The sequence below is a fragment of the Periplaneta americana genome, chromosome 16 (assembly GCF_040183065.1).
Source record: "Periplaneta americana isolate PAMFEO1 chromosome 16, P.americana_PAMFEO1_priV1, whole genome shotgun sequence".
NCBI lineage: Eukaryota > Metazoa > Arthropoda > Insecta > Blattodea > Blattidae > Periplaneta > Periplaneta americana.
Window position 1 is genome coordinate 15,440,511 of NC_091132.1, and position 144,179 is coordinate 15,584,689.

A 144,179-nucleotide genomic window follows, 5' to 3' on the forward strand; every position below is an offset into this window, starting at 1 on the left:
GGCTTTGTTTTCAGAGTGCGTGGCTTTGTTTTCAGAGTGCGTGGCTTTGTTTTCAGAGAACGTGGCTTTGTTTTCAGAGTGATTGGCTTTGTTTTCAGAGTGCGTGGCTTTGTTTTCAGAGTGCGTGGCTTTTTTTTCAGAGTGCGTGGCTTTTTTTTCAGAGTGCGTGGCTTTTTTTTCAGAGTGCGTGGCTTTTTTTTCAGAGTGCGTGGCTTTTTTTTCAGAGTGCGTGGCTTTTTTTTCAGAGTGCGTGGCTTTTTTTTCAGAGTGCGTTGCTTTTTTTCTGAGTGCGTTGCTTTTTTTCTAAGTGCGTGGCTTTTTTTTTCTGAGTGTGGCAATTTTTTTTCTCAGTGTGTGGCTTCTTTTTCTGAGTGTGTGGCTTCTTTTTCTGAGTGTGTGGCTTCTTTTTCTGAGTGTGTGGCTTCTTTTTCTGAGTGTGTGGCTTCTTTTTCTGAGTGTGTGGCTTCTTTTTCTGAGTGTGTGGCTTCTTTTTCTGAGTGTGTGGCTTTTTTTCTGTGTGTGTGGCTTTTTTTTCTGAGTGTGTGGCTTTTTTTCTGAGTGTGTGGCTTTTTTTCTGAGTGTGTGGCTTTTTTTCTGAGTGTGTGGCTTTTTTTTCCGAGTGTGTGGCTTTTTTTTCCGAGTGTGTGGCTTTTTTTTCCGAGTGTGTGGCTTTTTTTCTGAGTGTGTGGCTTTTTTTTCTGAGTGTGTGGCTTTTTTTTCTGAGTGTGTGGCTTCTTTTTCTGAGTGTGTGGCTTCTTTTTCTGAGTGTGTGGCTTCTTTTTCTGAGTGTGTGGCTTCTTTTTCTGAGTGTGTGGCTTCTTTTTCTGAGTGTGTGACTTCTTTTTCTGAGTGTGTGGCTTCTTTTTCTGAGTGTGTGGCTTTTTTTTCTGTGTGTGTGGCTCTTTTTTCTGTGTGCGGCACTTTTTCTGTGTGTGGCTCTTTTTTCTGAGTGTGTGGCTTTTTTTTCTGAGTGTGTGGCTTTTTTTCTGAGTGTGTGGCTTTTTTTCTGAGTGTGTGGCTTTTTTTCTGAGTGTGTGGCTTTTTTTTCTGAGTGTGTGGCTTTTTTTTCTGTGTGTGTGGCTTTTTTTTCTGAGTGTGTGGCTTTTTTTTCTGAGTGTGTGGCTTTTTTTCTGAGTGTGTGGCTTTTTTTTCTGAGTGTGTGGCTTTTTTTCTGAGTGTGTGGCTTTTTTTTCTGAGTGTGTGGCTTTTTTTTTCTGAGTGTGTGGCTTTTTTTTTGAGTGTGTGGCTTTTTTTTCTGAGTGTGTGGCTTTTTTTTCTGAGTGTGTGGCTTTTTTTTCTGAGTGTGTGGCTTTTTTTTCTGAGTGTGTGGCTTTTTTTTCTGAGTGTGTGGCTTTTTTTTCTGAGTGTGTGGCTTTTTTTTCTGAGTGTGTGGCTTTTTTTTCTGAGTGTGTGGCTTTTTTTTCTGAGTGTGTGGCTTTTTTTTCTGAGTGTGTGGCTTTTTTTCTGAGTGTGTGGCTTTTTTTTCTGAGTGTGTGGCTTTTTTTTCTGAGTGTGTGGCTTTTTTTTTCTGAGTGTGTGGCTTTTTTTTCTGAGTGTGTGGCTTTTTTTCTGAGTGTGTGGCTTTTTTTTCTGAGAGTGTGGCTTTTTTTCTGAGTGTGTGGCTTTTTTCTGACTATATGGCTTTTTTTTGTCTGAGTGTGTGGCTTTTTTTTCTGTGTGTGTGGCTTTTTTTCTGAGTTTCTTCATTTTTTGTGCGAGTGTGTTTATTTCTTTGTGCATGGGTTTATTTTGTGTGCGAGATTGTATCTATTTTTTGTTCGAGTGTGTCTGTTTTGTATGTGTGTGTATACTTATTTGTGAGAGAGTGTTTATACTGTTGTGCAATTGTGTATATTTTTGTGCGAGTGTGTCTTTTCTTTGTAAGGCTATGTCTTGTGAGTGTGTGTATTTTTCTGTGAGATGGTGTCTGTACTTTTTTGAGAATGTGTGTACTTTTCGGCGAGTGTGTGTATTTTTCTGAGAAGGTGTCTATTTTTCTGTGAGTGTATGGCTATTTCTTTTGTTACTGTGTCAATTTGTCTGAAAGAGTGTCTAGTTTCTTGTACGAGTGCTCGTTTCGTCGTGTGCGAGTGTGAGCGTTTCGTCTCCTTGTCATTGTGCGTTCGTTTTGTAAGTGAGAGTTGCTTTGTGATGAAACGCAATTGCGTTTCATCATTTCTGTGTTGTGGGTTTTGTACATTTTGTGATTGTGTTTTCAGTTACTTTTCAGTGTGATTTCCGTTCATCTTGCAGCGTGTTCCGTTCATCTGGTGTGTGTGTGTGTGTGTGTGTGTGTGTGTGTGTGTTTTCCGTTCATTTTGTAAGTCCGTTCTCCTTTGCGTTTTTTCCGTTCCTTGTGAGTTTTTTTTTCTTCCTGAGTGCTATTCGTTTTTGTCGGTATGTGTGTGTGTCGTTTCTTGCGTGACATTATCCCTAGTTTATTTTGTGATCGTGTTTTTCTTGTTTTGGGTGTGAGCGTTTCTTTTCTTGCGTTAACTTGTATCGTTCCTTGCATGAGAGTGTTTCCTTTCGTGTGGCGGTGAGTTTCAATTTTTGTGCGAATGTTTCTTCGTTTGTGGTGCGGGTGTTTTTCATTCTTTATGTCGGAGAGAGAGAGAGAGAGAGAGAGAGAGAGAGCGCTTAGTTTTTTCGTCAGCGTTTCGTTTCTTGTTTGTGTTTCGTTTATAGTGATGTTTTTTTTTATGAGAGTACTGAGTTTCTCGGGAGATTGTCTGCTCTGCTTCTCTTGTGTGGGTTTCGTTTATTTTGTCAGAAATCTTAGGCCTATAGTTCCTTCAGTGAAAATGTTTCTTCTCTTGTGAGATTTGTTTCTTACCTTGCGTGACTGAATGATACTGAATGCGGTTACTTTGGACTTCAGTTTTCTCATATTTGTTTCATATGTCTGAAATGTGATCAGTGAAATAAAGTAAAACAGGTACTGATTGAAGTAAGAGTTAGCAAAGTGAATATCAATGCATGTAACTGCAGTCCGCATGTCCAAATAGGTTGATCTATTACTACAAGAATGAACTCGTACTTGAAACTGATAAATGACTTCAAAGGCCAAATAACATGTGTATTACACTTGTATTCCATGTAAATACTACGACTTTCGAATGTCTGTGAGGTAAGATAATTTTGTTGAAGTAATTTTTCGTCCAATTTTATTATTTTAATGTTTCCTGGAATTCTCTTAAAATCGTAAAACAAGGAGAACTACGTCGTTAAACCAATTTATTTACTTCAACTTCGATTGAAGTAATTCTCTCTTCCTGTAAATGCTACTTTGTGAACGTGGTGCATTCTATAGTGTAGAACAAACGCTGAGTCGCACTAAGCTTATAGAATAATTGTGTAAAATAAGTAATTATGTATTTTAAGTGAAGTTATTTTTATTTGAACTTTGATTTCAATTACTCATGCCTTATTTACATGCTTTTGTTTGAATGTTTTGCATTTTCTTTATTGTACAGTTGATACTACAGATACGCTGAATCGTACTAATCTCGCAAATTCGTGTAACATAGAGAATTGTGTAGTTTAAACGAATGAATGTTATATATATTCAACTCTCTTACTTTAAATGCTTCATTTGTTATTGTGCATTTTTTACAGTGTGGAATTGATAATACACAAATGCTTAACCTTTGTAACGTAAAAATTCGTATAAGTAATAAGAAGAATAAGTCTTTTTAAACGATTTTGTTTACTTGAATCTTTATTCAAATTAATCCCGTATTTCTTTCAATGCGTCTTTCTGAATGTGGTGCATTTTTACAATCTACAATATTTGATGTTACAGGATTGCTGAACCGTTCTTTCTAGGACTCTTTCTGCAAAGATTCGACCCCGAAGAGATTATTACAGTGCACACGTGAATTCAACAAGCCAACAAGTGTTTGTCCTGAATTATCGTATTTGCATTTTTAACGTGTTTCTGACTCTGACTTGGTTCCTCTAGAATTTTGAATTTTATCTTCATGTATTAAAAGAAGCACTTAAGAAGCTAAATCACGTCCAAATATGTAGGTGCATTACTACAAGAATGAACTCGTACTTGAAATTGATAAATGACTTCAAAGGCCAAATAACATGTGCATTACACATGTGTTCCATGTAAATACTAGGACTTCCGAACGTCTGTGAAGTAAGATAATTTTTGAAGTAATTTTTCGTCCATTTTTATTATTTTAATGTATGCTGCAATCCTCTTCAATTCGTAAAACATAGAGAACTATGTCGTTAAACCAATTTATTTACTTCAACTTCGATTAAAGTAATTCTTCTTTTCCTGTAAATGCTACTTTGTGATCGTGGTGCAATTTTATAGTGTAGAACAAACGCTTAACCGTACTCAGCCTATAGAAAAATTGTGTAAAATAAGTAATTATGTCATTTAAGTGAAGTTATTTTTATTTGAACTTTGATATTTTAATTACTCCTGCCTTATTTACATGTTTTTCTTTGAATTCTACAGAATTGTACTAATGTCGCAAATTCGTGTAAAATAGAGAATTGTGTAGTTTAAACGAATGTATGTTCTGTATGTTTAATTGAACTTCGATTTGAATTAATCCTGTCTTTCTTCAAATGCTTCTTTTTTATTGTGCATTTTTACAGTGTAGAATTGATAATACACAAATATTGAACCTTTCTAGCGTCAAAAATCTTACAAGTAATAAGAATGATAATTAAGTCTTTTTAAACAATTTTGTTTACTTGAATCTCGATTTGATTTAATCCCGTATTTCTTTCAATGCGTCTTTCTAAATGTGGTACATTTTTACAATCTACAATATTTGATATTACAGGATTGCTCAACCGTTCTCTTTCCAGGACTCTTTCTGCAAAGATTCGACCCCGAAGAGATTCTCACAGTGCACACGTGAATTCAACAAGCCAACAAGTGTTTCTCCTGAATTATCGTATTTGCATGTTTCACTTGTTTCTGACTCTGACTGGGTTCTTCTTCAATTTTGAATTTTATCTTCGTGTATTAAAAGAAGCACTAAAGAAGTTAAATCACGAAATTAGGTAAGTTTATTTCCGATGTGTCGATAGCGACATGCTTTCGCTTTCTGTCGGTAACTTGATTTCTTTTCTGTTTCAGGTCCCCGCCCACTGTCCCGTGCCTCATCGTGGCGGGCGGGTGTAACGAGGAAGGATGCAAGGCTCATTTGTGTTCACAAAAATGAATTAAAACTGTAGCTGTCTGCATCCTTCCTTGGCTAAACGGGACAGTCTTGCAGATTTAAATATTGCGTTGGGAAATTCTCCAGTGCTACAGAGAGAACTGCATAATATTGCGAACTTGCACTCTGGATTGCACAATTTCCAGTTGTAAATTTGATATGTTATAATAAGCAAAGCAAATTTTACAGTTGTGGCTTACCGGATTTTTCATCATCATGCCATTGATTGTAATAAGACACCCAAATTATTAATTTCGGCACTGAACAGAGTTTTCGGACCCGTACAGCATACAATTGATTCACACGTTCCTTAGCACTCAGTAATACGAAACGCCGTCACTGGAGTAACTCAGTCGGTTGTGATTCAATAACGAATTTTTCATGTTTCAGGTATGTGCTTGACGTGGAGTAATCCTGGAGGCTATGTTATCACATATAAGTTCCAATGAGGACCAATCAGAAGTGGCACTTGGACGATGATTTTACCATATGCAACGGCAAGGGGCTCGTAGTGGACATCGAAGGAAGCAAAAACTACCAGACTGCGCGGGTCGCAGGCTTCCATAAGCACGGAGGCCAAAATCAGAAGTTTCGAATCGAGCCATACAACAGGAAGTATCAAGAGTTCTCACTGCGTATGCGCAAATAGACAAACTATTTGCAATTCCAAACAATCTACTCTACTATGTACTACAATATTAATTCTCAAACTCTCTAAATAAAGTACTGTTACTTGTAACTTTGTGTACTGATCTATTCATGCATCGAGGCTTACCTAAGCTCATGTTTTAACCTTCTGCAGTCTGATATTGGAAGGAAGCTTCATTCAGAATGATGCCGGACCTCCAAGACGAAACAATGAACGACAACGATTATGTGGAAATATCTACAGTAATTTTCACCTTGATTACAGGACGCAGTCATACTACCATTCACCATTCCAGTCTAACAATTCTTTTAATCTGAAACATTCAGACCCGTTTATCGTTCAGAATTTGTCGCACCTACGATAGTATTCCCCCCCCCCCCCACTCGAATCAGAAGTGACAAACAATCGCATGCCAATCACAACATGCATTAAATTGGAATGACTCGCAAAATGAATATGGCTGACTGAAGAAAGTTTCAATTATCAAGATAAGATATATATATATATATATATATATATATATATATATTTAGAGGTGATAGATTTTTAGAGACATAAGATAAAAAATTTATCACCTCAAAAATCAAATTTAACAGTTTATAACACTTTCAATTTCGGGATGTAACGTTCTGTTATAGAACATCAAATCTTTATATAGAACGTATGCTGATGCAAATTCAGTGTCATCAATGTGTTAACAGATGTATTTCCTAGGTTTTCACTATTAAAATTCTCGAAAATAAATATCAGGTGGAAATTCTATATCGCTAGTCTGTTAAGAGATGCATTTTCTAGAATTTTCAGTAAAAATTGTTTAAAATAATTACACATGTAAAAGTGCAATGAAGTTGTGAACATTAAGACAAGTGCGAAAAGATATGGCCTGATTTTACCCCGGCCCATTTTGTTAATAACAATCACCCGCTGCCACATAAAACTTGTTTGTGAGTGAACACTCCACGTAAATAGATCGTATAGGCAGCCAAACAACAAATCCCCTCCTCGATGCAGTATGAATCTGCAGCTTTCGCCTGTAGAGTATATCGTCCCGCTACACACCTGAAGCATAGAAGTTGCCGTCTCTTCAGGGGTATGGACTGTACATCTGTTTTTCCGAAGCACCTATTACAGCGGTTTTTAATGACGCAACACTGTTTTTAATTCAGGACATTAGTTATACGACTAACCAAATTTATTGTGGGAAATCGTCATGTGTAGGGTTTTCAAAACCTTGATATAATTATAAAGAATAGGCTCAAGTTAAAATGTAATTCCCTGTCACTATGAATTTATTTAGTACTATCCGTACCCGTGCGCTCCATTGCACTGTTAGAAATAAATATAAAGTAATTACATGTTTAAAATAGGACATCTGGTCCAGGGAACATTCGTGTTTGATAGAAGGATAAATCGTTTATTATGTTACTTAATTTAAATTGTATTTAAATAATTAAAATGCGATCATTTTGGTCCAGAGACACTCATTTGGTGCAATGATAATTCTTTTAACATATTTTTAAATTGTTATTACTTACTGGTTTCTAAGGAACCCGGAGGTTCATTGCCGCCCTCACATAAGCCCGCCATTGGTCCCTATCCTGAGCAAGATTAATCTATTCTCTATCATCATATCCCACCTCCTTCAAATCCATTTTAATATTATCTTCCCATCTACGTCTCGGCCTCCCCAAAGGTTTTTTTTTTCCCTCCGGCCTCCCAATTAACACTCTATATGCAGTTCTGGATTTCTTAATTGTTATTACATGCAAATAATTAAAATATCATTTGGTTCAGAGAACATCCGTTTTTGGTGGAATTTGGTCCCATCAAAATTTTGCTTTGAATGAAACGTATGGGAAATAATTTTTAAAGAAACTTTTGTTATGTAACATTTTTCATGAAAATTAATAATAAGGGAGATATTTCGATTTATTTAATTCAAGCGCCCTTATAACCCCCCCCCTTTTAAATAAAATATTTTGAATGTCATATAGCCTAAAATCTAAGTTACAACGAACTTAATTTATATTTCAATTTTCATATAAATCGGTTCAGCCATTATCGCGTAAAAAGGTGACAAACATCCGGACAGACAGACAGACAGACATACAAACAAAAATTTCAAAAAAGCGATTTTCGGTTTCAGGATGGTTAATTATACATATTAACACCAATTATTTTTGGAAAATCGAAAAATTACCAGAACAATTTTGACTACAGATTTATTATTAGTATAGATTAACTTTTGTATTTTACTGAATATTACTGAATTAACACTAATGAGGCTGGGTCCAACTGGCCAACAACTAAAAATATTCAAACACACATTACTGAAATCATTTTATAATCAAACACGCATTACTGAAATCATTTTATAATCAAACACGCATTATTAAAATCATTTTACTCAGGTACTTTTTCAGTGTTTGAAGCTTTGAAAACAGCCATATATTTTTATATTTTGATCATTTTTATATCACACTAAAAGTACCAGCTAGCAGTGGCCCGCGCACCACAGGTTGAGAAACGCTGACCTATTACTTGAGGCAACCCATCTTACTGAGGTGTATGTATCTGTTACAGCCTGTACACAAATTCCTCGAGGTCTGCTGCTGCGGCAACCTCTTCCAGCCAAGTGAGTTTTGAGCTTTGGGAAAAGAAAGAAGTCTGAGGGTGGCTAGGGGGGAGGGTGCGGCAACAATTCGAACCGTAGTTCGTGTAGCTTAGCAACCGTCCCCTTTGCTAGTTTGTCAATGATGATTAGCCCCTAAGAATCCCAGAACACGAACACCATAACTTTCCCAGCCGATTTAAAAGCTTTAACTTTCTTTGGAGGCGGAGAATCACGGTTTCCATTTCTTACTGCTGTTTTGCCTGCGGTATGAAGTACTGGATTCACGGTTCATCAGTGGCCACACACCCCCTCAAAAGACGGGATTATTTTTCTCGAATCGAGCCGAAGACTCTTGTCCCATCTGATTCACATTGTTTACAAAATGAGATACTATGAGTCGTGTGAATTTTTGTAATTGGCTTACGCAAAATGTTGCCGATGGTGTAGTAAATCCGGAACTTATATTTTTTACTGATGAAGCACGCATTCATCTCCATGGCCATGTTATTACGCAAAATAATTGGTACCAGAGCACAGAAAATCCAAAAATTGTGCATGAAACTCTTCTACATGAAGAGAAAGTTGGTGTGTGGGTATGCTTCAAGTGCTCAAAAAATTATAGGACCTATATTTTCTTGGGAGGGGTGATAGTAGGGGAAGAATAAACTGCGTAAGATTTGCAAATGACATAGCGTTTTTAGCAGAAAGGGAGATAATACTAAGGTATATGCTACTGGAGCTAAATGACAGCTGTGAGCAGTATGGAATGAAGATAAATGCAAATAAGATGAACACAATGGTCATAGGAAGAAAGGTAAAGAAGGTAAACTTGCGTATTCTAAATGAGGCAGTAGAGCAAGTGAACAGCTTCAAATACTTGGGGTGTACTATAAGCAGTAACATGAGCTGCTGCCAGGAAGTCAAAAGGAGGATAGCAATGGCCGAGGAAGCTTTTAACAGAAAAAGGAGCATCTTCTGCGGACCTCTGGAAAAAGAATTAAGGAAGAGACTAGTGAAGTGCTTTGTGTGGAGTTTGGCATTGTATGAGGCAGAAACATTGACATTACGACGAAGTGAAGAGAAGCGAATAGAAGCATTTGAAATATGGATATGGAGAAGAATGGAACGTGTGAAATGGACAGACAGAATAAGAAATGAAGCTATGTTGGAAACAGCGGGTGAAGAAAGTGTGATGCTGAAAATGATGTGAAAGAGAAAAAGGAACTTGGTGGGTCACTGGCTGACAAGAAACTGCCTACTGAAGGATGAACTGGAAGGAATGGTGAAGGGAGAAGAGTTCGGGGCAGAAGACATAACGACATTACGATATACGGATCATATGCGGAGACTAAGAGGAAGGCAGAAAATAGGAAAGATAGGAAAAAGCTGGGTTTGCAGTAAAAACCTGCCGTGGGACAAAACACAATGAATGAATGAATGAATGAATGAATGAATGAATGAATGAATGAATGAATGAATGAATGAATGAATGAATGTTCAGAAATACGGATAAGATATACTAAAGCCATTTTTTTAACAAATGACAGCCTACGTATACTTGCAACTCCACGTATGGCAGATGACTAGGGGTGTGATTTTATGGTGTTTAATTTACCCTGATTTCGGTCATTAAATTATTTCATTTCGGTGAATATTTCGTTAAAAAAACGAGTAATTTCGCTTGTATATTTGTCATTCAAGTTTTAGTTGAAAGACACTTTTCGTACGAATTCTCCACAAATCCTGTTTTTTGTTCACTATTACACTTTTACTACATCACACTACTTTTGACCAATAAACCGGTACGAAAGGACGTCTTTCAACCAATCATGGCTGCTTATCTCACAATTTTATCGCGTCCCTAGCATTTGTTTAATTTTATCGCGTCCCTAGCATTTGTTTATTTTTATCACTACCCTAGCATTTGTTTCTTTGTTTGCCAACATTTCAAACTGCACTGATCTGGACGTCAAAAAACAGAAAATTACAAACCACTCCAGTCGGTGCACAGCACTTTCAAATATGACTCGCATTGTCATTCAAGAACAAGAATTAATAAAGATCACCGGTCATAGCTATGCATCTTCCCTGAAACCCTATTTACAAATAAATGAAGAGCACCATTCGGAAATCCTGAATAAGTTGAGGGATACACCATGTACATCAACGAGTTCACTTCTTTTACGCACACGTCCAATATAACATCAACTGAGCCACCAACCACTAAAACATTCAAATTTGAAAATTGTACTTTCAATAATTGTATCTTTTAAAATTATTCATGTTTATTTTTTATTTCATCATCGTTAATTAAAACGTTTCTTGTTTATTTCATCATCCCTAATTAAAACTTTTCTAACACTCGTTTATATTATTTAGGTTATGTTTGTTATAGCTTCTGCTATATGGTATTATGGATAGTCAAATATCAGAGATTGTTTAAAAATCATCTGTCAAGTGACGTTGATTACTGGGATCCGGATGATTGAAGTGGAATGTAAATGTTTTAATAAAAATAAAACTGAATCAACATAGCCTTCTTGACTAGTAACCGTCCACAGAGTTCAATGAAGATTCCATAGTTGGCACAACTGATAACAAGAAAACAGCTACTGCTATCTAGCGTAATGTTGAGATGGTAGAAGACAGTTGTATTTTCGTAAGTCAATTAATATTTTATTGTATTGGAGTACTTTGTTACTTCTAATCTTTATATACTTTCTTCTAATCGTGTAATAGTCAATTAAATCCCACTCGAGTTTTGATTTATCGCTAAAATCAAAACCTCTAGTGAGATTACTGTTGAAAATATCGTTATTAAGAAGTAAATTCGTGGTTTCTACCAATTTCGCGGATACATTTCAGTTATTTTTTATACTTTTATTAAGGAATTTGCATTTTCCATACATAAAATTAAGTTTTTGCAATACTTGACATGAACTGTAAGTTAATTATTTTTACCATATATTTGGCAGTCAAAGTAAAATTTACAATTAATTTCTCAATTGTCTGAAATACTTACAATACGAACTGTATTCTCGACCAGGCAAGTCTCACAGTTGTCGGTACGTAATACACTATTTTAACACAGTTCGTGTATATTGTTAATACAAAAAATTACACCCCTACAGATGAGACATTGGATTATATAGGGAAATTATTCGAAAATACAATTATAAGCAAAGGGTTGTGGTCCCCAAGATGTTCCAATTTGTCGGCTTGTGACTTTTATTTATGGGGGAATCTAACAAATAAAGTTTACTACTGGCTAAGTTCATTAGAAGTTCAATATCTTCAGTTCTTGAGTTTCAATGCGAAAACGCAAGTAACAATGTCAGGACGATCAGTTGGTTTTTCATGTGGGAGTGAAGCAGTAGCTATTTCAGGTCATTGCGGATTGTAGGTGAGAGTTAAGAAACTATCAGGTTTGCCATGCTGTCCAACAATAGACATAGCATCTTGGTATAGTTGCTGCATGTTTCGTGAACTGCCTTCAAATGTAGAGGGTAGAAACTAGGAGATCTTGCTAAAGTGATCGGGACACTACAACATTTTGTAGGCCTCTTATTTTATCAGTAAGTAATACCTTTTGGGCTTTCCTTACACATTATGATTTTTGCGCTTCCTTCAGGCAATACTGAAGAGAATCACACACATAAATATCTATATCACTTACTTGCAAATAGCTTTTATGGAATCCGGAGTTACATTGCCGTCTTCACATAAGCTCGCTATCGGTCCCTATCCTGAGCAAGATTAATCCAGTCTCTACCATCATATCCCAATCCATTTTAATATTATCCTCCCATCTACGTCTGCCTCCCTCAAGGTCTTTTTCCTTCAGGTCTTCCAACTAACTGTATATCCATTTCTAATTTAACCCATACGTGCTACATACACTGCCATCTCAAATGTCTGGATTTAATGTTCCTAATTATGTCAAGTGAAGAACACAATGCCTGCAGTTCTGCATTGTGTAACTTTCTCCATTCTCCTATAACTTCATCCCTCTTAGTCCCAAATATTTTCCTAAGTATCTTATTTTCGAACACCCTTAATCTATCTTCCTCTCTCAAAATGAGAGTCCAAGTTTCACAACCATAAAGAACAACCGGTAGCATAACTGTTTTACAAATTCTGACTTTCAGCTTCAAATATCTACACCATAACGCAATTAAATATATGGAAAAGACCCATACCACTTGATTAATAACTATAAAAGTATTTTATTTTTAATAATAATAATATCTTACGTAAGGTTTGTATAGACTACTATATAGCCGTCAATCAGTAAATATTATAGAAATGAAGATCAAACATCAGATATTCTCTACACCTACTAACCCAAAAGGTTTCACTTTCATATCATCAATAAAGCATCAATCTGTATAAATAGTGACAAATGCTCACATGGCATTCACTATAATAATTTCATTTTTAATGGTAATAATGTCATCAGACATTCTTAAGTTTTGTAGTTTTTAATATCCAATACATAGACGCTATACACCAGAGAATCTGACCTGTAAATACTTTTTAGTAAGTCTTCAAGTTTTTAATAACCAATATTACAGAAACATTCCGAAAAAGTTACACAAATGAAAATCGACATATTGGCATTATGATGTCAGAGAATCTGAGCCATCTGAACTCTAAATAGGCCTATGTCAGCAATTCTGCAGATTGTAGCCTTCGTGTGATATTGTTTATTGCAGTGTGTTTGTGTTTTGTTTTATTCTGAAAAGCCATTATTTCTCAAAACTGACCGACAGATGGACTTTGGAAAATAGGAAAATGATGTAGGGAAATCGACATTTCACTGAAAACTGCTATTTTTCTGAAAAACTTTGGGTTTCAAGCTTCAAAATGAGGGGTCATTCATTAAAATCCGTTCAGCCGTTTTCCCGTAATTTCCATTATCATTTCAAATTATATATATAGATATTCTCTTCTGTTAAATCTTAATAAATGTTGCTTTATGACATATTCTAAAAATTAGACAGTTGCTCAAAATTCGTATGAAATTAATGGTGTGAAGTTACCTAGAGTAGAATCGTTTAAGGATTTGGGTATTTATTTTACACACAACTTATGTTTTAAAATGCACTTAAATCACGTGGTGATTGATGCAGATAGAAAATTAGGATTTATAATTAGAAATACAAAAGAATTTAAAAAATATAAATACTATTGACACTCTATATAAAACTCTAGTTAGAAGTAAGCTAGAGTATGCGTCTGTAATATGGTCACCTCAGTTCCAGTCCCATCAGATGCAAATAGAAAGGATACAGAAAATATTTTTACGTTATTTATATTTTAAAAAACATCACGTGTCGTCTTATGACAAGGAAATTTCATATAATCAGTTACTTTTTGAATTTAATTATAAAACTTTAAAATCTCGTATTTTCTTAAATTCCTTCAGTTCAATGTAAAAAGAACAGAATTACGTCATAGGCAACCTTTTATTATTCCTATTCCTAGAACTGTTTTCTTCAAGAACTCTCCATTGTTTGTTATGTGTATTACTTACAACTCTGTCTTTAAACTGTGATTCTCAATTGGATTTTAGTTTAACAATTGAACAATTTCATACTATATTAAAAAGAATTGTATTTCCTTAGATATTTAAATTATGAAGAAGTGTATTATAATGTTTTCACTCTAGTTTTTAAATAATTTTGCATCATTATATTGACATTTGGCACTATATTAACTGTAATATTACGTTCTAGCATCTATTACCATTATGTATTTTCTTTCTTTCGTTTGTGTTGTTTGTTTTGTTGTTTTTTTTCTCTTATTATGTATTTTGTGTATATATCTATGTAAGCCACCTGTAATTGGAAGCCTGCTTCTGTTGGTGGTGGATTTAAATAAAATAAAAAAAATAACTGCAATACGCACACAATTCGGGAGTGGATTTAAATAAAATAAAAAAATAACTGCAATACGCACACAATTCGGGAGTGGATTTAAATAAAATAAAAAAATAACTGCAATACGCACACAATTCGGGAGTGGATTTAAATAAAATAAAAAAATAACTGCAATACGCACACAATTCGGGAGTGGATTTAAATAAAATAAAAAAAAAAATAACTGCAATACGCACACAATTCGGGAGTGGATTTAAATAAAATAAAAAAAATAACTGCAATACGCACACAATTCGGGAGTGGATTTAAATAAAATAAAAAAAATAACTGCAATACGCACACAATTCGGGAGTGGATTTAAATAAAATAAAAAAAAATAACTGCAATACGCACACAATTCGGGAGTGGATTTAAATAAAATAAAAAAAATAACTGCAATACGCACACAATTCGGGAGTGGATTTAAATAAAATAAAAAAAAATAACTGCAATACGCACACAATTCGGGAGTGGATTTAAATAAAATAAAAAAAATAACTGCAATACGCACACAATTCGGGAGTGGATTTAAATAAAATAAAAAAAATAACTGCAATACGCACACAATTCGGGAGTGGATTTAAATAAAATAAAAAAAATAACTGCAATACGCACACAATTCGGGAGTGGATTTAAATAAAATAAATAAAAATAACTGCAATACGCACACAATTCGGGAGTGGATTTAAATAAAATAAAAAAAATAACTGCAATACGCACACAATTCGGGAGTGGATTTAAATAAAATAAAAAAATAACTGCAATACGCACACAATTCGGGAGTGGATTTAAATAAAATAAAAATAATAACTGCAATACGCACACAATTCGGGAGTGGATTTAAATAAAATAAAAAAAATAACTGCAATACGCACACAATTCGGGAGTGGATTTAAATAAAATAAAAAAAAAATAACTGCAATACGCACACAATTCGGGAGTGGATTTAAATAAAATAAAAAAATAACTGCAATACGCACACAATTCGGGAGTGGATTTAAATAAAATAAAAAAAATAACTGCAATACGCACACAATTCGGGAACCTGAAGACAGTATCACAAGAGAAATTGGGAGTATCATGGAAGAACTTCTAGTGTAAATACGAATTTTCTGAAGAGATGCATGGAATGTGTAAAGGCAGAGAGAAGTCATTTCCAACCCTCTCATATAACCAAGTCATGTGCAAAATTAATACATTTTAGTAATTGATATTATTTTTCAGAAATTGTGTATTTTCACTCTGGAAAGCGGGTATCGAACTATCACAAGCTGCTGCATTATCTACCATGCAGGCTCACCTGGAATGCCCTGTATTAAAAATACCAGCAACTCAAAACACATTCTTAAACAAATGAAACAATATATATGTACAAAACTATATAGTGTATTTACAAAGTATATATATTTCCGAGGCTTATTGTAAGGTTTCGTAACAGGCTGTTTTTACGGTGATGGTTGTTAGCCCGTCGCCCAACCGCCAAGCTGGAGGACAACCCCTTATCGGCTGTCCACAACTGCTTATTCAATACATTCGCAGCTACCCTCCATATCTGGAGGCCATCTCCTCTATCCGCAACTTGAGGACGCGTCATGCCGTGGTTATAGGGGGCTTATGTAGGGTGCCAATGAACCTGCAGGTTCATTTGTAAGTAATATACGAGGCGTGTTCTTAAAGTAAGTTCCGTTTTCAATTATAGCCGTCACATCGCTGCAATCGTTATTTTGCGCATGCATATTTTCTTCTTCAATCTTCAGACAAGCTGTGCATGCAGTTTCAGAGCTTCAGTCCATGTGTGGGGTTAGTTATGATCAGTTGAAATGTTTAAAGTGGTCGAGCACCCCGCCGACTGTGAGATGCGGTCTGTTATCCGTTTTTTGAATGCGAGAAACATCAAACCAGCTGACATTCATCGTCAACTTTGTGAGGTGTATGGTGATGATGCCATTAGTGATGGAATGGTCAGGAGATGAATTAGGAAGTTCAAAGAGGGCCGCGTCCCTGTGCATGACGAGCAGCATACCGGTCGGCCATCTTTGGTCAATGTCAATTTGGTGCGTGCTGTCGATGAAAAAAATCATGAGGACAGGAACAAATTAACCATCCCTCCTACAGCCCGGATTTGGTTCCGAGTGACTTTCATCTCTTCCAGCACCTCAAGAAGTTCCTCGGTGGTCAACGTTTTGATGGTGACGACACCCAAAATCTCATCTCGAAATTTGGCTGGGAACAAATTGACCATCCCTCCTACAGCCCGGATTTGGTTCCGAGTGACTTTCATCTCTTCCTGCACCTCAAGAAGTTCCTCGGTGGTCAACGTTTTGATGGCGACGACACCCAAAATCTCATCTCGAAATTTGGCTCGGAACAAATTGACCATCCTCCCCTACAGCCCGGATTTGGCTCCGAGTGACTTTCATCTCTTCCAGCACCTCAAGAAGTTCCTCGGTGGTCAACGTTTTGATGGTGACGACACCCAAAATCTCATCTCGAAATTTGGCTCGGAACAAATTGACCATCCCCCCTACAGCCCGGATTTGGTTCCGAGTGACTTTCATCTCTTCCTGCACCTCAAGAAGTTCCTCGGTGGTCAACGTTTTGATGGCGACGACACCCAAAATCTCATCTCGAAATTTGGCTGGGAACAAATTGACCATCCCCCCTACAGCCCGGATTTGGCTCCGAGTGACTTTCATCTCTTCCTGCACCTCAAGAAGTTCCTCGGTGGTCAACGTTTTGATGGCGACGACACCCAAAATCTCATCTCGAAATTTGGCTCGGAACAAATTGACCATCCCCCCCTACAGCCCGGATTTGGCTCCGAGTGACTTTTATCTCTTCCAGCACCTCAAGAAGTTCCTCGGTGGTCAACGTTTTGATGGTGACGACACCCAAAATCTCATCTCGAAATTTGGCTCGGAACAAATTGACCATCCCTCCTACAGCCCGGATTTGGTTCCGAGTGACTTTCATCTCTTCCTGCACCTCAAGAAGTTCCTCGGTGGTCAACGTTTTGATGGCGACGACACCCAAAATCTCATCTCGAAATTTGGCTCGGAACAAATTGACCATCCCCCCTACAGCCCGGATTTGGCTCCGAGTGACTTTCATCTCTTCCAGCACCTCAAGAAGTTCCTCGGTGGTCAACGTTTTGATGGTGACGACACCCAAAATCTCATCTCGAAATTTGGCTCGGAACAAATTGACCATCCCCCCTACAGCCCGGATTTGGTTCCGAGTGACTTTCATCTCTTCCTGCACCTCAAGAAGTTCCTCGGTGGTCAACGTTTTGATGGCGACGACACCCAAAATCTCATCTCGAAATTTGGCTCGGAACAAATTGACCATCCCCCCTACAGCCCGGATTTGGCTCCGAGTGACTTTCATCTCTTCCTGCACCTCAAGAAGTTCCTCGGTGGTCAACGTTTTGATGGCGGCGACACCCAAAATCCCATCTCGAAATTTGGCTGGGAACAAATTGACCATCCCCCCTACAGCCTGGATTTGGCTCCGAGTGACTTTCATCTCTTCCTGTACCTCAAGAAGTTCCTCTGTGGTCAACGTTTTGATGGCGACGAAGTGAAAACAGCAGTGCGGAAGTGGTTCGCATTGCAGGCGGGCGAATTCTACAATGAGGGGATAGAAAGACTTGTGCCACGGCTCGATAAATGCCTCAATAATGGTGGAGATTATGTTGAGAAGTAATTGAAGTGTGGGGAATACAATGCAACAAAAATAGTTTGTAAATATCTTCCCGTTTACTTACTACACGCCTCGTATTTCTTTCAAAATAGAAAATTTATGAACACTCATGAGTTTACACACTCAATACACAGACTTCCTGAAATATGTACACAAAAATAAAAACTGCAAAAGAAGGTGCAAAACATCATATACGACATGAGTTTACACATATTCTATCAAAGTCTGAGATACTGAATGCTAACAAATTAGAAAATTGGGTGTTATGTGCAACTGCTATTTCTCTTGTAAAACCAGATGTTTATTTCAAATATAAATGCACAATCATTTTGATTACCAATTTATAAACCTGCCACAAGGAAACACTACTACAATGCATACGCATAAACATAACACAATTAAGCGCCTGTTTCTCTTTATAAACCACCAAGGCGTGCTTGAAATGCACGAGTTCATCCGGCAATAGTAACAATCATATCAGTCTTTATATGAGAGGTCCTTTATTTTTTGTATTTTTTTTCGCATCAGTCTTTTTTTTAATTTTTTCATCTTGATGCTTTCACTTTTCTCTTGCCTGCCAGTCTGCAGTTGCGCTCGGGCGCGGGTTCGATCCCCAGTTAGGCAGATTACCTGGTTGGGTTTTTTCCGAGGTTTTTCCCAACCGTAAGGTGAATGCTAGGTAATCTATGGCGAATCCTCGGCCTCATCTCGCCAAATACCATCTCGTTATCATCAATGTCATCGACGCTAAATAGCCTCATAGTTGATACAGCATCATTAAATAACCAACTAAAAAAAAAAAGAGAGAGATCATTTAAAATAAAACACATCAAATTAACTCTCTCAAGACACTAAAATCATAAAAATAAAATCAGATAAAAATAATAAATACAGGCAAAGATATGAGGCACTTCGTGTGAAAAGGGTCCAGGAAGTTCTGTACTCTCACAGTTTTCGTTTATACAAACATTACAACATGTTTTCACAATATCACCAGCACACAGCAAGAGACGTTTACACTTAGTGAAAAGATCAAATTCCATTACTAATGTAGGCCTACATCATCTCCAACAAAACTTCCTGCATATATTTTTAACATATATATCACATATCAATAAAGAAATAAATTCAATCAGTACACTCCTGTTCCATACTGAAAATTTAGCGTACATAAACAGTGCAATGTTGGTTGAAAACTTTATGCAGTTAAAAACTAAGAAGTCAATTTACAGACATTTTCTTAAAAAAAGAATAATAACAGCATGACATGTAAAATTTTCTTCTTCTTCCCTTCAAGTATTAGGCCAAATGGCCTGTTACGATCTCACAGTTGAATTTTCAATCCAGAGCTTCTTTGGACGACCGAGAGATCTCTTCCCGTTTGGATGATAGTGGAGCATGACTTTTTGGGATTCTATCTCTACTAGTGGCTTGTGCAGCAAATGTTGCAAACTAAGTTCATTACAATTCAAATTAAAATTTTTCAAATTTATTGCCAATGAAGAATACCAGACATTTTGGAAGTTACTTGCTTCCATAATAAAGAAACATATCCCTCTGAATCGTTTTCTTTATGCTAAATACTTTTTATTGAACCTATACTATTACTATAACATCTTCAAGCAAGATTAATCCAGTCTCTACCATCATATCCCACCTCTCTCAAATCCATTTTAATATTATCCTCCCATCTACCTCTGCCTCCCCACAAGGTCTTTTCCCTTCAGGTCTTCCAACTAACACTCTATACCATTTCTAGATTAATCCATACATGCTACATGCGCTGCCATCTCAAATGTCTAGATTTAATGTTCCTAATTATGTCAGATGAAGAATACAATGCGTGCAGTTCTGTGTTGTGTAACTTTCTCCATTCTCCTATGACTTCATCCCTCTTAGCCCCAAATATTTTCCTAAGCAACTTATTTTCGAACACCCTTAATCTCTGTTCCTCTCAAAGTGAAAATCCAAGTTTCACAACCATAAAGAACAACCGGTAGCATAACTGTTTTATAAATTCTAACTTTCAGCTTTAAATATCTATACCACACCGCCATTAAATATATGGAAAAGATCCATACCACTTGATTAATAACTATAAAAATATTTCACTTTAATAACAATATCGTTATCTTACGTAAGTTTTGTATAGACTTCTATATAGCCGTCACTCAGTAATTATAGAAATGAAGATCTAACTTCAGATATTCTCTACGTCTACTTATATAACCCCAAAAGGTTTTACTTTCATATCATCAATAAAGCATTAATCTGTATAATTGGTGACAAATACATCATGTTATTCACTATAATAATATTTCATTTTTAATGGTAATAATGTCATCAAACATTCTTAAGTTTTGTAGTTTTTAATATCCAATACACAGACAGCTGTACTCAGAAAATTACACACCAGAGAATCTTCTTTTTAGTAAATCCTAAAGTTTTTAATAACCAGTATTATAGAAACGTTCACAAAATGTTATACAAATGAAGATAGACATATTGGCATTATGTCAGCCATCTGAACTCTAAATATGTCAGCAATCCTGCAGGTCATAGCCTTCATGTGATATTGTTTATTGTAGTGTGTTTGTGTTTTGTTTTCTTTTATTCTGAAAGGGCCATTACCTATTTCTCAAAACTGACGACAGATAGATTTTGGAAAATAGGAAAATGATGTTGGAAAATTGACATTTCATTAAAAATTACTATTTTTCTGAAAAACTTTGGGTTCAAAGCTTCAAAATGAGGGGTCACTTATTAAAATCCGTTCAGCCATTTTCCCGTAATTTCCATTACCAGTTAAAATTATATATATAGATGCATGTGATGCAGATGATTTATCCAGTTGTTCTGATAATGTTTTACGTGATTAATTACAGGTTCTAGTTGTAATTCTTCCATTACATCTTCATTGCGTTTGTGATCCCATTTCGTATATCCCGCTGTGTATCTCATAAATTTCATTTCATTAGCCGTTATTCTGCTTTCGTCTTTCTTCCTTAATGTCCATGCCTCACTGCCTAACAAAGTACAGGTCTCGCCAAGGTCTTGTAAAGGCGAATTCGAGTATGCCTTTGTACTAGGGAAGGTTTCATAATGATGTTAATTATTCCCATTGTTTTGGTGTATTTAGAAATTTTCTGTGAAATGTCTACTTCATCGAAAAAAGAGAATGTGTATCCAAGATATGTAAAATAATTTATCCTTTCTAATATTTTTTAATCTAAACATATTTTGCTAGGCACAGGGTATTTTCCTCAGAAGGCCATAATTTTAGTTTTTTCTTTATTGATTTTCATATCATATTTAATTCCAATTTTGTTAAAATTAAAAATTGAACATTGTAATTCATCTTCTGAGGATGCCACCAGAGCTAAATGATCTGCAAAAAGTAATGAATCTAGTTGTAAATGTCTATTGAGTTGTATATATCCATGAGGCAACTGTTTCCATTCTCTAATTATTTGATATATATATATATATATATATATATATATATATATATAATAGCAACAGTGAAAGGCCACAGCCTTGTCTTACTGCTGTATGAATTTCTATCCAATGCGATAATTTATTGTCACACCTTACTGCAATTAGATTTGTTTTATAGATATTATATATGTTTGCTATAAGTTGTTGTGGAACATGGTCTGCAGCTAATACATTTAACAATTCATTTCTGTTCAACCCATCAAATGCTTTTTCCAAATCAATGAAAGCAATGTGTGTTTCTAAGTTGAATTCCTGGTGTTTTTCCATCAATAATTTTAATGTAAAATATCCATCGCAACATGATCTTCCCCTTCGGAAGCCATTTTGTTCTTCTCCGAAAAGTGTTTCATAATGTTTATACAATTTGTTCTTGATTATGCTGGTAAAGATTTTATATCCTGTATTTAATAGACTGATCCCTCTGTAGTTGTCATACGATTTTATGTCTCCTCTTTTGAATATAGGAACTACGATTGATATTGTCCAACTTCCTTGTATATCATCTCCTGACCATATCTTATTTAGAAAGTAAAGGAGTCTATCTATAAATGTCTGGCTTGCATATTTAAACAATTCAGTATTCAGTAAATCCTCTCCTGGGGCTTTATTGTTCTTCATTTTCTTTAAAACTTGAACTAGTTCGAATTTGGAGATGGGTTCAATTTCAGTATTAGCAGAAACTGGTAATTCAAGAGGTTCAACAGTTTGGGACCATAATTTCTGAAAATATTGTAACCAATTTTCTAACGGAAAAACATTTACCTTAACATTTTCTCTAACTTCGTTGTTTAAATTCTTAAGGATTTTGTATGTTTGTGGTTGAGGTCTGTACAAATCATTCTTTAAATAAGCTACAAATTCTTCACAATTATGTCTATGGTTTTTCCATACTTCTATTTTAGGGACAGCTCTTTTTCTACGATATTCTATTTTATCCTCCTCTGCTTTAGTAGACAAATATTTCTTACAGGCTTCTCTTTTATCTGATATGACTTTCGCTATGTCATCATCCCATGTTCTTAATCCCTTTTTCCTAGAATATTTTCTTTTTGTGCCCAAACTTTCCTTAGCGGCTTGCTTCAAAATATTTTGGAGGGCATTCCATTCATCTTCTACATTATTCTGAATTGGAGTTTCTTTTATAATAGTATCCAATCTTTTCTGATATAGCCAAATTATACTAGACTCTTCACATAAACTTACAGTCTTACTAATAAACCGTGTATAATTTTTATACGAGACTTATGCAGACCTGAGATAGAAAATGTTACTACAAACCCTGCATAAGCAATGGATGTATAAACAGGCAGTAACTATACAATGGGAATTGCTTTGCAGTAGTTATATACACGAAACCCCTTGTTTAAGCATTGTATATAGAGAAAAACGGCCGCCCTCTAAGAGCTGTCCCTATCGACTGTCATTTTATGACGATGGTTGCCTTGTAACCACAGAAGAACAAACAAGAAGAGCACAGAATTATTAGAATAATATTGCTGTAGTTTGTACTCTTTGACCAAAATATAGCATGGTAATCGATCAGAGCCAGGTGTACTATCGATACTTAACACGCCACACTAGAGCGCTCTACCGGATGCAATAGAGAACCTCAGATATTCTATTACCTTTTGTAACGAAGTAATGACGAAACTATGACGTAGCTGTGTAACAGTTATACTGTTATACACCACGTATGTAGTGATTATTAGTAAGGAATTTACACACGACGTATAAACGAGCTACTCATTGTATAAGTAAAAGACAGTTAAACGTCTGTATATAGAGTTTTTATTAGTAAGACCGTTACTCGATAAGATAGTTCCTGAGGCTGATTTATATTCTTTTTCCTTCTGTACCATCTTGGTTTTATGCATATAGAACTTACTAGAAGATAGTGATCTGATTCAATTTCTGGGCCTCGAAATACTCGTGTCTAGTACCATATTTGCTATTTTATTATTACATATTATATAATCTATAATAGACTTCAAGTTCCTAACTTCCCATATAAATTTGTGACTATCTTTATGATCAAACAAGGTATTCATAATTTTGAGTTGGTTATAGACCGAGAAATCAATTAATCTGTTGCCATTTCTATTACAAGTTTTAATAATTATATATAATAAATTTTCAGTCAAATATTACAACTTTGTTCTCCGTGTACACCCATACAGTGTTCAATCTTGACATTCTCTACTCTAGCATTAAAATCTCCCATCAATACCAGCATGTCAGATCTATTAACTTTATTCACAATCCTTTGTATTTTTGTATAAAACTGATCATTTTCTTCATCCTCTCCTTCTACAGGAACATATACTCCAATCACTGTCATATAACCTCGAGATAATTTCAATCTAATTTGGATTATTCTTTCATTCCAAAAGCAGTAGTTATTTATTGTGGACTTCAATTGTTTCTTTATCATTAACATAACTCCAGATTTTGCTCTTGATTTACTGTCAACTCCATTGTAAAATTGGTTTCTTTTGATCCTTTTAATTTCTTTTTTGTCTCAGATATAACTGCTATTGAAATTTCTTTCTTTGCCAATATGTCATCTAGTTGATCCTTGTGAAATATACCCTGTACATTCCATGTTGCCAGTTTAAGAATATTTTCACTTCTCCAAGAATTGTCCTTAGATTTGCCATTGTCGTCAATAGAATTATCAATCCAGTTCATCCAAGGCTTATTGTGAGATTTGAAAGCAGTTATGAAATTACTGCCCAACGGATTGCTGGCCTGAAGGGGTAGAATTGGTGGGGTTCCCACCTATACAGCATTTCCTCTGTATATGATGTTGTGGTTATAACACCAATACCTGGTCCCCAGAGCCTCATCAGTAAAAGCAGGTTGCACCACGGGCAGGTTGAGGATGGGATTTGGATAGGAGAGGTTATGGAATGCACTTCACTATCCCTTGCAACCCATATGTAAAATTTTATGAAACATAACCTGGCAAGTGCACCGTCCATACCATTATTTTCATATCTTAAACAATGAATGTTAAATCAATTTTAGCCAAGTAATATTTTAGTGCCATACAACTAATTGGGACCAACTATTTATTATTTGGATAACCGAAAATAGTATTGAGCAAGATGAATCCAGGGATTTGCCATGGAATTGTCTGATATTCACTTTACAGTTGGAGGAAACCTGGGAGAGGGGGGACCCAACCAAGTAATCGGCACAAGTGGAACTCAAACCCAGGGCCAAAAACAGCTTTGAACCACATTTGTTACTGCCCAAGCTATACTGGCTTGAATTTATTATTATTCTAAAAGTAAACAATATAGGCCTATTCTATTTTATCTACAGTATTTGCTACATTTAAAAAAATCAGCAAAGAAGTCATTAAATCTCATTTTATATAAATTTATGTTTTGTATCATTTTTCCTTTAAGGCAAGGCAAGGCAGATGTACAAGTAATTACCTTCCTCAAAGTTGCTTGCTCCAAGTAGACATTAACCTGCCCAAATTTTGAGAAAAGACAAGTAATAAGTAAGAAAACTGGCAAGTAATCAGGAAAAGCAAGTGAATAGAAATTACTTCTATTTCTCAGGCAGCCTACCCTTCCTCAACACCAGCAGCAGATAACATGCCCTTCACTTGTCTCATATGAATCCCTACTTACCTACATGCAGTCCAACCATTAGATTGAGCACGCTGGTGTTTACCCGCAGTGTACGATTTTGAATATATAATTTTACACTAGCCTTAGCAACAGTGACATTTAATACATTTACTTATATATATATATATATATATATATATATATATACAAAGTGAACCATAAGTAATGTCATTAATTTCGGGGGGGGGGGGGGGGTATTCTTTGGGATATTTCAAACAAAAAAATTTAATACAATGTTGCTCGTTTTTGCTTCCTTTTCGAGGTAAAAATTGTTTTATATGAAACAGTTCATAGTGTGTTTTGGAAAAGCCATTAATTTAATTCCCAATATGCTCAGCCAATTTAAGAGAGCAGTGTGTTATAACAATAAACAATTGAAAGAATCTTAGTTTTGTCCTTTAAATATGTAGAAATTTGATCTGAACAAATGTAACAATTTAAAATTCCTTTTCAGAACAAGAAGTTACAGTAATACTGCACGAGAAGTTAAGTTTTTTTCCCCTTTATTAGCCATATGCAGTGGCGTAACTTACACCCCCGGAGACCCGCGTTGCGGGGGGCCCAAAAACTTTCAGTGGTTACTAATGTATATTTGGAAATGAATGCGAATTACAGTTCAAGTATTTTCCATAATACATAGCCACTCTTTTTACTCTCTGGCATTTGGAAATGTTAGTCTAAGCTGTTATAAAAAAGGAGTTCACTATTCGTGTATAACAGTCTTCAATGCACTACCTAATTATCTTAAAGCTTTGAAGGACCACGAGAAAATGTTTAGAACACAATTAACTAAATTTCTACATATAAGCTACTCATGCCTTCTACACAACTGAGGAATTGTTTATGCTTGTAAATTGAATTAATCTACTTGACATGAAATGTACAATTTTGTTGTTGTTTGTTGTTGTTTTCTAATGCCAGGCGTTTGACAATAAAGTCATTTGACCTCTTGCACTCCAATATTTTTCAAAGATATTATCATGACCAGCCACTGAAGCACAGATTTTGAGGTGTTCTGAATCAATTTCTTGGTTTGAGTTGCACAATGGGCAGTTAGGGGACTGATATATTCCAATTCTATGCAGGTGTTTAGCCAAACAATCATGGCCTGTTGCCAATCTAAATGCAGCTACAGACGATTTACGTGGTAAATCGGGAATTAACTGTGGATTTTGATGCAGAGAGTTCCATTTTTTCCCTTGGGATTGAGTTATGAAATTTTGTTTGTTGAAGTCTAAGTATGTAGATTTAATAAATCTTTTCACAGAGTAATACGTAGATTTAGTAACAGGTCTGTAATTAGCAGTGCTGCCCTTATTTGCTAAAGCATCCGCATTCTTGTTTCCCAGGATTCCACAATGGGATGGTATCCATTGGAATACAATTCTTTTATTGAGTGATATTAATTGAGAGAGAATTTTAGTTATTTCTGCTGTTTGCAGAGCTCAACTAAACTGTGCTTGTAAATTGAATTAATCTGTTTACTATGTATTGCATATTTTTATATGGCTTGGCTGATGGATTGTATATGATGTAAATTGAATAGTTTGTATAGTTCAACTGATGAACTGTTTATGCTTTTAAATTGAATTAACTTACTTGCTATGTATTATATTTTATAGCTCAACTGATGAATAATCGTTTAGGTTTGTAAATTTAATAATCTGATTGCTATGTAGGCCTACTATATATTTTTTGTAGAGCCATCAACGTAGCTAAGTTGGCAGACTCGCTAGTCTGCTGATCCGGAGCTGCATTTGGGCTTGGGTTGGATCCCCATTTGGGCTGATTACCTAGTTGGGTTTTTTCCGAGGTTTTCCCCAATCGTAAGGCGAATGCCAGGTGATCTATGGAGAATCCTCGGCCTCACATCATCTTGCCAAAAAATTGTAATCATGTAAAATTTTGACTTGTTCCACATCTTAAAGCTTCAATGCTAATGTAAGATCTATGGAATACAATAAATGAAATGAAAATATACCTTTCTTACCATACAGTTCACCATCTTTATCACTTGAATGAATCAGAGTTCATTAAATCTTTTACAGATTTTCTGTAAAGCATATTATCGTATGGTAGATAATATACATCATTTCCACTCTGTTACAAACAGAATCTCTAATCTGTGCTTCATTGGCTGGTCATGATAATATCTTTGAAAAATATTGGAGTGCAAGAGGTCCAATGACTTTATTGTCAAACGCCTGGCATTAGAAAACAACAACAACAACAAACAGAATCTGATGAAAGTCCATCACTGACTAAAACATGTGCTGTTAAGATCATGCCAAAGCATTTCGAAGAGCGTATCTTATAACACAGAACAAAATTACTAACATACTAACAAAAAGTCAAATTTAACCTTTCATCTAACTAAAGTATCACAGTATCTTAAAAGAGAAATGAGTGATAGATTTCTCATCCTATGGCAACTTTTCCAAAACCTCAACTCGACCACAATCTGGGTTACATAATATGTAGTAGGCCTATATCATATTACTAACATGAATTTCAAAGAATTAATGCATTTAAAATAACAACGTAACAAATTTCCTACCCATAAGTATGTACACAACGAAAATACAACACGGAAATTCATTGTTGTAAGTCAATGTGATATCTCTAGGAGGAAAACTGAGTGTAAAATTACAACATGCGAGCAAAGACATGTTACTTAATACGTATTTAATGACTTTAGTGGAGTAAAAGATTATCTGCACTGATCAAAATGAGCTTATAATCCAAAACAAGATCTCCTGGTCAAATAGCACAACAGTCATTTGGTAGGATAATGTTATTTACATTTGAAAGATGTTGCAAAAGAATTAATAACACACAACATTAATAAAAGATTTCGAACAGGTCTCTGACAAGGGAGGCGATCCAGGTTGTGTAGCTCGAATTCAATTAAAATGCATATTTACGCTAATTTTCGTTCCTTAAGAAACGTGGTGATAGTCGTTCGTTTGGCTTTTTCTTCGTTTACGAAATATACGGACTTGAAAATCGTTGCTACTTATACCACTTCTTGCGCGCACTTGGATCCAGTTCCACATCATATCACAGCTCCCATATTAATGCTCTAGTATATTTTCTTTTTCTCACATTAATTAGCTGAAATACAAATTCAATTTGAATTAAAAATATGTATTAACTTTGTGACTCACCTTAAATGTGATAGTGGGATTCGAAATGAAGTGGTCGGGGCAAAGACCCATACAGGCTGGTTCTCCACAGTTTCCAACATGCAACATTGTTGCCAGAACTTTATCAAACTTTCTCACATGTTTGTCCGTCACATATCCACACTTCTACCACACGCATATTAGCATGTCTTTGAGGACAGCTGAATAAAACTGTTGATACACAACAGAATTGAAGCTTCTCTTGTGCAATGTGTTTGGAATATTTTCACAAATAATTTTATGTCTGAAATACTCTTCTAGCCTTCGAATTACTATTTTATATTGTCTAAAATTACACATCCAAGGGTTGCAAAAATTTTGTATTTTTGGAGGGATAATTTGTGTTTTAATTGTCTTGCCATATAAAGTATTGTTTACTTACTTACAAATGGCTTTTAAGAAACCCGGAGGTTCATTGCCGTCCTCACATATGTCCGCCATTGGTCCCTATCCTGTGCAAGATTAATCCAGTCTCTATCATCATATCCCACCTCCCTCAAATCCATTTTAATATTATCCTCCCATCTACGTCTCGGCATTCCCAAAGGTCTTTTTCCCTCCAGTCTCCCATCTAACACTCTATAAGCATTTCTGGATTCGCCCATAATTATGTGCCACATGTCCTGCCCATCTCAAACGTCTGGATTTAATGTTCCCAATTATATCAGGTGAAGAATACAAAGCGCGCAGTTCTGCGTTGTGTAACTTTCTCCATTCTCCTGTAACTTCATCCCTCTTCGCCTCAAATATTTTCCTAAGAACCTTATTCTCAAACACCCTTAATCTCTGTTCCTCTCTCAAAGTGAGAGTCCAAATTTCACAACCATACAGAACAACCGGTAATATAACTGTTTTATAAATTCTAACTTTCAGTTTTTTTGACTGCAGACTGGATGACAAAAGTTTCTCAACCGAATATTAACAGGCATTTCCCATATTTATTCTGCGTTTAATTTCTTCCCGAGTGTCATTTATATCTGTTACTGTTGCATCTGAATTTCTCCACCTCTTCGAAGGATAAATCTCCAATTTTTATATTTCGATTTCGTACAATATTCTGGTCACGAGACATAATCATATACTTTGTCTTTTCGGGATTTACTTTCAAACCTATCGCTTTACTTGCTTCAAGTAAAATTTCCGTGTTTTCCCTAATCGCTTGTGAATTTTCTCCTAACATATTCACGTCATCCGCATTGACAAGAAGCTGATGTAACCCGTTCAATTTCAAACCCTCTGTGTTATCCTGAACTTTCCTAATGGCATATTCTAGAGCGAAGTTAAAAAGTAAAGGTGACAGCGCATGTCCTTGCTTTAGGCCGCAGTGAATTGGAAAAGTATCAGATAGAAACTGACCTAGGCCTATACGGACTCTGCTATAAGGAAGAAACGACAGTTGGTTGACTTCCGCCAATTTTGGAATGGAAAACGGGCGAATTTCTAAGCGATTTTGTGGAGATGCATTTTAAAACTTTAGCATTGTATTGGTAATTGGTTTCAAGTAAACTAACTGTACAGACATGTAGCAACTTAGCTGTGAAATGACACATCCAACGTAATAAGAGTGCAAATGTCCTTTCTAGTCAATGAAACGATTGTAGCCATCTGAAACACACGATGCGATGTAATGTGAAGAACGCAGAACTATTACTGATTCAATACTCACTGAAAAACACTCAACTGGAGCACATAATATTAGAACATACAAATATCACAACTGAACTTCCATTCCAATCCCGCCATTATGGCAGACACAGACGCACTTCCATTGTTGCCAACTCAGAATTCCATTTACCGCTGCACAAGCTTAAAAAAACCGCTGAACTGTAGTTTAAAAACTCCAGATTTTTCTTAACACATCACTTCCAAATTCTAAATACAAACTATTGATGCAATACGTAAGTGCAACAACATTTTTTAAGTCTTCTCAGTCCTGCTCGAATGGTCAAAATTTCATTTAGCTTGGGATTTTCCATCCTATTCCTGTGCTTTTTCACAAGATTCATCCGGCTAAATAGCCTCTCAACCTCTGCATTTGACAATGGTAAAGGAAATAAAATCCCAATTTAGCCAGCTCTTTGGAGGGATGGTCACCACATGCATCACTGAAAATGGCAACCAAAAATTTAGAATGAACCATAATGAGATTTAAAATTTAAAAAAAATCTAATATAATATTTCTAATTCTTTGGAAATTAAAATAACACTCACCTCTGACCGGAAGCGTGTATTATTGGAAACATTTTTCCAATTCCCAAAGTTAATTTTTCGCCACTGTATCTCAGCAACTGTTGCCGAGCAAAAGAAAAACACTCGCTGCTCTTTTTGTGTTTATCTCTAACAGCATGGGTAATTAAATCTTAATATTTTGCATTCAATATCACCTTACACCATTTACATCGATCTTTCGAACTCACCGGGAGCTTCTTCCATCCAATCTTTCAACACTATGTTTTTTCCACACATCTCCAATTTTTTGTACGTATGGAGTTTTACGTGACATCGTTAAATAAAATATTATATAGTATTTCTTCAAAATTGAATGAAGTAGATCAAGAATATACTGGACACTTCGGAAATAATCAAATCACAGTCGGTTCGAAATCTGATTTCACTCTGAGTTCGAGACGTGCCTATCAGCAATGAGTAGTATGGTTTTAAGTCTGAAGTATGTCTGTGTTACATAAACTATAATGCGAAATGAAGAATTAAATAATAATTCAGTTCATTATCTATTCTTTATGATTAAATGTATCAATTCATTTACAATGCTTACATTAGATTACACCAAATCGAGTTAACATAAAACGTTGATATTTTACACTCGCACTATGAGAAAGTGTGATAATACCAAACTAAACTCTGGTTTATGATTAATTAACATTGTTGTCCGCGTCTACAATATAAAAACAATTATAACATGTTTACAGAAAAAACTTAAGAATATCATCTCCCTCTCCCAGAATCATCAAAAACCTCTAAATAAATAGCTAGCCGCTGACGGTAAAATTCTGTAGCTGACCATAGTCCCGGAAACACCAGATTTAGCTACAAAACCGCTGATATGGCGACACTGCGCACTTCAACTGCCAACGTTAAAAATAAAAAATCACTATTTCTTCACGACGGCCACACTCAATCGCTATCACCTTCTTCAAAACTCACACCGCCGGGATGGAGTGACACCACAGAACAATAAAATAATATAAGTGCACGTCGCATGTTACGACAGAGAAGCATAGACTCGTGAAAAAATTGGTGCGCTCCTGGTGGTCTGGCTGTGAAGCTTACATTTGACAATTTGAGCGTGATATTGATGGTTTTATTGACCAAATTATAAGGATTATTAAAGATGAATGTTATTATTTTTGTGTTTATTTTATTTAATTAAGGTCTATCTTTCTTTCTCTCAGTTTAACCTCTCCCTTCTAGGTATATTTACACGACCCACGCCACCCGGGCCTTACAGGGCCGCGACCTGTCGGGAGAGGAATTAATCTATGGATCACATACATACTTTTTTGACCACACAAGGACATGAAGGGCCTCCCTCAGCTCAATGCCAGCGCCACCTCCGATACAACACAAACATTTAAGACATTACACATCATTCACTCACACATAGGAAAGGATTAAGGGGAGGATCGCCGTCCATGGCCGGACTTTCAAGAGGTACAATCCCGGCATTTGCCTGGAAATAACTGAGGAAACCATGGAAAACCTGTTAGGATTGCCGGCCCCTGGGATCGAACCCCGGACCTCCCGAATGCGAGGTCAGCCCTCTTCCACTCTGCTAGCCCGCTCGGTATTTAATTAAGGTAATAAGTAAAAATTTCAACAGTACAAGTATAAATAAAATATTAGTTGTTCTGATGAAATTTTCACTTATTTCCTTAATTAAATAACATAAACATACAAACGACTCGTAAAACAGTCATCAGGCTCTCGTCTCAAAAGAAATATGGCGGCTATTTTGTTGTTCTGTGTGGTAATCTGTTGCCTACGAGATATATCTTGTATACAACGGTGTTTTCCACTAGCATCCAATGAGAAAATTCCATTGAAACGTTTAGCGCTTCTGGTGATCTGCCTGCACAGTCTTGGTATCGGAAAATCCTCTCTCAGTGTCACCTCCCCCCCCCCCCCAACACCTTCAGAGACTCGGAAGGATCTCGTAGCAGCAAAGTATCCTAACCTAAACAGCCATAGTTTCGTATATGCAAACCTGTCATTAAAATCCGAAACTAAACTAACCTAACCTAACTTGTCACAGAGTCTCCTATACAGTCAGCAATGACGCAAACATTTTCGTTTACTAGCTACTTCGGACTTGATTGCTATGTACTATCCTAGATCATATATGATCTAGGGTACTATTTAGCTTTGGATCATAACTTCTGACGTCACATCCTGCTATTTAGTCAACAATCTAGTTCACTTCAGCTGAAAATGTAGCTTTGAGACACGGCCTTAATATAAACTACAATCGATTAATTTTAATCGACTCGATTATTCAATTAAATATTTTTGATCGATTAATCTTACAACAGAAATTGATCGATTAATCGAATGTTAAATGTTATGTTTTATTTAACGACGCTCGCAACTGCAGAGGTTATATCAGCGTCGCCGGATGTGCCAGAATTTTGTCCCGCAGGAGTTCTTTTACATGCCAGTAAATCTACTGACATGAGCCTGTCGCATTTAAGCACACTTAAATGCCATCGACCTGGCCCGGGATCGAACCCGCAACCTTGGGCATAGAAGGCCAGCGCTATACTAACTCGCCAACCAGGTCGACTCGATTAATCGATTAAATCCCACAACACTAAGTATTATTATCGCATAACCTTCTATTTTATCTAATAAATATTTGGGGCTAAGAGGAATGAGGTTACAGGAGAATTGAGAAAGTTACACAACACAGAGCTGCACGCATTATATTCTTCAACTGACTAATTAGGAACATTAAATCCAGACGTTTGAGATGGGCAGGGCATGTAACACGTATGGGCGAATCCAGAAATGCATATAGAGTGTTAGTTGGGAGGCCAGAGGGAAAAAGATCTTTGGGGAGGCCGAGACGTAGATGGGAAGATAATATTAAAATGGATTTGAGGGAGGTGGGATATGATGATAGAGAATGGATTAACCTTGCTCAGGATAGGGACCAATGGTGGGTTTATGTGAGGGCGGCAATGAACCTCCAGGATCCTTAAAAGCCAGTAAGTAAGTAAGTAAGGCAGGTACTCTACTTACTTCATTCACCCAAGCATTCTCATCTGTTGGCAATATGCCGAAACTGTAGCTCATTTAACTGTGATAGGCATTGCAATTGGTGCACAATGGATGATGATGATGATTATTATTATTATTATTAGTGGAGCAACGGTGAAATGCTGGTACGGGAAATGGGAGTATCCCGTGAAAACAAACCACCAAGCAACGTCTTTGTTCAACACAAATTTCAGTTGGATCCGCCAAGACTCAAACCTGGGTTACCAGCATGGAAAACCAATGATCTAGCTGTCTGGCTAACGATATGCCATTTTATAACCTGTAATAATAATTTACAATACGGATGACGAATACAGTGAGGAACAAAACAGCTCCACTGAATTAATATAACTAATTTCAAAAGTAAGCGTATTTCAGGGGAAAAGAGAGGAATGATCAGAGGCAGGATGAGAGAAAGGGCTGGAAAGTAGGTGATGGGAAAGAGCAAAGGAGGATAGAGTTAGGGATAGAAAACAACAAAGTGACAACATTGTTAAAATATTTTCGTTTCATTGGTTGTTGACAATGTTTCCCATCTGAAAATGATTACATAATGTATTTATGTTGCACTAATACTGAATTACAATAATGTACACGTCCTACAATCACAGAATTTAAACTCGTATTCAAAGATCGACTGTTTGTACCAGAGTTAATTCAACTTCTGCATTACTGTCAGCTGAGCAAAGTTTAGTAACAGTGAAACAACATGTAAAAACACTTGGCATTTCCTTTATGCATTATCTTTACACTTTCAATCCTATTTTACCATTTTTATACAATTCACCATAATTTAAGTCACTGTTTCATAGGCAGCAAGATGCTGACAATGAAATTGCTATTTCAAAAGATGCATAATGAACAGAAATCATTGCATCAGGCATGGCACTTGAAAAGATCAAATGTTAACTGGATTCATACTCTTTTCTCATTTATTTCTTTGTTTCTCTATCCTTGTGTGAAATAAACAATATGATAAAACTGTATAGTGATAACTAGGGCTAGAATTCTTAGATAAATAAATATTTTATTTGCACTGTAATAAAAACTCGTAATTGTGTTTTAAGTTTCGGACAAGGTCACCTGAGCATTTATTTTAAATTTTATTTCACATAAAAACATACTCTGAATTTTTTTTTTAATGTAAATACATATTTTTAAATATTCACATAAAAATACATAAAAATTAAGTTTTCATGAAGTTTTCGACATAAGCCCCATTTCAGATGTTCAGTGCAGACATGACATCTGGCAACTGTTTCTTGGACCTGTGGAATTGCAGTCTGCTCTCTCATCAAAATCGATAAAAGCTGTCACCACTAAAAAATTGCACTGTAACTAACACACATAAACATTGATGTGTCATTTAGTAGTACCGTGTAATTTATCATAACACTGATTCCGAAAGCAATTAAAATTTCATAACATCAGCTGCCTCTGTTTTCGTTTTCAATCATAAACATGTCTCTAGGGCAGTGGTTGCCAAACACCACGAAATTGTGACGTAATAGAAATGCAACCCGCACACTTCTATCGCAGGGAGAGGGGTGGAGTGGGTATCTCCTCAGGTAATGCAGTGAATAACAGTGCAGATACGGACTGTGACCAAAAAAACAAAAGCAATATACTCGTAATATTCTTCTACTTATTAACTATACACACTTTTTTCCACGTTAATTTTTTATCCTCCTATTTATTATTTTTGTATTATTAATAAAATAGAATAAATTTATTTTCTTATTTACCATAAAAAGAACGTGTACTTTACATCACTAGATATTTGAAATTAGAAAAATGTACCAGGCTGGTCACGAAGTTGTAAATTACACTACATACTTAAAAAAAAGTCGAAGTATTTTACTCCGATTAAGACATAGAAGCCGATACATTTTATCGTTTATTCATTAATGAAATATTCAAATTACATTACATACATCGAAAAAAGGTGAAGTATTTTACACCGATTAAGACATAGAACGATGAAAGAGTAATGGAACGGAGAAAAATTCTCTCCAGCGCCGGGATTTGAACCCGGGTTTTCAGCTATACGTGCTGACGCTTTATTCACTAAGCCACACCAGATTCCACCCCGGCGTCGGAAGAATCGTCTCAGTTTTAAGTTCCAACTCTTGGGTTCCCTCTAGTGGCCGCCCTCTGCACTACGTCATAGACATCTATGAACCTAGGACCGAAGTCCACACATGTGCTGAGGTATATTATAATAATATATATGATATGCGTAAATCACTTCGTGATTTAACACGGCGCTTATTCCGTCGGATCCCGGCCAACTAGTCACTCATTACGAGTGCACCTCAGCTCATGTGTGGACTTCGGTCCTAGGTTCATAGATGTCTATGACGTAGTGCAGAGGGCGGCCACTAGATGGAACCCAAGAGTTGGAACTTAAAACTGAGACGATTCTTCCGACGCCAGGGTGGAATCCAGTGTGGCTTAGTGGATAAAGCGTCAGCACGTAGAGCTGAAAACCCGGGTTCAAATCCCAGCGCCTGAGAGAATTTTTCTCCGTTCCATTACTCTTTCATCGTATGATAACGCAGAATATCTGCATGGAAATATCATATGTACTTCGGTACATTATAATAATATATAAGACATAGAAGCCAATACTTTTTATTGTTTATTTATTTATTTATTTATGGAATATTCAAATTACACTACATACGTCGAAAAAAGTCGAAGTATTTTACCCGATTAAGACATAGAAACCGATACTTGTTATTGTTCGTTTATTAATGAAATATTCAAGTTACAGGTAAGGGCGTGGTAGTCTTCATAACAAGAAGAATAATGACAACGTACATTGTTCTTTTATACGCCATTTAAAATTTTACAACAAATTAAGTATCTCATATTTTTTCCATCTGCACAAAATAAATAGGCCTACTCCTTAAAATTAAGTTTTTACTTATTATCTGTTTTCGAAAAGACATCGAAATTAGCCTACACACTTGTAACTTTACATGCGTATGTCCGCTGCTGATAAATGTCTTTTCTTATATCGAAGTGAAGGCTGTAAACAGAGGGTGGGGGTATGATGCCATGGTTACGCTTGAGTGGAGGCAGGGGCAGGTGTCGCGACACAGCTTTTGGCGATCACTGCTCTAGGGAGCGCATGTTGTTTCTCAAAGGCCAGAGCGCTCTTTTCCCAGTACAAGGCAGTGTTCCGTGATAACTGTCAGTCATTTGTGATAGAAAACTTGAGGATGAATCTCATTGTGTACTGTAATTCTTCAGCAGTTGGCGAGACAGCATAATTTATACTGGTGAGTACTGCATATTGTTTATATTCACATAAAATAACTGAAACATAATTAAATATGGTTCCTTTTTTTGTCACGTAATTCCTAGATTTTTAGCACATAAAAAATAAATATTTCCCCAATTTTTAGCACTTAAAAATTCGAGCCCTAGTCATAACTTGTGCATGATGATAAGCAAAAACAAGTTGCGAACAGTGATTCTGTGACAAGAACAATATAATAAGTATTAAACGTGATTACAAAACCTGTGACAAGTTTCCCTTCGATCCCAAAAATGAAGATTATGATGCATCAATTCATACATCAGTAGAAATAACGTGTACCCAAATGGTACAATAATAATATTCCATTCCACACAGTGGAATATATAACTTTCAAAAGCTCCTGTTCTGCAAGTCAAGATGTCTGGAAATACGAGGCGTGTTCTTAAAGTAAGTTCTGTTTTCAACTGTAGCCGTCGCATCGCTGCAATCGTTATTTTGCGCATGCGTGTTTTCTTCTTCAGTCATCAGGCAAGCTGTGCATGCAGTTTCAGAGCTTCAGTCCGTGTGTGTGGTTAGTTGTGATCAGTTGAAATGTTTAAAGTGATCGAGCACCCCGCCGACTGTGAGATGCGGTCTGTTATCCATTTCCTGAATGCGAGAAACATCAAACCAGCTGACATTCATCGTCAACTTTGTGAGGTGTCTGGTAATGATGCCATTAGTGATGGAATGGTCAGGAGATGGGTTAGGAAGTTCAACGTCTCTGTGCATGACGAGCAGCATACTGGTCGGCCATCTTTGATCAATGACAATTTGGTATGTGCTGTCGATAAAAAAATTCATGAGGACAGGAGGTTCACAATTTCTTCGCTTTCCTTGAATTTTCCACAAATGTCGCGGAGTGTTCTCTACAAAATTGTGACAGATCGATTACGATATCAAAAATTATGCTCACGATGGGTACCCATGATGCTCACCGAGGAACACAAAACCAAACGAGCTTCCAGTGCATTGAGCTTTCTCACACGTTACAGTGAGCAAGGCGATGAGTTTCTTGACCATCTCGTGACAGGTGACGAGACTTGGGTGTCTCACATGACACCTGAATCGAAGCAGCAGTCCATGGAATGGAGGCACACTGCATCGCCAAGGAAAAAGAAATTCAAACACACCATGTCAACACGCAAGATCATGTGCACTGTTTTCTGGGACAGAAAAGGAGTCCTACTCATCGAATTCTTGCCTCGGGGTGAAACCATTAATAGAGAAACCTATTGTCAGAACTTGAAGAATCTCCGTGGCGCAATTCAGAACAAGAGACGTGGGATGCTGACCGACGGAGTTGTGTTGCTTCATGACAACGGTCGGCCACACACAGCTCGTGACACCCAAAATCTCATCTCGAAATTTGGCTGGGAACAAATTGACCATCCCCCCTACAGCCCGGATTTGGCTCCGAGTGACTTTCATCTCTTCCTGCACCTCAAGAAGTTCCTCGATGATCAACGTTTTGATGGCGACGATGAAGTGGAAACAGCAGTGCGGGAGTGGTTCACATCGCAGGCAGGCGAATTCTACAATGAGGAGATAGAAAGACTTGTGCCATGACTCGATAAATGCCTCAATAATGGTGGAGATTATGTTGAGAAGTAATTGAAGTGTGGGGAATACAATGCAACAAAAATGGTTTGTAAATATCTTCCCGTTTACTTACTACACCCTTTTGGAACTTACTTTAAGAACACGCCTTGTACTCATGCGTAAACCATGTGCAAGAAACGTTGCTTAACAATAACAATCATAAACAAAATAAATTCAAAATATAATATACCAGTACTTTGCTCTTGTGCCCTGACGACTCCTGACATACATTTGTCTGTCTCAAAGCTTCTTCTGTTAATACTTAGAAGAATATTATTATGCAACTGGATTTTTCTTCATTAATTCCAAATCCGCGTCCATCATATCTTTCACCAAATCCTGAAGAAGAGCAAAACTTTTCATGACAAAAAAAAAGTAATTTCATCAATTTATTACACGATACTGTCATATGAATAAGGTCAACAATTTTATTGTACAGGGTGGCACACGAAATGTCAAACCATTTAATTATCTCATGAAAATTTTAATATTGTAGTTTCGATGTTTCTAACTGCGCTAGTGGATGCCGAAATTCATGGAAAATCCAATAGGTAGCATCACAATTCGGATGTAACCATAGCTACGAGCACAAACATCAATTTTTCACAAGGCGGACAATGGGCAATTGATTGTTGAACACAAGGTGAAAGTTGTTCTGTTTTTCGCCAAAACGAAGTGTGTTGTGAGGACTCAAAGACGTTTTCGTGCTCACTTTAATACAAGATGGATTCCTAGCAAGCAGACAATTTACAGATTGTTCCAACAGTTTGAAACTAACGGTTCTGTGTTGGAAAAAAAGCGGCCGCAACGAGCTAGGGTCCGTGCACCTGAGAACATCGAAGTGGTTCACGTGGCTTTGATTCGAAGTCCCTCTAAATCAACAAGGAGGGCTTGTGCCGAGTTGGGAATTGGTTGTCGGTCAGTGCAAAGGATCATGCATTCAGATCTTCAATTGTATCCCTACAAAATTACCGTTCTGCATAAGCTTACAGAGAGAGATAAGGAGTGGAGGCTACAATTTGCTTGTGGGCAATGGAAGAAGAGGCTGTGCTCCACAACACATGGTTTACAGACGAGGCCTACTTTCATGTGAACGGTGTTATGAATAAACAAAACGTTCGATTCTGGGAGAGGGAACCTCCTCGCATACTGCATGAAAAAGAAATGTTTGGGGCAAAAGTTTCTGTACGGGCAGCAATTTCAAGCCACGGAATCATCAGTCTAATTTTCTTTGATGAAACTGTCAACCACGTTCGATACAAAACCAGGTTGGAAAGCAGTTTTATCCCCCATCTCACGGCAAAAGTTCTCCCTTTGGAAATACAGTGGTTCATGCAGGATGGAACCCGTCCACACACTGCAAACACCGTTCTGGATTACCTGCACGAGATGTTTGATCTTCGTGTGATGTCACATCGACATGGGTGCAGCAAAATGTGGCCACCTCATAGCCAGAACATTAATCCGTGCGATTTCTTTTTATGGGGATTCCTAAAAGAGAAAGTCTACCAATGGAGGCCAGAAAATGTGGTGCAGCTTAGAGCCCTTTTAGTGGAGTTGTGCCGTGCGCTATCTGAAGACTTGTGTCGAAAAGTGGTGACGAATGTAAGGGTTCGTTAGCAAGAGGTTGTAAGGCAAAACGGCGGTCATATGGAACATGTTCTGCATTAGAGATAAAATTCCAAATCCTAATTATTAATTCTGTATAATTTTGTAAAGCTTTAATACAAATCAATACGTGTTATGTGTAAAATAAATGGTATGACATTTTGTGTGCCACCCTGTATGATGTATGTTAATGGACGTTCCGTATAGTTATAGTTCAACAATTTGTGTCACATCAGCTACCTACATTACCTATCAATAACAGGAGCAAATTACTTCAGTTAAATCGGACATTCCTTGTCATTCATCTTAGAATACTCTCTATTACTAAATCAATTGTACCAGCAATAAAATCCAACCCTCTTTAACAGCGAGAAGTTTGGGAGGAATATTTCTAAAGTGAAATAAAATGATTATGTTGTAATACCATCATTTCCAGTACACTTACCTTAAATGACACTTTCGGTTTCCAGCCAAATTTTTCACGAGCTTTACTTGGGTCGCCCATAAGTAAGTCCTAAGTAAAGAAAATATTTATATTAACAAAAAGATTTTGTTACAGACAATTTCAGTATTTGATAGCTGCAGTCAAAAACAGAACTGTGATGATCAGTATCATTGTGTGTGCTCTGTTACCAATATATGTACGTATCTTATTATACCATTTTTTTTGCTTCCTCAAATTTTGAGGTTGCCTGTAGAAAAGCATACCAGATAATAACAGTGGCGTAGCGCCAATGTAAGCTAAAAAGCTCAGCTTCCCCAGTTAATAATAATTTCATAATAAACCTGCAGTTTATGGACAAAATTATTTATTAATTTTAATAGAATTTACATTTACGCAGAGGCGAACCCAACACTTAGCAGCAGAAGGGACTGAAGAAGAAGAGAGAAGATATTTACGCGTTAAATATTGTGATGCGGTAGCTCAGGATGATTTGTGATGCAGTAGTAAACTAGAAGCCTGCACACACCAGCTTCCAATCAGACTGGTTACACTCATTCTTCTGTGTAACCCACCCCGGAGATTTTCCATCCCTTTCTAACTAAACTACACTGGTCGCAAGGCTCGCAAGAAGCTAGCTTTAACATTTAAAATAAGTAGTTTCCGAGTTATCTCTTTTCGTCAGTCGTGTTCAGTTGAAGTGTTAGTGTGCATTGTGGCTGATATAATAAATAATGAGTGAAATAACAGTTCCTGACACCAATTTACTTGAATTTTTTAGGACAATTCTATTATCAAGACTGACTTACGAACAAAAGTGTGATCTAAAAAACAAATGACCGACTCCCTTGCTGTCAATGAAGGACATACTCAAAATACAGATGCATACTTACGTAATAATACTAATACTTTATCTATTGACCGTTAATATTGTGATTTATCTAAGTATGACAGGGAGTGACCGAATGTTATATGTATACGTGTCTATTTGTTAGAGATATGTGTAAACTGTGAAATCATATTTTACTATGTACCATTTGAGGTCATGCCTTATTGGTGTTACGAGGTTCCAACCAATCTTCGACTGTTGACTTGACATTGACTACTATTTATTTTAAGACTGTATTTTTGTAATACGTTTTCTCATATTGCATTAAAGACAACTTGAGTTAGCTTCCCCTTCTCAAAATTTCATGCTACGCTACTGGATAATAATAATAAATTTGTTGTTGTTGTTTTCTAATGCCAGGCGTTTGACAATAAAGTCATTTGACCTCTTGCACTCCAATATTTTTCAAAGATATTATCGTGGTCAGCTACTGAAGCACAGATTTTGAGGTGTTCCGAACCCATTTCTTGGTTTGAGTTGCACAATGGGCAGTTAGGGGACTGATATATTCCAATTCTATGCAGGTGTTTGGCCAAACAATCATGGCCTGTTGCCAATCTAAATGTAGCTACAGACGATTTTTGTGGTAAATCGGGAATTAACTGTGGATTATGATGCAGAGAGTTCCATTTTTTCCCTTGGGATTGTGTTATCAAATTTTGTTTGTTGAAGTCTAAGTATGTAGATTTAATAAATCTTTTCACAGAGTAATACGTAGATTTAGTAACAGGTCTGTAAGTAGCAGTGCTGCCCTTCTTTGCTAAAGCATCCGCATTCTCGTTTCCCAGGATTCCACAATGGGATGGTATCCATTGGAATACAATTCTTTTATTAAGTGATATTAATTGAGAGAGCATTTTAGTTATTTCTGCTGTTTGGGATGAAGGTGTGTGTTTAGAGATGATTGATAGAATAGCTGCTTTGGAGTCTGACAATATAACTGCATTCTTAAATTTATTGATGTGGCATAGAAGATTCCTGAGAACTTCCCGTGGTGCAGCTGTTAGTAGGCATAATTTTACGAGCTGAACTAAAGGGAGGGGCTACTCATCAATAAGCACTGGTCAGCTTGATGAGTTAATGACTAAATTTGGTATAATTTTCCTCTATTCAATACCTAATTCCCTCTTTACCCTTTCCTATCCAGTCCTCTGACTGAACTCTTACTTTCTTCGACCCCGACGGCATTAGAGCATTCGAGGCCTAAGGGTTCATTTCACTTTCCTTCCTCCTCTTTCTACTTTTCTGTTCCTAGTGCTGACCTGCTATGGCACTAAAATCGTCCTTCAGTGGCTTAAGGAGGGAAAGCTGGTGATCAACAAGATCTCCCAGCTAGGTCCAGTGGACCCGTCGATCAACAGCAGGTGTGGTCCTCCAGACATTCTGGGGGGTTGTGTGTGAATGAAGTAGCCACCAAAAGGTTAAAATATGGCGTTCACTTAAATCGGCTACAACTTGCCATTTTCACTCCAATATGAAATAAGTACCATTAAGGTAAAATTATCCAGACAACTAAAGTTTACAAGAGTGAAAAATCCTGAAAAGTTCAGTAAGGTAAATAGCCTAATAACAATGGTTTTTTAAATTTGTAAGGAACCCCTGATAGTGGCAATAGTTATTTCTTTTAAAATAGATGTTGAGAGGGAAAGAGGTTTCAAAAATTTTGCTAGGAAGCCTGGAATTGTTCCTCTAGTGCCAATGACCAGGCCCAACTACCTCTATATCGTCGAGTTCGTATTTTTCTTTATAATCTCAAATGGTTGGTGCATAAATGCTCTGCTTTTCTTGATGGACTTCCAAAGGCTGGGACTCATGGCTTTCAAACCTGATGGTTGGGTTGTAACTTACCCATGAGTCTCATTAGGGGATAGGCAATCATGCTACTGTTGACCATAGGATCTATGGGATAACAATGGCACCATAAACTTTGCCATTCATTTCATTTTATGAAATGACAGTGAATACAAAAATACTGAAAGGATGTAAAGGGAAACGAGAATAATTAGATAAAACCTATCATTTCAATATCTCAGTGTTTGAACATGAATTTCTAGCCTGAGAGCTAATACAAAATTTACATCTACTAAATTAATATTTTAATTAAAACTCACCACTTCAGTAGGACGGAAGAACTTGGGGTTTATTTTCACCCTTACGATTCCAGTACCCTTCTCACGACCAACTTCAGCTTCCCCTTTTCCTTCCCACACAATTTCCTTGCCAACATGTTTAAATGCAGCTTCCACAAATTCTCTGACGCTATGTGACTCCCCAGTTGCAATAACAAAATCGTCAGGCACCTCTTGCTGCAGCATCAGCCACATCGCCTATGAAACATCAATACAGAACATCAGTTGTGATCATCTGCGTGACTTATTACTAAGTCCTGGATTGTTAGGACGTAAGTAAACTCAAATTAGATGTTTTCAAAGTGTGGTTTAGGATTTTATATATCTAAACTTACCACTTTGGACTTTTATCTTTAAATAAATGAAGTGAAGTTTTCAGCACACCATAATACTTACAGCATTATGTTGGTGCATCATGTCTTCAAATCAAACAGTTAATATTTTTTATAACACACTGACAGGCCTGAATAATTTCAAGGAAAAATTGTTCCGGGGCCAGGTATTGATCCCGGGACCCTTCGCTTAGCACGCGAATGCTCTACCGACTGAACTACCCCAGGAACTATACACGACACCGTCACAATTTTTCCTTTATATCCACACAACTCACATGAGCTGACAAGACGCCAGAACTCAACTATGAGTGCACACAAATACTGTGTGACTTAAATTGTGGCTTTCTGTTAACGTACCTCCAGTAACGAATGTATTATGCAAATCTGGCTTTCAGGTAGTAGCTCCCTGTAAAGCAGGTTTGAATAATTTCAAGGAAAAATTTTTCCGGGGCCGGATATCGATCCCAGGACCCTTCGCTTAGTGCACGAATGCTCTACTGGCTGAGCTACCCCAGGAACTATACACTGAGCTACTACCTGAAAGCCAGATTTGCATAATACTGACAGGTCTATTTATTACAACAACCAAATACATCACATAACAGCTTATGCATGGTGTCAAAAGGCTTCCAGCATATTACAACATTCATGCGACTCATATAAACCAATTTATTTCATACATGCTGTAGCAATACTCACATTCTCATCCTCAACCTCATATTTTTTATTTGTCTTAAAGTACATAGTACAGGAGGCATTGTTGAGTTAAAGAATGTAGCCTACACAATATAATACAGCATATAAGCATTGAAAAACACCAAAAACACAAAATTTTATAGTGATCAATGTAAAAACATTAATTTCAATTGTAAAACGAATTATTTTGTAATAAGGTTTTACTTTTATGTTTGAATTATTGGAGTCTGGTGTGCTGCTTCTCTACGATAATGCAAGACTGCAAATCGCTGAGCCAGTGAATGTCGTATGACCGATTACAAGTGGGGGACACTCCCTCAGTCAGTCCACAGTCCGGCCATGAATCCACCTGACTACGATCTTTTCCCGGAAATGAAAAATCCACCTAAGGTCAACATTTTGCAATGTTAAATAACCTGAATATAGCTGTGACTCAACGCATCCCAGACCTGAACTTCAAAGGAGAATTAAGCAGCATCCAAAAACTACCGCAACGTTGGGAAGGAGTTATAACAGTTCAAGGAGACTATTTTGAACGACCTTGATGAAGTGGGTTGAAAAAATAAAATGCGTGCCAATGAAGTAAGGTTGTGCAATGAAACTTAACTTCAGATAAAAAAGAAGCCTCACTTGGTTTTATATCATTACTAGGGACCGGATTTTTATGTAATTACATATTATATTCCTTTCAACCTAACCGTACTTAAATAACAAATCTTTGCGAATCTTGTAATTGCCATTAATATATTAAAATTTGATACTAACATGTTTTTACATATTTACCCCATATTACATATTATGGCTTGATATTACATAAATCTACATATTTAGGGGTTTTTATTCATTTTTACTTCTCTAAAAGGGGGGAAAAAAACTTCTGATGGGGAAGTAGCATTGCCTTCTTGTGGTGGAATGGGACGAGGATGAGATGATTTGTCTCAAACTATAATTGTTCTGCACATGTTCTGCAAGCCATTCCCATGCAATTTGTAACCTTATCCACCCTCTTCCTAATCCTTCCAGGGAAAATCCATGTAAAGTTTGACATGAGCCGCAATAAAGTAGCTGACTTTTGAAAAGAAGCTGGAGTAAAGGAACAAACTGGAAAGATGTTGAAAGATTTAAATAAATAGCTTTTCAGGTTATTGCTTGACATCTTTACTTTAAATTTAGTAGACCTATATGGAAATGGGATTTTCTGAGGAATTAGGAAGTATGGTTCTCGGATGGAATAATCCTGAATGAGACAGGAATGTCACTTTACAAACAACAGTTTGTAAATGCTTATAGTTTGAGATTTTATTAGGTACAGTACTTTGTTTTTTACAGGGAGCAGCTAAAATGCATGTGTCCCACATCTCCTCTCATTTTCTCCTAATCCAGTAAAGCGAAACAGTGCTTGCAGTACTGTTGTGTTATTCATTTCACTCAGTTCTCTAGTTTTAGTACTTACAGTATAAAGTGCAAGTGAGTTTATTTACTGCTTTTAACTAACTAAAATGGCCCCTGGATCTTCAACCCTAATGACAAAATAAAATCATGGAATGTGATGGATGAAGCTTTTACTACAAATGGAAAAATAGTAATGTGCAGTAAAAAAGTCGGGTGCTCTATGAAATCACAACTGGAGAGTCTTACCTATCCTATAGCTACCAGATATTGATATTAAATATTTTCATGATTTCACATATTTTAGTACATATTCAGCTTATTTTTCTTACATAAATATGTACATATTTGACACCTTGATATTACATAAAATCTCGGTCACTAATCATTACCGTCTTCCATTTCATCTGACGTTAAGTTTCATTACAGAGTACATAAGAATATCTCCCTGTTACCACACAGTTATCATAATTCTACACACCAGATGGCTTCAAAATATTTAAAAATCAGATAGATACCAAGTGACATAGGCTAGCTGATGAAATTAATACAATTTGAAGTATAACTTACCTCTACATAATCCCTCGCATGTCCCCAGTCCCTCTTGGAATCCAAATTGCCAAGTTCAATACACTCCATTTGGCCTAGACTAATTTTTGCTACAGATCTAGTTATTTTTCTCGTTACAAAATTTTCACCTCTTCTTGGGCTCTCGTGGTTGAAGAGAATTCCGTTACAGGCGAACATTTTATATGCTTCTCTATAATTCACTACTATCCAGTATCCATACAGTTTGGCACAAGCTGTAACAGAAAGTTCTTTTTTTTAATTTTTACTGCAGTAGAAGATTTATTATACACAGGGTAAATCAAAAGTCTAGAACCATATAAATATCTTCCATATGGTTGATTTTCGATTACTATAGGTGTTACCTGTATTTGTAAGACCAAATGCTCTACCAGTGACACATTCGATTCTAGCCTGCACCTATCTCAAAAGCCTCCATTTTGGATGCAACTTTGAAATTTTAAATGGAAAGGAGGTCACATAGATACTCAAAATCATGTGAAATTTTCTGGGGGAAAAAAAACAAAAAAAAAAAAAAAACAATGGTGCAATCTGTTTTCAGATATCTCTACTTATTTTTAAGTTATTTAAAGATAACTGTCATAATGACACAAACATTAGTTACTGCATCTACAACTATTTTGTAACATGGTACAGGGTACAGTACTAAGGAGACTTTGAAGAAGGTATTTTAATGCAATTCTGGTAATTAACTTTGTGCGAGATCGTGCGTATTTGCTTGGTTTTCGCACAAAACCAATCCGCGGAAAGTCTAAAATTCCACATTCAGTATTCCCAACCTAACAAACATGACAATTTCCCTCTTCTTACCGCTTAAGTGACATATTGATTTTACTGCTTTAGGCTTTTAACATATTATTTTTAGAGACGTTCAATATAGTAATAATTATAAATTGGTAACTTACCACTGCAATTTCACCTAAATTGCACTGTTAATTATTGTTTTTAAATATTTGCAAAAATTAAGTAAACTCTACAACTCCACTAAAGTTACTGCATTCGTGATGCAAGTAACATTAAAGAAGCCGTGAAAAAATCAACAAGATTCCAGACTCAACATAGACTGGGGGAAAAAAAAAGACAGACATGTATCACGGCGTGCTGGAGTATAGTAAACACAGAAAACATTTTAAAGCAACAATGTTGAAGATAGATATTTTTGTTTTGCAAATTTGCCGTCATTGAACAGAAACCAAGATGGAGATTTCATTGCAACTAATTAGAAATTCCTTTTTCAGGTATGTAATAAACGATCTTCGCACAAAATAATGTACGATACACGAGCAGTATGTTTTCTTTCAATTCTCGGAAATTAAAAAAGCTCAACTACGTTTCGCTTTTTCAAACTTTTCCTCGAATATGAAAACTTCAACATACCGCTCTTGTAACGCATATTACTATTTCCTGCTTTACTAGAATCGAATGTGTCATTGGTAGAGCATTTGGTCTTACAAATACTGGTAACACTTACAGTAATCGAAAATCAAGCACGTGGAAAATATTTGTATGATTCCAGTCGTTTGATTCACTCTGTGTTTTTTAAAGTTCGTAAATCGATGGAAAGAAGATATAATCAGTACATAGTTTTCTAAAAGTTATTTATTTTTATATTTGAAACTTTATAGTTGTTCAAGATAAATCAATATCGCTAAAACACAGAGTGACATGCACTTCAGTAATTTATTACTGAAGAATTTTGAGTATAAAAATTTGTTGTGAATGCGGATTCAGTTCCCGATAATTCTGAATAATTGTGTGATTGTATAATTTATATTACCTATATTATATAACATCTCTTAATATTCCAATCTTAAAGTCTATGTATCACTTACGGCTATTTAAGCATTCAACTTTTTTTGTTACATGACTATACACGAATGTCTGTGCTTACGAATCACCAAGTCACGCCCTTCAACCAGAAGGGACAAGACCTACTGAACAACTATAGTATATGTAACGTGTACCTTATGGCTCGTCCAACTAACGTTAAATGTTAAGTACACTTAAATGCCATCGACCTGGCCCGGGATCGAACCCGCAACCTTGGGCATAGAAGGCCAGCACTATACCAACTCGCCAACCAGGTCGACCCAACTAACGTACGTTCCTTAATCATTACACACTAAAACTTCATCATCACATCCACCACCACTACCACAATTCCCCTTGCCAGATGTCAATACGTGGCATACTCTGTTTTACTAACAAGGTAAGAGATTCATTACTGGCCAATATTCAGTCATTGGAAAGCAGTATCAACAGTGATTTTGTTCATCTGTCGATCAAACTGTATACAAAAATTAACATTAACCACGTCTTTCATCTATAGCAAATAAAATTGTGTGATATTAAAAAAAAAGAAATATAAAAAAGAATGTTAAACTACTGTAAAATTTCAAGCCAATCACCATAAGGAGATCTAGGATAAAATGGAGTGGTTTCAGTCTGAGGAATTTCCTGTACTTTCCCATATAATTCTGACGTAGATGCTTGGTAGAACTTGACATCTTTCTCCAGTCCACACGTTTTGATAGCATCCAGTAGTCGTAATGTTCCCAGGGCATCCACTTCTGCAGTGTATTCACTAAGATCAAAAGATACCTAAAAATAATTAAAAGTTCTGTGTATTACATCTCTTTCACCCTTTACGAATTTTTATTGCAAACTGTATCTGTTACTGTTGTTTTTTTTATTTTTGAAACGCCTTTGAAAATCTTATATCTGAACAAACTATTATACAAATACAGTAAAACCTCGATAAGATGCGCCCACTTATTACGCTATCCCATGTAATACGCTTTTTTTGTCTGGTCCCTGCACATTTCATATATAACACCTTTACAAAATACCCTGTTTGTTGCGCTCAAATCCCGCATAATACGCTGTTTTTGTGGAATATTTTCGATGTAATTTTCAGCAATGTACTGTAACATCTTGGTCATTGAACTCACTGGTGCCATTAACCTGAAAAGTATTGGTATTCGACCCTTTACCTGCACACTTAAATCTTCATACTGTACAATACCCCACCCTCTTGTTATGCTCTCTTATTCGACTCCTTACCTGCACGGTTAAAGCCTACATACAGTTACAATACCTCACCCTCTTGCTAACCCTCTCTCTCAAACAGCATTCCTCACTCGGCAGTAATAAAATTCTGGAAATTTTTGCTGGTCAGTTTGTTGTCCTTTAGTGCATTGAAGTGTCTGTGAATGTGATTACAACGAGTGTTAAACGAAAAGCGCTTTCTGTGTCGGAAAAATTGGAAATCTTACGAAAGTACGATGAGAACAGTATTCTTAATCAGAAACAACTCTCTGATTCATTAGGAATCCCATCATCGATATTAAGAATGATAATAAAAAATCGCGACTCAATCACTGCAGCTGCGACGTCGAAAGGATGTAAGCGTAGGAAAGTGAAATGTTATAAACGTGAGAACACGCACATGGCAAACAACAGTATATGATTTTTTTTTCGAAAGAATTAAGGACAGTACATAAAGTATTATAAATGTCTTTGACGTACAGTATAGTAATTACATAATGGAGTAATACTGCATTACCTTTCATGAATAATAATAATAATAATAATAATAATAATAATAATAATTTATTTAACCTGGCAGAGTTAATGCCATACGGCCTTCTCTAACACTCAACCAGGACTAAAACTGCGTTACAAAAAACACTACAAATTTACAAAGTAGGCCTACACTACAATTTTACACACAAAACTGAATAAGATAATAATAATAAAATGTAAACAACAAGTAAGTAGAAATCAGACATAATATATAACATACAGAAAGAAAGAAAAAGCATAATAAAATGTGAACAGCAGGTCAAAATAAATGAGACATACAACGTATAAAAAAATAAGACAATTATTGATAATAATAATAATAATAATAATAATAATAATAATAATAGTAGTAGTAGTAGTAATAAAATAGTGCAGTACAAAGCATACAATGAATAGAATAATTTTAAGTACACACAGTAAGGAAAATTATGATTATATATAGCTCAACTTATCACATTATAGATATACCATTATCGGAGAATATGAATACAAAAATATAAAATAAGTTAAATATCACTAGAACATAAAAAAAAAATGTGAATACGTGGAAACATGCAATACAACACTTGTCATAATAGTAAGTTAGTTTGGCAACTCGTCATAAGATAATTTTCTAACTTGGATTTGAAAGATTTCAATGTTCGGCAGCCCTTGACTTCAGGCGGCAGAGAGTTCCAGTGACGAGAGGTAGCAACAGTGAAAGATGAGGAATACAGAGATGATGTGTGAAATGGAATTTCTAGCGTGTTATCGCGTTGTGATCGAGTATTAATATTATGATAGCGAGAGAGAGTATGAAAACGAGCGAAAAATAATGTATTTCAATAAAGAAAAATGTTAATAGATACTGTATATAAGTCAAAATTAATACACCCGCCTAATACACGGTCCTGCTTAATATGCGGTTTACACCCGGTCCCTTGAACAGCGTCTTATCGGGGTTTTACTATATTGAATTAAATAACAATAACCATTGCCCACCATACTGGAGTGTCGAAAGATAAGAGAAACTTTAAACACGTAGTAGGCAATGGCATAATAATGTAAAAACGTTTAACTCCATTGTTTTCTGTTGCCTAGTAACAAAATCTACATTTTGTTTGCAATGGTTTGCATGTGGTTTGCAATTTACACCACAGTCTACATCCAATACACGTTTTAAAGATGTGTGTGTGAAAATTAAACAAAAGATCAATATTTGAACAAACTAATTTGAAAGATGCATGTGAAAATTAAACAACATAAATTTGTGGACAAACTAATTTGAAAGATGCGTGTGAAAATTAAACAGAAGATAAATTTGTGAACAAACTAATTTCAAAGACGTGTGTGAAAATTAAACAGAAGATAAATTTGTGAACAAACTGATTTCAAAGATGTGTGTGAAAATTAAACAAAAGATAAATTTGTGAACAAACTAATTTCAAAGATGTGTGTGAAAATTAAACAAAAGATAAATTTGTGAACAAACTAATTTCAAAGATGTGTGTGAAAATTAAACAAAAGATAAATTTGTGAACAAACTAATTTCAAAGATGTGTGTGAAAATTAAATAAAAGGTAAATTTGTAAACAAACTAATTTCAAAGATGTGTGTGAAAATTAAACAAAAGATAAATTTGTGAACAAACTAATGTTTAACACAATGAATAATCGAAGTGTGAGCAGCAATTCAATCCAGGAATACATAATCTTATTTTACTACAAATGAAGTATTTCTTAACATTGAAACTTTCAGTTGAATGATATTTGATTTTGATTTCTTTTTTTCAGATATTTACTAGTAACAATAACATAAAGAACTGAAGCTGTCCATTTAATTAATATATCTTGGGATCATTACTCTACATGTTTGAATTACATAGGTATATATTTGTAACATATATTACTTTAATTTTGTATGCTATTGAGTAATAACTTATCAACCAGTCTACAATTACGTAAAGATTAATTTTTTGATCCTACAGAATTATCTATTATGGTTACCATTGGTTATTAATGGAGAAAAATTCACTCGGTGTAGCTCAGTGGTTAGAGCACTCAGTGCGTAGAACTGGGGGTTCCGAGTTCGATCCCCGGCACCAGAACGAATTTCTCTCCAGTAATAACCAATGGTGACCATAACAGATAATTCTGTAAAATTAACCTTTACGTAGATCATTTGCTCAACAGTGCATAATTATATACTGTGGAGTCCCAGCCACCAAGTCACTCAAATGAGTGCGCTCCTTGTGTGATGACTGTTGACTTAATGTATATGTATCAATAATATGCCGAACATGGAATAAGGCCACTAAGGGAAAATATGAAAGGAGAAAGATCTGATCTGGTGCTGGGGATTGAGCTTCGGCATAGCTCAGTGGTTAGAGAGCTCGATGGGTAGAACTGGGGGTCCCGGGTTCGATTCCCGGCATCAGATCGAATTTTTCTCCATTAATAACTCGTTTAGAATTGTTTTCTAACAAATTTTTTTATGTCATTACAATACAACTCAAAGTCAATATATTAATTATTATAAATTGCTATATTCCGGTACACAGCCACTGTATTTATTCTGCATTAAAATTGAAGCCATTTCATATTATAACCTGAATACTAAAAAAAGACTTACCAGACTTTAGAGTTCCAAACAAATATTTTGCAAAGAAAAATCTAACACTTTCCTATACTCAGATTACAAACAATTCAAGTTGTGCTGAAATATAGCTTATGTTTTAAGCTCTTTCAGATTAAGTGAAGCATTCAGACTACGACAATTACAGATTAAACGAAGAAAAACTAAGACACCCTGAGTTACAGATAAAGCAAACATAAATTAAGACAATATGACTGAAATTGTAGCACTAACAGCCACAAATGATGTAAGTAAGAATTCATACAGAAACAATGCAGTTCATGAAGTGAGATCATGTAAGTACTGGTGTAGTTTTGCTTAGTGAAGTTAGAAATAATAATAATTGTAGAAGATGCCCTCTTTTTTGCATATGCAGCTTTTCCATTTAACTCTCTTACCATGCAACGAAAGGGGTAAGGAACAAAATAAGATTTTATGTTTTATTATTTCCGCTTCATTCCTTTTTTTAATTCTGCTCTCTCTTTCATGATCTTTTAGGTTTCTAATTCTGTTAGTAAACCAAAACTAACATAACGAAATTAAAATTGTATTGTGAGTGAACGAAACCTAATCTAAATCATACTGACATAAATAATCTAAGAGTAGCCTGTCAAATCTAAACCTAGCCTAAACAAAAAAAAAAAAAAAAAAAAAAACAGTTAAACAAACTAAAGTTAATCTGAGAAAACTAAACCTAACCTGAACAAAAAGATCACGTATACAAACTGAAACTAGCCTGAGAAAACCAAATCATTAGTAAACAAAAAAATCACGTAAACTTAAACTAGCCTAAGAAAACCAATATAATATTTTATTACTCAGTCAATGACAAATCAATGTAAAATAATGACTTATTTTGTAGTCATTAAGTTTATATACATGAATTACAAAATTGCGAACGTTTTCGCCTATTCAGGCATCCTCAGGCAGAGTTATACAATATCTCAATGTCATATATGTAGCTATTGGTGGTGAGTACTATTTAAAATTAATTATGTACAGGACATCTCCATTATTAAAATGTAATATTACAGGTAGTAAACTTAAATAATGTTAAAAAATGTTAAAACCATGTAGTAATTAAACTTCATAATATGTGGAACTCTTGTTCAGTCCAATGAGTGGTGAATGTATGTCGTTTAAAATGTGACAACTGCATAGTTAGCAACTGTATGGATCACTATTAACATCCTGTGTTTAATGTAAATTATGTAGACGTGGGACAACCTGCTGCTATTAGGACTGTAACTGGTATGACATTGAGATATAGTATAACTCTGCTTGAGGATGCCTGTATAGGCGAAAACGTTCGCAATTTTGTAATTCATGTATATAAACTTAATGACTACAAAATAAGTCATTATTTTACATTGATTTGTCATTGACTGAGTAATAAAATATTATATTGTATTCATTTATGAAATTGACAATCTGAATATTCCAACATGCTTTCTAAGTTAAGAAAACCAAACCTAACCTAAATAAAAATCACGTCAACTAAAACTGGCTTGAGAAAATCAAACCTAAAACTGAAGCATTTAAACGTGTTCAGCAAAAATTTCCTGCCATTAGCGACTCAAAAATAAAAGAGGGACTTTTCAATGGACCACAAATTAAAGAAATAATGAAGGGCAATCACTTCGAATCTTTGTTGGAAGGAAAAGAGAGAACTAACTTATGAAGAACTAGTGAAAAATCTATTGTTGGTGTATGAAACTATAGATTGTAAAATGTCCCTGAAAATTCACTTCCTTTACTCCCATCTTGACATTTTCCCCCGAGAATTGTGGCAAATTCAGGGATGAGCATGGTGAGTGCTTTCATCAAGAAATTTCAACAATGGAAAGAAGATACCAAGGACAGTGGAGTACCAATATGCCAGCAGACTATTGTTGGACTTTAGCTCGTGACGTACCTGGTGCCCAGTATAAAATACAATGCAGAAAAAGAAGCTGTAATCTTCTGAACAGTGAATATTTAACCTTATTGTCATTATATAAGTTCTTGGCATTGGACCGGGAGAGATATAAGAAACGGGTGGAGGACCCAATGCTGCAAGGCACAAGGGATAGATGAAGAAGAAGAAGTCATTATATAAAGCAGTATTTTGAATATATATTATATATTCAAAAATTTCTCGGTTAAACGAGCGTTGAGCGACTTCAGCCGATTCTGGAATAGACACCGACGCACTTAGGTTAGGTTAGGTTAGTTTAGGCTTTTATTATCCCGTCAAGATGAAGGTGAAAGCGATTGAATGTGATTTTTTGTTTTCTATGTTGGCAGTCCATGTATTGTGGGTCCCTATCACCACGGCATGGCACGTCCTCAGGTTGTGGATAGAGGAGACGGCCTCCAGATATGGAGGGTAGCTGCGAATATATTGAATAAGCAGTCGTGGACAGCCGATAAGGGGTGGTCCTCCAGCTTGGGGGTTGGGCGAAGGGCTAACAACCCATCACCGTAAAAAATAGCTTGTTACGAATCCCTACAATAAGACTGATTCTCTGGCACGACCACAGCAACAGTAACAAATATAAATGACACTCGGGAGGAAATTAAACGCATAATAAATATGGGAAATGCGTGTTATTATTCGGTTGAGAAGCTCTTATCATCCAGTCTGCTGTCCAAAAATCTGAAAGTTAGAATTTATAAAACAGTTATATTACCGGTTCTTCTGTATGATTGTGGAACTTGGACTCTCACTCTGAGAGAGGAACATAGGTTAAGGGTGTTTGAGAATAAGGTGCTTAGGAAAATATTCGGGGCTAAGCGGGATGAAGTTACAGAAGAATGGAGAAAGTTACACAACACAGAACTGCACGCATTGTATTCTTCACCTGACATAATTAGGAACATTAAATCCAGACGTTTGAGATGGGCAGGGCATGTAGCACGTATGGGCGAATCCAGAAATGCATATAGAGTGTTAGTTGGGAGACCAGAGGGAAAAAGACCTTTAGGGAGGCCGAGACGTAGATGGGAGGATAATATTAAAATGGATTTGAGGGAGGTGGGATATGATGATAGAGACTGGATTAATCTTGCACAGGATAGGGACTGATGGCGGGCTTATGTGAGGGCGGCAATGAACCTTCGCGTTCCTTAAAAGCCATTTGTAAGTAAGTAAGTAAGTATGTTGGCAGTTCAAGTGCGTCAGTGTCTATTCCAAAATCGGCGGAAGTGGCTCAATGCTCGTTTCACAATTTCTCAAAAACCGTAACCAACAACTGTTTTTTATTGTCATATTCGTATTCAGGAGGCTCAAATTATATAGAAAACATGTATCACATGCCCAGTGCAAAAAAAAAGTTAAAATTTGTTACGCAGTGTCATTCGTGGCGCACCGGCTGAAAATAGCTGTCTTAAATGAAAATGTAATCAACATGTGTACACACAAAATATTCAAGTACCGGTACCCTTATCATTTTCTCTTAATGGTATTGTCATGTTTGGAACACTAGTCAAAATGAAATTTGAAATTTATGTCAAATGAAAATGGAGACAAAATAGGATTTTAGGACAAATCAATGGGACAGGTGCAATTACATTATGAAACAAGACAGCCATAATCAAACTGAGATGTACAGTTGTCTTGGCCATGCTCTGATTTTTGTGCGATCTTGCCGAGTTTCCTTCTTAAGAATACAAACTTACCAGGGGCGGCTCTACAATAAGAACTGCAGAGCTGCAGAACCGCCATTTAAATGGGCCTGAAAAAATTAAAAATGTAAAACGTGCTTTTATGTAATCAAGTTCATTGTTTCATTTATTTTTCCTATTCATTCTCCTTCGATTCGAGATTTTACTGTCTGTAGGAGCCTTGAACTGCTCGAGAATTTTAGCTGTAGTGTACTTTTTGGATCTGTGATCGGCAGTTCCTGAAGCTCAATGTAATAATAATAATAATAATAATAATAATAATAATAATGATTTATTTTAGCTGGCAGAGTTAAGGCCGTAAGGCCTTCTCTTCCACCCAACCAGCAAAAAGAGTATATACATATGCATGAACTTACAAAGAATTCAACAATTTGATTTAGATTAGAGTTACATGTATACAAGAGTTATTTACGAATTAAACAACAAAATACTATGAACTATTAATTAAACACTGAAATAAACTGTGTAGCAGAATTAAGCTAAAATACATAGAATGTTGTTAATATATTTCAAATAATATTAGATAATAGAAAGAGATTATTATGAGACAATTTTGAAAGTACAGCACAATCAGGATGATGTCTAAAAGAAAGAAGTAACAATGTAGTCAGTGATAGTTTAAATCAATATGATTGGAGTGAAATGCTAATAAGGTAGGGTAGTTGGCAGCAGAAAACTGGTTTTCTTCACCGTCCCATAAGACTGCATTAGAGCTGCAACCGAAGCAGCTCTCTCCGAATATACAAAAGAACCGCCAACACCCTCATCTCTTTATGACCTGCGTTAGAACACACAGGCTTCTGGACTACTGTACATCATTACAGTTCCAGTGTGTTATAGTACTGTGGGTGGTGTGATGTGATTAGTCAGTGTGTCTATGGAAATATTTTATATTAAAAATGAATAAAATGAAAACCTAATCGACCAACCCTTTTTGAAATTAAAAGCGAAATTGCATGTTAACTTAAGAAATTAGGACGTCCTACACAAAATTTAAATATTGAAATTTCTGAAAAAAGTCGAAGAAATCATGTAGCCTACTAGTCATTTTAATACCGAAATGTGTAATGGAAACGATTGGCTTTTTGCTGCACTCATGAAAATGCTTTCTCCCGCACCTGTGTATTCTGTTTAGAGGAGAAAATACATGGACAAACATCGGAGTGAAGGATTTAGTTAATTTGACTTAAAAAACTAGAAAAGCATATGGGGCACATCTCCACTACGTGACTAGCTGTACCGGGTGGGAGAGGTGTAGCGCACAGATGGTTGGAGTACAATTTCGTGTGCACAGTCAACTTTGAGAAGGAGCTGTAATTACACGCGTTATCCGATTTAGATGTAATAAACAGCATGCATTTGCTAAATACACTATTTTTCATGCAGAACTGCCAACCTTTGTAACCGCGGGCCACTACTGAAACTTACTTTCACGTGGCTCTGTGCTGCCAAGTTGTACACTTCAGTAGGCCGTACCATGCTGATGATCTTCACAAGACAACTGCTATCTGTCATCTCTCCATAGTGCAATTTCATCTTATCTTGGCGATGAGACTTAGGATCAGCATACAGGTGCTGGATACGACCAGTGTTAAACGTACTTGCTCGTCGTATGATTCCATGGACTTCGTAGCCTTTACTGAGCAGGAATTCTGCCAGATAGGACCCATCCTGAAAACAACACACAAATGATTATCAAACTTACTTCGGTACAAATACTAAAAGTAAATTTTCGCAAAAATGAACCAGTTTGGTGTATAAGTATTGATTTTTTTAATTCGAACTTACATGTTGAGTGTTCCATTTTACAGTCTACTGAAATCATATATGGAAGAGAGATTCTTTCAAGTGAAATTCCATGATAATGTTAAATTCTCCAACCCATAAAATCAGGAATTACACAAGGTAGTGTTCTTGGACTACTACCAGGCTATACTGTGTATATCTTATATACTGCGATCTGCCTAATAGTTTATACACAACTTAGCTACATTTGCAGACGACACTGCTATGTTAGCAGTTCATGATAATTCAAGTATTACGTCACAACATCTACAAGATTATTTGACCCAACTAGAAAGCTGGCTTAAAAAAATGGAGAGTTAAAATCAATGAAACCAAAAGTCAACACGTTACATTTACACTGCAAAGAAGTTCCTGTCCATCTGTACAACTCAACAATAAAATTATACCCCAAACTCCACTAGTACCAACTCATTATTAAGGGAGGAAGGCAGAAGAATTTCTAAAATATTTAACCAAAGATGTAAAGTTGAAAAGGCCAATCTTCGATATTGCTCCACACCACACACTGGACTGACGTTTATAGTTAGATGGGTTAAATGAAGGGATAGCTAAGTGACATTAAGCCGTGGTATGTGACAAGGTTAGTGGGTTATTCGAGGGGCTTATTTAAGTGATGTGAGGCCAAGGAATTGTGTAGTGTGGGAAGATACCAAAGTTTAAAAAGTGCCAATCAAATATTGATTCAACCAATTCTAAAGCATCGTAATGAGTTAACCTAACGAAAATCGACTTCAGATGTCAAATGCCTCAATTTAAATTCCCAATTTTTATGTTATCTTTAAATCATCTAGGTTTCATTTAAGTACTATCTCAGAATTATACTACATGACAAATTACATGAATACGTCAATTTTTTAATTTTTCGAACTGTTACGCTACTTACCTGACCCGTAATACCGGTAATAAGGGCAACTTTTCTAGGATGATTTGAAGAACTGTAGTCACCCGAATCCATTTGAACTTGAAATAAAGAATTCTGTAATATATGTGCCACGAATGCACTGTCAGTCGAAACAGAAGATAGGGCGTTTATACATGTGTACAACCAGTGCCGGTCTATAATAAACACACGGGATATAATTATGGTATAGATGTCAAGTTACCACATTCGGCATCTGCGTCACTTTCGGAATATCTATTATAAACTCAAAATATTTTCTCTTCTTCGTATTCTCACTTGTAAAAAATGTATAACACACAATACCGTAAATAATCCTTATAAACAATTCGTATCTGACAACACAGCTCATAACATATCTACACAAATATATTAGTCACAGAGGTTGGTATGCATGATTTCATTGCCTTCTTCAAGGCTTGGGTAAGTTCGTAGAGTGACTGACCAAAGAGTTCTATTTATTCAAAATTTACAAATACCGAAGCTGTACTTTTCTCCGCTTTATTTCGAAGACGAGTGTACAAACACAACGCCGGAACGTAAGTGTAGCGTTTGGCGTTTGCCGGTGTACGAAGTAAATAATTGTGTTGTATGAGTTTTTAAATCGGCGATCATCATGAAATTAGTAAGGTATTTATTACTCTTATTTGTTTTGTATGTATTTATTAGATGTCGGGAATAGAATGGTTTGTATTAGCCTGAAAGTAGTAGTAAAAATACAATAATAAATATGTTTTCATGTTTACGAATTTAAATAATTAATTTTCCATAAATTACTACTTACGTTTATAAGTATATATGAGTATATTCAAATAAATATCACTTGCATAGGCTATAATCAACTTAATGAAGAGGAAATGACAATTCTGCATGTATGTTGATTGTGTGTTCAATTCACAATAGATAATCAACGTAACCTAACACGTATGTGTAAATAACTGATAGGCCCATGGTATACAAAGACTCATTTTAGAGTCAAACAACACACTAATATGATTAAAGTGTCTGCTCTCCAAAGTCTCTATAGATATTGTCAATACAACAAATGCAATCGTTTATTTACAATTGTGTAATTTCTGTTTACATAACCTAACCTAGATTGGTTGTACCAGTACTATGATTGGGCACTGTCATCAAATAATAAAATACATTGCTAAATAAGTTCTAGAAAAGTGTTTGCTATGTCATTGTGTTTTCTGTTTTTAGGTTTTTGATGAAATTGAGTCACGAAACTGTAACCATTGAATTGAAGAATGGGACTCAAGTTCATGGAACAATAACTGGTAAGCAGAGATGCCTGATTTGGCTTTACCAATCAAAGAGTACTGTATCATGTATGGTATTTTATTTCTTTCGTGAGAAAAACCTATTTTAATTAAGTAATACCTCTCAAATATAAAATATTTCGGTAATTTCCTAGAAGACGGGCAAAATCCAACATGGCTGACGAAAACTACCAAAACCGTTCTACCAACTATGAAGTCCAAATTTCACCAAACATAGCAAAATCAAAGATGAAAAATCAAATATATATTCGTATTTTTAAATAAGAACAAGCCCTCCAAAAAATGAAAATATATTTAATTTTTCGCCTTTGATTTTTTTTGGCGTTTCGTGGCATTCGAACTTCATAGTTGGTAGTACTTTTCTGATAGTTTTCGACCGCACTTTATCCCTAAAAATCACAAAAACACAAAACAAAACATAATAATTTATCACCTTATCAAATAAAATTCAATTCTCATTGACGTCTTCATCGACAACCACTTCACTTCCAATATAAATGACACAGGCTTTAAGGCAGTCTAAACTTAAACCATGCAGGCAACAAAGAACTAAACCAACACTTTGTCGTACAGTCAACTTTGCATAACACGTCTTTACACTAAATGAAATTCTCTTCGAACACTTATTACACCATAACATCTACAGAAAATTCAGTAAGTAATTTCTTTAAACCACAGAAAAAACAGTTTTCTTCTCAACATTCAACACAATCCTTAATCACCAGCGAAAGAACTAAACCAAAATCGACACAAAATTTAATCAATAATATCACAACACGGATTCCTTCCTTTCCCTCTTACTTCAAAATTCCAGCCTTGTGCACACAAAATAAATTATTGGCACTGAAAAGTGCCTTTTCGTAAGCATGATGATGCGCATTAGACAAATGCAGACAAATCTACAATGTAATATCACTCACGTCAAACAACCAGGAACAACTGGCAACGTCATTATCCATTCAAAATTAATGAAAATTCTAGAATAAATTACAATTATAACCAATCAAGTCGAAAGAAAATCATAAAATGACAAACTTTCAATAGCTTTAGCCATCAGACACAACATAACACCACTCACGTCAAACAACCAAGAACAACTGATAACGTCATTATCCATTCAAAATTAACGAAAATTCTAGAACAAATGACAACTATAACCAAACAAATTAAAAGAAAATCACGGCGACACCTAGTATAAAAAACCTAGAACTAACATGTAAAAGTCACTAAAAGATCACTAACATTTAACTCTGAAATAAAAAAGTTGGTAATACGTATTATATTCAACAAAGTGCCCGTCTTCTATGAAATTACCAATATTTCGACTGTTTCTGTTTTGTGTGTCTAAATGAGCGAAACAACTTGGTAGATAGGACCTTACTATATAGCGCACAGGAAGTTCAAGTGATTTTGAAAGTTTGATATTTAAGACACTATACTTCGGTGTGTCGAGATAGTATTTTCGAAAAGACGAGTATTTTCTCTGGACCAAATATAGAATCCAAAGCAAGTCACCTGGACTTTCGATCCTAGTTTCTCATATTTGTTTGAATATTTTCTCATGATGTATCCCAAAAAACTAGGCTATTTAAGCGTTTTCCTTCATGAACAGGAGTGGATGTTGCTATGAATACACATTTGAAAGCAGTAAAAATGACTGTGAAGAACAGAGATCCAGTGCAGTTGGAAACACTCAGCATTCGAGGCAACAATATTCGTTACTACATACTCCCAGACTCTCTTCCCTTGGAAACTTTATTAATAGACGACACACCAAAGGCTAAGGCGAAGAAGAAGGAAGCTGCACGAGGTAATATACTGAATGCTTTGTTTATTGTTGAGCTGCAGTATTAGTATCTGGGGGATGAAATGTGAACTACGTGGTTGCCGAATAATACTTGAGGACTAAACTATTTTGTATCTCTTACATTTTATGTATATCATGATTTACAGTTTCATTTTATTCCAGATTTTATAGAAGCACATTATTTTGGAAATACACGTTTTTATCAGCCTTTTGACATATTTTGTAGTCATTGCTATTTTCTGTTCTCGAATTATACTTAAAATTAACGATAAAAGAGATGTTTGCTATTGAGGAGAGAGAATGGTTACAATAGAGCAATGATGAAACACTACTAATTAAAAAAAAATCCCTTAAAATACTCTTTCAGCTGCTGCAACGTCATTTTTAAAGTTTTGGTGTACAGGGCTTCTAAGTGACAAGCTTTGATTGCACTTTCCTGTAATTTTAATTTTTTGCTTATTCCATACAGAAAGTTATACAGGGACATCATTTTATTTTTACTTCAATTTTTATTGTACCTGAGTTTTTGAATGTACTTCCCTCCCACCCCTTCTACTACCTTCTATCCGTCCTCACACAGAACCAATGCCGCATATGCAGTCAGAGACGTTCGGTCATAGTAGGCCTAAACAGTACTGAGTGAATACAGCTCGTTCCAGAAATATGGTCGCATTTTCCAGTGAAGAAAGAGCATTCATTATTGAATCATAGGTATTTTCGCACAGATATTGTTACGTTATTTGGTTACGTCGCATCCCGGTTTCCCTAGTCAATTTCTACTGGCCTCTCTGTAAAGGCTAGTGGCTACATAATATTGTACAAAAATATTTAAAATAATTTAAATAAAAGAGCCTCGTTAAGCAACTGTCACATAATTTTCCCCCTTTCTATGACCCTGCGACATAACCACTTGGACGGGAAAATAGGTAGCATATATGAGTAAATTTATCTGTGCAGATCGGGCAGAAGTGAAGATTGAATTTACAGTACGTAAGATACTCTGTTACAGAATAGGTAGAGAATTATTTCAACATGGGTAGGATTATGGCTCCCCATGTCGCCTGATTTGAGTGCTTTGCATTATTTCTTTTGGGGTTATTGTAAAACTGTTATGTTTGCATCCTACAACAACAGAAGAATTAAAGAATTGCATTCAAGAAACAATACGTTCAATTTCCGAAGATATACTTGAAAACGTCTTCGATAATATGCACAAAAAAATTGAAGCCTGCATCGAAATGAACAGTCACCATTTTCAACAGTTTGTTTAAATATTCAGATTTTGATTATTTTGCACTCTCCATATTGTATGTTAATGTGCTGTCACAATATAAGTCCGCCTGGATATTTCAGTTAGTGAATAAAAAAAAACACTTATTGTTTATACTGTACCTTATTTAGAGTAAATAGAAACCGAATGAAAATTATAAAAATCAAAATCGTAATACTTACTAGTTTACGTAAATAGATATACTACTTTTCTTCCCTCCTATACCTAGTAAAATGATTTTTCATTTTACGCTAGTGTCATCAAACTCCGATCGTGGAAGGGGTAACAAAAGTGTTTTCGATCCTCAACCGTTAATTCAGAGGTTTAGCCAGGTTGATATTAGTAAAAATAAAATGATGTCCCTGTATATCTTCAGAACTATTAATGCTACATGCATGATATTGGGTACATACATTTTTTAGACTATTGGGAAACTGTTCTTTGTAATAGAAATTTGTTATTCTGTTGCATTTGAAAAATCTCTCTCCATATTTGTATAAAAGTATCTCTAATATTTATTCTTGAAATGTAATTGTTTATTTTAAACTCTTGAAAGCTAAATTATGGTACAGATATTTTAAATAACGTGTTTCAGGATTAAAATGTCATATAAATTTTGAATATATCTTTAAAAAATGGCTGAAATATAGTTATTTTAATTAATTACTGTATCCTGTTTTTTTTTCTCCAAAATTTAGGCCCTATCCCCCCCCCCCCCCCCGAACAGTAATCTAGAATTTGAGTTGTTACAGCAGTGAGAGCCTATTACTTAAAAAAAAACATAAATAAATAAAATTATGTATGTTAGGAAAAAAATTCAAATTTAACCAACCTCTTCCCTTAAGCCTCCTTACTTGGCACATTAATAATAATATCTAGGGTGTGTGTAATAAGCAGGATATATTGTAATTAGCACGTTAATGGAATTACAAGTTATGAAAGAAAACCCTATAACAAGGAAGGTTTAAAATTAAAAACTCTTGTCCAGTCTTGTATTTCGTAAACATCGTCACAAATGAATATCACTGTGTTCAACAAGTATTCCCAACATTACAGGTGCAAGCCGAGGTCGGGGGCGTGGACGCGCCAGGGGAAGAGGTCGTGGAAGAGGCAGAGGAAGACGATGAAGGAAGAAGTTTATTTGTATTTCATATGTGTGTGGTGTATTGCGAATGCAGAACTTTAATGATTGCGTCTCAGTGCAATTGTGAACAAATGATTTGGACTCTTGTCTAGTGATGTGAATCCTTCGACACTAGGCAGCAAATTAAATGATGTGTAAACGTTTAAAAAGTATATCTGATTCACAAGTATGGCATGATGAAGTGTTTTTATGTGATAACTTCACAAGCAACATTACAATTTTGTAATTTTTGTTAGTATAACTTAAGTAAATTCGTATCAAATATACTTTGCTGCTGAAAAAAAAAAAAAGTTATTTCACTACTAAACCCACCCATGTTTTCAGCTATTTCTAGTCTTCTGATAGTAAAATCTCAGGAAAGAAAGGCTTCAAGTTTAATAAGCAGTTCTTGTCTTGGTAGGAAGCATCTTTGTGAAACTCCTGCTGTCCCATCTACTTTCACTCTGTTCGGGCTGGACCTCGACACTGGCATCCCAGAATAGGCTTCTAAGATTTTATAAACTCCCTCTCAAAAAAGCAGAGTTATTTCCACGATTATTAGCACAACAGTGTTTTTATAGGTTCGTTCCAACAAGTGGTTCATGTACATCTTATGTGCATGCGCTAGTTGAGCATCTGCTATGGGATTGAAACTGGACTGGACACTGTTGGAACGCTTTCGCGGATCGTTATGTACTAAATCCAGAGATGATATAACTGTGATCATCTTTGCTAAGAACGGGATGCTTATTATTATCGTTTTGCAGCTAATTTTAATTGCAGAAAATAGAATTTCGATCATTTTCTATAAAAAGATGACAAAAAAATATGGAAGGCAAGAATTCCGATAATTCAATGTTGTGTACTGGGGGACTCTCATCTAAAAATAGCTCTTTTTTTAATTATTAATGTATGTACGTTATTTATTATACTTTTAATCAAAGCTGCATGTTGAAGTTGTAATTAACTGTTTCAATACCCAAATAATTTCCATTCCCTTTCTTTTTGGCGAAAATTTAAAATTAAATCTCTAGTTTTATTATTCGTCTGTACTGTCACTTTTCATCTTTAACCGCAATGATGTGAACAGTCGATCATGTCTTTCTTCAGTATCCAGGAGACTTTGGTGAGCTTATGCGCATGCGCGTCTTGCGTACTCTTCCGTACATGCCTCAATCCACGGACTATTTCTGACCGTTCTGAACCCGTGTCAAAAGCTTGTTGGAACGCCTGACTGCAGTACATGTTTCTGGTTCAGGACTGGTTCGGATTGTGTTGGAACGCTTTTTCTGTACTGCGCATGCTCACGATGGTTACGGACGGTTCCTGACTGTTGGTGGAACGAACCTTATACCTGGTAAGGTTTATCTTGTCTCAGTAGCAATAAAACCAAGTCCCTTCAAATGAGGGTGGAGATTATAGGAGGGTTGTAAATTTCCAGGATTCCTTTCAAAATCTCTTATATTGTACAGGCTGTCGGAACTCAGTTTCTTGAAAGACAAGCTCAGTGATGGAACTACACAGTACGAAGAGAGATATTTTATTTTGTGCTACAGAATGTATCAACTAGTCCCTTCCGCCACTGGATGGATGGACGGCACCACTCCACTCCCCCATCGTCATAACACAGACGAAGTAAGACATTAGTGTGACCGTTAATGGAATACGGAACTACATGTTGGGATCCCTATAGAATATATCAGATAAATTCCTTAGAAAGAATCCATTATAGGGCAGCTAAATTTATTAAAGGTAAAAGAGAAGATGGAAACGATACGATAAAAGAACTTAAATGGGAAACTTTGGAAAACAGACGTAGGAAAACTAGAATAACATCATTGTATAGAGCACATCTAGGTCAGAAAGCATGGGTAGACATAACGGCTCGATTAGAAAAGCCAACGTACTATGGTAGGAATGATCAAGATTTTAAAATCAAATGTAGGAAACAGAAAACGGATGTAGGTAAATTCTCATTTTTAAATAGAACTATAAATGATTGGAATGACCTATCTGCAGCAGTCTTTGAGGGCTGTCCTTCCTTAAGGAGATTCAAGAATAACTTAAAAAGTTGTGTATAAAGTGAAAATTAAAATTAAGGTGACATTTAACATTTAATTTTTTAAGGTGACACGTATTTATTTAGCCTGACGAGTTACTTCCTTGGTTTGAATTGTAAATTATTTAAAAATAGCATGTAAGAGGGTCTTAGACTAGAAATGTTTAGTTTAAATGTAGTTCTGTTTAAAAGTATGCATAAGGATGTAATTATTTGACTTATTTGAACTGTTGTATCAGTGAAGTTATGGTTTTACAGTGCAGTGAATAGTTCCGATCAGTGATAATTTATAGCGTCAATGAAATGTGTTCTATAGTGTCAGTGAAATGTGTCCTAAAGTGTCAGTGAAATGCGTTATAGTGCCACTACAGTGAGTGAGATGAGAGTAAAGTGAAAGACTATTGAAACTTATGTAGGTCCTATACATAATTATGTAGGTTGTATTGTAAAATTAGGTATTTTATTTATGTTTTATTATTATTGTGTTAAATTGTATTGTGTATAAAATTGTATGTGTATTGTAAATTTTATTGTGTATTGTTTATATTGTGTATACCACTGCCACCAGTGCTTGCCCACTTGCAGTGTAAATAAATACATATCTCGAATAATTTCGAGGGAAAAATTGTTCCGGAGCCGGGTATCGAACCCGGGACCTTTGGTTTAACGTACCAACGCTCTACCACTCCCGAGTAGCTCAGTGGTAGAGCGTTGGTACGTTAAACCAAAGGTCCCGGGTTCGATACCCGGCTCCGGAACAATTTTTCCCTCGAAATTATTCAAATCAACTTTACAGGGAGTTGTACCTGAAATCTTGATTTGCAAAATACATATCTCCTTTCTCTCTCTTTTCACAGTGAGACGAGATACATCACACAGAGTTTAGATCTCCTTACAGTTTGCAGATACATAACAAGAGAGTTTGAAAACTGTGAACTGTATTTGCAGATCCATATCTTATTTTTAACGGAAGGGGCCCAAAGACTTGCATTACAGTCTGAGGCTTATTGTACTCACTTCCTTTAGATAGGAATAATTATTTTAACTCTGTAGGACTACATTCCTTTAAGTATCACGATTCACTGTTTGGTGGTATCTAACGGTTCAGCTACAAAACACCCAGGTCTGAATCAGTTCATGACGAAGTCCTTGAATAGACCTCCATCTCCCTGAGAGTTGTTTAGTCTACTCACATTGATGTCATCTCTGCAAGTCATGTCACTACAATCTGCTGAATCATATATTGACCTGAAGACCGCATTCTTGTAAGTATCGTGATTCAATGTCTGGTGCCATCAATTGATTCAACCATATATTCACACATATCCGAGTTGGTAAGACATGAAGTTGATTGCTCATCTTCTCTCATTTCCAATGTCAGGAACTTTCCTGAATTTACGGCATTGTACATGGAATTTTAAAATGAACTATGGTACTGTTTGAAAGAAAAAGTAATTTCTCACACAAAATAGACTAATACACTGATTGAATCTGAAGTGACCTACTGACATAGTTAAAATTAATTACATTTTGTTTGTTGTAATACCTTGCAAGTCTTTCGAATGAAGAAAAGTGTCTAGAAAAGCAACAGGGTGTTAATTACCCTACAAAAAAAATGCACTTGTTTCCATTAAGGAAGAGTGCTGAATTCAAAGCTTAAAACTTCTTTAAAACAAAATACTTGCTCTAATCATTCAGAAGAGTATAAAATTCCACCTACAAATCCCATAGTTTACACTGAAATAGCTACAGAAAACTCAATACAAGAGACAGTCCCAAAATCAGATCAGATTTCTGCACATTTAAAGGACAAAAATAAAATTCTTTCAATAATTTATTATCATATTTTGCTCTCTTAAAATGACCGAGCATATTGGGGATTAAATCAATGGCTTTCCCAAAACACGCTATGAAATGTTTCATATAAAACAATTTTTATCTCGAAAAGGAAGCAAAAACGAGCAAAATTGTATTAAACTTTTTTGTTTGAAATATCTCAAAGAATAACCTCCCTGAAATTAATGACATTACTTACAGTTCATCTGTATATATATGTATATCTGCTGTCTTGTGTTGTAGTTTATATGATACTGACACAGTAATTGTGTGTTCAGTGCAAAACATGGCTAATTGTATCCAATTTTATTGCAAAAAGAGAGTAGCTCCATTATTTATTTATATTTTACTCCCCTAAATTGCTGATTATAATAAATGATTGAGTGATAAAATGAAACTCCTAGGTACCTAGAACATACTCTGAAAAAGGACAAGCTCAGTTAAAATCTGAATTTTTTATAATGTTTTTTGCAATTTTCCACAACTTTGTAAAAGTGGAGCTATCTCGTTTTTGCAGGGAGTCCTTCAATTGTAATGAAAAATAATATATCATTATATGATTACAGAGAATTGGATTAATTTGGGAATTAATATATAGTTAGGTACTTTAGAACTATACTACGTTCAATTAACTATTTCTGTCTGTATACTCACCGCATTTATTAATCACACCCATTTGTGTATGTATAATCATTTATTAACTTAAAATTAAGTTGAATATTTTGTTGCCTTTTACATTTAAGGTTAAAAAATAAATTCAGTACTATATCACATTCATTTGTTTCCCCATTTATGTTCTATCATAGTTGGCTGGATCTGAAACTACTTTGTTTTAAACATAACATAATTTGAGCCTACTATGATGATGTCACCATATTAAAAAATGTGACCAGATATCTCGTATGTCAAGTGCATAAAAGTTTCACATTAAAAGAAAAAAAAAAACGCATACTACTGTGAGGTCATAAAGTGGACGTACCCCCTCCCCCCATGTATTCTTATTTCACTTACTTTGTGAATGTTGGCACCCCCCAAGGCTTCTAAACTCCCCATAGGTTGCATTATTATTGAGCTTGTTGGCGAGGGATCAACGGGGAAAGGAGAGCGATTCTGACGTCACAAGATAGCTAAGCGCGCCAAAGCTCAAATGCTTCAAAGCAGTATCTCGTGTTTTTTCTTGTTTATGTTGTTTTGAATGCATTATGCCAGGTCAAAGGTGTGCTGTTGCGGTATGCAACAATTCTAACGATAAAAATAAAGAATTGTCTCTCTTTACAAATCCTAAAAATTTAGAAATTAGAAAAAAAAATTATGTGGGTAATTGCGTGCAAAAGACATGATAAATTCAATCCTGATGCAAGCAGACTATGCTCTGATCATTTTAAAGATGGCGATTTTGTTCCTGATTTTCGAGCAGCTTTAATGAAAATAAAGCCGAAACGACCGACAATGTTAAAGCCTATAGGTAAGTTTAAATAAATCACATAGGTCTATATAAGTAGCCTATGTTAATACCAGCTTTATATAATTAGATTAGGTTCATCTATGTTAACCTACAAATTATTTTCTTTCTTTTGTAATCATGCTACTTGTATAAAAAATACTAACTACTAATACTAAACAGTTGCATACCAAAGGGGTGGAGGGTTAACGACTGATACCAGTGATGTTTTTTCACTGTAATTCTCATTATATTGATTTTATATTAACGATTTGACATTTTGTCATCATGGCATAATCAGTGGGTTAATCATAATAGCCCCCAGTGACAGTTTATTGTTGAGTTATATTGATTATTGTAAATGAACGTGTTGTTGACATTTCATTACTGGTACATGCCCCTTTTTCCAAACTTTACAATGCGGTATTAAAAATCAATCAATGTTAGATTTTTTATAAACACCCATTTACAACAAAAACACCACCATCTTGGCCCTCTTTAAATTTTAGTACATTATTCTATCTTTTGAAGGTTTAACCATGCCATCACCAGCATGGCTAAGTATTTTCAATAATACTGAAAAATACTACAATGCGTTTCATGGCAAGAACACGATTAGAAAGGGGCGGAATAATATAAAAAGAACCAAAGAATATGTGGCAATGTTCGTACATAACGTTCCACGTGAAATATTATTGTTGATTGTACAGTCAAAACTAGGTTCTTTATACGACTCAAGTATGTGGACACAAGACTGAAAACTAGCAGACGAAAACGGACGTCAGACACTGAGAGCAGAAGAATTGTTAAGAAATACAGAAAAATAATGCAGTGACAAGTACAGCTTTTATATACAAGGTATAAACATTTTCAACGTATTTATTTTATTCCATGATACGTACACACTTGGTTTATATTCCTTGTAATGTTTTTATTTGAGGCAATTATGTTTATAATGCACGCTTATCATTTAAAATAAAGGACCAATCAGCATGGACTCTTCACCCGTCATCAGCCAACTAGCAATTTTATTGGCTATTGAAAAACGAGATAACCTATTGAGTATATAGAAGCCTTGGGCACCCCCCCCCCCATGTTTACGGTAGTACCATGCTACCATGGTAACCGTGCAGTTATAAACAAACATGGCTGATCAGAGTCTGTTTACAATCGAACAAAGATTAGTAACAGTGGATTGGCTTCATGAAAGACGTCATACAGGCGACACTGTGGAAACAGTGAAGATGAAATTTCCTGACCGCTTTGGAGTGGAACAGGCAAGGAAAGCAACAATATTGGGGTGGGAAAAACATGCATTTTCAACGGGTAGTGTGAAAGACCGTTCCAGAAGTGTAAGGCCGACATCAAGGAGGGAAACATGTCATGCTGTTGCATCAGTGGGAAGATCTCCCATGAAATCTACTCGGAAAAGATCTGCAGAGCTTGGCATTCCTTGTTCAACTATGATCAATCAATCTGGTGTTTGCTGATAACATAAAGTCCACTGTAGTCTATTCAGTTGTTGTTTTTCACGAGAAATGAGGGGTATTTTGATCGGTGTTCATTATAGATGCCTGTTGCTAGTAGCCAGAGGTGGGGTGTAGTCAATATATACTGCAGGGCTGTGTCTTCTGCAACTGGTACTGATGATTTTAATTTACTTCTTTTGTGGTTTATGGATGGACAGCATAGAAAAATGTGTTCCAGATCTTAATTATGATTATTACACCACAGACAAGGAGGATTATCAGAAATGTGAAATGCTTTTGCTTCAGTAAAGTCTCATTTTACAAACCTATGGATCAACAATTGGCTCTCTTCTGACAAAGGAAAAATTTTACAGTCTGTACAAAAGAAACCAAATGACTTGGAAATGTACAAAAACTTGTTCAACTATGATGAAACGCATGAAAGTTGATTTAAAGCACAAGCATTTCCATTCATTCCACGTCAATGAATTAAGCAATGCTGATATGGATGCACATAAAGCATGTGGGACGCTTCTTAAAATGTTTCGTGTGCAATATTCCCATGATAATATCCTCTTCACAGACGAATGTGGTATCACCAAAGCATCCATTCACGAAACATCGTCTTTTGGGATAAAGAAAACCCATTCTTTTATGAAGAAGTGGAGAGAAATCCACACCATGTCATGATATGGCTGGACTGAATGCAATAGACATTTTCGGCCCTTTCTTCTTCCAGGTTCCTTTAATGGGCCAGCCTACCAGGGCGTGCTTAGTGATTGGTTGGTGCCACAATTGCAACAAGCTGGCATCAATACACCTCGCATTGTATGTACACCGATACCTGAATATGACCTTTCCGAACCGGTGGATTGGAAGAGGATCTGCAGATGATCAAGCTCCTTTTGCCTGGCCTCCACGAAGTCCCGACTTCACAACACCTGATAAGGCTCTCTTGGGGGTTGATCATGGACAGTGGATTAGAAGAGGATCTGCAGATAATCAAGCTCCTTTTGCCTGGCCTCCACGAAGTCCCGACTTCACAACACTTGATAAGGCTCTCTGGGGGTTGATCATGGACAGTGAATTGGAAGAGGATCTGCAGATGAACAAGCTCCTTTTGCCTGGCCTCCACGAAGTCCCGACTTCAAAAACACCTGATAAGGCTCTCTGGGGGTTGAACGAGGACAAGGTGCGAAATCACTGCTGTAACACAACAGCGTAATTACGAGCAGCTGTGGAAGATGTCTTAAAACAAAGTGACCCTTGATTATTATCTCCGCAAAACATCTATTATGACACGGCACAGAATTCAGCTGTTCTATGAAAATGAAGGTCTTCATACTGTTGTCACAGTCTAGTATATACAGTCACAAAGCTTAATACTTACTAAATATGCAAACATAGACAGTTGAAATATGCATCCATAGGTAGTTGCTCACCACCAGGATCGCTACTATCGCTTCATCACAGACTCTTTCCATAGCAGACGATAAAATGTATTGTACTTTCGATATCGTGTTCTTTTGAAAAAAATTAACACCTTCCTTCCACTATTGAAATATGAAATACATAAGGTTTATATATTATTTTCATAAAATATATATTATATTCTATAAACTCACCTTCCTGAATCTTTCGGAAGAAGGATAACTCTAACCTATTTTTCTTACAATTTATAGTACTACAAACGTCTCCTTGTCCCATATTATTATTCAAATTATTGTATTTTAGCCATTTACAGTTATTACAACCGATAACGAACATTTCACAGTTTACATAGCTTTTCACAAAAATACAAAATACAGCATAGTCAATGCCTTTTCGATGTAGACCAGGCCGTAATGTTTGTTTGGATTTTCTATTTCAGTGTATGGAGCTCAGTGAAATATATTATAACTTTATTGCTTATCATTGCTAAGCTTTAATTTGTCCATAAGTTCCGTTTACTTCTTGTTGCATAATATGTTGCAGAAATAATTACAAAACTTTGTTATTTTAATGTGAAGAGAATTTTACATGTTAACATAATCTGTTCGCGTCAACATTTCAAGTTTAGAATGGAAGCTATTTTGAGGTTCAATAAAAACGAATTTATGTGATTTTAATTTATCACATCTACCTTCCTTAATTGCAGACAGAAAATTTACCATACCACTCCTATGAAATTAGTGTACGTACGATTGTGTTACTTCGTCTCTTAGGTAGTAGATAAATACAATAAATCAGTACTCAATTGTAGTATTAAAATACAGACAAATAGAATGTGACGGATGTCATACATGACATTATGTCTAATTATAATGTTTAATTGCGAATATAGGAATATAAGTTAAATATAGTAAACATAACCTATAATATCCATATGACATAACATACATATGTAGTGACAGGGCATTGGAGACCAAAATTAGACAGAAAGGGGCAACTGGTACAGTAAACATAACCGACAATTTCAACATATCTAAATATTCATGCGGTGCAATTGAAAATCATTGAATCGTGCATAAATGAATGTACAAGAATTTCGCAATATTTAATCGAAATAAAGGCAGGTATTACACATACGAACAACGTAATTTTCACACCAAAAATAATATTACACCTTAACTCTCGAGGAATTATGTCTGAAGTGTCCCCTAATCATTGTTTTAAATTTTATTAATGCAATTACGCTACATTTTAGATAAATATATGTTACTCTTTATGCATTCCAATTAATTTATATGGTTGAAACGCCACCCTTCGTGATCGGGTTAAGCGAGTCGCATGGCCTGCCTTACGGCCTGTATAGGTCACGATGGCAGTGACACAGTCTATTGTTCGTAGTACTCACAGCACTCCAAGCGGCTAGCAACTATCGCGAGAAATGCAACTCGTTGGCAAAAAATCATCCCAAGCTTCGTGACTGTATATAGTAGACTGTGCTGTTGTCTTGGATTGTTAAACTATCAGGTACATGTCCATATCAATCAATCAATCATACCCATTTTAGTGTCGTAATACATGGAGGGTACAACCATTTTGTGACCTCACTGTAGTATAGCGACAGAAGAGGGTACTGAAATAATAATAAACATACTTATAAAATTTAACGCTAAAAATGTGAGGTTATGTCTAATGCATTTTTAATCAACTTATCAGTTCAGTGATCAGTAATAGAAAGAAGTTAAAAATTTGGTAAATTGTAACAATGTATGCATGACAGAGGAAAGGGGGGAATTCAGAATTTCATATAATGTAGACAAGTAGTTCTATTTTTTTCTTGTGCAGAGAGAGAGAAATCTAATAACGGAAATGGAATAAGAATCCATGTGGTCGCCTATTGCAGAATATGAGACAACAATCAAAATTTGAGAATATTAAATATACTCTATATATATTATATTATCATTCTTCTGGGAAATCAACGGTACATTGATTTAGAAATAAAGATTGCCACTAATTTGTTTCAGTTCCCAAAAGGAAAAAAATTTAACTTTCCAAATTATATTAAGATCGCTTGTGTATACGCTGAAGTGTTATGGAATCTACATTAAAATCCTACTTAAGGCTGGTTCACAATAAACCGGGAACAGAAACGACTATGTTCCCAGTTTAATGTAAACCAGCCTTTACTCTCTTCTCGGATTCATTAAATAATCATTTTAGCTGTTATCAACTTGGACAATAAATCTCTAAAACATATAAATGGTAACTGGATTCGCATAACACTTTTCCTTCGGTCACAGCTTCGCTTGCATTACATCACAGCCTCGTTGTCACTCAATTGTTATGAACTCGCCCCCTTCTGTTACTCTGTCACTAGCTTCCACTACTCCCAGGTCACTGTCATCTTCCATCTCTAGCACCTGCGCGCCTTCTATGTGAATGTCTTGCGTCTCCACAAGCTGCCTGTGATCACTCGCAATGCTTGCTACATCCACACTCACTTCACCCGTTGATGTCACAATGGTCAGAGTCTGATCCGTACAACCCAATGTTAAGGAATTCCCATCTTCAACAGTAGCATCTTCAGACTCCATTATCTGCTCATGTAAAACCTACAATGCAATTTAAACATATCACTAGAGATGGTAGATTTTAGTAGCTTAAAACAAAAAATTTAATACTTTAATAGTACACTAGCCTTACCCGTGCGCTCCGCTGCACCTGTTAGAAATAAATATAAAGTAATTACATAATTAAAATACGACATTTGATCCAGGGAACATTCGTGTTTGATAGAAGGATAAATCGTTTATTATTTTAATTAATTTAAATTGTATTAAAAGAACTAAAATGCGACCATTTTGATCCAGAGACCACTCATTTGGTCATAAAAACTATTTTAGAAAATACAGGAAACGAATGTACAGAATAGCATATCAAGTTTTCTGTGCATAAGAAGCTATTTTAATCTTACCTGTCCTCGATTCACTCAGAAGTTACTGTAATAATATTATAGCATTATGTCCATCTAGAAAAACTACACTTTCCAATGGTGAATTAATAATTAATTATACAAATCGGTTAATTTAGCTTCCGATATTACTTCATACAAACACAGAAACATTCTCTGCAGGCTATGTTTCATAGCTTTCGATTGTTGTTGACCAAGGCCCCTTATAGATGAAGTCATTTGTTTTTTATTTCATTACACCGCCTTAGATGGCGTTATTGTAATTTTGAAACTCATTTATCTCATTAAATATCAGTTTTATCAAAATTTTGCATAGGATAAAACTTATCGAAAATTATTTTTAAAAAAACTTTTGTTATGTAGGCCTAATAATTTTCAAGCCCCCTTATAACCCCCCTTTTAAATAAAATATTTTGAATGCCATATAGCCTAAATTCTAAGTTACAACGAACTTAATTTATATTCCAATTTTCATATAAATCGGTTCAGCCATTATCGCGTGAAAAGGTAACAAACATCCAGACAGACAGACAGACAGACAGACATACAAACAAAAATTTCAAAAAAGCGATTTTCGGTTCCAGGGCGATTAATTATATATGTTAGGACCAATTATTTTTGGAAAATCTAAAATTACCAGAAAAATTTTGGCTACAGATTTATTATTAGTACAGATTATGCAACGAGCCTATAATGGTAGTAATTAAGACGCGAGTATATTTGTTTATGAAACGAGCGCAAGCAAGTTTCATAATTTTCATACGAGCGTCTTAATTACCATTATAGGCAAGTTTCATACGACTTTTTATGCTCGACCATATTTCTAACTTGAAATTATTCATAAGTATTCATGTTATGGTTATCTAAGTGACGAGCGGAACTGACCTTCTATTTATTTTATTGGGTTATTTTACGACGCTGTATCAACATCTAGGTTATTTAGCGTCTGAATGATATGAAGGTGATAATGCCAGTGAAATGAGTCCGGGGTCCAGCACCGAAAGTTACCCAGCATTTGCTCGTATTGGGTTGAGGGAAAACCCCGGAAAAAACCTCAACCAGGTAACTTGCCCCAACCAGGATTCGAACCCAGGCCACCTGGTTTCGCAGCCAGATGCGCTGACTGTTACTCCACAGGTGTGGCTGACCTTCTAAATTGTGAGATGTGCGCAGATGCGAAAATATTGATTTTTTTCCGAGGAACGAATGTCATTGACTTTGATATAATCTAGAGAGTAACATGAACATTAATCTTGATATAACCTGGAAACTGATTTAGATATTGAAAAACGAGATGACAAATTGAATTTATTTGAATATTATTTACAATTAACGCTAATTATTATAGTAACAGAACATAACCTTCAGCGACAGTATTGGATTTCCAGCCTCCGTGACGTTTCCCTCGTTGTCTTTCGATTTCATATCCGAGAATAATCGATACTTGTGCTTTCATAATGCTACAATGGTGATTTCTGATTGGCTGAACAACTGAACATTAATGAATAGGTGTACTTTAATGAGGTGCATTAAAGGGCTGCTACCAAGTGTATAATTACTACATTTCGGCATGGTCGAGCATAAAAATACTTTGTAGCATTTTTGGATGTAACATATTGTGACAGCGACGTGAGATTCGAACTCACGACCAGCGTCTCGCAAGAAAGCAGATCGCACAGACTCCACGGAACACTGAGTGATGGCGCGCGGTGGAGAAAAGAGAGGGGGTGTATTACGTCAACGCGACGAGAGTGCGCGCGCATCTGGTGCTGGTAGAGAGGAGAGAGCTCTGGATTTTTCTGGAGTGCCATCTCTAGAGACGCGTGGAACTTTCGAGGCTACGTCGCTGTGGTTATAAATTACGGTCGCGAAGGAACGAGAGCAGTTTTCAGTTGATTAGTCAGCTAGTCAGTGAGAAAGCCAGAGCAAGCAAGCCAGTCTTGTGTACCGGAGTTCGACTCGAGTGTGCGTCCGCAACTGTGTCAGCATCTGAAGGCCTGAGTTCGAGTGCAGTGGACCGCAGTTGGAGGGACCTGAGTTCGAGTGCAGTGGACCGCAGTTGGAGGGACCTGAGTTCGAGTACAGTGAACTGTCTCTGAAGGTCTGTGGTTCGAGATACTGTGAACTCGAGTGACTGAGATAGAAGAACTGAGAACTGATAGTTCTGATTTGTAAATAGTGCTTTGTAAATATTAGTTAAGATTAACAGTTCATTGTTGTGCGTAATAGTCCAAGTAAATTGTCATTGTCTTCGGTGGAGTGCTATAACGAATACTGTGTTGAGTGAAGATCCAATTGTTGACGAGAGCGTTTAAGGTGAATTGTAGAAAGGAATTATTGTTGTGACGAATAAATTACATTGTTGTACTAATAAAATTTACAATATTTTATAGAACAAGATTACCAGACAATCCCTTTCCCGGGGACAAACCTCGAATTTTTTATGTCCCCAGGCAAAATTCGTCCCCAGAATGTCCCTGGATTTAATAATTTTTTCCCAGATATTCCCACATTTTCATTATTATTAATGATTCTTGCATATTGCTGCGATAAATTTTGCTAATGCAACTTGGCCACTTTTTCATAATCAAAGTGAAAGTCAGGACGTAGCTGCAGTCGAATCTTCTGTTGACAACAGAGTTATTAAAAAACTGAACTCCAGGAAATAAGATAAATTGAAGAGATTTTGAAATAACTACTGAAGCTTTCCTGGCGACGTGATAATTCGAAATTTTCTCGGGCTTCCAGCCAGGTCATAAGTTGGTGATCCACCGACGTTTCGAGGATGTTCATCTTCCTCATCTTCAGGGTTAAATGATATCTGAGGGTACCTAGCTCCTTAATTTATAGTGCCAGAGGGAGTCAGCCGAGGAGCTGTGCGCCGATTGGCTGTTATTAGTGTGGACCACGGCGAGAACGCTGCCGACGTGTCGTCTTGCTTTGTGCTTTCCGGCTGAATGACCTTGGGTCTCACGGTGGGCTCGGCGGACGAGTTCTCATGTGTCCTCCGCTGATGACGGCCCGTCGTCCGGGCGGTGAGAAATTTAATAGCCGGTGCCCATGCCGCGCTTAGTTGGAGACCCGAGTCCCGGTTCAGGTTACCACGTTCCGCCACTATGGCCAGGTTTTCTTTCTTTTACTCTTCTATCCCAATAGCCCGCACACTTTACCAGGACCTCGGTGTTATTGAAATTAGCCCTATAGCTTTTTTCAATGCAATGTTCAGCCAATCCGGATTTTTCGGGCTGCATTAATCTGATGCTTCTTTGATGTTCCAAAAGACGCGTCGCTATTGTGCGTCCAGTCTGTCCAATGTAAGCCGCATCACATTCACACGGGATGCAGTAGATCCCTGGTACTCTGAGGCCTAGATCGTCTTTTACTGATCTGACCTTGTTCCTGATTTTTGGCGGAGCTAAATTAAAATTATAAATTAAGGAGCTAGGTACCCTCAGATATCATTTAACCCTGAAGATGAGGAAGATGAACATCCTCGAAATGTCGGTGGATCACCAACTTATGACCTGGCTGGAAGCCCGAGAAAATTTCGAATGAAGAGATTTTTTTAAAGAACCATAGTCCAAAAAATGCAAATTTAAGATATTAAACATATGGTGGGTATTACAGCAACCATGTACTGAATTAGTTGTTAGTGGAAAAAAACAATAGTCCCTGGAAATTTTCAGTAGTTTTCATAAACAACCATAGTCCAAAGATTATTTTTGTGAAAACAGCCATTGTCCAGCCAGGACGATGGTAGCATTTACAAATATCCCACTCATATCATCTTGAAACATTTATCCATACAATTTTAAACTGTAGTAGCCTGGCAGTACTGCTTCATATGTATGCAGCAAAAGCCACCTCAGAGAAAAATACTTTAGCACGTGAATTGTTGTATGTTATGGAGTCATCTTTAGGTGCAGAAGTAACCCCATGGAAGAAATGTAAACAACGAAAGGAAAAAAAACAGGATATGATAAAGAAAAAGATTAAAATACAGGCACATTTCAGCCACAACAAAGTATTTTTTCTTAAAACAACCATTGTCCAAGTTATCTACATTTATACATGTATTTCTATGAGGCAATTTAAGTTATAAATGTACAGTAGAACTTGGTTATAACGACATCCAAGGGACCTTAAAAATTACGTTGTTATAAACGAGTGTCGTAGTAACCAAGATTCATATTATGAGTCTAGTAAGGTGGAAAATGGAAAATAACAAACTTAATTAGCCTCATTTTAGATTTATGTATTCACTTTTAAGCCTATCATGAACATAATAAAATACATGTACAATTATAAATTCAGTATTTTGTATTAAAACAGTTTGTTCAGAACTCACCAAACTTCTTTAGTCTACTTTGGTGTGAAGTAATCAGTCATTTTACTCTGTTGTCTCATACTTGCCCAATATACACTTTCTAAATTACGTCCTATATTCATTATTTCAGTTGAAATTTCATTGCTCCCTCCCCTAGCTTGATCAATTTTGTTCAAATGCAACAATTTCATCCTTGCTCTCCCAAATCATTTGGACTGTATTGTATTGTATTGTATTTATTAACATTCCATGGTATTCATACATGCTTACAGCTAGAATATGGAACAAGTCAAAAAACTTAATACTATTATAAAATCTTAATTTATAGTCACAGTCTAGATGAAATATATATATAGACGAGATTTACAATATAGTCTACTAGTACAACACAAAGTTTTAGTATCAATTTCATGAAGTGTTATTGAATGTCATGAATTCACCTACAGAATAGAAGGCGTGAGAAATTAGGTACTTCTTTAATTTGGCCCTAAATAATTTTATGTTTTGAGTTTCATTTTTTATATCGATAGGGAGGCTATTAAAAATTTTTACTGCCATATAACGCACTCCTTTTTGATAGCACGATAGACTTGCCGATGGAGTATGAAAGTCATTTTTTTGACGTGTATTTATGCTATGAACTGTTGAATTAGTTACAAAGTTTTCACGATTACATACGAGGAAGACTATTAATGAAAAGATATACTGACAAGCCATGGGCATTATTTGTAGTTTTTTGAAAATAGTCCTACACGATTCCCTAGATTTGGCACCTACTATTATTCTAATTACTCTTTTTTGTAATAGAAATATATTGTTACTATCTGTGGAATTTCCCCAGAATATTATTCCAAAACTCATTACCGAGTGGAAGTATGCAAAGTATATTGTTTTTAAGGTATTGATATTTACTATCTTTTGCATAGATCTAATAGCAAAACAAGCTGAATTTAGTTTGGGGGTAATTTCTTTAATATGATTTTTCCAATTTAACACATTATCGATTTTTAAGCCAAGAAATTTGGTTGTTGTTGTTGTTTCTAATAGGGATCTATTGTTAATTATTGCGCTAGAAATTTGCGACGTTGAATTTGGACAGGATTTAAATTGAATTATGTTAGTTTTGTTACAATTTAATACTAATTTATTGACTGAGAACCAGTCACATATTTTGAAGAGAATTTCCTCTGTTGAAGATTGGAATGTGTTGGAGTTATTGGCTGTAATTACTATACTTGTGTCATCTGCAAATAATATGGGATGACCTACATCTTTTATAAGGGGGGCAAGATCATTTATAAACACTAGAAAAAGTAGGGGACCTAATATTGATCCTTGAGGAATTCCATTATTAATAGTTCCCCATGTTGATGTAGACTTCATAGTTGTGGAATTAACTAGGCCAAACTCACGACACACGTCAGCTTTTTTAATTCCATTCTCAAGTTAATGAATCGCTTTAACTTTTTCTTCCAACGTTAAAACTTTTCTTTTAGTGGCCATATTGCGTTAAAATGCGTGCACTTATGATGGGATATGATGATAGAGACTGGATTAATCTTGAACAGGACTGGGACCAATGGCGGGCTTATGTGAGGGCGGCAATGAACCTGCAGGTTCCTTAAAAGCCATTTGTAAGTAAGTAAGTAAGTATTTCTTATAATACTTTGGTTCTTAGAAAATTTTCTTCCAAACTGAGGTTGAAAATGACGTTATATGCGAGGTAGACGCATATACATTTGTCGTATTAAGCAAGGTAGAAATGCATTTGTCTTATGGGGAATTATTTGGGACCACAGACTATTTGACGTTATAGGTGAGATGTCACACAAAACGAGGTCGTTATAATCAAGTTCTACTGTACTTCATTTTCCCCAAGTTTCTACAACACCTTAAGAAATGGCATGATGAATTTCATACTTGAAGTGTCAACAACATCCATGTCACATAGGTTTTTGTTTCTTCTGAAAATTTATGTTTTTGGACTATGGTTACTTTTCCAAAAAACCCTTCAATTTATTCCACCATCAATTAAGCAACTTTGGGCATCTTTAGAAGAAGTGGCTCTTATTTCACAACAGAATTCTCAGTATTTCTTATGAATTTTATGAAAATGCTGTTGAATATCCTAGTGCCTGGGTTATTCATTTACAAGATAAGATATCTATGGAATATACTTACAAGCTGAGATCGCCTCTAGAAAGAGAAAAATCTGAAGATATATTCCATTATATTTCTTCAAATGTAGATGGACTTGAATAAGAGAATTAAATATTAAGTTTAAAAAAAGAAGATTCTATACCTCAAAAATATTGAGTGCAAGAGTACTAATGTCTTCACTGCCAAACATCTAGGCATCAGAACAGCAACACATTCAAACTGAAACTATCCCTTATTTAACTTTTATTGTAGATTTTTTTCAACTAGTGTTTTTTTCCTCAGTCTCTACTTAAAATGTTAATAGTATCATTTAACTTCTACTATTATATTATGTAACTGGAACTGCCCTAAGACGAGCATTTGTTATTTAAATAAATTCAAATTCAAATTTTTTTTCCTTCATATCAAAAAGCAATCGTAAGGCCAGGATTACGATCAATGTTCGTTTGCATTACGTTATGGTGAAGTTCGTTGAAGTTTGACAAATACAAATTTCATGTATTTCAATAGAATCAACATTAGAATGAAAGAACACAAGGCGGCACTGATTCAACATTGCCAAGGTCTAGCTTCCACAAATGCAAAGAAACATAAGTTGAACGTCATCCTATCATGAATCAGATGTGCAGTGACACACTTCTTTTTGTTTTTACTCTTCTTTCGTTGTAAATATGGCCATATTGCCACTGAAATATTAAATAAAATAATATTAATTTAAAATTACATAATATGAGGGACGATCTTTTGATTGAATACGTCAGATCACATCAATATATTTCCTCTATATAGCATAAAACAGATTTTTGTTTAAAATTTATGAATTCAAAATGAAACATAATAGGCAGCAAATATGAAAGCATTCATAACCTTAATTCAACCAGTTTATTACATAGATCTCTGTAGCATAGTGGTAAAGTAAAAGAGCGTGGTGTAATTGAGAACAGTTTTTGCAAAATTTGCTAACTGAAATAACTAAATTTTACAGGAGAGACAAAACACTGTAGTAAGCAAGTTTTGCTGTAACTCTCACTTATAGCAGAAAGCAAGTTTTGAAAAAACGATCACACTTTGACACACTACAGTGAAGAGAAATAATCCAATTTTACTAAGCTGCCTTGAACATCATGTAGAGGCCTGCCTTATGTTAACGAATCCATCAAAATCTCAATTTTGCAAATTTTGCAGTTAGCAAGTTTTGCAAAACGGCCCTCAATTGAACCCAGGTTCGAACTTTGCATCAACTAATTTTTTTGTATTTCTTTGATAATTTATTTACATTATTTTAGATATGTTATTTTATTTTAACCCGAAGTAAAGGGAGTTTTACTACATAAATAATATATCCGTAATTCGTACTACTCCAGCTATTTAGTAGTCTATAGTAAAGGTATCCCCGTAACATGCCATGAAGGCACTTGGGGGGCATGGAGGTAGAGCCCCATGCTTTCCATGACCTCGGCACTAGAATGAGGTGGTGTGGTCGGCACCACGCTCTGACCGCCTTTTACTCCCGGGAAAGACCCGGTACTCAATTTTATAGGAGGCTGGAGTGAACCTCGGGGCCGTTCTGAAAGTTTGGCAACGAGAAAAAATCCTGTCACCACCTGGGATCGAACCCCGGACCTTCCAGTTTTATTATTTTTTTTTTTTTTATCATTTTATCGTTAGCTGACTGTACGATATGTGCATTTCAGTAGGTACTCATTATGGCTGGCAGTGTGTTATAGTTGTCACTAACTTCGATCATAATACTGGTACACAACCTCTGAACGTTCGGTAGAACTTCAATGTACGGATGAACGTAACGTAATGTAACGTAAACGAATGTTGATTGTAATCCCAACCTAAGTTATTGATTCGTTTCACATTTAATCTTTAATCAATATTTATGTTCAGTGATGTTCTCTAGCTATAAAATCATCGCAAACAATAAAATAATGAAAACACTATATTCATACTTACTGGTAATATCTGATCTTCACTTAAAACTTGAATTTGATGTGTTTCTTGTAAACGAACTAGTTGTTCAGGTGTTGCATGTAAAACCTTGATGTCACCCTGCGATGTGTGAATCACCTGAACGGAATAATTAATGTCTAATGAGAAATATAATTAGAATATAAACAAGTTTTTCATTATTACAAAATATACCATAATGATCCAAACTTAGTATGATGATTACTATGGTTTTTGGATGAAGATCGTACTCATATTACAAGCGCAGCCTAGCCCTTTTTAGTTGTAAGAGAACTCTTCTTTACAGAACATGTGGACTGTACAGGTGATTCAATTGAGAAGGGTTTGAAAAGTGCCAAATTTCTATTCATAGACGAGACTTTGGACCAAAGTTGACTTTGGAAAGTACAAAGTCACCATTTTCCTATTCACAATTGACACTTTGAGGAAAGTAAACTTTAATCGTGACTTTACTTCGAAGTCGCCGAAAATCTAGACATTGACTTTGACTTACGTTCGTGGACATAAGGAAAATGACTGATATCTGGGAAATTGTTGAATTTGCCGAGAATATTGAAGACTCCAGGAGATTATTAAAGCTGCCCATGTTCCTTAGTGTATTATTATAGATTATAAATTCAAATCAAGATACAGATTTGATAAATAGACCATATTAGATATCCTCATGTTTCAACTTTCATTGATGAATAATCAAAGAGGATTATCTCTTCCACCAATAAATAATACAATTTATTTCATCGCGATTTTATGCTATAGATAAGGATTAATAGCTTAATATTGAATCGTATTATTTAATTCTATAGAGGATAGGTTATGCAGTTGGAAATGCAATTAATTTATAATCCTTGCAGTCATCATAAGAATTTTTTTTGCATATTGATTTCAGATAATTTTTAAGTAGTTTCTACAGACATGCAGAGAATAACTCTGCCAACTGTCAGCAGGATAATACCGGGTGTTCATTTCAAAGTGTGTCATGACGTCACTGTTGTTGGGTCACCGATTTGAAGCGAGTTTCAGTTTATATGTTAGAGAAGATGCCTATTATTTAAGGCGTTCTTCAATCTGAACTTGAGAACATGTACGGTATAACTTGAACGTCGTAGCAACAGATGGCGGTCTGTACGGTCTGTGTGCTACCATAACCTCTTTCGAACTGTGTTTTGCGCTGGCAAGTCGTACGCAGGGTATTTGTTATCATCGGTTGCGTACTGTAACATTCCACAACACAAATCAAATGCTCCGTGTCCATGTTGACCGTCGAAGTTAATGTCAACAAATACGTAAGTAATCGTCTTAACCCTCTCCCCATATCCCGACAGTACGTATTTCCAAACAGTTCACATTCCTGCCACTACCGGCGTTACCATACGTATCGGCACGTACTCTTCAGAATGAACGCCGTACTTGCTAGCCAACTTCTCTGCCTCTTAGATTATACACCTGAGCTGCGGAAGTGTAGGAAGATTGAATTCTCTAGGCTCATCAGCTAGCCACGTGACGGCATACAGCGAGCCAAGACACATTTTGAACTGAACACCCAGTATGTCTCTTTCATAGTCTGTCATTAGTGGAATCTTATCGTCCATATCTTCACAACAAAATTATTTTACAATGAAATCATTTCAGGGCTTAATGTGAAACATAACTACATGTTTTATTCACAACAAAATTCTTAACAGGCAATACTATTTCAGATAAACTATACCATCATGTTTTGTAGTTATGAATTGTGTTATATACAAAACTGTTCGAACTGAGTTACGATTTATTTGTAGCCAGGTAGAAGAACAAATTATTATCGATTGGTTTAAAGACCTAAAAATATAAATTTTTGTACTTACATTAGTTTCACAATAAGCCCTCGAATAATATTATTCTTACGTAAAGCTGCAAGAACGGTTAACAATAATTGTTTAACATGTACCGATGTTCAATTGTTTCATTGATTTGTGACTCAAAGATTGCTTTGATTGTGGCAATGCCTACTCTATTTCAACTATCTATTAATTTAATTCGTTTAGAAGGCAGTGTTTTGATTGCCAACATTAGAAAAAGATCGTCAAATCTCGACTTACCAAAGTCAAAGTCAAATTCTCAGAAATATTGTCTATGAATAGGACTTTTAACAAAGTTAAACTTTACTACGAAATTCGACTTTGGGAAGTCTTCATCCAAAGTCTCGTTTATGAATAAGGCCCTAATAACATGGATGAGAGTGAGGATGACTTTTTGTGGGAAGGTTACCAGTCTAAAGGGAAAGTAGAACAACAATAACAATTATAACCACAAGAGGATGTTGCTGAAGACTGGAATTGAAAACTTGAAAATTTTGTATCCTATAATATTTTATTGTATTGAGATATTTTTGTTGCTTTTTTATGCAGAATATGTGAAAACTTGGGGTCGTATCACATTCGAGATCATACTAGATTTGGGCCAGTACAGGAATAGATATCTATACTTATAATAATAAAAAAAAAAAATATATTACATTACAGGGTTGACCAAAGTCTACTGTTTTGAGTAGTTGGCAATTATATAGGATGTTACATAAATTAACAGTAAAACAAAGGTATGTTTTTAAAATGGATCATCCTACATTTCATTCCATAAATTTCTGGCATTCTTCATCCTGATTCAAATATGATATAAGCATGAAGCTGTGTGACAAGATATAAACTGCCAAAAGTTTTCCTCCCTTGTTTACTCGTATTTTTTTTATGAACTGTGGCAGGTACTTCACACAAGTGACCCCATCTATGAGTTATTTTTGTTGCCATAGGTGTTGTTCCAAAACGCCATGGGAGGCGAACTATTAGCACCACACGATGATGGTGGTGGTGATTAATGGAGCAATAGTGTAATGTCAGTTGAGGAAATGGCAATATCCTCTGAAAACCTACAACTAGCACAGTCTTTGTCCACCACAAATTTCACTTTGAGCCCATGTGATTCAAATCCTGGTTACCAACATGGAAAGCTGATACCCTGGCAGTTCGGCTAATATTCTTGAATATCCTTTGCAAACTTCTCCAACTAACATTATTCATAATTTTTGTCCTATTTACGTTGGAAAAGTATGGGAACTTAAATTGAGAACTATTACAAGTGTCCACAAACCTGTGTTTCCAATGCTTCAACTGAGTCATCTCCCACATATGAATCAGCAGCAACAATGAGTGATTCACCATCTTCTGAGATGATTTGATGAAGCTGATGAGAAGGACTGTCACTATGACTCGCGCTCTAGTTAAGAAATAAAAATCACAATAGTATACTATTCACCTTAAACATTGCAATTCATCCACAGATATGACATCACTTCCTCTTATAGTATATCTTTCACAAGATTCAGAATAATTATAAAAAAAGTTGCAGGAGATTTAAGGAAATTTCAATGTTTCCTCATTCCAACCATTTTTTTCATGAAAAACTTCATAGGGCACATGTCCAACATGTCCCAGCCTTGACAATTGCCTTGATTTTATAAATTCTATAAAGTTTTATCTTTTATTAAATTCTTGAAGCTCCTGACTAATGAACTACATTCTGCAAATTGCATATCATCTTTGGTCCTATACTTGTTTTTTTGAAAGATGGGACATGACAGGAGCGTTGCGATCGGAAAAACAACTGAATGTCACATAGCATGGTAGGTCTGTTGCTATGGTAACAACAGTTGAGTTGCCAAATTTACCTTTCCCACGTGGCGAGTGCTTAATAGCTCTCTTGGCGACATTTATTGTGCACACAGTGTTAGCATTGGTACGTTTCGTCTTTGATTCTCTGTCGATTTTTGTATTGTTTTCTTACCTTCGTGTGAACTGTCAATGAATGTTTTAACATCAGCCATCTTAACGTCAATTGCTATAGTCCCGTCGCTCTTATTTCCGGCAGCCAATAACGTTGCAGGTCGACTACATTTAAACATGTGCGTCTTGTCATTCACTGATGATGACGTTATGCATTTCCTAAGGCTCGATAAATACTTAATATAATCGTCCGCCATTTTGGCTCTTTCGTTGGCGTTCGCAGAAAGCACACAATGACGTTATTTTCCGCTCAATTATTTGCTCAATTACAGTGCGTTTGATTTATTACCATAGGAGCTACAGTGGCAAATAGATTCCTCGTCTGGTAGCTTGGCAACGAAAGAACAAAAATGGCGAACGATACTATCTACCTTCACTTTCTAAGGCATAAGCGAAGAGGAGGAGTCACGCCGGGAATAACAGCGTCACGACTATGGCTTCCATCAGCTGACAGCATGGTAGTCAATATTGGCAACATAGCACTGTAGTTCCAAGCTCGGCTGCTTAACTGTCATGTCCCATCTTCCAAAAAAACAAGTATAGCTATGATCATCTAAGAGTGCCAGCAAGCAAATACTGTCCTGGATATAAACTCCTGCATGATGACCCTGTCTCCAGAATTTTAAGAATCATTTATTATTGTAGAAAGAACACAGATTTGTCTCACGCAGTTATACAGGGTGAACTGTAAGTAATGTCATTAATTTAAGGGAGTTATTCTTCGAGATATTTCAAACAAAAATGTTTAATATAGTTTCGTTCGTTTTTGCTTCCTTCCTGAGATAAAAATTGTTTTATATGAAACATTTCATAACGTGTTTTATAAAAGCCATTGATTTAATTCCCAATATGCTCAGTCAATTTAAGAGAGCAGTATATTATGGTAATAAATATGATAATAAATTATAGAAAGAATTTTTGTTTTGTCCTTTAAATATGCAGAAATTTGATCCGAACAAATGTAACATTGTAAAATTCCTTTTTAGAACGAAAAGTTAGATTTGTGCAGATGAAATTTCTGCACACTTGAAGGACAAAACTAAAATTCTTTGAATCATTTATTAACATAATACACTGCTCTCTTAAACTGAGTAAGCATATAGTGAATTCAATCAATGGCTTACCCAAAACATGCTATGAAATGTTTCATATAAGACAATTTTTATCTCGAAAAGGAAGAAAAAACAAGAAAAACTGTATCAAACATTTTTGTTTCAAATATCTCGACATGACATTATTTACGGTTCAGCTTGTATATTATTATTTATTTAACCTAGTAGAGAGAAGGCCATCAGGCCTTCTCTTCCCCTCTACCAGGGGATTACAACTACAATATTAAGAATACAATTATAATTACAATTAATATTAAATTTACAAATACAATAAAAATGAAAGTACTAAAAGATTAACTGATTAATAAAAGCTAGATAGTTTATTGTAAAAGTTAAGAAGAGAGAAACATTTCTTTTATTGATTAAGTAAAAATTAAACCTACTCTACGCAGTAAGAAAATGCTTAATAAGCTTGCTTTTGAACGCTACTAAATTCCGACAGTCTCAGATGTCACTGGGTAGGGTATTCCACAAGTACTAGAGCGAGATTGTGTATGATTATGAATACGATGATGTCTTATATGTATATTGTGATTCACTGAGAAATTCCAGATACATTTATATTGCTCTTCAGTTCTGATTAAAATGCCTGTTATTATTTGGTTGAAAAGCTTTTATCATCCAGTCTGCTCTCGAAAAAGTTGAAAGTTAGAATTTATAAAACAGTTATATTATCAGTTGTTCTGTATGGTTGTGAAACTTGGACTCTCAGTATGAAAGAGGAACAGAGTTTAAGAGTGTTCGAGAATAATGTGCTTAGGAAAATATTTGGGGCTAAAAGGGATGAAGTTACAGCAGAATGGAGAAAGTTACACAACACAGAACTGCATTGTATTCTTCAAACATAACTAGGAATATTAAATACAGACGTTTGACATGGGCAGGGCATGTAGCATAGATGAATCAAGAAATTCATATAGTGTAGAGTGGTAGTTGGGAGGCCAGAGGGGAAAAGATCTTTGTGGAGGCCGAGAAGTAGATGGGAGGATAATACTAAAATGGATTTGAGGGAGGTGGGATATGATGGTAAGGACTGGATTAATCTTGCTCAGGATAGAGACCGATGGCGGGCTTATGTGAGGGCGTCAATGAACCTTCGGGATTTTTAAAAGCCATTTGTAAGTAAGCAAGCATTCAGTTCTGACTGAAAATGTTATAAACAGTATAGGTTATTTGATCTGTTAAATATCACTCAGATTATTCCTGTTTAATGAATCAAAGGCATTTGTAAAATCAATGAATATCGAATCAGTCTCAGTATTATGTTCTCTGTATTCTTTTAATAAAACTTTTAAGGTGAATAACCATCACTACAGGCTCCACCTTTTCAAAATCCATCTTGATTGTCAGTAAACTAGAATAAATGCACTCGAAACTAATAACGTACTGACCTTGAATCCACCTAGAGGAAGTCCTCGTATTTTCTTCTTCCATGCTGTTCTGCATTTTGAATCCATGTTTTGCTTTATTCGGTACCAATCCCTTTCTGTGATGTTGAATTTGTACAGCAAATGACATCGAATGCCATAAATCTAAATAAAAAAAAATATATGTATCATATTATCCAGTTCCGATAAAACAAGATATAAGAGTCAGGGAACTCCACACATTAACATAAATGCTTTTCACTACTCCACTACCCAAAAAAAAAAAAAAATCATAATGTGTATCAGCAGGAAAGAGTCTCTGGCTCAAATGGGGTTGCTTAGGAACAATGAAATGTTATGTTTTATTTAACGACGCTCGCAACTGCAGAGGTTATATCAGCGTCGCCGGATGTGCCGGAATTTTGTCCCGTAGGAGTTCTTTTACATGCCAGTAAATCTACTGACATGAGCCTGTCGCATTTAAGCACACTTAAATGCCATCGACCTGGCCCAGGATCGAACCCGCAACCTTGGGCATAGAAGGCCAGCGCTATACCAACTTGCCAACCAGGTCGACAGGAACAATGAAGGGTGAGTTATTTTTACTGGCCAGCATTTGGTCTTTCAACAGATGTAAGAAAGTCCAATACACAAAGCAATTTTTTTTTTATTCTTCAAAAAGTTAGGCCCTGAGTGGGGGATCCTTATATGTTATGGGGTCTTATTTGGAAAAAAAAATATGGTAAGTTCCTAAATAAATAAAATAAATACTTAGCAGGTAAGATACTGGAAAGTTACCTGAGAAATACTGAATATTCATTCTTAACACACAAAATTTAAATAAGATCAATAATAAAATTTCAACATATGGTGAGAGATGTCATACAAACGACCAGCAAAAATTTAATTTATAAGTCGGAAACCACAAAGAGCAACTCTCTGTGAGCTTCCATCCAACCCATCTAAAAACAGAATATATTATTATCTACTAGCTTTATCCGTGCGCTCCGCTGCACCTGTTAGAAATAAATATAAGTAATTACATAATTGAAATAGGACATTTGATCCAGGGAACATTCGTGTTTGATAGAAGGATAAATCGTTTATTATATTACTTAATTTAAATTGCATTGAAAAAATTAAAATGCGATCATTTTGATCCAGAGACCACTCATTTGGTCATAAAAATTATTTTAGGAAATACAGGAAACGAATGCCTATCAAGTTTTCTGTGCATAAGAAGCTATTTTAATCTTACCTGTCCTCGATTCACTCAGAAGTTACTGTAATAACATTATAGCATTATGCCCATCTAGAGAAACTACACTTTCCAATGGTGAATTAATAATTAATTATACAAATCAGTTAATTTAGCTTCCGATATTACTTCATAGAAATGCAGAAACATTATCTGTAGGCTACCATATGTTTCATAGCTTTCGATTGTTGATGTCCAAGGCCCCTTATAGACGAAGTCATTTGTTTTTTATTTCATTACATCGCTTTAGATGGCATTGTATTGTAATTTTGAAACTCATTTATCTCATTAAATATCAGTCCTATCAAAATTTTGCATGGAATAAAACTTATCGGAAATTATTTTTAAAGAAACTTTTGTTATGTAATATTTTTCATGAAAATTAGTAATAAGGGAGATATTTCGATTTATTAAATTCAAGCTCCCTTCTAACCCCACTTTTAAATAAATTATTTTGAATGCCATATAGTCTAAATTCTAAGTTACAACGAACTTAATTTATATTCCAATTTTCATATAAATCGGTTCAGCCATTATCGCATGAAAAGGTAACAAACATCCAGACAGACAGACAGACAGACATACAAACAAAAATTTCAAAAAAGCGATTTTCGGTTTCAGGGTGGTTAATTATATATGTTAGGACCAATTATTTTTGGAAAATCGAAAATTACCAGAAAAATTTCGGCTAGGTACAGATTTATTTGTTTAGATACATTAGGTTTCGTTTAATCTAGTATAATGGTTAATTACATTGCACTGAATTGACATAATATGAGTATGAGTAAAAACGTTAGTTATAATGAAATATTTATGGGACTATATTTTATAGCGTATATTGGCTTTGGCTTTCAACTAATCAGATCAGACAATGATGCCATATTGTTTTGGTCTAGTATGGTTCTTGATTTGGGTAGACAATATTATGTGAAATTAAGATATTGAACATGTATGACAAAACTAAAGAAACACAAAGCCTTGTCACTGTATGGTAAATAAGGTCGTTTAGACACAATTTGATTTTGAGTCAAAATAAGTTCGTTTATTCTGAAATGAAAACAAGAGATAAACGTGACAACATCGCTTGCCACCCCAACTGTCGCAGACATGAAATACATCAGTTGTAGGAGTGAGATATGCAGGAAATTATTATTATCTAATGAAAGGAAAAAGTTAAAGAAAGGGCTGTAATTGAACGGTTCACTCTATACTCAGCAGAAGATCACAAGCAACAATATCACAAGATTTCTATTACCTACCCAATGAAGCCAAAAATAAAAAAGTATGTTATGTAGTATAGAAATCAGTACCCAAAAATGCAGTATAATCATTCTCAAGAAATGTTACATACAATACATACAAAATTAGCCTCCAATTTAGGCTTAGCCATACAAAAGAAAACTGTCAGTAGCAACAATTCAAATAGTAGTAAGTACCATAAGAGGATCCAGTTGTCTTTTACGATGCTTTCCCTTTCCTGATAAGTTAGACACAGCCAGCACCTCCCGTGGGAATAAGTAGTCGAGTAAAGTGACGGCCATTTTCTCTGGAGTCTGACAGAATGTGTTGATGTGAAGCAAGTTCCTACAAAATAACACAGCTTATATTAATTAATCTCTCAAGTTCATTTGCCTTAGATTATCAAGTTCAATATCATGAATTAACCTCCTCAATCAGTGTTTATGGGTGCCAGTTATAGGTACACTTTACATTAAAAAACTGTAAAAGAATAAAAGTTACGGTATTTTAAAAACTACAAAAGCTATTCTATAATTATAAAGGACTCAAATTTCATTTATAAAAACCTATATATCTTGGCCTTGGTGATTTTTAGTAGACGAATGTTAGGTAATCCCATGGCGATTGCTGTTAATATGAATATAGATTGATGAATTTAATGTCATCCAGCGATTTACAGCCATAGACAACGTCACATTATATATATATATATATATATATATATATATATATATATTTATTTATTATATGGCTACTACAATGTGAATAAATGTAAGAATAAAAAAATAAATATACAATCACCAGATAATCACAAAAACAGGTTTAATATTTTTTAAGAAATAGTATAAAATCAGGTTAAAATGTACAGATTTGTCAATTACATGAGGTTAAAACAAATAGTATCTAAAACGTAATACTGCTAAAATCATTGACACTGTAGAGTGGATTTGCCATCAAAGTCCTTCTCACCATCCTTCTGAAAGTAAAATATGACGTGTTTCTTATATGCAATGGTAAAGATTTATGAAGTTTATAAGATATGGAAATAAAACTATTGCTTGTAGTACTATATTTGTACTTGTTGAAATATATGTCAAGTCTGGAACGGGTACAATAATTATGAATGGATGAACAAGTAGGAAGATTATGCACATTACGCTTAACATACAGAAGGCAATCGAGAATAAACATTGATGGCAACGTAAGTATTCCTAATTGTACAAAAAGTGGTTTACAATGAGTTCTAGAAGAATCACCACAAATAATTCTCACTGCTCTCTTTTGAAGGATAAACAACTTAGAAACCGAAGTATGGTTGCCCCACAAAAGCGCCCCGCAACTTAAGTGCCTGTAAATATGGGCATAATAAACTGTAAGTAAAGAATTATAACATAATGTTTGTCTGAGGATTCGTAACATGAAAATTTTATTAACAAGATATTCTATGTGTGAACTCCAGCCCAGACCAGCTTCGAGGTGAATGCCTAGGAATTTGACTGAGGAAGACAAGCCAGTAATATTTCTGTTAAAAGAAAATTGAATATCTACAGTCTTATTAGAGTTGATGCTAAGTTTATTGGCATCACACCAGTCTTTTATCCTGAGCGATGTGTTGTCAAGCTGTCTTTTCATCGAAACATCATTATCCTGAGAAATTCCAAGTGTCAAATCATCAGCAAACATGAAAGTGTCATGGGATATGTTGAACATGAGTTTGGAATGGGCTCTTCCCGCTGCTGGATGCGACATTTTGAATTCCAGTCAACTGGACTTATAGCCCAAAGAGTAAAATATCTACTCTTTTTTTCTCCTTTCCACTTGAAAATTATAATAAATATTATTTTTCATTTTCCGTATATTTTATATTTCACCAAGAATAGTGAAGGTCGAAAAATTAATAAAATAATATTTGTCATTGAAACTGCAATGATTTTTAATGCATGCTAATCATACTTGGCCACGGATCAGTACAAACAATTGAATGATACTTTATCCTATTGATTTTTTCTCTGAGGACATATAAAATCAAATTGTGAAAGAATATCTGAGGAATTAAATTGTTTGAAAATGCAATACAAGTAGAAAGGAACACAATATCAAACATGCAGCTAGAAAATGTCAAGACGAGAGTTTTATAATAAACTAGATTATTGTTTGGCATAAAATGGAGGTCTATTTGTGCGTTTATTGCAATTTACCATGAATCACATAAAGGGAAAAAAAATTCATTATGAACTCACATTCGTTTGTTTCTCCTTAATGTTTATCACGTCTGGCTGGATTCCAAATTACATTGTTGCAAATACATCAAAATTTGAGTCAACCAAGGTCTACTATATTTTACATTTTTTTTTTATAAAAGAAGGTTATAATTACTTGTTAATTTTTATGAATTCCAAGATATTCTAATCAAAATACGTATTAATGCAACAGAACAAACTGAAGCAGAATTCTTTTCTCTACAAAAATTGTAATAATTTGTTACTTTCTTTTTATTTTAATTTTAATCAATCTTCTTAATGTATCCAGCTGTTTGCTGACAACATAAAGTCCACTATAGTCCACTGTAGTCTATTCAGTTGTTTTTCTCGAGAAATGAGGGGTATTTTGATCGGTGTTCATTATAGATGCCTGTTGCTAGTAGCCAGAGGTGGGGTGTAGTCAATATATACTGCAGGGCTGTGTCTTCTGCAACTGGTACTGATGATTTTAATTTACTTCTTTTGTGGTTTATGGATGGACAGTATAGAAGAATGTGTTCCAGATCTTCATCATGATTATTACATCACAGACAAGTAGGATTATCAGAAATGTGAAATCGGTGTAGGTACAATTGTGTGACAATGTGACCTGTTCTGGCTCTTGTTAAAAATGTTTGAACATGTCTGGGCAAGTTTTTGTACATTTCCAGGTCATTTGGTTTCTTTTGTACAGACTGTAAAATTTTTCCTTTGTCAGAAGAGAGCCAATTGTTGATCCATGGGTTTGTAAAATGAGACTTTACTGAAGCAAAAGCATTGGATAGAGATATCACTTGAAGAGGTCTTGGTTGCAAATATGTTGCCTGTTTTGCAAATATTATCGACTTTCTCGTATCCAGGTATACCACAATGACTAGGTATCCATTGAAATGTTATTTCCTTTTGGAGTTCTTTTAGTTTACTTAGTTGTTTCTGAATTGGAATAATTCTATGTGCATATAGGTTTGGTACATATTTAATTATATTAAATATAGTCCCCCTTGAAGTCGGTAAGTATGCAAATAGATTTTGTGCGAGATCATGCGTATTTGCTTGGTTTCTGCACAAAACTAATCCGCGGAAAGTCTAAAATTCCACATTCAGTATTCCCAACCAAACACACATAACAATTTCCCTCTTCTTACCGCTTAAGTGACATATTGATTTTACTGCTTTAGGCTTTTAACATATTATTTTTAGAGACGTTCAATATAGTAATAATTATAAATTGGAAACTTACCACTGCAATTTCACCTAAATTGCACTGTTAATTATTGTTTTTAAATATTTGCAAAAATTAAGTAAACTCTACAACTCCACTAAAGTTTTACTGCATTTCGTGATGCAAGTAACATTAAGGAAGCCGTTTGTTTTAAGTTCGCATTTATAGACTGGAGGAAAAAAAGACAGACGTATATCACGACCTGCTGGAGTATAGTAAACACAGAAAACATTTTAAAGCAACAATGTTGAAGATAGATTTATTTTATTTATTTATTTTTTTTTTCCAAATTTGCCATCATTGAACAGAAACCAAGATGGAGATTTCATTGCAACTAATTAGAAATTCCTCTTTCAGTATGTAATAAACGATCTTCGCACAAAATAATGTACGATACACGAGCGGTATGTTTTCTTTCAATTCTCGGAAATTAAAAAAGCTCAACTACGTTTCGCTTTTTCAAACTTTTTCTCGAACATGAAAACTTCAACATACCGCTCTTGTAACGCATATTACTATTTCAGAAATTTGAGTAACACACTGAAGAGCAACATCAATAGCTAGCAATTCAGTGTCAAGACTGGAGGAGGATGAACATGGTATGAAATAACTTTCTTGATATTTTGTTGTTTAAGCTAACAAGTAACAAAGAGGTACCCCCATAAGCTGCATTACCACCAACGCAGTCCCACTATATTTTTCACTATTTATATTCATGGAGTCCCTCAGTGTAAAATTCTCCGGAGGTAAAATTTTATTTTTAACAATGAAATCCTTCTAATTTCTGCACAGCATATGAATGACAACTTTGAGACCAATGATTAAAAAATTCCTGTTCTCTCTACCATACTTTGCAACGTTTATAATGCCTGAAAATGGATCCTCTAAAGTTTGTGGAAGTGGTTTGGTTTATTATATATAATAGATCACAGACACATTACATACAACAATTTTACACAAAGATATATAATTATTTAAATACAATTTGTACGTTTTACCTATTAACATATTTGTTTTCTCTTGCACTAGCTTTCAGTTATTGTGCAAGACTCAACTCATTCTAGAATATTGGTACCATCAGTATTGGTTTACCTTCCTAAGATGTACTTCCCTCTTCACTCTGCAATGTGCAGCTAGCGTATCTAAATCATCTCTAATTCTAGTTTCTTCCATACCTCTTTCCTTACAAAAGTATTTATACAGTTCATACAAGCTCTCTCTCGTAGGTAAGCCTTCATTCCTTAATTTTATTTCATAATATTCTTTTGACGTACCTTCAAAACTATTAAATTTAGAAATAAAGAAGATAGCCAAATAATTTCTAACTAAGTCAAATATGTTATTATCTGTGAGTCTAGACAAAGCGTACCTTCCAAACTTGAATTTATTAGTCAGCTCAGTAACTGTACTTTCCCTTAATGCTTCCTTCCTTCTGTTTTTTAATTTTGCAATCTTCTCCGGTATTTTATTTTCCGTGTATTTGTTTATTATTAAGGGATGTTGACTTTCCTCGTATTTCTCCATACATCTACACTTGTTACTTTCTTAAATGGATCCTCTAGCTACTATCTTGTAAAAAGATACGAGTTTTTCTTACGATTGAGAGATGCCACATCGCACTCTGGCCTCGGGGTTATTTTCGTCTCCCAGCCAACATCCATCAGGGAAATCTGTCTTACTATTTAGAGTAATGACCTGCAGGGTGGAATCCAGACCCACTGAAGCACTGACTTGTGCTGGTTTGTGGTTACGCACCAACACCACTGGAGACGAAGATCTGAAATGTAATATGTACGGACTGGAACAACAGCAGTGTAATGACAGCATAAAAGAGAAAACATAACATGAAATGGTATGATATTCACAGCATAATATGAAATGTAGTACAAAATATTGGAGAAAAAATGGGAGTATAAGGGTACAGTACATCAGTTATTCATAGATTTCAAAAAGGCATATGACTCGGTTAAGAGAGAAGTTTTATATAATATTCTTATTGAATTTGGTATTCCCAAGAAACTAGTTCGAATAATTAAAATGTGTCTTAGTGAAACTTACAGCAGAGTCCGTATAGGCTAGTTTCTATCTGATGCTTTCCCAATTCACTGCGGGCTAAAGCAGGGAGATGCACTATCACCTTTACTTTTTAACTTCGCTCTAGAATACGCCATTAGGAAAGTTCAGGATAACACAGAGGGTTTGGAATTGAACGGGTTACATCAGCTTCTTGTCTATGCGGATGACGTGAATATGTTAGGAGAAAATCCTCAAACGATTAGGGAAAACGCGGAAATTCTAGTTGAAGCAAGTAAAGCGATAGGGTTGGAAGTAAATCCCGAAAAGACTAAGTATATGATTATGTCTCGTGATCAGAATATTGTACGAAATGGAACTATAAAAGTTGCAGATTTATACTTCGAAGAGGTGGAAAAATTCAAATATCTTGAAGCAACAGTAACAAATATAAATGACTCTCGGGAGGAAATTAAACACAGAATAAATATGGGAAATGCCTGTTATTATTCGGTTGAGAAGCTTTTGTCATCTAGTCTGCTGCCAAAAAATCTGAAAGTTAGAATTTATAAAACAGTTATATAACCGGTTGTTCTGTATGGCTGTGAAACTTGGACTCTCACTTTGAGAGAGGAACAGAGATTGAGGGTTTTTGAGAATAAGGTTCTTAGGAAAATATTTGGGGCTAAAAGGGATGACGTTACAGGAGAATGGAGAAAGTTACACAATGCAGAGCTGCACGCATTGTATCCTTCACCTGACATAATTAGGAACATTAAATCAAGACGTTTGAGATGGGCAGGGCATGTAGCACGTATGGGCGAATCCAGAAATGCATACAGAGTGTTAGTTGGGAGGCCAGAGGGGAAAAGACCTTTGGGGAGGCCGAGACGTAGATGGGAAGATAATATTAAAATGGATTTGAGGGAGGTGGGATATGATGATAGAGACTGGATTAATCTTGCTCAGGATAGGGACCGATGGCGGGCTTATGTGAGGGCGGCAATGAACCTCCGGGTTCCTTAAAAGCCAGTAAGTAAGTACAAAATAATGTTTTATGCTGTGAGGTAGGATATTATTTTTGGTGAATGTTACTTATGTCCCGCCCATTATAGGAGACATAGGCTAGTTTTACACTAATCCTAAACATATTTAGTATAACTTGTTGCTTGCGGGCCATCCCAAACCCCGACCTCCACCCCTAAGAGCGCCAGTCCTTATATACCCGTCAGTCAAGACCTTCTGACAAATAAAAGCAATTGACAATAGATATCTCAGTCGTGACAACCTCATAAAATATCCTATCAATTGAATAATCGATCTTGCTACATACAACATAATTATATTATATTATTACCCATTTCAGCGAGTACTGACGACCACTGCAAAATACAATTTGGTCCAGGGAGCATTCTTTTTTGGCACAAGGATAATTTATGTAACATGTTTCTAAATTAGTCTTTTAAATACCGGTACATTCTTTAATATAATTTGGTCCAGGGGGCATTCTCTTTTGGCACAAGGATGATTAATGTAACATGTTTCTAAATTATTAGTCTTTCAAATACCGGTACATTCTTTAATATAATTTGGTCCAGGGAGCATTCTCTTTTGGCACAAGGATGATTAATGTAACATGTTTCTAAATTATTAGTCTTTTAAATACCAGTACATTCTTTAATATAATTTGGTCCAGGGAGCATTCTCTTTTGGCACAAGGATGATTAATGTAACATGTTTCTAAATTATTAGTCTTTTAAATACCGGTACATTCTTTAATATAATTTGGTCCAGGGAGCATTCTCTTTTGACACAAGAATGATTTATGTAACATGTTCCTAAATTATTAGTCTTTTAAATACCGGTACATTCTTTAATAAATCACTGAAAAACAAAATGTGAATATAGGGATGTGGAGTGAGTACGAAATTATTATTTTTGGCGCATCATTTTTACGTAAATAACGACAAATAAAAACTAACATGCCACATATTTTAAGAAATACAGGAAACAAGCATGAATATTATTCACCATTCTTAATGATCTTGGGATAGAAAAAAAAACGTATGGAATAGGAATTACATACAATTAATGTGCGTGTAATAAACAATAAGCAAACCATCTTCGATTAATTATTTCAAAACAACGTGAATATAGCGTGGATTGTGTAGGAAAATAATTTCTTATATGTTGCTCCCAATGTGCATCATTGTTAACTTATGAAAACAAATGAAAATTAACATGGCATATAAACATTATTTGAAGAAAGATAGGAGATATTAAGTAATATTCAGCGTTCTTAATGATCTTTGGATGGAGAATACTTACTTACTTACAAATGGCTTTTAAGGAACCCGAAGGTTCATTGCCGCCCTCACATAAGCCCGCCAGCGATTCCTATCCTGTGCAAGATTAATCCAGTCTCTATCATCATACCCCACCTCCCTCAAATCCATTTTAATATTATCCTCCCATCTACGTCTCGGCCTCCCTAAAGGTCTTTTTCCCTCCGGTCTCCCATAACAATGAACAAAAAAAAAAATATATATATATATATAAAATAGAAGTTACATACACGTGAGCATATAAAAAAACAGTAAGTAGAATCATATATGATTAATAAGCTTAAATTACTCCAGCTTTAGTGTAAGAGTGGTCTATATCTAACGATGTCTCCCAGCAAATTACTTAACTCATAAAAACAAAAAAATCGTGTTAGAAGATTGAATTTGTGTATTTTCTCTGAAACTTTCCAAATATCTGTAGGCAGTCTTTTACATTAGATTGCCGAAAAATGGTTTATAGCGCAGCATTGGCAGTGATAAAAGTGTGAAAAATATTCGTTCAGTGGGCAGTGGATACTCTACATTGACCTAATTTTTTATTATTATTATTATTATTATTATTATTATTATTATTATTAATGTCACAGTTTATATTCTAGACACCAAGAACTTGATTCCTAATTTTTATTCAAGATCCCTCCAGGCGTCAATCTGTGATTCTTTCATAATCAACGTCAGTTCTTATTTTCCTATCAAAGACATGAGAAATCCCAAACTTTTCTATAACAGAAATTCTAAATATCTTTTCCTTGTCTCCAAGTTCATTGAAACTTCCAACTTATATAGCATTAAATTTGTTCCACTTAATTTATGGATTAGATTTGGCACAATTTTATCGTAAAATATTTAGCATGTAATTTTGTGTATATTAATAAGATAATAAAATTCTTCAAACTATAAAATTACGTTTAATTCCATAGCCTAAATCCAAGACTTAACTATATTCGCATCTGTACAGAAAATAAAAATGGCATTCACTGCATTTCCAAAATGAGCTAAATCATTTGTCCAACCACAAAACTAGTAAAGTGAATTTTATTTTAATAAATATAAATTGCATTTCTCACATCATATTATACAGGTTTTGTTAACTAACAAACATATTTGTTATCCTTTCTTAAATAAAAGGTATTTTTGATAGCTTGAATGAGAAAAATTATACAAGTTTTTCTAGCCAAAAAAAAAAAACAAGTGGATATGACGACTTTTGCCAATGGGTTATTCATATATAAAAATGTTAAGTTTCGGAAACAGCAAGGAAGAATAAGTCTGAAGGCACAGGTGAAGTGACGTGCACGAATGTTGAAGGACATATTGAGGACACTATTAGTTATGTCTAAGAAATTCTTTCACCCCAACAAAGATAAAAGTGTATGCTAATCAGTGGCGGCTCATGGGTATTGAATTAAGGGGGACTGCATACAAAAATAAACCAAGCAACTTACTTTATTTAAAGATTAGTTTCATGCGCCTTATCTTGTAAGTTGTGTTTAAATGAGACAGGCTCATGTCAGTAGATTTACTGGCATTTAAAAGAATCCTGCGGACAAAATTCCGGCGCACCGGCGACACTGATATAACCCCTGCAGTTGCGAGTGTCGTTAAATAAACCATAATTTAATTTTTTATATGCAGATTTGAACCTTAGAAATATCTAACTGGCGATGTTGTAGTTGGTTGTATAATATATATACATGATACATCAATAAATGAAAAAAATAACTGAGCCAGAAATTGAATTCAGGATATTCAAGAGTACACACCAGAGCGCTTGCCTCATTTATTGTGTTGTTAGATGTTTCAGATTCCATTATGGTTTGAAAACATTCTAGCAATGGCTCCTTCTTCTCATGAACAACATTTACTGTTCTTATTTTAAATCCATCTTGTTGCCCCAGCTGATGGAATTGTCTTTGAAACACATTAATCTAATACAGACTGTGTGGAGATCGAGAGAAGAAAGCAGAGATACTGGATAAATTATCAAAGAATATGCGAGCCTTTGTATTTTGTTTAGCGGCTCTTTCCATTATGAGATTCAACTGATGGGCACTTAATTTCACATTTCTCCTGAATTGTTAAGATACTGAACTGAATAGACTGTAAATATTGTACAGAATTAAACATTGTCGCACTTGTTATACTCACAACATTAAAGAAAATGTATTTAAAACTGCGCGCTACTGACAAACTGCTGCAAATTTTGCAGCGCCTGGAAACTCTGGATTCATGGCAAGGGGGAGCAGGGAGGAGGGGTAAAACTAACGCGCTAAGCATCCGATACAAGACTGGCAGCTCCAGGGGAGGAAGTGGCTTCACCCTATAGTACTTGTCTCTGGTTTCGCTCTGGCAGCACCAGGGGAGGAAGTGACTTCACTGCATGTCAATGACTGCGAATTTTTTTTTAAATTCGAGCCGCTAAATAGAGACTGTATAATAAATGTATACCACGACATAAAACGAGACAAGAGCCACAAATGTCTGGGGGTGCAGATATATATATTACACAAATTATCCTTGTCAGCACCACTACTTGCTTACTCACATATCTGTGCTTGAACTTTCGCCTTCTTCTTTGGAGTTTGTAATTTGTTGTTTTATTGTTGCAGTATTCAGCATATCTTCTATTGAGTTCATTTTACGGAGAACTTCTTCACAACAGGAATGTCTATGATTATCAAATTTCATACAATTTCTCACTAAGTTTTCAAGGGCATCCATTCTCTGTATTATAGTATTGCATCCAGATGTTATGACGCCCATACGATTTTCAATATTTGTTAGTCTTTGATTAAAAGTTAGCTTCAAATTAGATATTTCTTTGCTGCAAGTCTCTATGGCTGAGAGGATTGTTGAACTTTCTACTCTTGCACGCTTCAGTAGAGGCATTCCCGACATGCTGATGTTTACAGATCAGATCCTGAAAACAAAAGAATTCGGTTTGTTAACACACACAGAACCATCAGAATTCTGAGCCTCAATAATGCACAGTTCTATTGTATTCAATCCTTGCTTTTGTTTTAAAATTCTGAAAGGGTATGAAGAACATACATTTTTAGGAGACTGATATATTCCAAATCGTCTGTAGCTGCATTTAGATTGGCAACAGGCCATGACTGTTTGGCCAATCATCTGCATAGAATTGGAATATATCAGTCTCCTAACTGTCCATTGTGCAACTCAAATCAAGAAACTAGACGAGAGGATAAGGAAGAGGGAAGACATCTGGGAGGATTTCTATATAACGGAGGCCATGATAAACCGGACCTGGACAGACACGAACCAGAAGCTCCGCCACTTCGTGACATCGCTGGCAGTTCATGGATACCACTATAAGATATGCAGAATTCAGTCTTTCCACGAACCAGATGACAACTGTGTGTGTGTCTTATGCAACAAGACATATGATAGATACCATATCCTACTCTGTGGGAATCGGGAGCTATCCTTGATTAACTTTGTTCAATCTAAGTGACTCTCAATTATGCACAATTTGTGCGCTTTATTATTATTATTATTATTATTATTATTATTATTATTATTATTATTATTATTAAATCAAGAAATTGATTCAGAACATCTCAAAATCTGTGCGTCAGTGGCTAACCATGACAATATCTTTGAAAAATATTGGAGTGCAGGAGGTCAAATGGCTTTATTGTCAAATGCCTGGCATTAGAAAACAACATTTTTTTCCTCCATTACTGTATATTGTACAATAATGAAAATTGGTATGTGTAAAAGCATTGCCTCATAACTCATAATTTTTTAACTTTTTCATGTTCTCTCTCTTTTATTTTATTGCTGAAACTCATGTTTACAATATCATGCTCTTTCAACTACATTCCTTAATAAATAATATCTTTTTTTTTTTGTGTGTGTTAGAAGAAAATACTTGATATTTAAACATTTTTTAAAATTAATTTATTTTTTATCAGACAATCTACCAAAGGTAGAGAAGTGATTTCGCATCATATTGTAGATGTGATATGCATAAATACACACAAAAAATTTCATCGTAGAATGTTGGATAGTTTTTCAGTTATGAGGTAAACACTTCATCACTGCATAGAGAATTGCCACCATTTTGAAAAAAAAAAAAATATATATATATATATATATATATATATATATATATATATATATAAATAATTTTTCTAAATCATGAAAGTATTTTACACATCCTAATGGAGTAAAAAAATGTTAAATATTTCCAAAATTTACTACTGTAAGCTATATCTAACCCCTTAAATCCATTAAGGAAATTAATTGTGATGGACATACAGTAAACGAGTTTAGATATTTAGGAAGTAAATTTGATTCAGAAAGGTGTTACAAAAAAGAAATTGCACATAGAATCCATGAGAGTGAAAGACTATAATTTCATTAAAGACATTTTGTGGAAACAGAGTATTACAAAAGAATCCAAAATTTTCATTCATAAAACTTGTCTGTCCTACATTCCTTTGTGAGATATAAGAGTAATAAAGGTTTCCTTCTGGTGCGGTACCAACATATCGAACTGTTGTGAGAGAAGACCTTGGACTGTAGTGCTATGATGATGAATATTATTGTCTGCAGTTGTATGAATTATTTTTTAAACATTGTATGAATTATTTTGCAGTAGTACACATATTTCTAATATTATATTAATTATTCTGTAGTTGTATTTACATTTCTAAATATCGTATCAATTATTTTGTAGTTGTAAGCATATGTTTAATTCTTCTATTCCATAAAGTGTCATAATATGCAACTACATAAGAATTTAAATTTAAAAACCTATAAAGTTAATTACAATAGTGAGGATTTCTGTTTGCTTCTTAACAAAAAAAAAAAACTTCAATTATTAAATGTAAGCAACAAAGATGATTATAATTATGTTACATAAAATGCCGTGCATTCTACAGTCGAACACATATTTTATTAGTTTCTTACAGACTGCAGTATAAATAAAATGAAGAGTTCGCGGGAAAAACGATGAATGTCACATTTCTGTTAAGGATTAGATAATGATCTAATTGAGTCTATAGCTGCAAGATTTAGTGCTGTTTCTATAGAAAATAAAGGAAAGGATTAGTGTATTCGTGGTGATAATTCTCCTTTTTACCATTTTTCATAAAAACAACATTAAATTTCGTAGTAATCCATTGAATTAGATAATGACATCAAACTTAACAAAACTGTGACATTCATCGTTTTTCCCGCGAACTCTTCAAATGTTATCATCATCACCATTATCACTACTATTTCAGGAGCATCAAGGACAATGCTAAATGGTATTCTGTGAGATAGCAGTATATAACCAGAGAAAATAAAATGCAAAATATATAATTCAGTATTGAGAAGTAACTGGAAGTACTGTTACATATCTGGCTGAGACTTGGGAACTAAATAAAAATTCAAACTCAAAATATTATCAATGGAAATGGATTTTCTAAGATGGTCAGCGAGACATTCGAAATTAGAAAAAATAAGAAATACAGTTGATGAATGATGATAATTCTGTGTTGGATTATGTGAGGTAATAAGCATTTGAACCGGTATGAACATGTGAGAAGAATACAAAAATATAGGTTACTTATAAAGGTGTTGGAATGGTGTCTACCTAGAAAATAAAAGAGAGGTTGGCCTCGAAATTCATGAATGCAAGAGTTGAAGAAGAGGACTGAAAGAATTGGACAGGGTGGATAGATGGGCATTGTAATTCTGTAAATAAATAAATAATTATTATTATTATTTGGCCGCTGTCCAGTAAGAGTAAGTTAACTAAAGAATTGATTTGATCATAATTATGTGTAGTATAAATTGGGCCATGTAAGATAAATAAATATAATTTCAATGGAAACACCTGAAACAAAACATTGGCAAAATGTCAATAGGTGGGAACCTCACGAGAGCACAGCTGGTGAAGTAATGAGGGCAAGAACTGTTGACGAAGATACAGACTGTCGGATGGTAATCAGGTAAAATAGAATGAAGGACAGTAAAAGGAATGCCCGTACTGTAGAATTGATGGCAACATCTGAAGAAAAAAAAAAAAAAGTAAACTTTCCTACTGTCAGAGCTACTTTATATCTAGGACCTATTTAGAAATCGAGCAAACAACATGAATAGCAAGACATGAGGGTTACCATCCGGCAAAAGGAGGACATGTCCTCTTTTTAAATAATTTTATCCTGTCTGGCAGGCATTTTAAAAAAATTTGAAATGTCCGGCATTTCGCATTTCAACTAGAATTAATATGAATATTGAATAATGTGCGATATTATGCATAGAATATCTAAACAAATGGTATCGCATTGTATTTATTAACATTCCATGGTACTCATACATGCTTACAGCTAGAATATGGAACAAGTCAAAAAACTTAATACTATTATAAAATCTTAATTTATAGTCACAGTCTAGATGAAATATATACAGACGAGATTTACAATACAGTCTACTAGTACAACACATAGTTTTAGTATCAATTTCATGAAGTGTTATTGAATGTCATGAATTCACCTACAGAATAGAAGGCGTGAGAAATTAGGTACTTCTTTAATTTGGCCCTAAATAATTTTATGTTTTGAGTTTCATTTTTTATATCGATAGGGAGGCTATTAAAAATTTTTACTGCCATATAACGCACTCCTTTTTGATAGCACGATAGACTTGCCGATGGAGTATGAAAGTCATTTTTTTGACGTGTATTTATGCTATGAACTGTTGAATTAGTTACAAAGTTTTCACGATTACATACGAGGAAGACTATTAATGAAAAGATATACTGACAAGCCATGGGCATTATTTGTAGTTTTTTGAAAATAGTCCTACACAATTCCCTAGATTTGGCACCTACTATTATTCTAATTACTCTTTTTTGTAATAGAAATATATTGTTTTCCAAAACTCATTACCGAGTGGAAGTATGCAAAGTATATTGTTTTTAAGGTACTGATATTTACTATCTTTTGCATAGATCTAATAGCAAAACAAGCTGAATTTAGTTTGGGGGTAATTTCTTTAATATGATTTTTCCAATTTAACACATTATCGATTTTTAAGCCAAGAAATTTGGTTGTTGTTGTTGTTTCTAATAGGGATCTATTGTTAATTATTGCGCTAGAAATTTGCGACGTTGAATTTGGACAGGATTTAAATTGAATTATGTTAGTTTTGTTACAATTTAATATTAATTTATTGACTGAGAACCAGACACACATTTTGAAGAGAATTTCCTATGGAAGAATTTAACTGCTTTCAATGGTTGAAGCTGGAGCACATAAAAAAAAATATGATGACCTATTGACATGCATCGAATTCTTACACTCTAAAAATGTCTCTAGGCTATTCATGATTCTAAGCTATTTTATCAATTTTATTCAGAAATGTACAAAGATATGTCAATCACGTTAATTTTGACAAAGATTTAAGTTTAGATAAACAATGATGCAAATTTTAATAATTTCAAGGAAAAATTGTTCCAGGGCAGAGTATCAATCCTGGGACCCTTTGCTTAGCACACGAATGTTCTCCCTACTGAGCTATCCCAGGAACTGTACACGACACAGTCACAATTTTTCCTTTATATCCACACAACTCAAATGGGCTGACAAGACACCATAACCCAACTTTGAGTGCACACAAATTCTGTGTGGCTGCTTTACAGGGAGCTACTACCGGTACCTGAAAACCAGATTTGCATAGTGGTGCAAATTCTTCAATTCCAATAGTTCTGCGAGCACTGAAACTTTCTCAGAACTCTTAAAAATATGTCAATTCTATTTATTTATCCCAAGTCACAATGGAAGTGCTGAGAGAGTACTTTCCTTAATATCTGCTCAATGGACAAAAGAACGAAATCGCGTGCTAATGGAGACAGTCAGGTGAAATATAATTTCAAGGACATGTCCTGTGAACAGTTCCATAGTTATTTGTTACAAGATATAAGTTGGTCCCTTCAGGCTTTTGTGCACAAAGTGTGCTCCACCGATAAGTACAGATGTAATACTGATCCAGCAACTAGTGAGAAAACTGACTGGTGAGCCATTGTTTTTATCTTTAATTTTAATCATACCAATTTTTAAAAAGTCCTCCTCTTTTCAGCAATGTCCTTATTTTAGATTCCATGTCCTATAGAATTTCTTCTCATGGTAACCCTAGACATGACTCCCTCAATTAAAAAATATAAAATAAACAAAAAAGTACCGATAGTAATATCATTTTACTCCAAGTGTACTAGGCAATAATAATAATAATAATAATAATAATAATAATAATAATAATAATAATAATAATAATAGTTTAATATTAAATAATCCTACCAGAGAGTTTAATTTGGAATTTTCCGAATTCTGGTTTAAATAGTACATAACCTTATTCATTATCCGAAACCTTGCCCCAAAAATTAAATAAAACTCATGTTGACATTCTCAAATAGAATACCACACGCCTACTGTATGCAGTAAGATACATATAGACAACAGCAAAAAAAATTGGAAAAAATTAATGTTGTTTAGGAAGTCATTCTCGTGTTGCTGGAAGAGTTGGGGTTCCGAATAACTACCCAAAACATAAGCTCCACTTTAAGCTTAAATGTTAACTAAGTAACCACAAAAAATAAATACTTAATAATAAAGTGGTTTACTTTAGTTATGGATCTTCAAATTCCCCCTCTTTCTTCTGCTTTTCACGCAGTTTCACGTGTTTGACGATGAAATGGCTGTCCACTATGTGCAAAATTTTAGCCAATGAAATCAGTCGATACGGATGCGAGTTGGTCGAAGCACGGCCGACTTGATTCGCTTCCCTTCACCTTTACAAAAAAGCGAAGGTGACTTCAAGTCGGCCGCGGTCGAAGAAACTCCGACCAAAGAGTTTGTAATATATTAAGTATTACAAACTCTTTGACTCTGACACAGAAACGAAGCAATATAGTGCTATCTATCGCCTTGCATGGTAACTAGCCAAAGGAACAGTGTTGCCACTGACCAAAAATAAAATGTTCCAGATCTCACAACAAATTGTACCAGATTCTGACTAGACCGTGCATTTTTTGTTACCGTAATGTACCAAATTTACCAAACTCTTGCATCCGCCCAAAAAATTACAAATTTTTGGAAACATAGCATAATTTGTTGTCTACTATACCATAGATTTTATATGAACAAGTATTCAGTATTTCGCATGAAATGATAGAGAGACATCACAGTCTAGTATATAGTCACGAAGCTCAATACGTAGTAAATATGCATCCATAGATAGTTGCTAACCACTATCCCCCATTTCAGTTTGGTTGATAGGCTTTTCTCCTCTACTCACTCTCTCTACCATAAGTGAAGGGGAAGATGCTACTGTCCAGCTCACAAACATTCGACTTATTGACTTTCAACATATTGACAAATTTTATCATTGAAAATGTTTACCAGTAATCTGTATTTGGAAAGTCTATACTAAGTGTTTATATTTCATTTTATTGGTGTTTATAACAAGTGGCACATTAAAAGCTACTGATAACAGAAGATAAATGTTTTCTCCACCGTTAATTGCTACTCTTTTACAGCATACATAATGTGACAATCTGCACTGTGTCACTCCCCCCGACTTCATAATACAAACTAACATTCCTTAGGTAATTTAATTAATTATTAGTTGAAAATATTTTAAGAACGACACTAAAATATACTGAAACATGTAATTGTCAAACATCTGTGTCACTGTATTTTGTATTCTCTAACGTACTTTATTTAATATTTTATTTTCCTGTGTGTACCGCTTGGGGGGTGGGGTGCAGATATAAGAGGTAACAGCTACCGGTCTGTCACTGACTGACTCAGAGCAAGTAGAAGGGGAAATAAATGCCTTCGCATCCTCTCAACTTGTATGAAATGTCGTTACTATCACCTCATTACAGACGATGCGAAATAGTACCGGCACAGTCTATTGTTCCTAGCACTCTCACAACTCAAGCTTTGTGACTGTATATATTACACTGTGGAGACATCTTGCATGTGGCGCTCCTAGAGACTTGACCTCTCAAATCAGGCGGAAATTCAAACTCTTCATTTAATTTACGGGACTGGATGAGGAAATTTGAGTTCGTAATATACATATTTTATTAAGTATTAGCTTAAAAATGTAAAAGGAAAATCATTTTGAAGGAAAAATGATTAAAAACGTGACACAATTCTAATTAGGAACATTAAATCCAGACGTTTGAGATGGGCACGGCATGTAGCACGTATGGGCGAATCCAGAAATGCATATAGAGTGTTAGTTGGGAGGCCGGAGGGAAAAAGACCTTTGGGGAGGCCGAGACGTAGATGGGAAGATAATATTAAAATGGATTTGAGAGAGGTGGGATATGATGATAGAGACTGGATTAATCTTGCTCAGGATAGGGACCAATGGCGGGCTTATGTGAGGGCGGCAATGAACCTCCGGGTTCCTTAAAAGCCAGGGTAAGTAAGTAAGTGACACAATTCTTCTTCTTCACTTCGTCGATTCTATCAGGTGATCTGGGACGAAACTGATGAATCTCACCTTCAGCTCTCTTCACAGCGCATGCGCTAATCGTCTGAGCTTTACCTTCCTGCACCATCAGCCGTCTTACATGTCTTACCAACATAACTTACGAGACATTACGAACCTTTAGCGCTTTTATTATCCTCTATCCTGTTTTAAATTCTAAAGAGTAGGTTTATAATACACAACCATAGTATTTCTTAATATTAGTCAGTGTTACTATCTGAAATAACTTGTAATTATCAATCGATTTACAATCCATGTATTCCTCACTTCAATGAGAGATACAAAATGAATATTAATACATGGGAATTGAAAGAACTTCTTTTTGGCGCTAGGGGAACTTCATTTAAGTTAACCAAAACCATTCTCCTTTCTCTTAAATTTTCTAATAAGGACATTAACAAAATTTGTCTCATGGTATTGAGAGATTCATTATCCATTTTACACAATCACTTGTATAACACTACGTAATATTTTTTTACTTCATTTCATTATTCTTTATTGTACTTTCACCTCATGTTTCTCCGAAATCAAATTGCACTTTATTTTTAAAACTATCATTGTTCCGTATTCTCTGCGCAAATCATATTGTATTTTATTTTTTATTTAACCTCTGCTTTGTATTCTGGATCCTAGTGGTCAGCTGTAGATGTCGGCCAGATGTCCCAAATTGTGGAATTTGTTGTTTTATTCCCTTCAGCTCTAATCAACAATAACAAGGGAGATAACAATAACTTTATACGAAGGAGATAGTATATGAGTTTTTGCTAGCAGTAATGCCAACACTAACTGCTTGACATACCAACTTTAACCATTTGAGCGGGACAATTATACTGTATGATTTATTATTTATGTTTTGGGTCGTCCTTTAGTCTCGATAGTTTTGTGAAAGAGGCCGTCTGAGCTTGACGAGAACTATACCAGTAATTCTTAAGGACCTGTTACGATAATAAAATTGTGACCTTACATTATGATTAGCTAGTGCATTTTGTAATATTGATATAAAGAAAGTGGACTATAATTCCCACAAAGTATGATGTACTTTGTTTTTATGATGTGATAAAACATTGTTGCATTGTTGTTTTGTATACTGCATAATAGACTTTACTCATTCGATATGTTTTTAAGTATTCTAGATGATCTGAAAGCTAATGCAGTTCAAGTCACATGTATTTTTTAATGTAGCAAGCCTTTAATACATTCCTTATACAGTGCATATCTTGTAATATGAAATCAGATTGGTGACAACCTAACCCAGTGGCGGCTGCTGGAGGATGACGTTTCTCTTCCTATGGAAATAATTTAAAATACTTCATTTTTGGCTTGTTTGTATCAGTTGTCGCCCCTCGTGGTCTAGGGGTAAGTGCTCTTCTCTAGACCCAAGGGTTTGAGGGTTCAAACCTGACTGGGATCGATGGATTTTTCAGAACGTATAAATTCGGAGTGCATATCCTCTGGGAGGAAATTTAAGCCATTGTCCCTTGTCGGAGTTTCCCAGCACTTTAAGACCTTCAAGCCTAAATTAGAACGTCTGGACTAAATTATTCTTTCTTTTGCGTCCTAGTAATAACCTAAGTTGCAGACTATACTTTTTTTTTTTTTTTTTTTTTTTTAAAGATGGGGCATGACAGTTAAGCGGCCGAGATTGGAACTACAGTGCCATGTTTTCAATATGGACTACCACGCTCCCAACAGATGGAAGCTAGCAATTGTCGTTAATATGGCTGACGTTAAAACATTCACTGACAATTGACGCGAAGGTAAGAAAACAATACCGTACAAAAATCGACAGAAAATCAAAGACGAAACATGCCAATGCTAACATTGTGTGCACATTAAATGTCGCCAAGAGAGCTATTAAGCTCTCGTCACGTGGGAACTGTAAGTTTGGCAACTCAACCGTTGTTACCATAGCAACAGGCCTACCACGCTATGTGACATTCAGTTGTTTTTCCGATCGCAACGCTCCTGTCATGTCCCATCTTAAAAAAAAAAAACAAGTATAGGTGGCATTTCAGGCGATGTCCTTCTGCCCTCTGTTGGCAAATAAGTGTAACTAAATTCCTAATAGGTATTGAAACCTCCATGGAGGGGTACCTATGTTTCGATTCCGGAATTATGGGTTAAATGATGTTTTAATTAATGTAAATAAGATAACGCCACATGGCTGTGATCTGTGTCTTCTTCCGGATGTGGGTTCGAATTCAGATTGGACTGGCTACTTGGTTGGGTTTTCAGAGGTTTTGTGCAACTATAAGACCATTGTGAGATAATCTTATGGCGAATCCTGGGCCTAACCTCTCCAAAATACCATCCATCACTAATTTCACTGACGCTAGATAGCACTGCAATATATTGATGGCGCTTGCCTGCCGATCTGGAGTTGCGCTTGGTCTCGGGTTCGATTCTCGCTTGGTGTGAAAACCTGGTTGGGTTTTTCCCGAGGTCTTTCCCAACCGTAAGGCAAATGTCAGGTAATCTATAGCTAATCCTCGGCCTCATCTCGGCAAATACCATCTCACTATAACCATTCCCATCGACGCTAAATTACCTAGAAGTTGACACAGCGTCGTCAAATAACCAAGTTTAAAAAGCATGGCAGTTGATACAGCGTCGTTAAATAACCAGTTAAAAAATACGAAGTACTGTGTGTGTTCTGAGCTGACAACGCTAGGTACTTTACATGTTTGGATGTTTTAACTTTTAACGTGAAACTCTTATGTTCCAGGATCATTAAAAAAAAGTGTTACGGAAATTTTAACACCTGACGTCACTTGCTTAGCAACGGCAGTGAGTTACTTCACACATCTGACGTCACTTTCTTAGCAACGTGGCTAACGAGAAAGACAGGCTTCGGCACGAATTGGAGTCACGTGATTATCATGGTCCAGTCATGACCATCTGACAATCGCCTAATATAAAATATACATGTTCAAAGTTCTAAAAAACAAAGGAATTGCTATATTAAACTCATGTTAAACGTGCATTTACATATAAACTTGTTCAATGTTGACCATGTTATGACTAAGAATGTGACGTCACGCGTAGTCTGTCTTTCTCGTTAGCTACGCTTAGCAATATATCAGACTCTTGCATTGATATAGTGTTCGCTAGAGAAATAGACTTACTTTCTTGCACGAATGATATATTTCTTGTTTCTATTATCATAACTAACGGCTGTCCATCAAATCAGTTCATATTAAACACAGTAATTTCATTGTAAATACTTATACAGGTATATGGCAAATATTCGACAAGGAAATAAAGGAAAAATAATCATTAATAAGACAAAGCGAACGACGTAGCTCAGTTGCCTAAGACGCTTGCCTGGCAATCCGGAGTTGCGCTCGCTCCCCGCTTGGGCTGATTTTCTGGTTTACCTTTTTCCGAGGTTTTCCCTAATAAGGCGAATGTTAGGTAATCTCTGGCGAAACCTCGGCCTCATCTCGCCAAATACCATCTTGTTATCAATCCCATCGACGCTAAATAACTGCGTAGTTGATACAGCGTCGTTGAATAACCAAGTAAAAAGAACATACATTGCATTAAAATTATTTCACTCTCAATCATATTCACAATCCTCATAAATATCAATCGTTAAAAATCTAAATATCACAATAACAGCCAACAGAAAACATAAACGTTTCACACAATTGAGCTGTTCAGAGCAGAAGTGGTGTAAGTCAAAAATGGGTAATGAGGGTTAAAGTAAACATTCTGTAAAATACAGCGCAGAGTAGCAATTAATATTCAATTTATTTAAACTATTAGTAGTCAGTGGATAGCAAGGAGGCCATATTAATTGCTACTTTGCGCTGTATTTTATAGAATTTTTACTTTAAACCTCATTACCCAATTTTGACTTACACCACTTTTGCTCTGAACGGTTCAATTAGAGGGTTTCTGAGGTTCATCTGTCACTTTTTTATTTTCGTTTTAACATTTTCATTTTTCGTGATTGAGCACCTCAATAATTAAAATTCATGAGCCGCCACTGGACATAACATTTGTTAATGTAACACATTCTAAATGATCAATTACATTCCCTTTGCTGTCCTTATATTCAAGTTGTGTTCCCTTTGTTGTCTTTTTATTTCCCATGTTCTCCTTGTTTCATTTCTCGCATCACCCACACGTAGTTCTCCTCGTGTGTAAAGATACTCACCTGTAGAATTTTTTCGTTATGTACTGTTATCCGCCATATCCATTCTTTGTTAAGTCCACGACCAATAATGTATGTAGCTCTTGCAATGCACCTTTGTCGGCAATTCCGTGCTTCGGCTGTTGATGTAATCTTCTAATTTGCAATCATTGTTCGTGCAGTGTATTCCGTGTAGGCCTATTTTCTATGCACGCGCTTCAAAGGGCTGTCACTATCTACTGTACATGCTATAATATGCAAGCAATGACATACGTACTTAAATCTTACAGTAAATCATACATGGGCATCGTGCCTCACTTGAGAATTTGTACCTCACTGACCTTCACAGAGCTTATCGCTCTGAGTGATATCATCTTCACAGTCCCCGTTCCTCCCTCACGTAGCTCCTAGGCGTGGGCAGGTTCTATATCAGTTTCATAAGCAATATCAGTGGTGGCATAATGGCATTATCAAAGCAGTGTGTACGCGTTAGAAAACGATTATTTCATGTGAAATGGGAGGAAGGGTTTTTTTGCTGTTTAGAAGGGGAGAACATACGATGTGTTGTTATGCTCGAAAATCCTATTAGGCATTAATAAATTTAATGTACAACGAGATTAATCCTTATGTCATAAAGAACATGCTGAATTAAAAGGTAAGACAAATTAAATGTTATTTTTCGTAGTATTCCGAAGAAAATTGATGATCTTAACATTTGCATAGTATACTAAATACGACATTATACCTTAAACACGCTGCATTAAAAGGTTTGAGGAATTAAGTGTTGTTTGTACCCATTATTTCCAAAAGAAATTTATAAAAAAAAACATATCAAATGTGCGTAGAAAACGATATATGATTTTCTGAAATTATTTTAGGTGGAGAACGTGCAAATCTACCAAGCAATCTTGAGAAACGCCAGAATATTCAAGAAAATAAACTTAGACAACGTGATGGAATATTATTGGCTAGTTACGCAATTTCTCGCCTGTGATTTAAATCAATTCAATGATGGAGAAATAGTAAAGAGGTTTATGATTAAAACTGCCGAATTAATTTGCCAAATTGAATAAAAGTTTTCGAGTCTCTCACGTTAACCAAGCGCTTTCCTAATAATTCGCCACTGACCGCCTTAGCGATTACGATAAGGTGACGCAGGTCACAGCAGTTTATATTTCCCATCCTACTCTGCAGTCTCCTCTCCTAGTAAACAAACTATTTCAAATCGAGTGCCTCACATAACCGAAAATTGTGCCCATGTATGCAGTAAATTATATTTATGTATTCTAATTCCATTACTCCAAGTCCTGTATAGACGTATCAGCAAAATTAAGAATGAAACTATCATCTAACCCCCCACCCGTCAGTATACTATCTGGACTTATCTAAAGCTTTCTTCGGATAAGTAGATTTAGTCAGAATATGGCTAAGTCGGCAACATAGGCTCTATGACCCCAGATCCGGTGTTGAATTTTGGCATCATCATCATCAATGGCACGACAGCCCTTCATGGGCCCTGGCCTTCTTCAGAAGTTTTCGCCATTGCTCCTTATCCAATGCCAAACTTCTCCAATTTCTAACACCCAAAGTCTTGATGTCATCCATCACGCAGTCTTCCCATCTCAATCTCGGTCTCCCAGCCTTCCTTCTTTCCATCGGAATAAATTTAAAAACTCTCTTCGCAACCCTCTCATCTTGCATTCTCACAACATGCCCGGCCCAATCCAATCTTCTTATTTTTATGAATTTAACAATGTCCGGCTCATTATATATTCTGTACAGTTCGAAATTATATCTTCTTCTCCATGTTCCGTTTTCTCTAACTGCTCCAAAGATTTGCCTGAGAATCTTTCTTTCAAATTTACGTAATAATGTCGCATCTGACTTCGACAATGGCCAAGTCTCAGATGCGTAAGATATTACAGACCTTATAAGAGTTTTATACATCATAATTTTTGTATTCCTAAATATAATTTGATATTTCATATGTCTTCTAAGACCATAAAAGCATCTATTGGCAGATAATATTCGTTTTTTTTTATTTCAGAACTAACATTATTTTTGTTATTAATTTCAGAGCCAAGATAGATAAAACTATGAAGTTTCAAATTTGAAAGAGCCTATTTCCAGGTAAGGGGGTCCATTTATATTAGCTCTCGTGACTGGTATATACTTTGTTTTTTCTTCATTAATTTGTAAATGCTCTTTCTTGCTGCCTTTTCCAGCTTAAGGGTATATGTACGTGAACGACGACAAATATTATTAGAAAATGCAGGCACTGAATTTCTAAAAGGAAGAAGAAAATGAATTCACAATTGGACAAAAATTACAAGGTACCACAACGAGACTTATTAGAACTTAAATATCTGATAAAATTATAAAGAAAGGTTACTAATAATATTTTTCAAACCAGTTTTATCAAAGTATGAACAAAAAAGAAAAAAAAAATCTGCAATACATCATTTGTTAACCATAATATTGTTATGATTTATCTGACAATTTTAATATTTTTCCTGCATGTAATAAACACTTATTTCTGAAAGGTAGACTACTTTCAGACATGTAGAGATGTTTATTTTAATACAATTAATTTTTTATTTGTCCTGTATAAAATATATTAACATTTACATAACGTTTTGTGACCTAATTTTTCTATTTTCAAAGAAATGGGCATCATTTTAGTCTACCTTTTGCATAAATGCATGTTAAATCAGTTTACAAAATTTCATAATTCCACCTCTAATGGTTGTGGATTTATGAAATAATATGTGTGAAAATTTTCAAATTTTGGGAAAATTTAAGTTAAAGTAAAAAGTGAATTCTAAAAAATATTATTAGTAACTTTTTTATACTTTTATCATATATTTAAGTTCTAATAAGTCTTGTTGTGGTACCTTGTAATTTTTGTCCATTGTGAGTTCATTTCCTTATAAAATTAAGAATATTTAGACCATGCATTTTCTGATAATATTTGTGGTCGTTCACGTACATTTACCCTTAATAAAGGCCTCTTTCATTGCTGCCTGACTTCTCCCTATGATATCTAAGTCGTCAACGTAAGCCAGCACCTGAATCGACTTATAGAAAATAGTTCCCCTAGTATTAATACGTGAATCTCTCATTACTTTCTCCAGTGCTATATTAAAAAGGAGACAAGCTAGTGAATCTCCTTGTCGGACGCCACACCTAGTATAAACAGGGTTGACATCATGTTTTGAATTTTAACTATGCACTTGGTATTTGTCATCGTAGCTTTCACTAGAGAGATCAATTTTTTTAGGGGTCCTCAATTCCTCCATTGCAGAATTTTGGCATCGCAGTCTTAAATTGGTAAATTCGCTCTCCAATATCATGCCGAGGAATTCAAAGAGAGGCCCATGGAGAGTTACACAGAATACGTTCGTCATGCCAGTGTCAGATTTATGGGCGCTATCAGATCCACTGCATCTGACCAATGTGGCGTTGTTTAAACAAACAAACAAACCCCCAATGAAAGGGATCCTCTGTGTGAAGTTTCTCTCTCAAGTGTGGTCATTAAACAGTGGAAACTCAAACACTGGGAGGGAGTCTCTGTCTTGATTTATAGCTGTCTGCCTCAATGCCACAAGACTATACATCAGCTGGATGTTGAGCTAACAACTGACACAACACCACACAGTTTTTGATGTTTTCAAGTTGCCTGTTTAACGATCATTTCTGTGACGAGCATATGGCCAACAGAAGACGCAGCTTCGGCAATTACCTTCTAAATCCAAACTCGTGTTTGTTATTCCTGAACACATTTTAAATGTTTTAAAAACATACCTGCGCCCTCCTTTTCTGAGAAATCCAATGAATTTTACCCCAAGACTTTGTGGGAGTTCTCCTCCTACAGCTACATCCAGAAAGTAATTTCTCTGCCTGTAATAACAAAATGACTGTCACACAACGGATGGATGAGACGTGGACGGCTAGAGCCTAAACATATAAAGACTATCGTCGTAAAAAAACTCCTTCTCCTCGCCTCTCTGCCTCCACTATTTCTGTGTTTGTATATTACACATGTGTGACTATATTCTTGCCGCCCTCTCTTTGCCTGCAGTCAAAGCTAACCGCTGTGTGGATGTGTAAAGCAATAAAATCCTTCTCCGTGTAGAAAATGACACAAACCGTAACTCTTGCTTCTTTTCGAGGACGTGACAGCACCTAAAGGCTTCAAATACATGCAGTTCTGCTGTTGGCTTTCGCCCGTTAATGTGTTTTCATTCGACCATTTTAATGTTCCCACGAAAACCACAAGCAAGCAAGCACACTGTTTCCGGAATGTTCCCATTTGTTTATTTACATGGAAACCCACAAGAGAACTCACGATGTTGAAATATAACAATGCGGCGACGTTCTGCCGTCCTGGACGCCAAGTTACTGCGTATGATCTCTATTAGCTACTCTTCCGGAAAGGAAAGGTGATCCACAGCAGAGGCGTGTTTTATGAGCATACACTGAAAATTATAACAAAAATTGAAGTGACACAAATGGAAAGAAATCCCTATAATTGTATGAAATGTTTATGCTGTTCGTGATTGTTATTGTGAATATAGTTGAGATTTGAAAGATGTTCAGGATTTGAAAGACAACAATGCAATTGATAGTCGAAACGATTCACACATCAATATTACGCCAGTGAGTTGTTTGAAATTGTAATTAATAATAATAATAATAATAATAATAATAACAATAATAATAATAATAATAATAATATGTCATTACAGAGAATATTAGATTAACTTGAAATATGAAATTAATCTCACAGTTAATTACTTCAGAATTAGACCTCGTTAAATTAAGTACGAATACCTACTTCTGTCTTCATACTCTCAGCATACTCGCTTCCTCTTCATTTCCCATGATTCCAAGTCTCGAGACAACAATGCTATTGATAGTCAAAACGATTCACACATCAATATTACGCCAGTGAGTTGTTTGAAATTGTAATTAATAATATGTCATTACAGAGAATATTAGATTTATTTGAAATATGAAATTAATCTCACAGTTAATTACTTCGGAATTAGACCTTGTTAAATTAAGTACGAGTATTTCTGTCTTCATACTCGCATTCACTTCCTCTTCCCATAATGCCAAGCCTCGAGACAACAATGCAATTGATAGTCGAAACGATCCACACATCAATATGACGCCAATGAGTTGTTTGAAATAATTGTAATTAATAATATGTCATTACAGAGAATATTAGATTTATTTGAAATATGAAATTAATCTCACAGTTAATTACTTCAGAATTAGACCTTGTTAAATGAAGTACGAATACCTATTTCTGTCTTCATACTCGCAGCACACTCGGGTCCTCTTCCCATGAGGCCAAATCTCGAGACGACAATGCAATTGATAGTCTAAGGCCCAATTGTATAAAACTCCCTGACTAAAGATCAACTTTGATCGAAGATCGGAAAGTGAACCGAGTTCAGACACTTCTTCTATTGTATAAAACTTTTCTGCGATCAAATTATCTTGGTTCAAATGCAATCTAAGTTCACGTGAAAAGGATTTGGCAACTTCGCATAAATACGTGATGCGCGGACCATGTTATACAGGTTTGTTCAGTGTTGCCAATCTAGCGACTTTAACTATTTTTCAACAACAATTTCTTTTAACTTTTATATTGCTTAAATAGGGATTTAGTGACCTTTTTAGCACACCATAGTGACAAAATTTAATATTTCTTTGTTGATAATGAGAAATCTAGCGACTTTACAACTACTTTTTGGCGATTTTCCGTATTACACTCTGTTGGAGACACTGTTTTTTTTTTTGTGCAATGTAAATAATGGCGGACAATAAGAAGAAGGTTGACTGTTCTCCAAGTTGTTATCATGTTATGGTGTTTGTTACTGCTAAACATAATAACGCTTTATAAAACGACAATTTCGTTTAGAAATACAATTAATTGAACATTTATGAATGTACCTATCATATCCATTAATAATTAATGGTTGTTATAAATATAATATAATTATAGGTTATGTTATTTGATACTGCTTAACACGATAGAGCCTTATAAAATATAAGAATGTTTGTGTATTAAGGCAAGAAATTGAAAGAAATATATATAAATGTACCTAACATATCTATTAATATTAATAATAATGGATATTTTATTTGCACAATCTGTCACTCATATATTTCGAACAGAAAAGAAATAACTGAACTTGGATCATCTAACTTAATCGGAGAAATTTCTTCAGTCAAAGTTGACTTTGGTTTGAGACAAATTAATCTCAGATTAGACTTTATACAACACAAAATTCCAAGTTCAGCTGAAACAAGGATCAATTTAACCTCTGATCTAAGATTAAATGGTTTATACAATCGGGCCTAAGCGATTCACACATCAGTATTACGCCAGTGAGTTGTTTGAAATTGTAATTAATAATATGTCATTACAGAGAATATTAGATTTATTTGAAATATGAAATTAATCTCACAGTTAATTACTTCAGAATTAGACCTTGTTAAATTAAGTACGAATACCTGTTTCTGTCTTCATACTCGCAGCATATTCGCTTCCTCTTCCCATGAGGCCAAGTCTCGAGACAACAATGCAATTGATAGTCGATATGAGAGAGAGAGAGAGAGAGAGAGAAAGAGAGAGAGAAATAACTCGTCCGGCCTTAATTAAGGATGACCACGAGGATCCGGAAATTAATAGCAAAGAAATATAATCAATTAAATATGAATATTGTTATAAAAATAAAATGTAATAATTAAGCACAATTGATTATCAATTATAAAATAAAATCTTAGAAGATGACTATAAAATTATACTTATAAATAAAAGATTTTGTTTAAAATTAGCATATCATTAATTAAGGCCTTCTGAGTGGTATAAATGAAACTGTATAATCTGCAGGGAATCTTTAAGAATTTGCGAGATAATTTTTTTAATTTCAAAAGATGATATTGATAATTGTTTTAAAAAATTATATGTAAATTTTGGTAAAGAACTCCGAGCACCAAAAAATAAACCTGTCACTGACCAATTGAAGAGAGGGATGTTATACTTGGCACTAAGGTAGGGAATACAAGGTTCATAAATGGCCCTCTTTTCATGATCAACCTGATGAGCTTGGTTTAGATCTCTCTCCATGCGTATAGTTGGATCTATGATAATAGCCTTTTGTTGTTGCCTGTTTTTATCAGTTTGACGCTACTGAGTTTTTTTTAATTGTAATGAATATTAAATAATGTCATTACAGAGAATTGGATTCATTTGGAAATTAATACTAAAATTAAGTACTTCAAAAATAGAGTATGTTAAATTAACTATTTCTGTCTTCATATCCCATTTGTATACGAATGATAATAATTAATGTGTGCTTAAATTAAAATTAAGTTTAATGTTTAGTTCAGCTTTTACGCGTTAAAAATATTCATTTGAAACTTTTCTATGTCCATCTGATACGAAATCATATCTTCAGCAAGCAACTGTTTTTAACACGTCTCCTTTTATAAAGATATAAATCACTGAAATAAAGCATCAGAATATATTATTCATTTATTAATTAATACATCATCGTTATGTTGGAATTTCCTAAACGGGACAACATCCCGGATGGCTGAGTGGTTTCTTTCAGGAAATGGTGCGGTGCACATAGGCCCGGTTTCTTCAACCTTTGTTAAATTATAACAGTGTGTTATTCCATTTTAACTGTAAACTTAACAGTTGAAGCATTTCTTCAACTACTGTTAGTACTAACAGGCTGTTAAAACCTATGCTAATTTAACTGCCCAATTTCATGCAGTTAAATCATTTAACTCTCTGTTAGCATAGAAGTATCCAATATGGCTAGTGCGTTAGATGCTGAACTTATATATCTTGATTATAGAAAATGATATCCATGAATACATAAACAGAGGGGTTGATTCCTGTGATTTGACAGAACAGAAGTTCATACAAAGGTACAGGCTATTTTCTGCCAAGCCTTACTTTTCGCTTTCAACTTAGATCCGTTTGTTTGTTTATTCTCATTAATTGGTTTATACTGCGAAATAATTTCCAGCAGAAGGTTTCTTTCGAACGAAGAGAAATTAGTCCCAAGATTTCTTTTTGTTCCAGTGTTTTCCATTGCATAACAGCAACACCAATACGCCACTCCTATTCGTCTTCTATTCTCTCTGAATCAAACAACGGAAACAAGCGAGAATCGCAATTGTCAGAGTTCAGAAAACGGAAGTGAGCCTATACTTGGTTATAGGTTATGGTTAAACTCTAGAATCTCTGGTCCTAACAGAGAGTTAACAAACAGAATGTTAAAATGTGAAATGTAAAGTTGAAGAAACGCAATATTTTTAACAGCAATTCACACTTTTAACTTACAGTTAATTAACGCTATGTTAGACGCATTTTAACAAAGGTTGAAGAAACCGGGCCATAATCTTTCAAAATATTGAACAAATGAAGTCCCCTTAACCCATCGATTCTCAACCGGGGGGGGGGGACGCTGCTTCATGAGAGACCGCAGAGCAGTTAATGGGGGGGGCCGCGAAAATAATAATAATAATAATAATAATAATAATAATAATAATAATAATAATAATAATAATAATAATAATAATAATAATAATAATAATAAGAGACTGCTGTATAGAAAAAATAAATCTATAGGTTAAAAGTGTAGGAAATAGACATTTCATCCGTGCCCTTTGGCCGCGATCGTTCTATTGTAGATACTCTCAAGTCGCAAGTCTACCTCAACATTAAGTTTACTTCTATGTATATTCTGTAGGAAGACCAGAGGAGAAAAGTATGTTGATGAAAATTATTTTGAATGTTGTGTTGCAATTCGGGAAATACGGAATACCTGGTCGTGAATGCAACCAAGTCTGAACATCATGTGCACAAATGCACACCAGGTGCGATAACATTGTTTCGACATATTGCAATTGACAGGTGGCTTTGATTGAATAAAAGTCAATAGATTCTTTCACTCCATTGGTGCATTGGAGTATATGGGCGAAGGTAAATTTTTCTTCAAAGATACCTTCTTCAAAACTGCGATTTCTATGCCGAACGTCTGTGAAATCTTCAATACAATAGGAGACATGTGTAATTTTACATATTATCTCGCTCTTCTTTTCTTCCCTGACCCCTTTTTCTCCTACAGTTTTTATGGAAAAACATAAAAATAATAATTAAATACCCGTAATTTTATTATAAATTTCTTCTCGGAAACTATACATGCTCAAACCCGGAGAGATGAATTTCTATTTGTACTTTGAAATTTTCTCTCTCAGTGTTACTCATCTTTGGTACTCATCTGAAATCTGAATTATTTATTCAATCTAGTCTGTCACTAATCTCAGACATCTCATTCACGATTTTCTTATTTGTATTTTTCTTTCTGCGTATTCATGTTTCAATGCAGTATAGATTGGTATTGATGCTTGTTTTGCTAATGACATCTTTAATTAACTGATTTCTGTGGTGAACATCTATTTCGATTGATTGTTTGGTGAAATAAAACGGCATCCTTGTAACATTTACGTAAACAGTGTTGGATGCAGGATCCAATAAACGTTATACGGATCGTTCATTCCGACATTGAGGTCAGAAACGTAACAGGGCACCCACTTCGAAGCGCTTAATCATTTTTGTATATTTAGCCGCTAGAATCTGATAAATAAGACTGACAGATACGGCGGCGAGCGGAATTATTTACATTCTGCAGGCTCGCATTTATTCCTGCACAGACGCCTGGCGATTCTAGCATTTATTAAAAAGTAGCAATTCACTGGTTTTGTGTGTTCGGCGATTGATGGACTCTTGTCGCCCACGTTTCAAGGAGAGTCATGTGACTACGAGAGCAGAGTGTCGGTTTCTTAGAGCTGTAAATGGAGTGCTTGTTTGAAAACTATATCTTAACAAGAGGCAGATGAGTTTTGTTGAAGAAAAAAAGAAAAAAGACAGCTGGTTAAAAGAGTATTGCATTATGAGATTGTGTATAATAAAGTTACCTTGATTGATGAAAAAAATAGTCTTGACGATTTTTTTTTTCCAAATTCAAATTCAAATTTATTTACAATTTACATTTGAAATGAATACAGTAGAACCTCTATTATACGTGATAATGAAGGGGATGGACTGAACGGTTAATCGAAAAAATCGGATAATCCGTACCATGAAAGATTTTGTAATTTCCTCCATGGTCTTGTATTTAACTCGCTATGTAGTGGATCAGAAGTTCACTAGTTTAAAATCTGGTTATAAACGACGGATTTTTAAAGGACAAGGAAGCTCTTTGTAATGACTGTCTCAGGAAAGACAGGAATAAAGGAGGTCTCATGTTGTAAATTTACATACTTTTTCACTCTTTATTCTTGTTTTTTTTTTATTAAATCGCGCAGTTGTAACTCCAATCTCGTATTCTGATGCGAGATGAGCCACAGTTTTTCTTTCTCGAACGGTTCAATTATCTCCATTTTTTTTCTATACTTAGCACAACACATTTTCTGTTAACACCCGTGGAAGACATTTTATATACAAGTTATATTATAGAACGGCAATTCGAACTGTAGACAATGCTGTGTAACGATAAAGGCTTGTAATAAAACACTATAGCAAAAACATAATATGTAGAACCTACTAACATACTCTAATATATACAGTCACGAAGCTTGAGTTGTGAGGGTACTAGGAACAATAGACTGTGTCGGTCCTATTTCGTATTGTCTGTAATGAGGCGGTAGTAGCGATAGTAGCGATCCTAGTGGTTAGCAACTATCTATGGATGCATATTCCCTACGTATTGAGCTTCGTGACTGTATATATTAGACTGTGCTACTAATATGATATGCAAAACAGTACTTTATATAAGTTATTTATTTCTGAAGAAAAAAAAAGCACGAGATATAGACAGTCGGATAATCCGCCAATCGATTAATAGGGTGACGGATAATCGGGATTATACTGTACATATGCATGGATACCCGAAATGAGCATATGCTCGTGCTCGGGTACAGTCCAGTAGTCTACATAAATTTTACAGGGATCAAATAATAATGCTGATGATAGAAATAACAGTAACAATAACAATAATAATAATAATAATAATAATAATAATAATAATAATAATAATAATAATAATAGCATAATCGTGACAGAAATGATACAAAGATTGTAATACAAAATAATTCATTAATAATAATAATAATAATAATAATAATAATAATAATAATAATAATAATAAAAGTGATAAAACAAAAATATTTACAATAATAAAATATATACTAAGACGGATAAAATAAAATATAAAACCACTAGCGAGAGTTAACACAACTTAAATAAGCATATAATAACCGGAAAAAATGACGAACTCGAAAATCAACAGAAAAGTTTGTTGTATCGCACACGATAGCAACCGACGTATTGACATTGTGTTGTGCATTAATGGTAGTAGGGGGGAGCCGAAAGTCTACGTAACTGCCGTTCTCTTCGAATCTTCTCGTACAATCATGGGAAGTTAAAGCTGCAAAAACAAAATGTCTACGAGTAAAACTGTACATTATTACCAGGATAAATACAAATAATACTGAAATATATTAATCTAGTTTCAGTTATAGATCTCGCCTTTTGTGAAAGTGATATCATATCAAAATATTTTATGAATGGCGGGGAAAATATAAATTTCAAGAACTTTCTAGTGACAAGATATAGTGACAAGTACAATCAAGTGTATCTGTGGCGATGCTAAGAAATCATTAATTTTATTGGAGATATACACTGTTATTAATTAAGAAAATGATCTATTTGTATTTATTACAATGTTTTATCTTATAGGTTACATGCATCAGATAAATACAATAAAAATTAGTATCATATAATGCTAGTAACTTGAGTGCCATTTGATGTTTTTGATCCCAAATAAAAATCGGTTAAATTTTTCTGAAATGATTATATTTCCTGCGCATAACTCTCGGATAAATTGACTCGTCGATACTGATCATGAACAAAATCCGATCAACAGTTTACGAGGAATTGAAGGGTTCAGAGCCATAGTGGGCCAAGCGCCATAAATAAAAAGCGAAGAAAACAAGGGTTAAAATTAAGTGATTATTATAATTTAATTAAACATATACCAAGTAATATAAAGCATGCATATTAAAACTATATGATATATCAAACGTCATTAAACTATGGTATTCACTTAACTTTAACCCTTGCTTTCTCCGTTTTTAATAAATGGCGCTTGGCCCACAATGGCTCTGAACCCTTCAGTTGCTGTACACAGATAGAGGAAAGGACAGATAGAAGATAAAAAAGTACCATACAAATTCAACCATTTCCACTTCCAAAATCACCGGAAGTGATGATGATGATGATGATGATGATAATAATAATAATAATAATAATAATAATATAATAATAATAATAATAATAATAATCCTTGGCGCTACAGCCCTTTAAGGGCCCAGACCGATTAGCCGACTGCTGGCCTCACGTCCACATGCCGAAGCAGAGGTGGACGATCATCCAACCAGAATGGAGGTATCGTGTGATTAGTACGATAATCCCCCCAGCCGTTATAGCTGGCTTTCGCAACCGGATTTCACGACATATCGTAGCTCCCCAAGTGCATCAAGATGTTGAGTGGGCACCGGTCCCATACACTGACCGAAATTTCATGAGAAAATTTCTTCTCCCATGAGGACTCGAACCAGCGCGCATTCCGTAACGCGAATTCTAGGCAGGATGCTTTATTATATACGGTAAATCCTCTTGAATCACCCTGCATCGGTATATATTCAACAGTTATTTGTATGTGATAAATAAGGCACTTTACATAACAGGAAAATCCATGGAAACAATAAAAAAATATTGAAATATATGTAATTTTTTAAAGTTCTGCTCGCAGAAAACCTGCTCCATAGCTGCATCATTCACCACAAATATCACATAATTTTCCGAGCATCGAACTCTGCTTCCTTTGATCAGGAGCCTGCAGACAACTGAAGTAGGACTAGTCGCGGATATGAATGCTATTTCGGAGAAGCAGGAAGTGTGTAATGTGAACAGAGTGTCTCCTTGTCCAAGAAGGTTTATGTGGGGAAACAGTCTTTATTTGTTTTGAAAATATACAGTGAGAATGCCACGCCTTGTAAGTCCACACACAAACAATATAACACCACGAGGGGCCAGGGGTCATAACTGGCTGGCTGTGGGACTCGGAGGAACAGCAGATGAAACGCGTCCCAAATCGCAAAACTATGTTTATCATTTGGAAAGATCGTGCCTAGGGCTCCGCGTAAGGATCGCACAAGTCCGATTTTGCAGCAGGGTTGCCATACGTACGACTATAGTCTTACGCATACGACTATTTTGACTCATTGTACGAGGTACGACCGCACTCTATGTCGTACGCAATTTTGTACGACTATTTCACTAAAGGAGGGAAAAAATTAATTGGGAACTTATAATTAGGGAGCGGTTTTTTATGTGCTAAAAATTTTAAATATATTTATTTTTTATGTGCTAAAAAGTACGAAAATATTTGCTAAAAATATTTTTTTTTAAATATGACAAAAATACCTTACTTAGCTTGAAAAAAAAGTTACTAGGTACTCACCAACCACATTTGAGTGCTAGTAGTTGGCCGAGAATTGCAGTGAACAACAAAGGTCATCTCCAAATTCTCCATCACAAATGCATGCCGATTATTTCTGAACAACGACTTATACTGTGAAAACGATCTTTCCACATCACAGGACGTCAGACGTGCATATTTAAAGAGAGGAATGTCGCAAACACATACACCGTCAATTTCATCTAAAGACACATCCTCCAATACTTGAGCAACTTTGCACATTTTTTTATATCCACTGTTTTTCCCAAACACATTCTGGAATTTGTCCCTTAGTAATTGTGCTTCTGAACCTGGTAGCGAGTCTAGTTTAATTTCCACGGCACGCACCTCCCTGTTTCAGACAACAGGTTTTTGGATATTTCGAGTTTTTTTATGGTGTCACACAAAAAGCTTAGATTTGCTAATAGGAAAGCCAAATCGTTTTTTAAATAACCATCTTTCAGTATACCTATCTTCAAGGATATCGATTGACGAAGCCCAATAACAGGGAATCGCAACAAGATTGCCTTACATGACATGAGCGAGAAGCGAGAGATTTGTTTAAATTAAATAATGTTCATACCCGAGCTCTTATCTGTTGTGTTTCACAAACAAAGCGTGGAATGAAATCATCTTCAGCAACAATAACAATTCCTAATTATGTGTTGCAAGATCTCTCCTCCTTGTCCATGTTAATTTATTCTCTAATAATAACGTTGATATGCTGCCTAGCAGTTCTCAGAACTTGTGGCGATACTATTACAAAAATGGATCACGGATACACCACACAGCGCTTAGAAACACGAAGCAACCAAGAATTCTTTAAAAAAAGCTAACGTACTTCTGAGTGATATAATTGATTTAGTTTTAAAATATTTAAAAGTTCTTGTAAAAAATTATGTAAGTAAAAAGCTCCAAGATTTATGTGTTTATGATAGATTTCCTGAAAATATGTATTTACATAATTTTTTTGTGAAAATATGTGTTTTTATGTGAAATAAAATTCGGGTTTTAAACTTGAAACTTCATGTTCGGAATTTTTAACTTTATTAATTGTGTTTCATCACACGCAAAAATAATATTTAATTACATAGGAATCCGCTCCTTTCTTATAATGTTGGTCTATAATTAAAATGAAATTTATGGTTAATTCGTCCCTTTTAGATAAGTTTTCTTCATTTAATATGTCCTGGACTAATATGAAAGAAACATGCTTTTAAGAGGGGGGGGGGAATGCTTTGAAAATCGATCTGTAACTATGCTTGCCATGCAAGTCATGATTTGTCATCTTGAGCTCTAGGTTTCACTTAGACGGCGCGGTTATATAAAAATAATACGAGTTTAATTTTATTATATTCCTTGTTTGCTCGATAAAGGAAATCTTTTACCAATTAAATAGTACCGCAGTAGCATTAAGAAATCTAAACACGCCGACATTATAGAGGTGTCGGGTTTGAGTCGACTGTAGATGAATTAATTTGATATAATTTTCAGCCGCCGCATTTATTGGCCTATCTGCTGCCGCGCCGGCCAAAGATCAAATTCTGCTGATTTTAAATATAAGAAAGTTGATTCTAACTAAGCGTCATCGTGCACGCCTTACTGCGATGACATTGTTGATGATGAAGAAATGGCTGGTGATTTGTTTCAATGCTGAATGTCATTGTGGATGTGAACTATAATTAGTAGTATTTTTATTTGGAACTAAAATTTACTGGTAGATATATTTATTTCGTGCGAGATCGTGCGTATTTGCTTGGTTTCCGCACAAAACCAATCCGCGGAAAGTCTGAAATTCCACATTCAGTATTCCCAACCTAACACACATAACAATTTCCCTCTTCTTACCGCTTAAGTGATATATTGATTATACTGCTTTAGGCTTTTAACATATTATTTTTAGAGACGTTCAATATATACAAAAAAGACGGCTCGAAATAAAACAAATTTACGTGTCCAAATTGTGACACGAAACATAAGTATCTATACGTGTTTTTTTAAGCGTTTGGAATATGACAAGATCTGCAGCAAGTTATAGACTAAAATAAAGAGTATTTTAAACATTATCTTACGAAATAAGGCGATTTAAAGTATAAAGAAACATATTTCTTCAACAAAAATACTCCTACATCAATTTCAAGAAATTCACCTCAGTACGACATTTTCGTGGAATTGCTCTATAGTAATAATTATAAATTGGAAACTTACCACTGCAATTTCACCTAAATTGCACTGTTAATTATTGTTTTTAAATATTTGCAAAAATTAAGTAAACTCTACAACTCCACTAAAGTTACTGCATTCGTGATGCAAGTAACATTGAGGAAGCCGTGAAAAAATCAACAAGATTCCAGACTCATCATAGACTGGGGGGAAAAAAAGACACATGTATATCACGGCCTGCTGGAGTATAGTAAACACAGAACACATTTTAAAGCAACAATGTTGAAGACAGATATTTTTGTTTTGGAAATTTGCCGTCATTGAACAGAAACCAAGATGGAGATTTCCTTGCAACTAATTAGAAACTCCTCTTTCAGGCATGTAATAAACGATCTTCGCACAAAATAATGTACGGTACACGAGCGGTATGTTTTCTTTCAATTCTCGGAAATTGGAAAAGCTCAACTACGTTTCGCTTTTTCAAACTTTCCCTCGAACATGAAAACTTCAACATACCGCTCTTGTAACGTATATTACTATTGCAATTCTTTATCAACTGCGTAATGACATGAAGGTGATAATGGCAGCGAAATGACTCCAGCGTCGAAAGTTAACCAGCATTTGCTCTTAATGGGTTGAGGGAAAACCTGGAAACAACGCCAACCAGATAACTCGTCTCATCTGGGATTTCAACTCTAGCCCGCTCGTTTCACAGTCAGACGTGCTAACCATTACTACATAGCGGTGGACTAGAAGTATATTAGGAAGTTGAGAAATGTACAATTTTATGCTGAAGTACGATAATTTTTATAAGTTACTACGACGGTTTCGATTCCTTTATCTGGCAATCCTGTTTTGCAGGGACAGTACCGGTTTTGAGACCTTTGTTCCGCGTCCTGCTTTCATGTCTCTTGTGACGTACAGGTACATAAGGTATTATCACAGACTAGTATATACAGTCACGAAGCTCAATATGTAGTAAATATGCATCCGTAGATAGTTGCTAACCACTAGGATCGCTACTATCGCCTCATTACAGGTAATGCGAAATACTACCTGCACAGTCTAGTGTTCCTAGTACCCTCATAAACTCAAGCTTCGTGACTGTATTAACTAAACGTGGTATTATACTGTATATCTATGATATTCACTAGAGATTAGTTTGTAATTTTCCGAGAATCACATTGCATTTATTTATTACACTCCAATTTTACAGAGAACCCTATTTTACCTGAGATAAGTATGTTAGGGTTATAAAAATAGATAATAATAATAATCATAATAATAATATGATATTTATTAATGAAGTTTCCTATTGAATTAATCTTACGTTTCAATTATGGAATTAATACAATTTTACAAATCTATAAATTCAGCAAATCTCTACAAAGTTTTATAATTTATACACATGAATGAATGAAATGCAATGAGATGAAATTAAATACTAAAATACAATCTTATATTTCAATTAACAAGTTTCATGAAATGTATACTATATTATAACCTAAGCAAATATCTAATCCTAATATTCACTAGAATGTAGTTTAAATTTCTGTGGGTTGATATCTCTGAGACGTTACACAGTTTTCCGTTAAACAATGTTGTTACAAGCAGTTTATAAATTTTATACAACACATTTATCGTGAATCTATTTTAGATTATTATCCTAATTTATTTCTATCAACTGTTAATGTAAATATTTATAGCAAAATATATAAGAAAAAAACTAGAGAAAAAAATAATAATTCAGTGGATATATACAAATTTTATCATGTGTTCAGATTACAACTTTTGTGAACGTAATTTACATATCTCATAAAATCTTGATAACAGCATTTATTTCGGAACACTTGTAATGGTGGGGAGTACTTGGTGTCGCACCTGTCTAATCGACAACCTAGTTCAAGACGTTGCAGTTCAAATTTGTGACACTCAAATAACAAATGTTGGACTGTTTTCAGGGAGTCAGGGCATTTCACAGTATTGAAGTTTAACAAAATGTACGGAATTTTAATTATTACACTAGCCGTATCCGTGCGCTCCGCTGCACCTGTTAGAAATAAATATAAAATAATTACGTAATTAAAATAGGGCGTTTGATCCAGGGAACAACTTTTACAACAGCGCAACATAATCTGCTTCGCTCATTACCCAATTTTTTTTGCATTGCATTTATTGCATATATATTTTATGTATTTTAACACGATTCAATTGAGCATAGTTAAAATTTGAATTATAAAATAATGGATTGCTAAGCTAACGTATTATTACTGCATATTAAATCAATACACTCTCGTTGTTCGTTAATTCTCTGATATTAAAATGAGTGTACATAAATATTATTTTAAGAAACACAGAAAACGAATGTACAAAATAGTCTACCAAATTTTCTGTGCATAAGAATCTATTTTAATCTTACCTGTCCTCGATTTACTCAGACGTTACTGTAATAACATTATAGCATAATGTCCATCTAGAGAAACTACACTTTCCAATGGTGAAATAATAATTAATTATACAAATCGGCTAATTTAGCTTCTGATATGACTTCATACAAACACAGAAACATTCCCTGTAGGCTACGTTTAATAGCTTTCGATTGTAGATGTCCAAGGCCCCTGTTTCGATTGTTGTTGTCCAAGGCCCCTTATAGACGAAGTCATTTGTTCTTAATTCATTGCACCGTCTTAGATGGCGTTATTTTAATTTTAAAACTCATTTATCTCATTAAATATCAGTCCTATCAAAATTTTTCAATGAATAAAACTTATCGCAAATTATGTTTAAAGAAACTTTTGATATGTAACATTTTTCACAAAAATCAATAATAAGCGAGATATTTCGATTTATTTAATTCAGGCCACCTTATAACCCCCCTTTTAAATAATGTATTTTGAATGCCATATAGCCTAAAATCTAAGTTACAACGAACTTAATTTATATTCCAATTTTCATCGAAATCCGTTCATCCATTATCGCGTGAAAAGGTAACAAACATACATACAGACAGACAGACAGACAGACATACAAACAAAAATGTCAAAAAAGCGATTTTCGGTTTCGGGGTGGTTAATTATGTATGTTAGGACCAATTATTTTTGGAAAATCGAAAATTACCAGAAAAATTTCGGCTACAGATTTATTATTAATATAGATTATTTGGTGGCCTATTATTATTATTATTATTATTATTATTATTATTATTATTATTATTATTATTATTATTATTATTATTTCAATATAAAGTAACAGAACACTTCCATATTACAGGTATTTTGCTTACTTACGGCTTTTAAGGAATTCGAAGGTTCATTGCCACCCTCACATATGCCCGCCACCGGTCCCTATCCTTAGCAAGATTAATCGAGTCCCTACCATCATATCCCACCTCCCTCCAATCCATTTTAATATTATCCTCCCATCTACGTCTCGGCCTCCCCAAAGGTCTTATTCCCTCTGGCCTCCCAACTAAAACTCTATATGCATTTCTGGATTCAGTGTATTTTGCTACTCTTCTGAAAAATCATATCAATATGAGCAGGTTGATTTGTTGTTTTATTTAACCTGTACTCTGTTTTGAATTCGACAGTTTAGAAAATAAAGTGTCACATACAGCTAGAAGACACTCGTTATAAGATGATTTCATGTTAAGAAAAAAGCATTGAGCATATGGGGCTATTCCATCAAATGACCAGTTGCCATAGGAACGCCTACGTAACACATAGCTTGTACAATGGATTAGGAAAGGCCCATAAAATTAATGCTTTTTTCTTAACGTGGAATTAACAGTATCCGAATCTGTAAGTGGGTTAATTTCTGTTATGTGGTGCGATGCTTTTTTGTCAATTAGTTTTACGTGCAGTGGGATACATTACTTTCTGTTCAGATATTACAGACATTTTTAACAGTTTCAGTTTTTCTATCCTTGATTGAGAATGTTTTGGATACTTGATATAAATTTTTTCAATTCACGCTATTGTAATGTCTATTACGATAAAAACGTTTATGCTCGACCTTGCCGAAATGTATTAATTATACACCTGGTAGCAGCCCTTTAATGGACCTCATTAAAGTACACTTATTCATTAAAGTTCAGGTTTTCCACTAATAAGAAAATACCATTGTAGCAATATGAAAGCGCAAGTATCGATTATTCTCGGATATGCCACGGAGACTGGAAATTCAATACTGTCGCAGAAGGTTATGTTGAAAATCGATCCAAAATAAAATTGAAATCTCAAATACAATATTAAACTCAGTCGAAAAAACAACACACAAATTAACATCAATTCACCGTCATCTTCCAGCCTTTCACAAAGCACATTCCCTCAAATTCATTTCACCAATTGCACAATAAATCATCAATATTTGAAATAAAATCAGTTCTGTTACTATAATAATTAGCGTTAATTGTTAAATAATATTCAAATAAATTCAATTTGTCATCTCGTTTTTCAATGTCTAATTCAATTTCAAGGTTATATCAAGATTAATGTTTATTTTACTCTGTAGATTGTATCAAGGTCATTGTCGACATTTGTTTCTCGGAAAAAATCAATACTTTCGCATCTGCGCACATCTCACAATTTACGAAGTATTGCACAAGGTCAGTTCCGCTCCTCAGTCAGATAAGAATAACATGAATACTTATGAATAATTTCAAGTCAGAAATATGGTCGAACATAAAAAGTCGTATGAAACTTGACTATAATGGTAAAACGAGTTTCATAAACATACTCACGTCTTAATTACTACTGTGATGCTCGAACCCAGGTATACCTGCAATTACCCAGGTACACCTGTAATTAAGCTTACCTGTATTAGTATTGATCACCTGGCCTTAAGCGTGGGCCTCTGGCCTTGCAGTTCGTTTAAGGATTATCCTTGATGTTAACCCACCTTGAACCTGACACTTAAAATTTGTAACATTAGAAAGTAAGAGAAGATTGCAGTATTGTATAGTTAACTTGTATTCTTTTTATTTGCAATTTATTTAGTTTATTGGCATTACGTGACTTTTGTACTTTGATATTACAAAGGAAGAAGCGCACCTATATCCTGTTTGTCATAAGAAATTACTGTATTTTTGCTCTTTTATGTAAAGTCACTATACCACAACTCATCCTGTTTACAGGATATCTTGTCATGACCTTATAAGGGATCGATGATATTTCAATGGTGAACAACCAATTGTAAAGCTATCTTCTTTCTGAAGTTCCAACCCCAAGCTAGAATCTTAACCAATCAGACGTTGTTATTTCGGGCGTATCCCTTTTTATAATTACTATAAAACCCCATGAATCTGGCTCATCACTCTCAATCGGCGGTACTTGGAAGAGACTACATTACGCTACTCCAGAGCCAGGAGGAGGGTGCAGACTATAGCTCAGAAGGTTCTCCAACGCCACGAATATTCTAAGTCCGAATATTCCCTTCACCACTTAGACGAATTCAGAGCTTGGCTACAAGAACGGGAGATGGCAATTCTACAACTTATATGTAAGTGGAAATTGTCCGTACTTGCTTAGCCAGATTCAGACTTTCTTTAAGGAAGGAACTTACGAAAGAAGTTAGCAACTTTTTCACTATACTAATGTAGAATTCTTTCAAATTATGTTTTATTATATTATATTCAGCATTATGTTTATTTTATTGTGTTTACTTATTATTGCAAGCGTGAAGCTGCAATTTGTGTGTTGAATAACCAACTCCTTTAAAATCTGTTCTTTTCCCGCTCCTTGGGATCCTCAGCAGTGATTATAGGATTGATAATTCGTTCACCTGGACTACCTTATCATCCCCTACTTATCCGATTCCCGGGGGCACGACATTTGGTGGCAGCGGTGTCAGATTTTAACAGGGGGTGGTTTATGTGTTTATTTTATTTATGTTTTATTTGTGTTTTTGAATTTTTATTAGTTGTTGTTTTGAATTTATTATCTAATGTGGTTGCATTGATTTAATTTTGTATGGCTTGTTTTCAATGTTGTTCGGGTGTATCCGAAGGTGATACAGAATTTACCGTCCTTTTTGTACATGTAATTGGGGTATCGCATCCTTTAGCTTTGGAAGGATCAAGCAATTACGCCCAAAGTTTAGTTGAGACATTTTTTAGAAAACATACTAATATTAATACGAATTTAATTCAAGAGCATCGTATGAAATTTGTTGCCTTGAAGGCAGGATCTCGCCTTGATATTGCCTTTGCAGGTAGACCGTTTAAAACTTTTAAGACACCAGCGTTAAAAACATACCGTTACGAACATTCGCAAGGGTTAGAGGTAATTTTCGAAGTAGACATACGACTAGTTATACGCTACGTACCACCAGAATTCGACTACCCTATTTTGGAAATCGAACGTACGGACTATCTTCCCCAGTATTGCCAGAGTGGTGAGTTTAGCGACGAATTGATAGCAGGATCGAGGGTGTCAATGCGCACATAAGCTGGTTGGGAGGAATTGAGTCAGCATAATAGCTCAAACCCCACCAACAAGCGTAGGTACACAGACCACGTAACTGTTGAACAGATGACCAGTAGACAGCAGCGTTGAATCCATACTTGACGAGTGGGAAGGTATCCATTAAATAACTAGTGTAATCAAATACCAACAAGATGCCGCAAGGAAACGATCCACCTGCATTAATTTCCAAAGACTTAAGCGTAACCAAATTAGTAGAGCCATGGAAAGGGGACTCGTATAGTATACCAGTTACCAGTTTCTTTGACCAAATTGAAAGAATTACCACCATGGGACGACTTACAGATAAAGATGCAGTTCAGATTGCCATATTGAAATTGCGAGGCACAGCGAGAACATATTATGACACCACACCTGAATTACAAGCAGTAGATATTTCTTTTAAAGACTTCAAGGAAAATTTTATTGCTAGATTTAAAGATAAGAGATCGATGCAATATCACTACTTAAAATTACAAAATGCCATGCAAGAAAAGCACGAATCACCAGAAGAATTTTGCGACAGAGTGCGAAGACTAAGCTTAAAGACAATAGTGCATGATCAGGATGCCAATACTAGAGAGATTTTGAAGCAGGAAGCAGATAGGCGATTAGTTGCCGCATTCATACATGGTTTACGTGGAACTGTTGGCCGAGAAGTTAGATTTCAGGCACCCACTACAATTGATAATGCGCTACGAATAGCGAATCAAGTGTATCAAACGGAAAAGGATGAAGGTGCATCCGTTTTGAAGGAGCAAAAAGATAAGAAATTGTTTATGGTTCAAGCCCAAGCAGGGAACAGACAACAAAATTCGGGTAATTATCAAGCATGGAGCAACAACCGCAGATATGAGCCGAATTTCAACAGGGGATTCGCTCGCGGTCGAGATGTACGACCCGGGGGAAATTATACTAGGGGACAGTATAACGGGTCAAGGGGGCGAGGGTTAGCTCCGGGACGTGGAAATTCAAATAGTAACCGATCGAGCATCCAATGTTACAACTGTGGGATTATGGGTCACTATCAACGGGACTGTAGGAAGGGATCAGAGGGGCATCCGCGACAGTACCCAAACGGGATAGGTCCTACGAAGAAAACCCCGTCGTAGGAGCCGAATTACAGTCACACTCAGTTCTGGTAGCGCCGTCTGCTTTAAACGAGGTAGTTAGCGAGCCTCGGGTAGACTTAGAAATAGAGGGGAAAATTTGGGAATTCGTTGTGGATACCGGCGCCACAGTATCATTAATTAAACCCACAGTAAGCTCAGCGCTAATTACAGAATCTGATGTAGTGATCAGGGGTGCAAACGGGCAAAAGGTAAAAACATTTGGAACCCAGACGGTCAAATTCCTTATGGGAAGTGAGCAATTTGAATTTAAATTTGTGATAAGCGACATACGAATCAGCGCCGCAGGCATCATAGGGATGGATTTTTTGCGCTATGTTGGTGCGCGTATAGACGTCCAGTCGAACTCCTTGGTAATAGGCAGGCAAACTGTGACATTGATCAACACTGATCTACAATCGTGCAATGTCGCATCAGTGTCTGGAAAATCGGGTTCTGTGTCTGCAATGGCCTCGCAGTCATCGGATCACGATCAGCTTGACTGGAGCGGACCTATCTTGCTAGCCGAGTCCGTTGTCTTACCACCACATACAGTAAAAATAGTCCGAGGTAAGGTTATGGGACGCCATAATCTTAGTTGTAACCCAAAGACCTCTCAAGTGCTATTGGTAGAACCAACCAGTGATCAGGATGGGCTACCTGGAATTCATGTAGCACGCAGCATTAGTCAACTTGGTAATTTTAGGACAATTGTCAATGATGCTCGGGGACATAGTTCCCTTGTGGATGATCACGGATCGGGATACGTTCGAAAAGTCTCCATGAATGGCCAGAAAAATTGTGATCGTAATAAAAGTAATAATTGTGTTCCTCATTGTAATGCAAGTGGCCAAGAAAATTTCCCTACCAACATAAAAGGTCTTTCCCAAAGCAAAAACCCCTCACCGGATAAATTAGTCGGTTCGGACGAACAATCCCTTATGATACTGTCTGTGAATGGTGCGGCAGAGTCGGCGTTTGCAACTGGAAAGTTGGACGACCGACCGGTGCTGAATAAGGAGACTATAATTCCCGTGAATAGTCAAGGTCAAGTTAGGCAGATAAATAATTGTGAACACCAGTTGTGTGAAAGTTCAACATTTGATGATAATGGTGAGGTTTTATTTTGCTCACGATCGTCAGAACAGGGGGTGAATGTAGGGTTGAATAGAGAACTAAAATTAGAGGAAAAATTAGTTATGGAAAACGCACCACATGAAGCTGTTAATGTATTAAAGTGTGAGAAAATTTTAGGTTACGTACCTATTCAAATTGTTAATTTTTCGCCCGAACCTGTGAGTTTAGTCAAACACCGTGTTATAGGAGAAGCTAGTGTAGCAAACCTAGGTGTTGATCAAGAATCAGAAATCGCTAATGAGATGAATAACAGTAATAGGACCGTGAATATGATTGACCGGGAAACAAAGCGAACATGGAACACAAATCGACGTAGGGCTAAAGACAATTATGTACCAGAATTATGGGAATTTGAGAAATTTTTAGATGAAAAATTAGGGCACTTACAGGGCAAAGATAGGAGACTTATGATAGCCGTCTTACGAAAGTATAAGCATTTGTTTTACGTCGAAGGAAGTCCAGAAATAGGCTGTGCTAGTGAAGTGAAGCATTCCATAAATACCGGAGATGCTTTACCAGTGAAGAAGAATCCTTATAGAATTCCCCACGCGTTAAAATCGGTGGTGGAAGAACAAATTAATGACATGTTAGATAAGAAAATTATTGAACCCAGTACTTCACCATGGGCAAGTCCTATTGTACTTGTACCCAAGAAATCTCAAGATGGAACTGTAAAGCACAGATTGTGTATTGATTATCGGGGATTAAATGCCGTTACAAAGTCAGATGCTTATCCCCTCCCTAACATTGTAGAGACGTTAGATTCTCTAGGGAAATGTAAAGTATTTTCTGTATTGGATCTGGCTTCTGGTTACTTGCAAATACCAATTGATGAAAAAGACAAAGAGAAAACTGCTTTTACGTGTCACATGGGACACTATCAGTATAATAGAATGCCTTTCGGCTTGCAGAATGCTCCCAGCACGTTTATGAGATGTATTGATTTCCTATTAATGGGCCTGAAAGGGACCATTTGTTTGGCTTATCTTGATGATATCTTGATAATGAGTGAAGATATCGCCACTCATGTGAAGAATTTAGAAAAGGTGTTTGTAAAATTGCAAGAAATTAATTTCAAAATTCAGCCATCTAAGTGTACTTTTGCAACGGATCAGGTTGAGTACCTAGGTCATATTGTATCGCGAGAAGGTGTGAAGCCCGATCCACAGAAAATCAAAGCCATTCGGGACTATCCGCAACCAAGATCAGTTAGAGATATTCGTTCTTTTGTAGGCTTAGCATCCTATTATCGACGACACATCCCTAATTTTGCCGCTATTGCTAAACCTTTAACAATGTTAACTAGGAAAGATGTTGAATTTAAATGGGGGACTAGTCAGGAAGAAGCCTTCCGAGAACTAAAGGCAAAATTAAGTACAGAACCATTGTTGAGTTATCCTGATTTTTCATTACCGTTCATTGTAACTACAGACGCATCACAGGAAGCCGTAGGCGCTGTCCTATCACAGAAAATAAATGGAGAAGAGAAACCAGTTGCTTATTGCAGCAGACAGTTGAATGCCGCTGAAAGAAATTATAGCTGCACTGAAAGGGAACTTCTTGCAGTCATTTTTGCTACGAAGCAATTCAGATGTTATCTGTACGGGAGAAAATTTACTCTCCACACAGATCACGCAGCCCTCAGATGGTTACTTAACTTAAAAGATCCGAGTTCGAGGCTCACTAGATGGAGTCTACGACTAGCGGAGTTTGATTATGAAGTGATTCACAAACCAGGCAAAAAGTTACCTCATGCAGACGCCTTAAGCCGACATGTTGGTATTGTGACCTCAGACTCAGAATTTAATTTAACCGAAGAATTGATTTTGTCAGAACAGTTAGCCGATGATCAGCTGATTAGGTTAATTGAATTTGATGACTTCCATAAAGATAATAATGGGTTATTGTGTAGGCATTCCCCTGCACACGGGATACAAGTTGTCATTCCGCGTTCGCTAATAGCAACAGTGATAAAGCATTATCACGATAATACTTTTATGGCTCATCAAGGTACCAAGAGGACTATTGCAGCCATAAAACTTAAGTATTGGTGGCCGACCATGAGTAGTGACATTCAAGAGTATATAGGCTCATGTGATAAGTGTGCTAAACGGAAAATTGGAAAATCTCAAAGAGCACCATTAGGAGATGCGGTAGCAGCCGACGATTTCATGGATACTGTATCGCTGGACATTGTCGGACCTTTACCTACTACAGAATCTGGGAATAAATACTTATTAACTTTTGTTGATCATTTCACCAGATTTTGTGAGGCTATCCCTATTCCGGACCAAAGTGCAGAGACAGTCGCAAAAGAATTTGTGACCAAAATTATAGCACAATGGGGGACACCCAATCGCTTGTTGACTGATCAGGGAACCCAATTCACTTCAAAATTATTTTCTGAAACGTGTAGATTATTGATGATTAAGAAAATTCAGACTACCTCGTACCATCCACAAAGTAATGGAGTATGCGAGAGGATGCATAAATTATTAGTTGATATGTTATCACATTATGTTCATAAAGATGGGAAGAATTGGGATAAATTTGTACCCTATGCTATTATGGCGTATAGAGCCACACCACATACAGTAACTACGTTTAGCCCATATTATTTAGTTTTTGGCCGACATATGAAGTTACCCATTGAAGATCGCTTCATTCAAGTAAAACGAAATTTGGGAAGAAAACAAAATTCTTATGATTCCTATGAGGCACATGTGAAACTATTAGCAGATAGAATTCGAGTTGCATCTCAAGTAGTGCGACAACAATCCAAAAGGGGTCATGAACAGTCCAAAGCTCACTATGACAAGCGAGCAAGGGAGCGCGAATTTAATGCAGGAGACATAGTATATCTCTATGACCCCGTAGCTTCCAGAAGTAAAGCTAAGAAATTCGCATATCATTGGACTGGACCATTTGAGATAATTGAGAAATTATCTAACCTGGTTTACACCGTCAAAATTAGTGAAGAGAAATGTATAAACGTTCACATAAATAGACTTAAGGAATGCAATAGCAGACATATGTCAAGTAATGATGCTACGGTAATAATAAGCCCGCCTAGCATAACGAGTGAAGAAAGAAATGAGGAAACCCCAGAACAAAATATGGAGCCCGCTAATGATGAATTATCAGAGACAGCCAAGAAGAAGCAAAAGGCAGTAAATAAACGTTGTGACGATAGTGATAAAGATTGGGAGCCGGGGACCTCTGTTAGACGTCAAAATAAGGATAAAGAAACTATTACTAGCCCATATAAATTACGCGATCGAGGAAATCAGCCCAGAAAGTATACTTTTGATTCAGATGAAGAAATTGATGATGTACAAGATGATAATGGTGAAACCAATGTAGCAAATAGTGAATTAAATAATGAACCGAGTCACGATCAGGTAGATATTACCGAGGAAGTTAATATAGTGCCGTTTAATGATGCAGCATTGCAATATCCCTTACGTAATAGGTTACGACGCATATGTGAGGATGTAACGGAGTAGAGCACATTTTGGAGTTGTGTATGACGTAACATTCCATGCATGATGTAGTTGGGACTATCGTGCTGGCCGGTAGAGTTCGCCTGAATAATACTCAGCCGCAGCATCGAGCCAAATTATTTTTGAAATTTAATTTTAAATTTTATATGTCCATTTCTACGATTGATATTAACCTATCGAAATTTGTTACTTTTGCTCTAACTCCATGTAATAAGAATGTTATAGGAAACGCGCTTAGGCCCCTATAACCGTAAAGAGTTCTGAATACTCGGTTAGGATTTAAATAAATATAGTATATCTATATTTTAGGTATAAGTAAGTACAGTAGCTTGTATTTTGTTTTTACAGTGCTTGCCGTTTGTTTTACAAGGACACTTACGAAGGACTCAAGACAACCAGACGCAGACTTGGCCTTAGACAAGGGGGCAGTGTTTTTGAAAGATCGAGACGTCCTTCTGACAGGCGACAAGTGGACCATAGTCGTAAACATTAACTTAGAGGTATACCGTAATCTAATTGTACGAATCC

General features: G+C 35.3%; 3 protein-coding genes across 4 annotated transcripts; 1 reads left to right on the forward strand and 2 right to left on the reverse strand.

Moving 5' to 3' along the window:
• Positions 1–38,718: 38,718 nt before the first annotated feature.
• On the reverse strand, positions 38,719–59,607 carry Gmd (GDP-mannose 4,6 dehydratase). The gene is made up of 7 exons (XM_069849411.1): positions 59,224–59,607; positions 57,963–58,205; positions 49,079–49,271; positions 46,653–46,885; positions 43,645–43,860; positions 40,648–40,716; positions 38,719–38,933 (listed from the first exon to the last, which is right to left on the reverse strand). Exons 1-7 carry the CDS (start codon positions 59,293–59,295, stop codon positions 38,871–38,873), a joined length of 1,089 nt encoding a protein of 362 aa, XP_069705512.1. The 5' UTR covers positions 59,296–59,607; the 3' UTR covers positions 38,719–38,870.
• Positions 59,608–59,720: 113 nt separating this feature from the next.
• On the forward strand, positions 59,721–65,035 carry SmD1 (small ribonucleoprotein particle protein SmD1). Its single transcript, XM_069849412.1, has 4 exons — positions 59,721–59,868; positions 60,445–60,521; positions 62,137–62,334; positions 64,658–65,035. The coding sequence occupies exons 1-4, from the start codon at positions 59,855–59,857 to the stop codon at positions 64,726–64,728; spliced, it is 360 nt and encodes a 119-aa protein (XP_069705513.1). The 5' UTR covers positions 59,721–59,854; the 3' UTR covers positions 64,729–65,035.
• Positions 65,036–69,294: 4,259 nt separating this feature from the next.
• LOC138690999 (protein BANP-like) lies at positions 69,295–109,764 on the reverse strand. 2 transcript variants are annotated; one of them, XM_069812630.1, is made up of 8 exons: positions 109,642–109,764; positions 103,552–103,926; positions 98,246–98,425; positions 93,384–93,531; positions 90,714–90,854; positions 87,519–87,644; positions 84,381–84,494; positions 69,295–75,572 (listed from the first exon to the last, which is right to left on the reverse strand). In XM_069812630.1, exons 2-8 carry the CDS (start codon positions 103,902–103,904, stop codon positions 75,291–75,293), a joined length of 1,344 nt encoding a protein of 447 aa, XP_069668731.1. In that variant the 5' UTR covers positions 103,905–103,926; positions 109,642–109,764; the 3' UTR covers positions 69,295–75,290. The 2 variants fall into 2 exon arrangements, with proteins under 2 accessions (XP_069668731.1, XP_069668730.1); XM_069812629.1 differs by having other exon boundaries at positions 98,246–98,446.
• Positions 109,765–144,179: the final 34,415 nt, after the last annotated feature.

Coding starts and splice junctions, on each gene's coding strand:
- Gmd (XM_069849411.1), bottom strand. CDS start 59,295: ATGGATTCGGGTGACTACAGTTCTTCAAATCATCCTAGAAAAGTTGCC. Junction 46,886..49,078: donor TTATCCTAGATCTCCTTATG/GTGATTGGCTTG, acceptor TTTCTGTTACAG/CTTGTGCCAAACTGTATGGA. Junction 40,717..43,644: donor TCTTCCGTCCTACTGAAGTG/GTGAGTTTTAAT, acceptor TTCTTTACTTAG/GACTTACTTATGGGCGACCC.
- SmD1 (XM_069849412.1), top strand. Junction 60,522..62,136: donor AGTTCATGGAACAATAACTG/GTAAGCAGAGAT, acceptor CTTCATGAACAG/GAGTGGATGTTGCTATGAAT. Junction 62,335..64,657: donor GAAGAAGGAAGCTGCACGAG/GTAATATACTGA, acceptor CCAACATTACAG/GTGCAAGCCGAGGTCGGGGG.
- LOC138690999 (XM_069812629.1), bottom strand. CDS start 103,904: ATGTCGGGAATGCCTCTACTGAAGCGTGCAAGAGTAGAAAGTTCAACA. Junction 98,447..103,551: donor GAAAGTTCAAGCACAGATAT/GTGAGTAAGCAA, acceptor CTGTTGTTCCAG/TCCGTACATATTACATTTCA. Junction 75,573..84,380: donor GTGAAGATCAGATATTACCA/GTAAGTATGAAT, acceptor ATTGCATTGTAG/GTTTTACATGAGCAGATAAT.